This window comes from Scomber japonicus, chromosome 5, assembly GCF_027409825.1.
Source record: "Scomber japonicus isolate fScoJap1 chromosome 5, fScoJap1.pri, whole genome shotgun sequence".
Taxonomy (NCBI): domain Eukaryota; kingdom Metazoa; phylum Chordata; class Actinopteri; order Scombriformes; family Scombridae; genus Scomber; species Scomber japonicus.
Window position 1 is genome coordinate 26,556,552 of NC_070582.1, and position 144,179 is coordinate 26,700,730.

Genomic DNA, 144,179 nt, shown 5'->3' on the forward strand with positions numbered 1-144,179 from the left:
TGGTTTCATTTATAACATTGCATCATATGTTATATAATAATCATGTTTTGTATATAAGGTCTCACTGTTAAATAAGTTGAGTAATTAAAATGTAATATTTGCTGCTTAAATGTTGTAGAGTAGAGCTATAAAGTAACATGACATAGTTACATTAATAAAGACATATGAAGTAGTGGATAGGGGTGATGCTGTACTTTGTAGTCTGGTGCAGAAAACAAGGGGATGGCACATTTTCCCAATCTAATGCATCAGTGTTTCTGTTCATGTAACTTGCGAATTTGCAGGGCAAAGTTGAACAAGTGTGAACTCTGACCCATGGGTACTTTATTTTCTTTATTTACCAAGTTCACACAGGAAAAGCATGTCTGAAAGAGTTTGCTTTATGTGCTTCTATTGCCGTGAAATGGAGCCAGAGCGATTATTCACAGGCTGGAAGTGTAATGTGACTGTCTCTTCATCACAAGGAACAACAGGTGGTATTAATAACATGAATAATGGCCCAGTAATTAATGTTGTCTGTTACATCTATGATTGAAACGCACGTCCTGATTTTGCCAAGTGGTTGTTGTCCTGAGACCAACGTTTTGTATGAAACCCTGGGACAACAGCTGCCTCGCCTAAATCAACATGAAGTCATCACAGAGAGCGCTGCTGCCAATGGCTACAAAATTTTAAAATAAATGTAAAAAAAGAGAGATAATATACAGTACAAGGAGCTACAACCAATATGAACATTTTAAGATTTGAAGCTAGATATTTGCCAGTGCAGTAAGCTAAGACTTAGCTAAGATTTAGCTTTTTCTTTTATAAAGCAGTATATCAGTTTTGGCTGGTAGCATCCTGGCTAACTGTTAGCTGTCAGCTCACTCTTGCAAGCTAATGTTAGTTTATTGCCATGGTGGCAAAATGCTAATCTTAAAAGCAAATGTATATTTTTTTTCCTAAAAGCTGTAGTAGCAAACTTGTGTTAACTAATATGTTGGTCCAACCTTGTATTTTGCACCTCTTTTCACAACTGTTTTTTCCCTCCGTTTTTGTAAACTTTTGCAGGCATGGGCTGAGGCAGTTGTTGTCCCATGGCTATCATACAAATGTTAGCTTCAGGACAATAACCACTTGGTAAAATAAGGGTGTGCATGATGTGTTTTTTGAGATTCTTAATTTGATGCTATTTTTCATATTTCATTGTGTGAAAATGGCTGAAAATACATTCAGTGAAAATGATTGTCATAGGATACCAAACATCTCAGCTTCTGGTTGCATTTTTACAGTCAAATCAGCAAGCAGAAGTCCCTACACCCACATTAAAGATGTGATGACATGGAATCTCTCAACAGATGAATCAGACACAGACCAAATGAGGAAGCTTTCTTGCACCGTTGCTAACAGAAAGAGATATGGTTCTTTATAATTGTGTGTGTGTGTGTGTGTGTGTGTGTGTGTGTGTGTGTGAGTGAGTGAGTGAGTGTGTGTGTGTGTGTGTGTGTGTGTGTGTGCGTGTTGGTTGCATGTTTTAGGTTAACCGTGGTGGTTGTCTTTCACAAGGCTGATTCCATAAAAGGTGAAGTTGCATTCACAGATGTCACAGATGCTTCAATGTGACCAACACTTCTCTCACAATTCTGTCACATGAAGTCAGTACACATGAAGAAGCTTGTACCTTGCAAAAAAGTATGTTTAGTCTGATTGTCATGTACCAGGAAACCACATGACGATGAATGAAAGTTTTCATTGCAAACTTGAAAGATGAAGCTCAGTTGCAGCCTGAGGTGGTACATTGTGGTGCATGCACACACGCAGAGGAAGCAGTCAGGTTTTTTTTTGCAAAAAACCAAAAAAATGTCTCAAGTTCAGAAGAGTGTCTGCCTTATTCAAATCATTTAGTGTACACATGCAAAGCACGCAGACATAGGAGAATCATGTGCTCAGATCTCAGAGGTACAAGCAGTTCCTCATATGACATGGCCTCTTGTGCCATGTGCTTCAGAAACCTTGCAATACATGCACTGGGTTAAGATCAATGCTTTGCTACACATCATGGTGTCTCATGGTTTTCACTGTCTGCTCTTAATATTGTCAAGTGCAAAACTTTCAAACTTAAAAAATTGAATAAATATATCAGGGCATTTTGTGCCTAATCTTTGCTCTGGGACTTAAAATATACAGACAAAACACAGAAAGTACAAGTGACTACAATTACACGTGGCAAGCAAGCAGAATATAGCCTTTCTTAAAATGGATATACAAGAACACTTTGAAGTCGAGAGACAATTTTAGTTTATCAAAGAGTGTGGTGTATGATTTTTTTTCTCTCTCTCTCTCTCTCTCTTTTTTTTTTTTTTTTTTTTTAAACTCAGTATTCAAATGGTGGATTTCCTGTGCAGTCACTCAGCAGTGAGACTTTTACCATATAGGGATGCAACTGAGAGGAGGGGTGGTGGGCAAAGGGAAGAGAAAAGAAGAACTAGCAAGACTCACTTCTCTCATGTTTGAACTTGTTCACAGCTGAGGCAGTAGATTGAGCTGAAGAGCCAACGTGGTGACTGCCAGAGATAGTAATCAAGCCAAGTCTCTCTTTTTATTGGAACATGTACACATATGCAGTCATATGTCAGTGAAGCATGTGTAGTGGTTTTGTCTGTACCTGCTTGAAACACCAATGAGGCAAGAGAAATACGAGAGCAAACAGATGACACAAATAGCTAAGAGCAGGAGATAGAGGAAATTGTAGTGTTGTGTCTTTTGTATGAGTATATAAGTTCTGAAAGTTCTTCCTTTTACTAACACAAAGATAAAATCAAAAGAAATAAAACACAGTCCTGCTCAATTTAATACTCTAAATGGTTTTAAATCATGGCCTGCTATGAACAGTAGTTTATGGTGGCTAAGGTTAGCAGATATTTCTGTGTGACAGAAATTATTCATCCACTTTACTGACTTTATGACTTATTTCTAACTATACTACATTGTTTTTTGTTATTCATCATTATTCTTTTCAAGTTTATTATCAAGTTTAAAGTACATTTAAACAATGTTTGGTTCTTTTGCTATTACTCTTCTCTGCCTCTTGAAGATGCACTCTCTTAATCAAACCAATAGCAAATACAGTGTCTGTGTAATGCAATAATTATGCAAGAGATCACAGTAAGTCCTCTCCAAGTACTGTCTACATGCCTGTATGATGAGCTTGTTTGTGTGTGATGGGAAAAACCTGAGAATTAATGACAGCATAAGTGTAACAGTAAAATGTTTATAACCTGCATCATATCAAACTCTTTGGACACTGGTTAAATGGAAGCAGCATTGGCACAGAGGGTTTTTATTATCTCCCTATATCCTGTGTGGTACTGACTTTGGGTTTAAATTCTACATTGCTTCACTCTTTATCTGTCTTGGCTTGTAGAACTGGACACTACCAGTACAGTATACTATCAACTTTATCAAAGAAAGACGATAAGACATATATAACAATAATGTTGCAGACTCCATACTGATGAAAATGATACAGTTGGTTCAGGATATGTCAGATCTAAACTAGCAGTTCCTGTAGCCAAAGTTAAAAAAACATGCAATCTAGCTACTATGGCTGCTACATTCAAAGGGGACAGGGTGAACTTTATTCATTCATTTATTCATTCATTTAGAATGACCAACCTACTTATTCGTTTTACAGTAAATGCCCTTCAAAATGGATTTTCTAGGTCTGTGGTTCACATTGTGCTGTACTCACTGATTCACTGGCATCCTGTTTACACCAGCCTGTTTACTTGACGTGGGCAGATGGCTGCACGTCACCTTCACATTCAGCTGTGCAGACGTGGGTGCATCCACTGGCCTACAAGACTTCATTACAATGCAACACACCCAGCTCAGTGCACTCACATAGTAAATCTTATGCCCGTAAAAGGAGTTGTTGAACTGCCTGTTGTTTCTGCAAATGGGGCTCTTTGATTACTCCTGTGCACACTCTCCTGGTGACAGAAGGGACATCACTGTACAAGGTTTTATGAATTCCACTTCCTCCTGCAGCTACTGGGATGACTTGTCTTTTTGTGTTGGCATACATGTGGTTCTGCAACTTTGCAGACTGTCCCTAAGCCTTGCATATGAAATTGGTCTGGATATTAAAAGATGATGCTAGGTGTGGGGAACGTCAGACCTGTTAGGATTCACTATGTATTAGTGACTAAAAGATGAAGGGTCAGTACAGAAGCAACTACAAATACGTTCCCACACTACTGAGTTATGCTTTTGTCCGTCTGCATTGTCCTTTGAGAAATAAGACACCTTTTCAAGTCTTTAAATGTTAAATAAATATTTAAAAACCAAACATATCTGTACTTCAGTAAGATATTAGTACCTAAAGACAGTCTAAATGCCAGTTATGAAGACTAACAATTATTTCATGCATGCTACGCCATGTACAGATGTACTTTTTATTTTCATGATTGTTATTAACCGAACAGACAATAATACTATGAATAACAGATCCACCTAGTGCTCTTGAACGTAACCCAACTATATTATCCCCAACCCCGCCTCTCAACATAATAGACCAATCACAATGAAGCAGCTGATCACTTGACTCATTTTATTGGCTACAATATATGTCATTTTGAAGCACCAGGAAGTTTACATTTTGCTGTCAGTAGATGCAGGATGGAAAGCAAAGCATCTGTGCTGTAAAAGGTTGGCGACATACACGTTTGGTGATCATATTTAAGTTGGCTAACCTTGTGGACATCATGTGCGTCATATATTTTACAACCCAAAGGGTCTCATATATAAACATTTCGGTACAAGTGAAATAATGTAGCTACAGCGGTTTGCTAACGTTAGCTAACAGTTAATTTAGCTAATTTTGTCCAAAGTTCAAGCGACCACAGTTTCACTGAGGGGAAGCAGCTATAAGCAAAAATATTATTCAGTGCAACATTTCACATACTTACCTTTTATGTGTTTTTCTTTTGCTCGTAAAAACTTGAGAAGTGAAAGTTATTTTATTGAAATTCTGTTGCTGAACTGCTTGTACACAGTAGCTTTAAGAAGCTGTTTTACATTATATCATACCGTGTTTTAAATTATATGGAGTTTGGTATAAAGCATATATAGCTATACGATGTGTTTTACATAAAATGTCCAAAAATAGAAACAAATGTCTATCACAGTGAGCTCATGATGACATATTTGTGTCTTAATTTGTCCACAGCTCTTAAAAACCCCAATTATAAAGTTTAATGTCATAGGCACGTTATTAACTGTGATATTGTACAGCTTAGTTTTCACAGACCATCATTCAGGCACAGAAGGTGAAGCTGCTCTTTAGACATTGAATAACAATCTTATAAGGACAACAGCATGATGAGATATGATTTAGATCTGCAACGATTAGTCGATTATTCGACTAGTTGCCAACTGCTAAATTAATCACCAAGTATTTTAATAATCTATTAAATGTTTTCATTCATTCTTCAAGAAAAAATGTGCAAATTCTGTTTAGCTAGCTTTTTGAATGTGAATATTTGCTGATTTCTTCAGTCCTCTGACACTAAACGGAACATCAGTTGGTTTTGGACAAAACAAGACATTTGAAGATGTTATCAAGGCTTTGGGAAACTGTGACAACATTTTTCACCATTTTCTGATATTTTATATATCAAACAACTTGAGTTAAGTTATGGAGAGCCTGCTGACTATACTGTCTGAAATCAATAAACCACAATTTTCAGTAGACTTTTCCTTTAATTATGTTAACATAATGTCAGTGACGTGTGTGTTCTGGCATACTGTGTGTCTTGACTGCAGAGCACCATGGGAAACACTGAGAGTGTGGTGGTGCAGAAGCGGCTGGCCCGCTTCCGCCCTGAGGAACGGCCGGTAATTGAGGGGGTCTTTGACAGGCTCCAGGGCGGCGTCGGGGCCCCTTCAGGAGCCCCAGGAAAAACGGCAGCAGGGAAAACTCTAACACTTGAGATGCTGCAGGTGCGAATGTTAGGATGAATATATTATTAGTGTAATAAGGTAAAAACTAAGTTTAGTGTGCTCTTGATGGACAGAGATATCTATATTCTATATATTACTTTTACCAGATGCCCAATGAGATTAATATAAAACACAAAATACAACTCTCAAGACACATTTGGACATTTGTTTCTCACTTTAGTCTAGCTTTACAATATTTAATAGTCAATAACCACTTTTGTCCCTCCCAGTCCTCCATGAGCAGCCTGGCTCCAGACTCCATGGTAAGGAGGGTTTACCAGTGCATGTGCAGTATCGACTCTGGAGCAGCATCATCAGGTCCAGGGAAGACCAGCTTGTCCGCTGCTACTTCTGGAGTGGGTCGAGAGCAACTCGTCATCTTCTTAGCAGACACTCTGCGAGGCACTGCAGAGGAGCGGGCTCCGCTCGTCATGGCTATGTCCCAGTGTGGAGCGGGGTCCACAGTTGTCACATCTGAACAGGTAGCAGAGGTGAGTGCAAGAGTTAGATTTCTGTATCAATTTCAGTGTTTTTCTTTTTCTTTTTTTTGTCGCAACCCTGCTACCTCAATGTTTCCGTATTGATGCCCGTACTGCCTTTTCCCCACAGTTCCTACAGGACCTGATCTCTGCTGTAGTTCAGATTCTGGTCAACAGAGGGCGCCTGCAGGGCTGGAAGCCAGAGAGAATGGGTGATGACTCCCAGGGTGTCAAACTCCTGGCAGAGCACATGTGTTCTGAGCTCAAACCCTCAGGTAAACAGGTGATTTTAAGGTCTTTTGGCCAAATAACAGTAAAGAAATGTGACCGCTGATACGGCTTCTCTCTCTCCTCTTCTATTTCATGCTCAGACCAGGGAGGCTGTGATGTTTCCTGTCTGGAGGACTGGATTTTTAGGGTGTCCCAGGTATCATTGTACCTGGAGATGCTGGTGGCTGAAGGTTTAAATGTTTCCCTGAGCGGGCGGCCGGCCCCCACCTTGCTGCCCCCTTGCAGGGAGACACCTTGGAAAGAACTTAAGTGTCTGCTGGACCTTCCCACCCTCATATTTATGGCACCACAGGTTAGTGTCAAGTCAAATGAAGTCAGTTGTAATTTATATTTACCACAGTGTCTTAGTTAATACGAATAAGGAAAAACTCTCCCCAAAAATACTTGAATGGGAAAAAAATTGGAAGAAGCAACAGAAGAGGGATCCACTTTCAAGGATAGACAGACATGCAGTAGATGACTATTTGTATAAGTGACAAAGTGGAAAAACAGGATGACAAAATTATAGATAGTGATGAATCAGTGTACAAATTTGATGGATTCTGACCGAAATATGTGGGTTTGGTTTTAATCTGAACAAGTTTTGGGGAAAATTCTAGCTCCAAAATACAGCAAATTTTTTACTTCTTTTTTCATGTCATTGTGGGACTCTGAAAGCAATATATGATGATAGTAATAATAATAATAATATAATAATGCTTTTTATTTAAAGGTACCTTTCAAAGCACTCACACACCTTACAAGGCACATATGACACAACAACAGTACATCAAACAATATAAATCAAACATTTAGTGCAAAGATAAAGAATATGAATGTGACTACAAAGTGCATTAGTACAATAAATAAACAAGAATGTGATTGCATAGTCAGTGAGAGACAGAGTATGCCACTCTGAATAGGTGCGCTTTCAGGCGGGATTTAAAGGTGGAGAGAGAGTTCCAAAGGCGAGAGCAGATCGGCTGAAGGCTCTTGACCCCGTGGTGGTTAAGTTGGCAGACTGGGCAGAGAGCTGGTTGATGCATATGAATGGCATGAAATATGAGTTGCACACTACCAGTAACATACAATATAGGTCGTCGGAGATTGGTATCTACCAGTTGAACGAATGACATGCCCTTTATAGGTGCCATAAACTAGCAGTGGCTTACGAAGAATGAACAGTGAGATACCACTGAGAATTGATACATTATATATATGAAACAAAGCACTAGAATGAAAACTGGCTAAAGTTACACATTTCTTCACTGCATGATTTTAAAAAGTCAAATTTAATAGTTGTGACACATCCATCAAAACTTTATGAACAGCTTGGATAGGACACAAAAGCCACATAGTTGTCACACTAGTTAATTTGCACAAGTTAATCCATATATTTTTTATCAGGAACTAACAGCACTAAGAGCACTGTGTTAGGTAGAATGGCGTGACGAAAAAACACCATAAATCAAGCTTAAAGAAGAGGAACAGTTTTTTCCATCGCATTCGAGATGTTCGGTAATAATACAGTGTCACTTCCTACTGTTATTAGAGCTTCGTACAATTCATCAGACACCAATGTCATGCGCTTAGTGAGGTCATTAACCATAAACCTTATGCTATACAAGTCATTAATCAAGTCATAAGATAAATGCTTCCGCTGTCATTTGACAATTTGATCTGTGCCAGTCACAACATTATTATTAGATGGTAAATGAGTTTTACTGTTATTCATGGTTTTGACCTTTACAACAATGGATTATTCTTAGGAGAAATGTGAGATTAAAGAAGTACTTTAACAGCATGCAATGTAATACCTGAAGAGCAGAATGAGACAAAGAAAAATGGAGAATAACATGAATAACTGTTTCTGCCCACGTAATTCTAAAACATAGAACAGAAGGCAACAAACAATCTAGGATAAATAAAGGTTTTGGTTTTGTCGCCATATTTTGTTTTGTTTCATATACATTTCAAGTCAGTTTTGGAGATATTCTGGGATATGACATGGTGTATGTATAGTTTATTTATTTGAAACCTTTCTAAATCTAACGTCACAAAGTCCATCACAATAAAATATGTTCATGAGTCAAATATACTGTGCTGTAAAATGAGTATATTTAATCCAACAGTGTAGTGTGTTGTTGATCATTTGTCTATGTAATCACAACGTCTGATAAATGATAACAAATTATATATACTCATATATCCATAGAATGATATAATGTGTGTGTGTGTGTGTGTATGTGGGTGTGTGGACCATGGGTGACTGACATCTTCCTCATTCTATCTTCATTCAGTAGTTTAATATCACCTGCAGGAAAACATACACCTTTATCATTCCCCTGAGTTTGGTGACTTCTCTTCATTACGATTGTGTCTCTGCCTAACTTCAACCTGAGCAGACATCTAACCACTGGTCGTATTTACTCTCACTGTCAACTCTCTCTGGTAACCTTTTTCAAGCTGCCAGACAGTTACAGCGCCCCCTGGAGACTGGTGTTTTCCACACAGCTGCACGGGGAGAGTTTCACCAGGATGGTGGCTGGCCTGACAAAGCGGGGGCCCACCTTGCTGCTTATAAAAGACACAGAGGGACATATTTTTGGTGGCTTCGCCTCCCACGGCTGGGATGTCAAACCTCAGTTCCAGGGTGAGAGAAGGAACACACTTTGTTTGATCCCACACTTACAGACCTTAGACCCAATTTGCTATTTGATGAATGCTGAGTCTAGCAGCTTCCTCCAACAATTCTAGACAGTAGTATTAGCCTACACAAATTGCTAGTTCATGTTAGCAACTGAAAAATTGAAAGACACTTTAGTAAGTAATAAATATAATTATTAATCTCAATGATAATATTTTGTCACAGTAGCTTGTATATTAGCATAGCATACTAACAAATAAAAGTGAACCTTTATATTTGTAATTCATGCATTTAATTAATTGTTACTCAACGTTTTTGTGAATTTAAAGTCTGAAGATTAAACTTCAATGTATTTTAAGGGTCAAACAAATGCAGCATGGCAATAGCATTTACTCATAGGAGGTCAAAATGATACCGTATCAGTTTTGTTATCAAGACTAACAAGTGAATTAAAACTTGTCAATAATTGATTCTGTGCTGTTGAATGAAGAACAGAGATGATTTGTAGAAAACAACCTACCACAACTTAGCCTCTTAAACCCACAACATAGTGGTTTTTGCACTGTGGTAGAAACACTACCATCATCTAGCTATGGACCAGACCCCAGATCAAGACTAAGCACTGATAAGAGGACACAATGAGGAAGTAATACTCCTTGTTTGAATACTGTGGGCTGTCACTTGACTTTTCTCTCAGATCTTCACAATTTGTATATTTGTGTGAGTGTGCAGGTGACTCCAGATGCTTCCTGTTCACTGTGCTCCCCAGACTGAGAGTTTATACAGCTACAGGATACAACCAACACTTCATGTACCTCAACCAGAATCAGCAGACCATGCCCAACGGATTGGTGAGATAGCATTAGTCTAACAGAGGAGAACTTGAATTCTGTTGCTCTGCTCTGTTGTTTTTCAGATATGTCCTGATAACGCTGCATCAGTGTACAAGGTTTCTGATTTAGGGGACAGAAGCCAGAAAGGGTTTACCACAGCCTCAAACCTTATATATACCTTTATAATATTATGAATATGATGCACTGTTATTCATAACAAAGTTTCTGATAGTAAAACACAGCAGATAGAAAAAAACACTATTATCAAACCAAACTTTTTCATAGTGGTAGAATAGTAGCCCTTAATAGCCAATTAACAATAATAAGTCAGTATTTTCGGTTGTAGTGTTTAAACCTCTTTCAGCTTATTGTTTTGGTTTTATAGCTTCCAACTCTATTCTTATTAGCTACTATCCAAAAACACAGGTGTTCGTTTTTGGTGAAGAAGCTCTGATAAACTTACTGTACATTTCAACACATATGAATGAATTCATGTAAATTTGAATTAACTTTTGGTGAAAGTAGCTAACGCTAAGTCAGCTACGCCCTGCCCCTTAGTAATTTGCTCAGTTACTAATTTTGAAACTTTGAAACTTTGACATTTTTGAAACAATGGGTCAATGATTTCAGAAAAAAAAACAGGCCTTCTCTTTTCTGGTCAGCGACCGTTCACTTTCCCCCCTGTAAAGACAGCTGTCACTGGCAGATCTTATCAGCTGTAGCTAGCCAGCTGATTTAGCAACAACATTAGCTCTATGACTTTGGTGAAAAAGCCTTTTCAGACTGTGTCTCTGACTCATTTTAAAATGGGAACCCTGTTAAAAGGGTCTTAAATATGCTACATACATGATACTGTGCTAAAAGACTGAGGCTATAGTTAACACTTAGCCTCCTCACCAGCTCATGAATCAAGCAGAATACATGGACATAAAGAAACAGGATTGTTCTTGCATTAATCTTTGTAAGTATGATAAAGAAAAATTGAATTGACTGTTATTTTACTTTAACATAACTGTTTATTGTCTTAGCTCACCTTTCTTCCTGACTGCAGCCAGCCTAACAACAAGGCTTAAACTTTAACCTTAACTTACAATTCTTTTAATTACTTTGTCTGTATATTTTTGCCTGATATGTCACCATAACAACACCAAATCAAACTAATTCTGATACTTGGACAAGCAAAGAAGAGGTTAAGCTTTATCGTTCATTTTTTCAGAATGTTTCATTTTAAATATTACAAAAGAAAAACCTTGTAGAGTTAGGTGTGTTTGGGGAGCGTAAACTTCCCCAAAAACCCAGTAAAGGGCAGGACAGAGCTGCTAAAGCTAATCTCTGATAGCATCATGGACTAGCTTCTACGTACACATTGGATAAATATTACACCAGTAGGTCTGCTATTGTTCTTTTTTTATGTAACTTGAAGTCTCACCATTTAGTTAACTAACGTGCCTTTTCATTGGAAGTGAGAGTGGGTGAAGTTACCAATATAGCTATAAGCTAGTTACTGACAGCTAGACTGACATGCTAACATATGTACCTTAAGTTTAAGCAACAAATCACATAATTTACTCTTTACATTTTTGTTTTTGTGTTTTTTGTTTTGGAAAGGCAAAAAAAATGTAATAATTCAGACTTGAGTGATGCATAACAATTATCCTATTATGTGCTTGTCTTTATTCTTTTTGTCGCTCATTATCAGGGCATGGGCGGTCAGCACGGGTACTTTGGCCTATGGTTGGATAGTGACTTTGGACACGGCCATAGCCGTGCGCGGCCCAAATGTACCACCTACGGCAGCCCTCAGCTCTCCGGAAAGGAGGACTTTACCTTGGACTCTATGGAAGTGTGGGCGGTTGGAAAACCCCCACAACCAGAGGAGGTCAGAGTACTTGTTCAGTTCTTAATATATCCTGGGGAAGGCTAATCCATGCTGTTTCATCTGGCTTGATGTTGTTCTAACCATTTAGCAAATTCAGTTCAAAAATGGTCTTCAACTATTAGGTGAGGTTAGAGTCGTAACAAAACTTACCACCCAATATTTTTAGAATTCAGACAGTGGTGAGCATACCCGTCAGGCATGTAATTAACTGTGAGTGTACCACAAATAGAGAACCTCATTTACATCTCAGCTTTTTTACATTATACAGCTGTTTCCTTCAGACTGGAAAATTAAACCCACAGCATGTTTGACTGTCTTACTATTTTTGTGTTTCAGGGTGAGGAAGGCGAGGGCAAAAGGAGTATCCTGGATGTGGATCCAGAGGTCCAAGCCATCATGGAGATGACAGGGAAGACTCTGCATAGTCAGGGCCTCAGGGAACCAGAGGAGGACCAGGAGTAGTGAAGGGCAACAGGGAAATAGACCAAAGCCATCACACCTATTTGAGGTCCCCAGTCTATCTGGTACTGATGCACACTGTTTTTAAAATCTAATTTACATCAAACCATAAATGTTTCCAATATATGCAGTGACATCAGATTTATCTTCCCCTGCCTTTCATTCAGTTCGGACCCTTATACACACAAACTGCTGCTTCGTTTATATGGTAAATGACACAAAGGCCATCCTCAGGTGTTTACACTGATCAGCTGATGGTTTTGGCTTTCAAATATGTCATAATTACAACATAAAGAAGGCTAACCAAGCTTAACTACAGTAGGTCTAAAGGCAGCCTATAAGTGATCAGAAATGTTTGATCTGACACTCACACACACGACTGACAGCCACCTGTTATCATCTCTGTGAAAGGCGCCGATGTGTGCACGGGTGTGTTCACACTTCTTTCCACCATGCTACGCTTGGTAGTTGGACTGAAGAAGAAAACACATCAGAGAAGAGGCAGGGGTACTCGTTTCTGCAATGCATCCATGTAATCTCTATTGAAACCACTAACTGAAGTAATAAGTTCAGGTGTGATGAGCACAACAGTGTTTTTTATCTTCAGTTTCTGGGTTTAACATCTTAAACCAGTTTTAAGAAAAAAAGCCACTATATTTATGTGTGAACGTGTGACTATTTGTGTCAGTTATTCAGGGACCATTTTTCTTAAACACCAGGGATGCTCAATACCCCTCCTCAAACTCACAGGGTGGGTAAGCCTCATGATTACCAGACACAAAAAGAAGACTGGATGTACCCCTGGATTTAATATTTTTATTTTATTTATTTTACTTTTCAAAGTTTGTGACGCGTCCATATCATGACCTGACACTGGATGAGAGGTTTGACTGACTGCAGTGAAGACCTCTGTAGTCACGTAGTCTGCCGTTGTTGTTGTTGTTGTTGTTGTTGCTTCCTCTTCTTCTTCTTTGTATTGTTGTTGCTTCGAAGTTGATGCGAGTCTTTATGGGAAAGCAGCCATGTAACTGACGTATATGGTGACGTCATGACGTGGCCCCCTAACCACCTTGAGCCGTGGAAAAGTTAATTGGTTCTCAGCTGGTTCGCTGTTGAACCGACTGTGAACCAGCACCAGGACCAGCCCAGCATCAACACTAGAACTGCTTTGGTGTAAAAGGGGTATCAGAGCAAATCTTCACCGCAGAATAAAGACAAATAGAGGACTGCCTGTAAAATGAAATGTCATTATAATACATAGATATATTGTTAATGTGATACTGTGTGCTTTATTGTTGTCAGTAGTGCAATACTTCTAAGAGGCATGAATCACCCATTTCTTTATCAATATGAACTACATCACTATTAACAGGCCTACGACTGAGTTTGTAATGAACGAATAAAGTCACCCATAATGTTATAATATACTAATGTACTAATGTAGCAGCCAGTGTATCAGGACCTGAAAGTAACAGTCTACCACCATATTTAGAGAGGTTTTCCACTATCATTTAGCAACAAGCAGTTGTTAATAGGTTGAAAACATCAATCATCATTAAAAAAAATGTGAGATCGAATTTATCGTATGATACATTTTTTCACCTTAATATTGCCACATTTCTGCAGCTTATTTGGAAATAAAGGTAAATAACTTTGTCCCAGCCCATAATTGCTTTCTGTGTTTTTATGGAAGCGTTGCGCCCACTCTCCATTCCCACCCCCCTTCAATTATTAGGCTACTATATTATCATTATATCAGTGGTATAAAATGATCTTCAAATGACAATAATATTGTTTATCGCGATTATTTCTGGGACAATATATCATCCAACCAAAGTAGTTATCGTGACAAGCCTAGAGACAGGAATGCAGTAGTGTATTATTTTTTACAGTGGTGCAGTACGAAACATATTTATAACCTCTTACAATCATTTCAGTTGTCATGAAATGTAGTTTTTGAAGAATGGTATTCTGTGTGGATGTGTAAACCTGTAAAGCTGCCTGTATTAAAGGACACGGATGCAAGGTGCACCTACACTATGACCAGCTGTGTTTCTTCCTCGAGTGAACTGTGGCAATTTGCCTCGTTTGTCCATCTTGATTTGGTCCTGTCTGACTTCGCCAGGCAGCCAGTAAAATGTCGCCATAAACATAAACGACAAGATCTCCACTTTGACATCGCTAATTGTACTAATACAAACACCTGCTCAGAGGCTGAAAGGCAATTCTGTGTTCATCCCCCTCCTCTTCTGCTATCATGCAAATGACTGAGGCAAGTTACTCATGCAAATCTGTTATATAAGCTTACAGCAGTTCACACGGTGGTGTGATGGACAAGGTCCCATAAAGAATATTTATACTTGTCTTTATGTTTGTCTATGGAAATTATTTTATTATTTTATTCTGAGAAATGTGAAGATGTTTGGAGCCTGGAGATAATCCTGTAATATGCACTTCATGACACCCGCATACCCCCAACTAGAATAAATACTGTTTATAACGACTGTGTTTGTTATAAGCAGCATTTCTGATTTATTTTCATACTCTGCTACATCATTTTTCTTTATTATCATATTTTCAACCCTTTGTCTTTGTCTCTTCATGCTTATTTTCCACTTTGTCTATTGGTTTCATTTGTTCAAACCTTTACTGGCAATCATTTTTCTTCACTTAATTCCTATAGTATTTACTGCCCTGACAACTTTTAATTAAGTACTTATTCAGTCTTGTTCTAAATGTTTCTCAACTGTGTCACATGTCGGACACCTCGAGCAGTTGTATTATCAGATTCTGAAGCGGTTTCCTTGTGATCCTTTTAAGATGAAGAAATGTCTACTTGTAACCCCTTTAACAGAAACATTTTTCCTCTTCTCTTAAATTTGGGAATAATGCTACTAGTGCATCCCTGCCTTTATATTATATGACAGCGTATAGGCACAGAGGAAATAAGTCATGTAATGTTATAACAGTAACAGGTGCTTTCCTGCTGTATTATAAGTTATTGTGCTATTGATACTTTTAAGTAGCTGCATTTTTCTGACACTGATAACTTCTGCATGTACTAAAGAAGTGCTGTAGTACTCATTTTATTTAAGTATAGGTCTGAATACTTCTTCCACCACTTATAAATGTCTGTTCCTCCCTCCTCACTAGGATGGGTTAATTATTTCATTAAGCGTCTACTGAGCTTAAGGACCACTTTAATGGACTATTAGGAGACGTCGGTCCCGACATTATGAAGCACCTGTTTAACATGCTGAAGGGTGGTGTCTAAACTGACGCAGCGTCCTCAAACTGCACTGAGCATCAGTAGACAGTGAGAAGCATTTACATTGCATACATAGTATAAAAGAAAAGAAAGCGTGCAAAGTGAAACATATAGAAAGACAAATACAACAGTTAGTGTTCGTCCTATCAGGTCAGAGTGGCCGATGCCACTTGCATAGTGTAATTTGCATAGATACCGTCCTTGCTTCCGGACTTTTTTCATTTTTTATGACATGTAGGCTATGCCTATAATGCTAGTTAACTTTTACTTCCTTGTACACTCAGATAGAGGAACTGACCGTTTTGCGGCTGGCCTTTTTGTCAACACTCTACATCCTCTCCAGCTTCATTTCATAACTTTCAAATCATGATTAGATAGAAAACAAGTGGCAACTTCGTCGAGCTGAGAAGATTTTTTTTCACTCACAAGGTATGTCTTTTACTTTTCTTAAAGTCATTTAATTATGTGCGAGTGAATGAGCCTGTGCAGGGTCAGAGTGAAGTAAGATGACGGGAAATCCGCTTTTTTACTGGCGGCATATCTGCTGGGCTGCAGATGATGAGTCTGACCAGCGGCTTCATGTAGCTCACAGCATGGAGTGTGTCTACTCCCGTACACTGTGCCATGCCGGTAACGCGCACACAGACGCACACACACTAGGCTGTTTATTACATGCACACATACTAAAATCCATGCTCATGTCGCCCAATGATGGACATACAGGCGTCTCAGGAGTAACCCTCCTGGAGCAGGTTAAGTTAGAAAAATATCATAATAAACAGCACAAATAAGTGTCGAAGCCTCATTATAAAAATATTTCACCCGTCCTTGTACCACCATCTGCAACTTTTTATTCTTCTAGCTATTTTTCATGTTCCCTTTGATCAAAAATGATTTCTTTTAAAGAACAGGTGATCAGGTCTACATTTTTCAAAATAAAAGGTATAAAAGTGTGTAACAGTGTAATGTTACCACTAAATATGAAGTCTAATGCAAGAGTCCTGCTTTAAACGTTCAGTTTTTCCTTTAACTGTTTTAGACCAGTGTTGATTCAACTTTATGGTAATTTTTGAGAGTGTAAATTGCTTTTAAATTGTGTGTCTCTCTCATCGATAAATAGGTAGAGAAAATATTTGTGGTTATTGGTTTGGAGACTCATCTGATCCATTCAAGCACTGTGTTGTTAAGACTAAAATGCTGTACAGCCAGAAGCAGCACCAAAGCAGACTGCACCTTTTTTCTGCTGTGTGTACACTGGTATTTGGTTTTGCTTACAAAACAAGGAAGTGTGAATGTCTAAGTAATTATTAAAGAAATAATAGTTATTTCTAAATATAGTCAATACACTGACTAAGAATGATACAGCTGCAGAACAGATAGAGCTTTTTCACATTTTGACTTGTCAAAGCAGGAAAAGGACCAATCTCAATATGATGAATGATGGCTGCACTCCATTTAGTGTCCCAGTGTGTGTGAATGAGTGAGCATGTGCAATACCAGAGCCATGCATCCAACTCACCTACATAAAATGCTTGTAAATGCTTATAAAGTGCTTTTCCTGCTTTAACAACTGAAAAATGTCTGAGCTAGAATATCCTGTATGTTTACAAAACCTTGTCTTTGAGACTGAGCTGTCTCTAAAAGTGAACCATCACGGTGGGTTGGAATCCAATTATTTAGCCAAGCAGCTCTAGTACTCGTGTGTCTTTACTTGTAGACATATGAGAAGAATTCAGTTGAAATGTCTGCATTAGTCAGGCAGAGGAAATTATAAAAACAAACTGACAGACAGCTGCACGGACAGATTTTTAGCCTTGTTCATGGCTAACACTGAATAGTCGTCTACCTACTAGCAGATATGTGGCAACATTAGCATTCAAGTTGGCTTTCAGTTTCCCTCATAAATGTGAGTTTAGTATTCATTGGTTTTACCCATGTTTCTGTCTTTACTTGCTAAAGCATCACTTTTACCAGCTGGTTTGTTGCTTTTTAGCTGACAAAACTGCCTGCTGATGAATTGGGGTTAATCAGGGCATTGAGACTGAATAAAATGTGCTGTAAAACCAAAACATGGGGCTAAACCTGGCTAAAAAGCTCAGCAGAGTAGAGTTTGTTTTCTGTGGTTCTGCGCGACAATGTTGGATTCAATGTTACAAGCTTGAATCTATCAGAATGCTCTTTGAATTTTTTCACCTCTTTCATTAGTCCCCGTCTGGTTTGGTTGATACAGTTTTGTGTTCCTCTACCTGCATATTCTTTGTTAAAAAGTCAATTGATGGAGCTTAAATGAATGCCTCAAACCAGCGTGAAACACAAAGCTTACTTTTGACTTGCATTCAAAAACCACATTCAGAGACTCAAGAAACCTGTTGTGGGGTTGCAGTCAGTGAACCGTGGTAGTTTGGTTTTGCTTACAAAATACAGATGCTCTATTGTATATCATCTGTATCATCCTGTTTTTGTATGCCTTTACATGCTAATGCTCAGTTTAACCAGTGAAATGAATTCTCTGTGTGTTTCATCAGTTTAACCAGTTGGACCTGGTGATTATGTCACTTAACACCCAGTGCAACACTGAGGAAATGTGATCTTTTTTAGCTTAAACAGAGTTTATAGAGGCATGTGCAAAGTGGATCATCACGTCCTTGTGTCATATAACCACTGCTTTTCTTCAAGCGGGTGTTTGTGCAAGCATGATGTGATGAACATATATGGCAGCAATGGCATGGTATTTGTATCATGTGTGATTGCCAGGTCAGTATGAGGAAATGAGTGAGTCTCAGTAGGGTTGCAGTTATCCCTACAGGGACAGTCCCTTCACAGGGATAAATGATTCTGCAGGGAAAGCAGGGCAATAGTTGTGTAGTTATGTCTGTTAATTATTAACTTCACTTGATAAAACAGAACACTCTTTAGTTTTTGTCCTCCAGGTAGGTGAGAGTGGATAATGGATACTAATATGTAGTTTAACATTTATTTGTATTAAGCAAAACATGAAGTGATATAAATACAGTGGGTTGTACCTTTTTCATAATGATGGCCATCAAAGCAGTTTTTCCTGAATTTTTCTGTGACCTCATTCATTTTTAATCACATCTTAATACAAAGAAGGCCTGTCAGTGTCATATATTTTGCATGGTGTTCCCTGGGCTTATGTTCTTTCTGTCTGGATGAAAAAGATAGTAAGAAACTCACCATATATGTGCTTTAATGTGTACTGAATTACACATTATTCCTTTTGCCTTTTAGAATCGTCCAATGTCCACAGGACATTTTGTTGACATTTTATATGATAGTTATGTTGAAATTCAACCGAACTCTTCCTTGTTGCACTGTTTTGTTTTGATATCCCGCTGGTCATTTGCAAGTTAAATACCAGGTATTGTGGCGTACCAGGTTGAACCCCCTTCAACATCACTCCACAACTCCACAACTGTGTACCTAAGGCAGACAGTTTCTAATGAACTTCTTTATATTACATTGTTACTGTCCTACATGTCCACTGGAAAAAAAAACTTCTACCCAACTCAAATCAAACCCAACCGCCCCATCCTCATCACTACCAAAGCCTTACATCAAAATGGTGACGCAATATACTAATGCACTGTAATTTTAAAATAAATGATTTACATAGAGATGAAGTGTTGAAATGAAGGCAACAGATTGCTTGCATAAAATGAACCAAGGCAGAAAGAGCATGGTCACAATAAGATACGTATCTGAACTCTTAACATTTGCATGTGATATTAATACTGCCGTCGTACATAAGGGAAAAGCTGGTGACAGTTGTAAGAGCCCACAGCAGGAGAGGACACATAGATGCAGTATGTATTTACTTTATTCTATGGCCTTGAAGGGAACTTTCCAAAGTTTGACAAAAATTACCATGATGACATCATGAGGGTATCTCAGCTTGGAGAGGAAACAGCAGACATCATCTAATGTCTAAAGACGCTACTAGGTAGCATTATGGGAAATGCAAAATGTAGTGATTAAGTCAGGATATCTTGGCCTCTGCTTTATCAGTTTTGACCTCTCTTTTTAAAATCTATCTCTTGTGAGTCCCCTAACCTCATGGAAGTGTCACACTAAAGGGCTGCAATGCCCCTTAAAGCTTCCTATTGACCACTTCGCTTGGAGAGGTGAGAAGTAGAAGGGCCAGTTTATGCTCGATCATATTGAGGCAGGATTCAGAGGTGATCAAAGATGAACCACCAAAATGAAAGTAAAGCTAAAAATGTCCAAAACGTGTGCGTCAGTGAAGTGTTGACCATAAAGACTATTAATATCATAATTTTTTTCTGCCTGCTTAGCTATATGTTAGCTGTTTATTTGCTCAGGTTTCAAATTCATTTCTCAGTGCTACATACAATAAAATGGCTTCGACTGTAGATCCTTTTCCTTCAGCTGCCTTTGTCTCTCATTTCCCTCAGCCATTGTCACTATTTCTAATATCCCTTGGTTTTGGTTATGCCCATCCCAATGAAATGGAGTGTAGATAAGAAAAACAAAGCGGCGCCTAGTTTCCACAAATTTGCATGAGGCAAACCTGAATGAAAATGTGTCTCCCTTAGTTAGAACTGGCATTGTCTCAAGCTGCCTTTGTTAATAGAGTCTAAAAATGAGTTTAAGCTATAAAAAGCTGCAACAAAACAAAAATAGAGATGTTGTGGATTAGTTGTGTAACTTCCACCCACTCATCAGAACATTTATGCGTGGGGTCGGCTTCCTGCTGCCGTCTGAAGGGGAATCCAGACACAAGGAAACAGGTTAACAGGTCATCACACAGCTCAGTTTATCACACATGCAACTTTATGAATTTTTTAAAGCGGACATTGTTGAAGGCGGAATGGGATTTCTGGTAAGACCACCTGGTTTGGTGACAGTGAAGAAGATGTATGTTAGGCATGTTTCTTAGTCAGCTGTTTGGTTTCTCTTCTCTTCCTCTTAAACTTGTCATCCAGTAGAGATACTGAAAACAGGGTCAGGCAATAAAGGAACATACAGTAGAGGGACTTTGAGCCAGAACTCGATTAACAGCACCTACAGTCTGCTTTACTAACAGGAACAGCTGAGACAATTAGCTGTGGATCAAAACAAAATGAATAAACAACTGTTTTGACAAGTGAGTAACATTTTAGTCATTTTTTAAACATTCACTGATTATAGCTTCTCAAATGTAACAATTTGCTGCGTTTCCTCTTTATATATGATCCTAAACAGAATGTATTTGTTCAACTAAAACAAAGAATTTCAAGATCCCTCCTTGTCCTCTGGGTTATAATAATAATATTGCCAATTTTTTGACATTTCACTGACAATATAATTAGTCAGGAAAATAATCTGCCACTTAATTGATATTATAAAGACCAGCTCTGTAGATTAAGAACGCAATATGACCAAAACATTTACTGTATGGCCCTCTGGGACACAGGCATCAGCCCCAAGGTCCAAAATAGCAGGAATATTAGCAGCTTGCTATTATTACGAGGTGAAATCAGGAAAATACTGGCTTTTGTCAGGCCAGTACATTTAAAAGGACCTGTATTCTGGACCTAAAACTGTCATATTGTGGAGAATATACAGTGGCTCATTCATCATGACTGAACTGACTGAAGTCATCTTGATGAGTGGCAATGACAGGGGATGATAAGTCAAGCTGAGTATATAGGAAGTGGGTGAACACATTACTCATTACAGTAGAAAATGTTACTGTCACATTCATGGATTAAAAAGTCAACAGAGAAACTATAGGGGGGATAAGATAATGTCTACAAATACTATAGTTTTGTGGTCTAAGATGTCCTATAGTGCCTGCCATACATTCATATCTCTCTCTGAGGTGTATATGTCATCTCCTTATGTCCTCATCCATATACACAACCCTATTTCCCCAAATAATATCAATACTGCACAACCTATTGAATAATGTATTTAGAGTTTGTTATCTAGACAAGAAACTGTCTATGTCTGGTTGTTGTTGGACTTGAATGAACCATGATGTAAGAACACAGGAAATTGTACTTTGAGGTTTAGACATCTATTTAATAAACAATGAACCACTGTACAAAACAGATGTGCCACCACGTACTAGTCTAAGGTGAGAAACAAGACAAAAATGCTTTATTAATACACGTTCTTCAGTCTGTCATTAAAGAACGTAACACTATGTTAATGAAACCAAGTGAAAACAAAAATCTTCAAAGTTTCTTCCTGTATCTTCCTGCAGTAGCATAACCAGACAATTCATGATGTCCTAAATTAGTGTCTTCCAAAGACCATAAGATTTTGGGGGACACTGCTACATGAATAAGCTTGTTTGCACATGCACAAAACCTGAAGCTTTAAAACCATTGCAGGAGACATAAATGTGTTTCAAGAAGATAATTTTACTCTCTGGCTGATGGCTGTTACTATAAAGGTCTAACAGCCCTGTGAAGTAACAGCACGTAACATGATTACTGCAGGATGGCTGCTCAATACTGTGTTTTAACCATACAGAATACACACCACAGAAATGTTTTCATTTTCATTTTTGGTGGTCAAGATTGACCCTGGAACTGTAGCGTCCTGTGGATTCTGCTTATCCTCTGTAGTTCAGAGCTTATCCCTCAAAAATCTGTACTGTAGGTGTTGTGTACATTGTCATTGTAACACAACAGAAAGACCAGAAATGTGTTTATTTAGAGGGCATGAAACATTGCCTTGGCTTAATCTGTACACATTTTATGTGTGTTGGTGAATGACTGGTTGATTAAAGAGACACTATAACAATTTTGAATTGCACTTCTATAAAGTTGAGAGACTTAAAAGAAACAGTAAAACAACAATAATCCAAATTGAAGCAGCAGAGGCCACAATATTCTGACTTTTATTTACTTTTTAAAAACACTGCATTCATTTATCATAATGCAAGCCGTAGCATCTTTTTGCAGACCCAAATTGTTTAAATTCTACGCTCCCAGTTTATAACACAGGCTTTCTGTTGTTAATTTGTTAGCCCAAACTAATATAACCCTGATGATATGACATACAGGATGAGTAGTAGTGACTAAATAAGTGACCTTTATCTGTAAAATCAGTAGAAAGCCCATTGAAAGCTATTTATAGCTTCCAACACATATTTGGTTAGATGGGAGGAACGTAATGCAACATGTCATATTTTAAAAGCAGGAAGTACTTGATCTGTCAGTACATGAAATGAAAACCTCTCCCTGTCCCCCCTCAGCTGCAGAGATGGCTCACTGGGGGCAGCAGGGGGAGATGACGGAGTACAAGAAGAGCATGATCAAACGGGAGATGGAGATGGGCGTGGTCATGACGGTGTTCCGACAGAAGGCGGAGCGGCTCACCGTGCAGGTCATCATGGAGACCCGGCAGGTGGCATGGACACGCACCGCAGACAAGAATGATGGTGTCTGTGAGTATATTAATAATGCATCGTAATCATCATCATGTTTAATATGTTATAAAACACTGTGGCAACAGTTCTTAACTATGTATACTTTTATACTATACTACTATGTATAGCTTTTGTTAGCGATTGGACGCTATTTCATGCAATGCATTTTTTATTCAATGCATGATGAACATAGTGATGATTAGATCTACTGTCACTTAACAACACATATTGATTACTGACATATTATTGATGATTAAATCATCTATCTGACTGAACACATTTATACTATATTACCCTATAGTAGCATTATTGAGCATAGTCTTGCTCCCAGGTTTGTTTGCATCATGGCAACTTGATACACTTTCCTGTTGCTTTTCCCTCTGTTCCACTGATTGATGGTGATGGTAGAAGAAGAAGAATAGCAAGAATTTTTCAATAAAAAGAGTTTAAGCTAGAGAGGATGGATGTAAACAATGTACAATTTAGAAAATAAATGTAAATATAGTTTTTTATGTGGAAGAAAATTTGTTCAACACGTTTGTCCACCCTCAAGGTTACACATGATGTGGTTTGAAGAGAAACAATACATGTATAAATCTACAGGGTACCTTTACATTTCCAAAACCCCTTTACAATTTCAGTTCATTAAATTACAAAAATGCACCACAAACACAACTAAGTGCACTTCCAGTGTATAGAAAGTCCTACAAGTCTTAGAGGCAGATATACAAATCTGCAAACCACAACTTGAGTTTGGTGTTGACGAGTAAAAAAAATGAAAAAAGACAAAGTAGAAGAAAGTCTGATTATTCTTTAACATGATGTATGTACATGATGTATGTAAGGCTTATACATTCAGCAGTATATATTCACCATTTTGTGTCATCTGCCATGATATGTCAGTTATGTAATCAAACGGAAATCACCATGGCTGAATGTTGAACTTGTTGTGCAAGTGCTAAAAGATGCACGTCCACTGACCTGATACTTGATGTAAAAAACTCAGACCATACTGAAGTAAATACTTTTAAAAGAACAGTCAATAAATCTCTCCTACAGGAGCCATGTTTTTCATTGCAGAATGATACTACTTTTAAAGCACGCCTTAATGGGAGTCTGAAAAATACTGTTCCTCTAAGATGATATTAAGGATTGTTGTGTGTTGGATGTTTGAAGGCATTTTAAGCTACCACATATGCTGGTAATAGTTACAGCTTTCTCTATGCTACTTTCTTGAATAAATGTTGACTCTGTTGTTCAATCCAGATTCTTTATCTTATCTTTCCTTATCATGTTGGCCAGTACACAGCACAGTGCAGTACAGTAAAGTAAAATAACAGTATGCAGTTCCTGGACTGTAGTATTGTTGACTGGTTTGTGATGTAACTGTAAAAGCTCTACAGCAGGGCTATCAAACTCATTTTAATTAAAGGGCCACATGCAGCCCAATTCAATCTCAAGTGGGCCAGAGCAGTAACATCATTGCATAATAACCCACAAATAATATAGAATATATACATATTATAACTTTACTATAATAAACAATCTATTTATAACAGATGAACAGCTTGAGATATTTTAACAATATGATGTCTTAGTCTTTTAGACATTATTTTGTACAGAAGCTGCTGATTGACAGCATTTTGTACAATGTTCAATATATGAATGTTTTAAATAAGACCACAATATGTATTCATTGTTTTTTCAGGAGGATTGTATTCTGGTCAGGGTGGAAAAAAACCTCTGAAGCAGCAGAAAAACTATTACTTTTCTGAAATTTTCAAACTTTGAAAAGTTATCCAGTGGGCCAGATTGGACCCCTTGGTGGCCCAGTTCTGGCTGCATGTTTGACACCCCTGCTCTACTGCACTACTTGCTACTATACTATTTGTGAATGTGTTTCAGCATATTAACTGGCCCACATCACACTGTTTCAAAGTGTGAAACGAAACAAGGGCCTTAAGAACACTCAGAGTCATTTTATGCCTCAAGTAGAGGCAGCATGAAAACTGAAACGAGTGAAACTGAAAGACAACTGTTTATCACACGTGTTTCATGATGCCTACAACAGATTCAATTATTTCTTTTCTCCAGTTGCTACTACAAATAGTAAATCACCTCTTCTTTTAAAAATAGTAACCATTAGAAATATATTTTTGTGTTGTTTTTCAGTGGACCTGTTTGAGATCAGAGAGATCCGTGAAGGGAGGAACTCCAAGGACTTTGAGCGCTTTAAAGATGGCAAAGACAAACACAATGAAAATACCTGCTTCACAATCTTCTACGGCTCACAGTTTGTTCTCAGCACCTTGAGTCTGGGAGGTAATGCATTTCATTGTTTCTGTGGTCTCATATGTTCCAGCCTTGTGGATATGTGAAGAGTGAACATTGAGCTTCAAGTAAAATTCATTTAAAGGGTTTGATGAGGGTTTGAAAATGAATTTGCTTTGCATTCTCCGCCACTCTGAAATCACACAAACAAGTATATATTAAACATATATTAATGAATCACTTCTAGGGCGGCACTATACATATTTAACTAAATTAATAGCAAGTATAGACCACTGGATATAAAAGGGGGACATAAACAAAACCTTCAAATGTGTGAATTATTTCAAAAGTGGAGACGGCTTCCATTAAATATATAGTTTCAATACAATGTATTGAAGGGGTACAGCTTCAGAAGTTGGGATCTGTGCCCATCTAAAGACGGCAGGTATCTGTTCTATCTGCAGTCTCTCATTAGAATGATGTTTGACACTGTCGAGGCAGAGTTAGGCACACCAGATCTGCTGGTTATACTGGGCCCAATCTACAGTAGACTGTTGCAAAATAGCCACCAACAGGTCTGTGCTTCTGTGTACATCAAACTCATTGGTTATGATTCATTATTCTGAGCCATTTTTAATGCACATTAACAGGTATGGTCAAAGTGTTACCTGGAGCTCTGCATTTTTATTTACAGTGAGGAGGAACATGTGATAGAGATTGTTTAGGTTCGACTTTGTACAAAAGTGTGTTAATATAAAAACTCCAATCATGTCCAACATCACGTGTATAGTAGTCAAATTCAGCAGATTTAAATGAAAGTAGAGTCATTTATTATTACACAGAAAACATGGAGATTACTTGATCATCAGTATGTTCAGAGGAGTGAATTCAACTAGGCCTTTCACAATACATTACATTACATTATCCACTTATACAATAACCTAATTAACAAAATCATAATGTCGAAATATCTACTTAGCAAGTAGTGTCCTCCATTCCTCACTGTGCATGTCCTCAATTGGAGACTGCAGAAGTGAGGGGCTTCACTTATATGGAATTAAAGGTAAATAACACAGCCCATAATAACAGTCTGTGTTTTTAAAGAAGTGTCGCCCACTCTCCAATCCCGACCCCCACCCCCTTGCATTATTATGCTATTATATCATTATATCAGTGGTATAAAATGATCTTCATATGTCAATAATATTGTTTATCACGATTATTTCTGAGACATTATATCGTCCAACAAACGTAGTTATGGAGAAAGATCTGTGTTTAAAAGGGGATGAAAGTAGAGAATATGCTTGGCCATGATTGCCACAGCCTCCGACACACTCACCTAAATAATGTTTATCACTTATTCTTTCTAACTAAAAGTACACTAAGGACCTGATTTACTACGATCCCAAATAGTGGGTACTAAATTGTGTGCACAGTGCAATAGATTGCGCTTTTCATTTGTGTGAGTTTTGAGGGTGATCTACTAAGAATAACTGCGTACATGGAAACACACAATAGTATTTAAATGAGGGTTTTGTGTCTTAATGGAGAGTTTGGATGAGCAGAAAGCTGCAAGCACAAAATGAAACGTGATCAGGTTCTAGTGGAAGAGGTTAACAAATATATTGAGTTATAACAAAAACTAATATTACCAGAAAAACCGACATATGGGAGAGTATTTGTGACGAAGTCATTGCTGTTAGTAAAACCACAAATATTCCACTCCAAAAATATAACACGTGGAAAAACTCCTGTCCTGTACGTATTCTGTCATTGTGCCTCCTTCTCCTCCTCTCCACAGTGACAGAAGTCATCTGAGTGCAGTGAGCGTCTAGAAATAATACCTTCAGGTTATGTAAATCACAATGCGTGTGCTAAATAACATATTTTTTATAAAATATATTTTTCTCCTCCCTGTATTTTGCACACTGGGGTTGAAACGCCCCATATTACATATTCATTATGGCAAACGTATGGACAGCGTGTACTATCTTGCACAGTTGCAAGATGCAAACCTCAGTGCACTGCGTTAGTAGATCAGCTTGCACATCAGCACACATTTTTACACATGCAAACCTTTAGTAAATCAGGCCCTAAGTGTTCCCCCAATCTGTTTGACTGTGATCTGCACTGTGTACTTTCTTCACGAAAATAAAGCCCTCAGTTGTTATTGGAGTACTTATTTGCTTGATCTATTTGCATCTTTTAAAAAAACTTTTAACTTATTATTAACTTCTTAACAGTGTCACTTTTTCTGTTGCTCCAGGAAGTGTGGTCAACTGTTGGAACAATCATCTAATCATTATCTAGCTTGTTTTAGGAGTAGAGAAGACTGCTATCATTTATTTTATGTTAATAATGTATTAATTAGCATTTACTGTACTTTCATATATGCTTGGTCACTGTAAATGTAGGCCAGCCCTTGTTGATAGATATTTTACATATATGTTAATACTTTCTTTATTTGAAGAGGGTTCAGAGTCTTGTGAGGTAATATTATTAGTTGTTAGGATGTTATTTTGTCACTGCGATGTTTAATGAATTCTATAGATCCTATCAGATGATTGACACTATGATAAGAGCTTCTTTTTCTAGTTTCTTATCCCATCTTTGAGAAACTGGGAGATTAACTGCTATCCCCATATTGTACAATATTCTCATTCACAACCTGCAGGTATTTTCTTTAAGTTTTTTCTGATCCTCCTAATGTTTTCAAAGCAGATCCACTGCTCATCATCCCACAGTGATAAGTGATTTGATCATTTTTTACATTTTGCTCGATTTCCAGCTGATACTCCGGAGGAGGCGCAGAAATGGCTGACAGGACTTGAACTGCTGAGGCAGGAGACATTGGTGGCTCCATCTCCAGTTCTTATAGAGAGGTAGACACACACACACACACACACACACACACACATACACACACACACACACACACACACACACACACACACACACACACACACACATACACACACACACACACACACAGTCATTGGATTTATTGATAACATTGTCTTCTTTTTCTTCCAGTTGGCTGAGGAAGCAGATGTATGCAGTCAATCAGACAAAAACAAACAGGTATTGTGTTAATACACTTATTGCTCTCTGTTTCATTGGTTACTCAGTCATTCATACTAGCACTACACATAATTCAGAAAATCAATGTTATGCAGTGTGACTGCAGTGATATAACTTGCTACTATGTGCTGTAAAATCCATGAATACCTGCTCTGATCCACTGCTGACTGCATGTCGTGTCTCCATTCTCAGCATCTCCATGAAGGAGCTGAAGGCTTTGCTTCCTCTGCTCAACTACAAGGCTCCTAGCTCTCGAACCCTCAAAGACAGATTCCTGGTAGTCTTCTTTTTTCCCCTTAATGTACCCTCACCAATGTCACAAAACATGTTGCTGTCTTCTAGTTAGATCCTGTATGAATGAATCCATGTGTGTGTAGAGTTTAGGTCATGGTAGACCTTTTGTTCACATTGACTGTACATCACAGAATGTGTGTTTTAAGTTCTTTCTCTGGACTGCGGTTGCCAATTTGTTGTTTTTAGAGTTGGGACATCATGACATTTTCTTAGTTCATCTATTGACAAAATGATCTCATTCTCTTTCACAGGAAGTGGGAGCAAAGAAAGACCGCCTGGATTTTGAGCAGTTTCATAAATTGTACAATCTTATAATGTTTGAACAGAACGAGGTAAGCATGAAATAATCACATTAAAGTAATTTTTTATTTTAATGCACTTTTTTAAAATTATGTTGTGTTTTTTAAACTCAGATCCTTGAAGAGTTCAAAAAGGAATCATGTGCTTTTATTCTTGGGTGAGCTCCTGTTTCTCTCATCCTTGCTCATAATATCTCACTGTGTGGAGTCAGGACATGAGGACAGTTTGTAGTTTGTCGGCTTGGTCTAACTGTGTGTGTGTGTGTGTGTGTGTGTGTGTGTGTGTGTGTGTCCTTCTCCGCCTTACAGTAACACAGATAAGCCTGATGCCTCAGCAGTTCTGCTCCATGATTTCCAGCGATTTCTCATCTACCAGCAGAAGGTAAAATAAGCTACAGTGAATGATAAGTACACCAGACAAGAGAGGTGTTATCCTAACTTTGCATGTCTGACTCACCTTATCTGCTTCTGTGTGCTCGTCAAACAACTCTTCACTGTTTTCCATTCCGCATAATTTTTTACTGTAACAAATACAGCAACACTACAATTCTTATTTATTTACTTTTTGTATTAATACCCAAGTCACTATTGAATATTTGCAATGTTCTTACATTGATAATAACACCACTGAATCTTATTATCTTATTGATGTAGTAATTAAAATTTATGTTGGGATTACATTTTTTTAGCTACAGCTTTTATGACTCAAGATAAAAAGCAAAGACTTGGCAGCACTTGCAGTTCAGCTGTTATTTTGTTTTATTGGGATATGTCGCCTGTGTTCATTGACATCTTTTGCTTGTGGTCACCTTGTCACTGACATTTAAGCAAATGTCTGAATAGTTTTTAAAGAAGATGTACAGTGTGAAGGATTGACTTCTGCCACAGCGGTCTGACTTTATTCTACAGCAACGTTCACCATGGTCATGGTGTCTCCTTGCAATATGCTGTTAATTGGTTAATTGTGTTTTATTTTGTATTCATAACAATATGATATCATAACACAATCTGGCTCATAATGAGTTCTCAATACAGTCAGTCACTGTACAGTTAAACTTTCCACATAATGGTCCTATTATTAGTAAATAATCTAATTATTATTGATAATATATAAAATACTGTTGTCTGTGATACATACTGCATCAGAGCTAATTTTCACCTTAAAAAAACAGCTACACAAAGTAAGCTAATTGAGCTAGTTGAGCAAGATGTAAGCCAGTTAAGGGTGAAAGTAACTTATATTTGTAGTGGTTTTGGTTGTGTCAGACCACATGACTACCTCAAGTGTGTGACCATGTGTTCACAATTTTGAGAAATACATGAGAGGCCATGTGAACCGATCAGGACTATAGCATTTTACTTTTATTTACTGTACCCAGGAAGTTAAAAGACAAAATAGGAAATGAAACAAAATGAATTAAAAAAGGGCAGACCACATGAGTGTATGTATATGTGTCAAAGGGAGAATAAACTCCCAGTATTGATTTATATTTTATTGACCCTTGGGGTAACATTTTCTTGCTTTTATAGCCTGTTTTATAGCCCTCTTTTCAACACAAACACAGCAAATTATTAATAGTGTATATATTACAATTCCTCTCTCTGTCTCTGTCCCTCTGGCTGTCAGGAACCATGGGCCAGCGATTTGAACCAGGTCAGAGAACTGATGACCACCTTCATCGACGACACAATGAGAAAAACCAACGACCCTGAGTTTACCGTCAGCGAGGTATTCTGCTCTGCTCTAGAGATAGAATATGCAAAGCTATAACAGACTGTGATAGACGAGAGAGTGTTTCAAGAGGTGTAACTGTTGTGGTTTGGAATCAAGTCAGACATTATGTGGTTATCATTTTATTAATATTTTTAAGGTGCTACTAAAATGAATCACATAAATAATGAGGAACTGAGTGGATATTTCAATCTGAAGTCTCTTCTCTGTGTCATCACTAGTTCCTCAGTTTCCTGTTCTCCAAGGAGAACTCTGTGTGGGACGAGAAGTACTCAGAGATCAGCAACCTGGACATGAACAACCCTCTGTCCCATTACTGGATCAACTCCTCACACAACACGTCAGTATGACTACACACACACACACACACACACACACACACACACACACACACACACACACACACACACACATATGCAATATAACTAATATGTGCAGTATATAGACTCAATCTGCATTACACTTATCATGAAAGAGGCTGAAGTTGCTGACTGATCACAATGCAGTTTAAAATATAATGTGTAATCATTTATAACTTTAAGTTATGTGATAGATTTCATTACAATCTTTCATTACAACCTGGATCCCCACATCTAAGAACATCTAAGTGCAGTCCTTATGGATTCTTCATTTATGGTACATTTCCCTTGCAGATGATTGCCTAAATCTTACTGAAGGCTTATCAGAAAATTAAACCAATGATATTTTTTAAAGGGGCACTCCACCAGTTTAACATTTCAAGGTCGCTTTTACTAACCATACTGTGAAATGTGTTTTTAAAATGTCTACTGTGACTGTGATGATGTCATCAGAGTTATTGTGGCTTCAAAGTTACAACAGAAAGTATTTGTTACAAACTTGTGGCGTGGAGTTTGAAAGCCTCTGATGAAAACATACAATTATGTTGCATTATGGGAGATGCAAGATCTTTGGAGGATCTCCTCATCAACATTTCTAACTGCAGAATAGATCTAGATTAAGTTTATTACAGAGCATGTCACCCAAAGAGTCTCTATACACTAAAGTATTATTAGCTAATTAACCAACAAGCAAACAGGACCAAAAACATAACCCCCATAGCAGATGAAACAATACATAACCAAGTTCTTAATTTTGTGTATATGTATTAAGTATATGCAATCTAATCTAGTATGTCTGTGTTGTGTGTTGTTCCACAGCTACCTGACAGGTGATCAGCTTCGTAGTGAGTCCTCCACAGAGGCTTATGTACGGTGTCTGCGCCTGGGATGCCGCTGTGTTGAATGTTAGTATATAGCAGTTCAAATGTAGTATACTTGGATCATGGATGTATTTCATTTCACACTTGCCAGGAAAAACAGTTAATTGCAGTTAATTTAATCAAATCAAATAGATGAGTGTGTTTATATACTGTATGCACCACCTGGGTTAAATAATTGTTAACAAAGTTTAGGTGTAAGCACTTGCCTGTAGTTCACTGCCTGTAGCTCATTTCTGGTTGAATCTTAGTGAGGACCAGATCCTCGTAATGATTTTCATTTTGAAGCCGTTTGTTTATCAACATTTGTGCTTAGTATGTGTGTTTTCTGTGTGGTGCTGAATCTGTTCAGTGGACTGCTGGGAAGGACCTGGGGAGCCAATCATCTACCACGGCTGGACCAGGACGACCAAGATCAAGTTTGAGGATGTGGTTAAAGCCATCAACGATCACGCTTTTGTCACCTCAGAGTAAGACTCACAAAACACAGTGTTTCTCTGTTTGTGTTGTTACACAAAACCAATGGCTGTGGCAATGGTTACAGTTGTAAAAAGTTTATATTAAATCCACTTCAAACTCATGAACTCCTATTAATTTTCAATGGGGTAGGGAGATGCCTTTGAGCAGTGGTCCACAGATGAGAGTGTAGTTGCATTGATCAACATCCAGGTCCAAAGGTTAGAAAAAATGAAGGTTTTAGTTTCCGAATGTATTTATTATTCACTTGGTGTTCAAATAATGGTGTGGCGTTATGACAGAGTCCTTTAAATGTGGTTTTAAATGTGTAGCCACCTGAAGACCACTTACTCCCATTCTTTTTAGTTGGGTATTTAAAATAAAATGTTTTGTCTTTCTTTATAATTTAATAGTGACTATGAATTTTAAATAATTTTACATCCATAACAAAGAAAACTGAATGTCTTATGAGTGTTCTCTTTGTCAAAATGTGTAACTGTCTCACAATTCTGGCACCTTTACTTGCAACATCTCTGTCAAACCAGGAAGCACCAACATCATACACACACTACCCTTTACAAAGATGGCTGTTAAGGATAAGCATCAGCAAATCAACTTTGAATTAATAGAAAAAAGCCTTAGAACTTCTCCGTCTTCATTTGTAATCATTAAATGTATAACTTTTCTCCAGTAAAAGTAACCTGGTTGCCTCCTCTATCCATTCTTATGTGGTTATAGACTTGTGGATTGAACATTTTTGGTTAGTTTCTGAGTGTCTTAACTTTCCCTGAAAAAAAACCCCCAACAATACTGGATATGCCATGCCTAGGTGAGACATAGTTATGTCATAAAACTAGAAATGAAGGAAATTAAAAAATGACACTGATCACAGGGATATGTGACTCCCAACTTGCTTGCAAAACCATTACTTTATAATGTAGTATATAATATAATGGAGTATTGTTCTTTTTGTCCTTAAATATTTGTATTTATTTCATTAAGCTGTTTTTACATTAAACCTTTTTAAATGACTGTGATGATCTGACTTGAAAATGTTGGATGAGAGAAACCAGGAAAACTCGTCAACTATACTATGAGTGTAAAAATTCTGGAGATCTAAGAAGTAGAAGGGGACGCTACAAAAATGTAAGAACACAGCGCAACAGAAGATGGAGAAGGAGTCAAAGTAATTATGTTTGAAAGTAAGATGGGGTATTCATACCCAGTGTGAATGACTAAAGCAACTGAAAAAGAAATTTGAAAGATCAGATTTGGAGGAGAACTCAAAGAAAAATATCAACCTTTTTGAGTTTTCCATTGTTATCATGATCTCACAACAACCAACCACTGTCATTTCTCTAAAATGCTACTCATACTGTCCATATAAGCAGTTTTGTGGATAACCATGGCGCTATCCCTCAGGTATCCAGTCATCCTGTCCATTGAGGAACATTGCCCACTGGAGCAGCAGCGCCAGATGGCTCGTATCTTCAAAGAAGTGTTTGGAGACAAACTGCTGACTGAATCTGTGGAACAGATGGCTGAGCAGCTACCTTCACCCACACAGCTGAAGGGCAAGATCATACTCAAGGTAATTGAGCATTATGATGTGTGACAGTATTTACAGATTGAAATAGTGGATTTGTATTGGATTATACGTCCTGATGGCCATACCGTCACTCTGTTTGTTGTTCTTGTGCAGCACAAGAAGCTCAGGGAGGGAGGAGCAACCACCAAAGATTTAAGGAAGGGGCAGAAACAGGGACAACTGGAGATGTGGGACCCTGTGGACCAGGTACTGTCTTGGATGTCAGATGATCAGACTCCTTTTACTCCAACAACTAAGATTTAATCCGTATTTCCCAAAACGCTTTGGAAACACACATTGAACGTGTACTATATCTCCTTTACACCTGACCTGATGACTTGTGATATTCATAATACAATGCAATGTTTAATTGTAGTCTACAACATACATCGTACGTACAGCTACACGTAGTCGGCAACCCTAGAGTTCAAATATTTGTCAGGAAAATGGTCAATTAGAGTATATTCACTTTTTTTGTAATTCACTGAAAGGAACTTGTCTTTGTCCATTTCATGTCTAACTGAAATTAAATAGCATTTTTTGGTCTACTGCAGCATTATAGTATCTGCTGTGTAAATCATTTTCCTGTGTTCACTTTTGACAAAAAGTTACAAACCACAAGGGAGAAACTTATCACTTATATTTTTTTAAATAAAATATTGCTCGGTTATCAGTTTACATAGATTATGTCCTTCCGTCCATATAGCCTATCAAAGCAAATATTTGCATAAAGCAATAATGTCAGCGTTCATAGGCAGAGCAGACAGTCACACTGAGCCTGATAGCATCCTGCTACAACAGACTCAGACTCTGAACTTCAACCCACACTAGCTTTCCTGTTAAAGTCTCCTTCTTATCTAACGCACATCTTTTCCTCTACCTTAGCTTGTTGGATGAGCCGCCAAACAAACATTTACTGAGAAAAAGTGCACTGCTAACATCAGTTAGCAGGCTAGCTAGCTAATTAGTTGCTCAGATGCCACACACTAAACATCACACGTTCATGTTCATGACATGTAGCTATAAAAGTTTGCTCACTTTGTCTCTCATTGTCCTGCTGGAGTCAATGCACACGCCCCTCCTGCTAGTTGAGACAAAAAGGAGCATTTCTGATATTTACCTAGGCAAATTTTTTCTTTATAATTAGAATAAAAAAAACTGCAAACTGAAACGGTATTCATGTCTACTTGGATAATACAGTGCATGTATGAGAGGGGTTTTCTGTCATGTAAGGATTTATTTATATAATTGATTTTTTTTGTTCTATGTGGAACATTATACTGACTAAACTGTAGTCTGAGTGCTATAACGATGCTGCTCACAGGCACTCAGATAAGGAACTGTACATGGTGGAGGCTAGAGAATGAATGGGTGTTTGTGTGAGGGTTTTTCCCTGGCTTGCACCTATTTTGTATGCTGGTAGTGCTGTGTTCCTGAGGTGTTACAGTGAATGAGTCAGTGACAAGACACAGGAAGGCATTTTTGGTTTGTCCTTGCACTGTGCTGAGCAGAGAAAAACCTTTTGTGGATTCTCCCATACACATGGCCAATAAAAGTAATGATGTCAGAGTTTATTGTTTATTATGATCAGGCAACATACTCTGCTGAAACTGCCAATAACTTGCATAGCTAGTATAATAGATCTTCCTTGAAAGGACACATATATTGATAATTTTTGGTTGGTTAAAGCTATGTTGCTTTCATGATTGGTTTATTTCCTTCTACTGAATATATGGTTGAATTGGTGAAATTTCAGTGATTTATGATTTAACTAAACTTGCAGGGTGTAAGTTTAAAATAGGTTTCTATTTGTTCAGAAACTCTGCCTGTGTCAGCAGTTTGTGTGCATGTGAAGTTAAGTTCATTTTCATTCATCCTTTTCAGCGGTGGAACAAGCACTACTGTGTGATCTCTGATGACAAGCTGTACTATTCAGAGGAGAATGAGGAGGAGGAAGAAGATCTCAGAAAGGTAAAACCATAAACCATCTCCCCCGCATGGACTAGTACTGTCCAAAAGTCTTAGGCCACCACTAGCTTTGGGGTTTTAGCAAAATACAGGAAATATTTACACACAATTAAAAAAACACAATTTTCAGAACAAATGGCTTCTACAGGCAAAAGTCAGTATTTGGTGTGACCTCCCCTGGCACTAAGCACATCTTGAACTCTGACTGCCCTGAACTAAACTTTCAGCACTTCTCAGAGTTCTTCTTTAGATTTAGGCAGCTTTTATTTCTTCCTCTGTCCAGGTGACTACATACTGCCTCTATAATAGCCAGGCCAGTTGTCTGTTTTTCTCTCCAAATATGATTTCCCTGAATGAGCAGTGTGTTTGGCATCGTTATCATGCTGCCTGTAAAAACAGTGCTCTTCTTGTTTTTCTCAGTTCCAGGACCTGCACTCTACCGAGCCATGGTTTCACGGTCGCATGAAGGAGGGCAGGCTGATGGCCGAACGACTGATCTATGATTACTGTGCAGAGACCGGGGGAAGAGATGGGACCTTCTTGGTCAGGGAGAGTGACACTTACGTGACAGACTTCACTCTCTCCTTCTGGTAGAGTATCCAATTGCTTGATTTTACTGCCAGATAGTCCAACCAAAAAAATGTGTAGTTTTTTGTGTGATACACTCTCCAATTCTAGATGAATCTTGGTAGCCAGTACACCATCTTATTGTTATGTGTTAAATCACCTTAACATCCTTATCATTGGAATTCAAAATGAAACAAAGAAGATTGAATATTTTGCAATATTTTGAATCCCTAACTATACCTAACCAGTGAAAAGAAGAAAAAAAGTTCCACAAGAGACACTATTTATTGCTTTTAGGTTATAAAATAGTGTAACATATTTTAATCTATTGTCTTCTTTAATGTATTTCAGGCGCAGTGGAAGAGTCCAGCACTGTCGTATTCGCTCTGGTTCAGAGGGAACACACCAATATTTCTTCCTGACGCCAAACCTGCACTTTCCCAATGTGTATGCTTTGATCCAGCACTACAGAGAAAACCCGCTGCGGTGCCAAGACTTTGAGCTGCGCCTCACTGACCCTGTACCTCAGCCCAACCCACATCTAAAAGAAGGGTTAGTCATACATGAACATACAGTACATGAGACTAATACATCACAGGGTGGTACCTTGATATAATGTTTGTAAATAAAAACATATATTTATTATTCCCCCAAAGTTTATTTAAAATGTATTTTAAACCCATAGTTAAACATGTAACATTTAAAATTAACATATTATTGTGTCTAGTTCCGAGATATTACAAATTGGAGATGTGTTTAGCTTAGCATAGCTTGCCAAAAGTGAAAGCATATCTTCCAACCTCATTTTTACATGTTGTATAGTACATTGGTAAGTTACTCACCAATGTGGAAGTGCTGACAGGCGGTGTTTTGGAATTTCAAACAGTGATGTTACATATCTTACATCAACATAGTTCATAGGGTATCTGTTTAAGTTAAATATCAGATGAATGACAAGTCTTTTTTATTCAAAGTCACACATTAGGATTTATGTTATGATATATACATTATCTGTGAAACTGAATTATCAATGGAGTCTGAAAAGTAGTAAGGCTGACAGTCAGAGACAGTTTCTGTATTTTCGGAGCAACAGGCCTTAGGAGTAGTGGCCTTTGTTTTCAGGGAACTTGGCCGTTGGACAATGTCAAGTTTTTCAACTTCTTGATGTTTTGGAACAATGGGCCTTTGGGACAACGGGCAGTCCACCTATTGAGAGGGTTCATGTTCCAATAGTGGATTTTTTTTTTTGCATTAATGGAAAAGTCAAATCATTTTTAATGAGATTTTCTTACTTCTGAAACAGAACTTGGACGTTTTCCCTCAGCTCTCCATAAGGCTGCTGGATGACACTTTTTTTTTTTTACAGAATTAGCAAGACTAACAGTTCCTCTCTGCTTCCCATTTGCCTGCTAAGCCAGGCTAGGTTAAACATATCCTGGATTTATCTCCTAGCATATTTCTCAGACAGGGTCAGGGTGTAAATGTAACTGTTGCTGTGCTGATACCAAGTATTGAGCTGATACCATTTGTGAACCATTATACCAAAAACTTTGTCTTTGATCTGTTGTTTTGGAGGTTTACTTCTCACCCTCTGCAATCTCACACTTGCATAGAGCCAACCACACAAGCATGGCTTCTACTTTTCACTTTTTCCTTTCGCTCTCATACACCCACATACACATAGAAACCCCTCTTCTTTTCTTCAGTTCAGCTTAAATCCATTTAAATATCTTATACTGACCTGGTCTTAAAAGACATCTGACATATGACTGAATACAATATATTCTGCGTAATGATCCTAACACAGAAACACACATACAGTATATAATTGTAACTTTCCTTGTGTGTGTGTGTGTGTGTGTGTGTGTGTGTGTTACAGGTGGTTCTACAGTAGCCTGAGCAGAGGTCAGGCCGAGGATTACCTGCTGAGGATTCCCAGAGATGGAGCTTTCCTCATCAGACAGAGGGAAGGAGAAGCAGACTCCTATGCCATCACTTTCAGGTTCAGTGACACTTTAAATAAAATGTTTTATTTTTTTTTTAATTTTGAATATGTAAATGAAAAAAGAGAAAAACATTATCAGACAAAATGAAAATGCATGCACCAGTCAAAGACAAATAAAGGAATGAAAGAAAACAAATGAAGGAATGAAAGCACTGTGAACGATGATTTGTCCGTCTTTCAGAGGTGACGGGAAGGTGAAACACTGCCGGATCCAGAAGGAGGGCGCCATGTATCTGCTGGGCACCACTACAGAGTTTGAGAGCCTGGTGGATCTGGTCAACTACTTTAAGAAGAAGCCACTGTATCGCAAGATCAAGCTTCGTTACCCAGTCACCCCTGAGCTAGTGGACCGTTTCAGCACAGTGAGTTACTGCAGGAGACACACAAAAACCACAGGGAAATACAAGAATGTCCCTGCAACAGCAAATAGTAAATGAAAAGAAACATTAAAATATAATAAAGATTGATTTAATATTAAATAATTCAGTAGGTCTCATTTTACATCAGAACTCACTGGGATCCACTGGTCTTTTGGTAAGATCAAGACATTTCTAAGAGATGAGAGAAACTATTAGGTTATACCATTTCCTTCAGATGATGAATTGCCAAGGAAGTTTTTAACACAAGGTAATGTTACCTTGTGTTTAAATTGTGTGACCAAGTGATACTCAATACACAAAAGCCTGAATAAACTGGAGCCAGAGACTGCTGCACCAAAAATATCGATCTTATTGACAATGCATAAAATAAGACTCAATTTGATTAGGAGGCAGCAAAGCAGTTTCAATAGAAGGCCAGAATGCAGGCCATAACAAAAGAGGAGTGTAATAGATTGCACAGTTAATACATCAGTTAAATCAACAATAAATGAACAATGTGGGGCTAGACTGCACTATCAGTGAGGTTAGTGCAGAGTTATGTGTAAATGGAGGGAATTGTAATATGTAGGCAAATTATGAGTAACTCACCATTACATACAAGCCATTCTACACCAAATTACCAAAACTGTTCTACAACACACAAATTTACAATTTACAATTCCCAGAGCCCCAGTGCAAGCTAAAAACTGATATTAAAAAAATATTTTAAAAACATGCCTTCAGATGTCCACAGAGCTGTTGCACTGTTTTTATCATTGTTTGTAGGCCCACTGACAGCATGGCTAAAACAAATTATAAAATATGTCACAGGTGGATTTTTATGTCTGATATCAATTGTGTATTCTCTTTCACAGGAGAAAGACTGTGCCTCTCTGTATGAAATGAAGACATATGTGGAACCCAACGAGATTGAGCCGTCACTGGTGTGTATACGCCACTATTTTCTGTCAGCTTTGGCTGTTTGTTATAATTTGCAGTTTCCTTTAATATACATAGACATTCATCATTGTGTGTGTTTATCTGCTTTAGCCTCAGAGCACTGTTAAGGCTATATATGCCTACCAGGCTGTAAGGCCAGATGAGCTCAGCTTCAATAAAGGCGCTTTGATACACAACGTATCAAAGGAGAATGATGGATGGTGAGTATGTATACACTCACACACACACACACACACACACACACACACACACACACACACACACACACGCGCGCACGTTGATAGCAACTAATATTCATCTTTCTTTGTCATATCTTAGGGATTACTCATATTATGTCCCAGCATCATTCATTATAGCTGCATACTCTTGTTTAGCATGTATACGAACACACATACACACAGAATAACAGGACTGTTCACTTTCTTCTCCTCACTTCTCTTCACTAAAGGTGGAAAGGTGACCATGGTGGAAAGCTGCAGCTGTTCTTCCCAGCCAACTATGTAGAGGAAGTGTCCAACAACACCAAGCCTGAGACCAAAGGACAGGTGAAGATTTAAGCTTAAGTCACAGATGAATTGAAGGTGAAAGAGCACAGTGATTGACTGGATATCATCTCTGTATGTTTTGTGCATGAAAACAGGATATGGAAGATAATCCACTGGGGGAACTATGTAAGGGTGTCGTGGACATCTCCAGGTGCAACATCCAGAACTGTGAGTACATGCTGTTTGACTGTCTGATGTAGAGTTTTTCTATCCTAACTAAACCTATGATACTCTGAGTTGTAGAACAACAAATTAACAAGGCTCACAAACTAACAAAAAACCAATATCTTTACATTTATAATATATCAATTCTTCTGCCCTGCCTTTTGCTGGCACATTTCTTTGTCTCCCAACTGTACTACCACAATCATTAGAAGAGTGTGAAACCGTTGTTAGGAGTGTATATTGCGCCACCCCTGTGCTTGTGCATATACACGTGTGTTTCCCTTTTTGTTTGTATTTTGTGCACATTGCAACTGCAGATAGAATAGAATAAAGAATAAAAATGAAGTGAAAATTATGACTAAATATTAAATAAAAGGTATAAAGAGGAGAGAACAAACTGTTTTGAGATAAACGGAAATAAACTTTGCACTATTAAAGTGTAGCAAGAATCCTCAATATCATAAAAAAGCTCTGTTTAAACATGACACTTGAAAGGTGACACATGACAGCCTGGAACAATAATGATTCTACTGGCCTATACAAGCATATATTGCTCTTTATTATTTGTCACTTTATTGTAAAGTCGGATGTTTTCGGTGTTGGTCAGTAGGTTGACTATAAGCAGGTTTTGATCTGATCCTCTGAAGTTAATCTTCCCCCCGAGCAGATTAGCTGTTCACCACAGGTTACTATGGTGGCCTACCTGGGTTAAAAGTAAACCAGTGATCCACCACAAATGCCACTCTGCAATAATGTGCTTTGTCAAAGTTGGGGTACTTAAGTGGGGCAGATTGGAAGAATGGTTAAAAAAAAAATTATAGCAAAAGAAGCCAGAATATAATTTTAGTTTTTAATGTGCTGCAAAAACTGGATAAATAATAAATGGATTTCCCATTTGGCGAATCATCAACTCATCTTTTAAACTCCATGCTTCAATTTGTAACCTAGAGAATTAATCCCAAAAATGTAATTAATTGACACCAATACATTTGAGAGATGAGGGTTGAGAATTATCTTTTTGCAGGCCATTCAGGCTATTCACATTACTTCCTATGTTGTAATATGTAAGAGGTTGAACCCCAAAATTAGAATGGAATTATAATTTTCCATCGCTTTTACAAATTTGGGAGAAACGTGCATCCCTCTTCACCCTCCCTCACCATCGTGCCTCCTCTCCTCTTCTCCTTGTTTCCAGTGAAGAATGGTAAAAACAAGAAGCCCCATGTGTTGACCCTGCAGGACAAAGAGCAGGACAGTCTGCAGTTTGACCTGGCAGCAGACTCTCTGGAGGAGCTGTTTGCATGGTACCAGGTGGGCTGGGACATCACTCAGAGGGAGATGAACAAGCAGTACAACAGAGAACAAGAGGTTGGTATCAGATGGTATATGATAATATATGGAGTGGAGGACAATGACACCTCAGTTTGTGAAAATCTAAAAGCGATCTTTTATAATTTTGCAAAACATTTGAATCTTTCTAAATCATACTATGCATGGAAATAATGTTCACAGTTTCGTTTTACATGCTGTCAGTCTTTGTTACGCTGGCTCAGACTGCATCAAAGTACTGTATATGACTGAAAGAAACTACATACTGTATAACCACAGTTATGTGTTTCATTGTTGGTCTGTCAGCATTATGTGTAAACAGGAAGATACTTTTTTTCTGTCCAATCTCAGATCAGGCAGCAGGAGGAAGTGGAGAAGAAGGCAGAGGTTGCCATGGAGATGTCGGACTTGGTGGTCTACTGTCAGCCGCGCAGCAAGGACAAAGACCGCTTTGGTAAACACATACAAATGCATGTATTAAACGCAAAGACCTGTGCTCACAAGCTTCATGATGCTGGGATAGGTAGCCTCATGGTGGTGTGAAACATGCTCCGAGACAAACTCTAAAGTGTGTACAACAAGTTTCAGAGCAGGCAGTTGTAGTGCCTTAAGCGTCATACTCATTCATTACAACTAAATGTTTCTTTTCATTCATTTCTATTGTCAATTTTTAGAACTTAATTCTTTAGAGCAAAACCTGAATATAAACTGTGGTTATATCTAATTGTATAATTAACTGGCTGTAAATAATGTCTCAATATCTAACAACCAAGCAAGTCACTATACTTGAATGAGTGTAAATCCAAATACTCAAATTTGAAAGTGAAGTGAATATTCTGACACTGTAGATTTCCCCTAGATGTCCATTAGTCAGAGACAATAAACTGTCAAATGACATACAGTAGAGTCATTAAATTATATGTTTAAGGAAATGAAAGAGGTGTAAGAACAAAAAGACACATTTTGTTTGATTGTGGCGAGGCAGCAAGCATTTACAGCAACTAGAAGCAATATATATTCAAGTTAGACCTGTCAGCACCAAGATAGAAAATGTCTATCAGGTCATTTTGTGTTTTCCTCCATAGCAACAATAGCAAGGGTCATAATGCTAAGCAAAGCTAACAGTTTCCTGGTAGTAGCTTAATGAGGGGAATCATTTGTCTCTTCTAATTCATGAAGTGTACTGTACTCCTTACAATTTTTGAACTTCTCCTTAAAGAAATTGCATGTACATATCTTCTAATTCTCAAGTGATGTGACCATATCCATAGTATAACCAATTTAATTGTACACTGCTTACATATGGTGATATAAGCTACTGGTAGTGAGCCTACAGGTAACCAATGAGAAAGTAACACATTCATTTTTTTGTGGTGTTTTTCCGCCTAAACAGTCTATTCAACTGTGTGAAAAAATGCCTTTTTAGCTGTGAAAATTGGGAGTGCTGTAGCTCAATTTGGTTAATATTTCATCTGTAATGTGCAGTTTGACAGTTTGATCCAGTTGTTCTGGGTCTGTACAAATTCACTTGTATGAAATGTCAGTGCACAGTGTATCATAAAGCTCCTCCTACTCAGAGGAAAAACCGAGTGCTTTGAGTTGGGGAACTGCACCTTATTCAGTGATGACATGCCTTCACTGTTCTTACACCACTCAAAGTTCTGAAATAAACAGGATGTGACCAAAGGCAAGCAGTTTCCTTTGTAACACTGAACTATATTTGGAAATACACCAAGTCATACATTACCTCCATCCATACCCCAACCATCTTTTTCAGATGACTCACATTTTCGAGAATAGTAGTTGCATATTTAGGGTTTATTTTCACAGTTAGTTATTACTACCATATTATATTGTATCATATGGTTCAATAGAAAGTGTTTGTGTCCTGTAGTCTAATTGTTGATGCACACAATTTTATTTATTCTAAGAAAATCTTCCATTGCAAAGATATTTTATATAACCACAACATATCCACAGTGTCTGTCCAGTTTATTGTTAGTATCACCTGAGAGTGACTGAAACCACTCAGCTGATCTTGTACCGGTTTTCTCTGCCTCTACAGACGGTTACACCTACACAGAGATCCGTTCCTTCGTGGAGAATAAGACGCCGGGGAAGAGCCGCACCAAAGACTTCCTGCAGTACAACCGCAAGGCTCTGAGTCGGATCTACCCAAAAGGCCAGCGTGTGGAGTCTTCCAACTACGACCCCTACTCTCTGTGGGCTGTGGGCTGTCACATGGTGGCTCTCAACTTCCAGACTGCAGGTAGTTTATCTGGGCTGTTTGGACATCTGGTTTTTGACAGTGAGGATTTTTGATGCTAAGGGAAACTGTGTTTTTCAGGTGTGTATAATGTGTGAGTGTGTGTGTTTCCTCTGTCCCCAGATAAATACACCCAGCTGAACAGTGCTCTCTTCAGTCTGAATGGATGCACAGGTTACATTCTGCAGCCGGAGCTCATGCGCTATGATAACTACGACCCTCTACAGAAGAAGAAAATCAAGTACAACATCGTGGTTAGGGTATGTCTGTACACACAGCATTACACACAGCTGAAGCAGCACAATGCAAACCTTAAAAGGCATTAAGCACAACTTAAACAGCACTACTGTACATTCAATCTGCATAATTATGCTCAACTGTTTAACAGTATCATGAGAAATCATGTCATGAGTTATGTGAAAGTCACTTTTCTCTCTTTCTTGTCACTGAACTCAGCATTACAATTTGAGTAATTCCTCATAGGTGCTGTGTCTCTTTGAACAAATAAAACAGTCCTGAAACACTGATGTATAGGAATAGTCCTCAATTTGTTTGTTTGCTCTCCCAATGCCACACTCTCCAGGATATATGTACATATGTTTATGTCTCTGAGCGTCTTCAGCTCTTGGAACAGGCAGTTGGTTTTAAGAGAACTTGTGTTGTATCTTCTGCAGGTGATTGCTGCCAGACATCTTCCTAAGCCTGGCCGCAGCATCGCCAGTCCATTCGTAGAGATCGAGCTGTGCGGACACACTGAAGAAAAGTTTAAGACCATCGTCTACCGTAAGGAAAGGGGGTGGGGATGGTGAATGAAAGTTGTTATGTGTGAATCAGTTCACAGTTAGTAAGAGCAGGTGCCAGCTTTTGTACGATGCCAGCTAGTTCTGTGGTTCATGTGATGAACAGTGCTGTCTTTCTGTCGGCTGCAGGAGACAACGGTCTGAACCCAGTGTGGAAAGCCCCAGCCGAGCCTGTGGTCTTCACTGTGTATGAGCCTGAGCTCACCTTCCTGCGCTTTGTCGTCAACGAGGAGGACATGTTCTCAGACCCCAACTTCCTGGCTCAGGCCACATTTCCCGTCAAAGGCATTCGCTCTGGTGGGAACACACATAACTCAATGTCAAGCAAGACCATGACTTAACATTATTTATTCATTTGGTAGCTACAATTACTTTCTTAGCTCTAACTTCTGCCTTCTCAGATTTAATATATAAATGATCACTGCAGAGAAACAATTGGCTTCTCCTAATGAATTAAATTTGCAAAGTTAATTCAATTCAGCTGTTTTCCAAACAATGCAGTGTTATTTTGAATTTGATTTGTCTTCTTGCTTCTATTCAATAAGTAAAGAAGATTAAGAAAGTCCGCACACCAACATATTTACAATATACTCAGCGAGCATTTTATTAGGAACACCTGTTCAATCTAATGCAATCCACTACAACAGCTCTGCCATAAATTCTTTAATACCTTTATGAAGCTTATACATTATCATTGTGACACTGTCACCATACAGATAAGGGTGGGTGCCCATGGCAGCTGTATGCACTTCTGAACTTCTCTATCCGCTGCACTCATATAATATCCTCCAATGAAAGAAAAAAATATAAAACAAAGAAAGTATCAAGAATTTTGATCATTAACTTAAGATGCCAAAAAACACTCATTCACACATCATTCCACACATTCTTCCTCTTAACCTGCTTTCTCCACAAGTTTTCACATTTCATTTCCTGTTCTCTCTCCTTCATATATTTCCTCACTTTCTCTTCCACTCTCCCGTTTCTTTTCTCTTCCTCACCCACCTAACATTAACATTAAACAACAGAAGCAGACATATAGACAATATCTCTCTCTAGGTGTGAGGAACCCGTTTGGTAATATGTACCACTAAACCACAATACATATATATATATACATATAAAATTAAGTGACGAGGCTTCCTGCATCTGTCTTGAGACCCTTAATACCTTTACTCTTTACAAACTGATGCACAGCAAACATCTGTGCAGGCTATAGTCCCAGTATAGAAGTACTGGTTGGATTGCAGGCAAATATAATAAGCTGCCATAAGCAGTTTGTAAGGAATAGATATTTAGGGGATTGCTTGCAAGTTAGATAGGTATGTTTTGTAGTTTCACAGGATGGTTTTGGAGAGGAAACTATTAAAGACTGTTACATTTCATCGACAAGATTATGAATAATTGATAAATCAACAGGATTGATTGATTCATTAAGATGAATGAGTTCATTTAAAAAGATCATTGACAGAGTAAACAGTGAATACAGTCAGGAACAGCTGAGCTTATTGAATTGAAGCTGACTGGGTGTTTTGTGTTGTGACAGGTTACCGCTCTGTACCACTAAAGAACGGCTACAGTGAAAACTTAGAGCTAGCCTCTCTGTTGGTCTACATCAACGTCCAGCAGGCAGGGGTGAGGACACACACACACACATAGACACTAACACACATCCACACATATACTACATCCTGTATATGTGCAGTTTGACAGAATGTGACTGTGATCTTCCACCTGCCGTCCCTTAGAAAGCGGAGGAGGAGCTGTACTCGTCCTCCAGTCAGCTGAAGAAAAAGCAGGCGGAGGTCTGCAGCGAACCCTTCCTGTACGACACACACACCAACATCCAGCCACGCTCCGCTGTCCCCCGCCAACACAACAACCTCATGAGAGAGTACAGCACCAGCGAGAGACACAAGTAAGCCTCCAACTCACAGAGTGCTGGTGTATGAAATGACATAACATTCCTGGATATATTCAAAATTGATTTCCACTGTATTTTCTGTGTCCCAGGACAAAAGAAAAGAAAATAAACAACAGCAAGTTCTACTCCTGAGGACTCAAATGAACATCTGTCCTTCCTGCCTGAGTGATGGAGAAATGCCAACTACAAATTGTGTTGTAATTTTTTTCATTTTTATATGAGAATGGTCCCAAAAAAGTCAAGAGTCCAATGTTACTCAATGGTTTAATATTTATTTAAAGTTAGGAAATCAGCGCTGAACAGTCCTACATTCAATCTGTTTTCAAACTGCATTGTTGCATTAGAGCTGGACAACACAACATATTTAGGTGATATTTATTTTTAATGAAAGAGGAGAAGTGAAACAGTAGATTGTCCGTCTGCCAGGGAGCTTGTGTTGAATTCATCGTTTTTTAATTTAAAAAAAAAAAATTTAGCATCTGCTTTCAAATATTGATGAGTGTAACAGACAGAGGCAAACTGATGGTGTAGAAAAGTTGTTTTTTTTTTGCTCTGCGTGACATAATTTTCTCTGTACGATGATGTTTGTATTCTTTGAAAGTCAAGTCAGATGAATGAAAACGTAATGAGAACATTTCATGTATTTAATTTGTACCGCACTTTTCATTCATTCATAGTGAATCTCAAAAAGTTGTTGAATTATGTTGTAATGTTTATGTCTCTGCTATATTTCCCCTGTGATTTCCTTATGAATTGAGCCAATAAAGTATGCTTGGATACTGTTGTAAAATTAATTGGTTGAAATTAGTCGTTACCCTGTTACAGTATGATTCATCACTTGACATGGGGCAGGCTGCTCGATTGACACACTCGGCAACGAACCTAGCAACCCGACTGCTGGAATTATTTTTGGTGGTTGCGACTACGATCTTGAGACACTAGATGGCGGTGTTCTGCTCATTCTCCATATTCAACCTTTAGACCTGTGTTTCAGCTTTATTTCCAAAGCTGTTGGCAGTAAATGTAAGGGGTGATATGCAAATATTTTCTGGCGTTTATGTTGGTATTTCACAATATTTGTCAGCTGTTATTTAGTGTCTTTTTAAAAGCAGCCTACTTCTCCACCCACTACCTTCACTAAAAGTAGCAGATGGGTTTCCAATTTCCCCATCACCAGATTCAGTTTTAGCCTGATAAACTAAACCATGGGACAAACTAGAGGAAGTTATGATGGTTGATGGCTGTACACTGGGGCAACCAAAATGTAAGGTTTTTTTTGTTCAGCCACGTGTCACATGGTAGAAGAAAAAATCCAAGGGCACAGATTTCTGTATTTTATATTAATATAAATAATAACCTTTTTTATACACATATACAAACAAGGAGGCAGTTGTGGTGGTTGAATGGTTTCAAACAGGAAGAAGTTCGAAAAGATTTTTAGGGTTTGACTTATTCTTTTATTTATTTTTTTCTTCAGTTTCTAGTTGCAGTTTCATTAGGTTTAGGCAACAAAACTACTTGGTGAATTTGGAATACATGTAGCTTTACAATTCATCCTCACATCCTCTATGAAATATATGCCTTATGTACACTGTGAAAACATTTTATCTGTCACTCAAAAGTACAGAACACACACTAATATCTTAATTTGTAGTGCAATATAAATTGAGCTTTATAGTGAAAGAGCAGCTTTGGTCATGAGTGCAGGCGCTATATTACAGGAAATGGCTCTTTTAGGTGCCATACCTCCTCTTGCATGTTTAAAATTGCAACCTCACTTCCCATGCAGTCCAATGTGAACACATAAACACTGTGTTTATATCAAAAGTCAATATCTGCTTTGTTTTAACATCAGACAGGTATCAAACTCCTATATTATCCTTAGTGTTGTGTTATGTGAGTGCACAAACCGTCCTCATGTGTTATTATTCATAATTTTCTCTGTCAGTTGATGTATTTTTTGAGTAAATCCAGAACAGAAATCAGGCAGTTTCATGCTGTGTGTTGTCTGTTTTATTTCAGTTTAGCTTCGTTGGTCTTTTTTGTGAGGCATTCTGAAAGTGTCATTGAAATGCAGATGTTGTGGCTTGTTCTGATTGTATGGCCCTGGTTTATGATGTGCACAGTGAGACTTTGACAAATATATGATCATGTGCAGTTAGTGTTACAGAGTCTGATCAGAACACGCTCAGTAATATTTTATCAGCTTTGTAAATTATTCCAGTGCTCCTCAATTCAATTCAATTCAATTCAATTCAATGGTTCATGAAGATTATGAGAGCAATGTTGCCAAAAAACTGCTCAGTCTCCATCATTGCTGTTATAATTTTGGGTCATGGTGACGTCACATCAGTATCAGTTAAAAGCCCGGTGAGTGTGGGTGATACTCGCCGGGTGCGGTGGCGCGCGCCTGTAATCCAAGCTACCGGGAGGCTGAGGCTGGCGGATCGTTTGAGCTCAGGAGTTCTGAGCTGCAGCGGACTATGCCGATCGGGTGTCCGCACTAAGTTCGGTATCGATATGGTGCTCCTGGGGGAGCCCGGGACTACCAGGTCGTCTAAGGAGGGGTGCACCGGCCCAGGTCGGAAACGGAGCAGGTCAAAGCCCCCGTGCCGCTCAGTAGTGGGATCGCGCCTGTGAATAGACGCTGTAGTGCAGCCTGAGTAATACAGCGGGACCCAGTCTTTTTACACTCTGTATTAAACTACTGTCACCACCCACACACACACAAACAAACAATATCTCTACATCACACTGGTACTGTAACTTCTTATTCCGGTCAAACACCGTTCATTCAGCAGCTGCTTTGCTCGTTCTGCACCGCCCCCACCTGGAGGACAGAGACACTACATCAGTGGGGAAGGCAGAATTTCTTAAAAGCATGGACTTTTATGAAATAGGTGGGCTGCCACTATTAGTTTATTTTATAGTTGGCTATGGCAATGGCAAGGGGAAGATTTAAAAAAAAACGACTGGTCGCTAATGGACAAATTGAGACTAAAAGACTTTTGAGACTAACCTTTAACAGATTCAACAGATCTGACTGAAACTGGCAGGTGACTGACTGGCTATAGTACTGAAGTCAGATGATGATTGATAATATGACTTTATTGTTTATGCCCATACCCAGTCTACCATCAAAATGTATACGTTGAACCACAGCGCAAAACGTAGTCATGTCACAATTTGGGCTAAAAAATGTGAGATTGCTACGTTTTTTCTGCCCTATTCTTTTCTATCTTTGTTTTTCTAGTCACGGGTCATTCAGAGTTACGTATGAAGATTTCATTGGTAATGGAAGTTGCTTTCAAAAAACCTTTTCAACCGTCCAAGTAAATAGTATTTAAAGTGACCGGCAGAGGGAGCCAGAGATCCACGTTTGATAGCTGAGTCGGGGTTAATGCTGATACACAGCTCTGGTAATGTCATACATCACACAAAAACAAACACGTTACTACGGTGGACAAACAGCTAGTCTACTGCTAAAAATCAATTCCCGTTTTTAACTAACGTGTTTTCCCATAGGATTCAACGTCAGGATGGCCGAGCGGTCTAAGGCGCTGCGTTCAGGTCGCAGTCTCCCCTGGAGGCGTGGGTTCGAATCCCACTTCTGACAACAAGCTTTTGCACTGAAAACAATGACAGTCACCCCTTGAAAATCATAACGTTGTTGATACCATAGACTGTATAAAGGTTGATACATGTACAGTGTTTCCCTATGTACATTCAGCAGCGGCGCTAAAAATGACTGTGCTTGAAGTAACGTGACGTTAACTATATTGATCACTTGCTCGATTTAATTAGAAGTTGCTAGCAGCTAGTTAACCACTTAGTGTTGCTAGGCTACCGACACACAGCACTGCTGCTACAAAAATTTCTAGTGGAAACACTGCTGTTTTTGTATAGAAATGACCAAATAATATTTCATTTCCGCGGCTCCACTTTATCGTCATCTCCTGAAACTACAGCTGACGACTGACGAGAGGGCGTGAGTCTGAACTGTGAACCCCCTCCTCCTCCCTTCCACCGCTGTGAGCGGTCCCCTGCTCCTCTCCAGCTACAACCACCTGCGCGGCCTGCGCCTCCTCAGCTCCCTCCGGTGTGTGATAGCGAGCTTCCCCCGATGCAGGGTCCATCTTCAGCAGCAGCTGGTTTAATAATCCAGTGAGCTTTGGGATGCTCTTTAGTAATTCTTTTTCGCGCAACTTTTCTTATTGTTTTTTTTCTTTTCTGGGCACCGACGTCAAACGTCCTCCCCGACATTTTCCACTTAATGTCACTCAATCATAGAGGGACACACCCCAAAACTAACTATAGGCCTAGAAATTCTGATAGGTAAGCCCAAGCCAATGGCTATGGGGCCACGTGGGTCACCCCTAATTTGGATCAATCAGCAGCCAAGTAATGTGCGATTAGAGTGATTGACCTTTCCCTGTCATTCTGACTCAAGTTGATTTTATGGAATTCATCATATTTCAAATTAATGTGTAAAGGGGAAATCATTTGTACATTTTTAAAAATGATAATCATTTAAGGGGTTTTTCATATATAGACACATTTAGAGAGCATTCCAGGTGTTTAGTACAGGGGGAAATAAATCATGGTATTTCAAAAGGTGTAAAAATCATTGTAAAAGTGCATAAAATAAAGTAGCGAGATTTATGTTCACCGTGATGATTTACACATTTGATTTTGTCGTATTTTCTATAGTTAAAGTAAATAATAATAATAATAATACTAACTTTATTTTATAAAGTATACATTTATGATTCAGTATTGTTAGAGAATAGTTAATGATTTGCTGAACCAACATGCAGCATTATGTAACACTGAAATATATGATTGATATATATGTGTTATCAGTGAAAGAGAGGATTGTGGCTTTGTCTAATCATGATGTTTGTCTTTTGACAGCACAGAAAAGAACACATGCCACACACAGCTGAAACATATTCACAGACAATTTAATTTTGATTGAAATTATTTCACATCATAGTTGTTATTTTTCCTGTTGAAGATCTTTTGTATTTTTATTACAACAGCCACAGAGCAGCAGCAGCAGCAATAATAATAATAACCCAGCAGGAGAAGCAGATCAATGTGGAGAACGACTGAAAAAGAGAGAAAAAATGATGGGCGCCCTTTTTCCAGCTGCCAAAAAAGATTTTACTACAAAGGAATCATGAGTCATTGTTTTTTTGTTTTTTTCAGTCTGTCAGATTTGCCATATCTGACCCTGCTCCTTCCATAACAACTGTTAAGACCAGAGCACAGCTGTACACAACTTGGACATGGTAGAAACTCTTTACAGTTTGTGAGGAGTAAAAAACATCAGAGAAATAACAGACAAAGAGGAAGGGATCAGGATGGGAACCAAAAGCAAAGCACAGTGAGCTCCACAGGATACAGAGACATGACACAACAGAAGAGGCGTTTTCTATTCAACCATCACATCTTCTACAGTAATATAAAAAAAAAACAAAAAAAAAACCTTCCGTTGTAATCTCAACATGCTGGCTCACAGTCATGGCCAAAAACTGTCAGATGAGTTCAGTGATGTGATTTCCCCAATCCTGCCCACTTATTCTTTTATAAAATAACAGCTTAACATGTTGGAAAATGTGCTCATTTGCTTTCTTGCAGAGTCGGATGAGAAAATTGATACATCACTCATGTCTGTTAAATAAGAAGCTGGTTAGCATAAAGACTCTCAGCCTACCAGCAACTCTAAAGCTCACTAATGAACTAATGTGATATCTTGTTTTTCTTGTGTAAAAACAATGTGGTTTTATTTGGATTATGTACCAGATATTTCATGGCTAGATATTTTTATTTCCTAGTGTCTATACTAGGCAACCAGTGGAGACATTGTATGCTTTGGTTCACAATTTAAACAAATGAAATATGAAGTGTTAATTAGTGAGCTATATGATTTGGACAGAGCTAAGCTAGCCTCTTCCCTGTTTCTAGTATTGCTAAACTATGCTAAGCTAAGCTAACCAATGGCTGGCTGTAGGTTTACATTTAGTTTATAGATGTGAGTCGTATCAATCGTCACATCTAACTCTCAAGCAAGAAAGCAAAAAAGACAAATGTCAAACTATTCCTCTACAACAACCTGACCTAAAGAACTTTTGGGGTAAAACTAAACTACAGTAAGTTTAAACTGATGTGTGGAACCAGCACCTTTATTTCAAAATAAAAGTCAGTCAGTGTGATCCACCACTGATATGATCATGTGGCAGGATTACAATACAGTTCTTGGGGAAACAAGAAATATGTTCTGTTGAATGATTGATATGAAAGTGGTCAAACTTGCATTATAAAATCTCAGCCGAGGGCAGCTTCAGTCTAAAAGTGACAGTATTGGCTTTTTTTTCTTCAGTCTAACCCTGACTGCCTCGACCAACAGCATCTGTCTGGGCTCATGGGGTAGATCCTGGCAACAACCAATAAGAAAATAGTTTGACCGGATCTCTCCATTTCAGTCCTTAACCTCAGTGAGATAGTGATCACACCCTTTATATTTCAAACCTTTTATAAAACAAACTTACAAAATAAAAATACCAGATGATGCAGCGACATGTATACATGCAAAAAAACAACAACAAACAAAACAACTAAACAAAAACACAAGAAACAAATGATTGATTAAAGTGATCAAATCAATAAAGTTGGAAACTTAAAAGATATTACTCATCGAAAACATCATTTTTTTTAGATTACAGTGCACTTTGTGTGAAAAAACAAACAACCACACACACATCGTTAAGATGAAGGCAACATCAGCCTGCCGATTGGAAGGAGGCTGAGAGAAATACAGAAAAAGGGATGAAGAAGAAGAAGAAGAAGAAGAAGAAAAAAGGAGGAAGGGTTGGGTTAGGGGAGGAGACGACTATATACACTGGTATATACATCATACAGGATATGAAAGAGAGCAACAAGGTCTTTAAAGCCAGACCTGAAGATGGCCGTACATAAACTGAGTCTACAGGCCAAACAGAAAAAACTGTCATGGCACCCAATAAATAGGAAACAAAGCGTGTGGGAGCGGACGGCATTCTGTCCTCTGCTGCAGCTTGTGCCTCGATTCAAACAAACATCCGGAGCATCTGGAGGTGGACACGTATAAATAGAAATGGATGGATGCAGTCAGAATGAGGCTGACTGGAAAAAAGAGGGTGGAACTCTGACGTGTGTATGTGTGCGTGCGTGTGTGTGTGTTTGGTAGGGTACTGACACAAGACAGAGAGGGGAAACTGACAGACTTGCAGTGTGTCAGGGCAGTTACCACATCGTATGAAATGTCGCCGCAATAAACAGGCGACACCTTGAGGGAATGTAGATGGGCAAATATGGCCGAAAGGTGCCTTTTTTCTTCCAAACTTTTGTCCCTTATAGCCCATTGTAATAGAATATGTACAGTAAATTTTTGTCCCATACTTTAGATGAGAATTAGCCTGAAAATGCCACCCATGTATTATGTATGGCGCAATATATAAATACAGCAGAACAGTTGAAAACAGGTGTTGTGACAGGTAGAAAGATAGAGGCAACTCATCCACAGCTCCACTAGAGGCGCTGTGACCCTCCACTCCACTCCGACCGTGGAAGGGAGGCCCGGAGACGTTAGGCAGGGGCAAAACAGTGTCAGTGTCTCTCCACAGGCGGGTCGCCACAAGTTCACGACTTCATCAGCTTTGATTAGAAACCAAGCTCGTGTTGGCCTGATGAAGCAAGTGCACAAAAACAACAACAAAAAAAAACTACATTTTGATGAAGATGTTTGGCAAATGTCCTTTCTTCTTCTTTTCAAACCATCAGAGCCAAGAAACAACAACAAAAAATAGCAGAGGATATGAAAATATACAAACTCTCAGCTGGTGATAGGTCTCGTTTTACAGGTTCACTTAAGAATGTCCCACTTTACATCACAGGTCTACGCTACCACCGTGGCACGGCGCAGAGAGATCCGTGTACGGGCGCCCTCTTGGGTTGGCTTCTTGTGTTAAGGGGGTCGCAGAACAGAAAATAAAAATGAAAGTAGATAACAGGGACTGGGTACTTCATTATCGTCAGAACAAAATCCAGGAGAGACAGAGTAAAAGGAGGCTTTAGAGACACAACTTATAAATATCAGGCAGTCCCAGACCACCCAGCTACTGCTACACAACTGTCCTATTAAATAGTAAATGGGAGATCATCAGTATGTACACTGAAAACAAATGAAAAAGGAACAAATGTTGCCATCGCTGTTAAAACTCTCCTGCAGATCTCCCGAAAATGTTTCTGAAATGTTTCATCACTGGCGGGTCGTCTTCATATACGCATGTTTTTATATAGAAACACGCAATATATGAAAGCACAGATGTCTGGAAAAATATGTTCATTCAAGTTGATAAAAACTGTTTTTTTTCCTCGTCTTTTCCTTTTAAGAGTGTGAACTTGTCGTATATGAGGAATAGGCACAGTCTTGCAAACTTCTTCTTTTCTTGTGGAGGTAGCACCTCATTTTTTTTCCCCAATGAAAAGACTTGAAAAAGGCCGGAATCAGAAACCTGAAAACTGGAGCTGAAGAGGTTGAGGGTGACAACTGAGAGGGAGGAACAGTTCAACGGAGCTACATCGTGGATCTGATATCCAGCCTTCATTGCACCAGGGCATGAGAGGGGGAAAAACAGATGGAGGAAGGCTATGAGTGGAGCGAAGGGGTATGATTCAGATCTTCCTCATGATACGACACACAGGTGGAGGTGGTGGGGAGGGGAGGGGGCACAGTTGGCTGTATATGACTATAAGAAAAATGCGAAACCACATATGAAAGAGAGGACAAAGGATAAAGGCAGAGAGAGAAAAGGGTCCCTTTTGTCACAACATGGCAGGTCCTTGCATGTCCTCTGATCAGTAAAAACAAGTCCTTCTACAAGTAAGGGGAGCGACAAGGTCCAGAAAGATTTCTCATTTAGAAAAAAAGTGACAGTTCTTTCCTGGTGACTGGGGGGGGGGGGGTTGTTTGATGACATCTGAACCTCCTTTAAACCATGTTTTGGTTACATGAGGTAATCCTCCCGCTGCCATGATGTCAGACTTCCAGGTCTAATGATGACGACGATGGAGATGACATCACCACACAATTTTTCATATATGTGTCTGAGTCGGTGTGCAGGGTGTGCATATGTTTATGTGTGTGTCTGGTTATGTAATGAGGGTGTGTGTGAGCGTGGTCGATCACCAGGCCTCTGTGTACCGGACATCCACGTCTTTCAGGTTGGGCAGTTTGGCCTGCAGAGACACACAGACACACGAATCAATGGAAACTGCATCAAAACCTTAAAACATACATTTAAATCAGTTTGTAGGCTAGCTGTAGGGCCACTCACATTATTGTTACTTTTTCTTTCATTAAATGTGTGAGAGAATCAATGTTGTGTCTTTGCATCCAGCAGAAATAAGCAGAGATCCATAGAGACATGTTGATTTATGTAGCTTAGCTTAGCACCACCAACAAGCTACCAAGCTAATCACTGATTCATCCAAGAGACATCTGGATTTTTTTTTCATATATTGACATTTTACAGACTTTTTGAATAATTTCCATCAAGTTTCCAAGAATGAAAATCTCCATTTATAGCTGCATTCAGCATTTTGGAGGCAGCAGAACAATTTTTATTTTATTATTTATTCATATATAATGTTCCTTATTTATGCATCCAGCAGACATGGAGCAACATTAGCACTAACTTAGAGGCGTCCAGCTGCCTGCTGCTGCTGGAAATAAGGTTAAGACCAAAAAAAAACCAAACAATGAGCTGTAACAAGCTAAAACGTTTCGTAAAGCTATGGCTGTAATTGGGTGATAATTCTCATTCTCACTCTCAAGTTCATCACTAAGAGGGATCCCTTTCAAATACTACAAAACCATGTGAATCACTGTAAATATAAAATACTGACTGGTGTGGTTTGAAGTATTAAACCATTTATTATTTATTTATTTGCTTGGCTGTGGATAAAACTCAAAATTTCTGCATGTTTAGCTGTCTTGTTGTGCACTGACATTCTGGGTCACATTAGCATTTCATAAAAATTTATCCCCAGGACCCTTCTTGAAAATCATTACAAAAGTGATTTATCTGTAAAATACAACTTGTTGGATGCCTGTTTGATGACTATTCTTTGAAATAGTCTTAAAAAAAGAACATTGTCATTGGCCAACTATGTCTTCACTCTTCACATTCATAATTTAATGCTCATGAATTCACCTGAAAACATACCAGCTAAAAACAGATCAATGACAGCAGCTGTACACTGCCATTTAAAATAAACAATCACAGAAAATGATATCTTCGACAAGTCCATTGTTCTACTGCCAACTTAACAAACACATTTTATTTTCAGGGGAATCAGTTAAGAATTTTACTTGTGTTAAATATTAGCTTTCTACAGGCAGTGGGTATGAGCTCTGTTGTATTTTTACCTTGAGGTCCTCGTATGTGTCAGCTGTAAGCTTGGTGCTGTTCATGTTCAGACTGCACAGACTCTTCATGGCTGAAACAGGTAGACAGTTATAATTAGCTACAATGTACATTATACTTTCACATCCATAACACATTTGACATGTTAACTCTGATCTTGTCCTTATATTCTGGTGTTTTTGTTTTATTTTATTGCAATACAATGTGTGTGTGTGTGTGTGTGTCTGTGTGTGTGTGTGTGTGTGTGTGTGTGCACGCGTGTGTTTTCTTACAGCTGAGAGCCAGCAGACCAGCATCAGTGACGGGAGTCTCACACAGGTTTAACACCTGAAGACAGGCCAGATGCTCGGATAACAACCTCAACCCTGCATCCCCAAACTAAAGAACATGAGATGAGAACACACATTAGAACATCACTGACAGTTTAAATCTACTGGATCATTATGTGCAGGTGTGTGTGTGTGTGTGTGTGTGAGTGTGTGTGTGTGTATACCTGTGTGGACCAGAGGTTGAGCTGTTTGAGTGAAGGCAACTTGATGAGCTGCTCAGCACAGGCACTGGTGACGTTGGTGAAGGCCAAGCTCAGGTTCTCCAAGTTTCCAAAAGAGCCTGAACTCAACAGGCGAGCCAGATCTGCATCCTAAAACATATAAAGGGGAAGATGTTTTGTTTTAATGCACTTTAATGTCTTATAATGGCTGCTGAGGACAGAAAGGCTTAAAACTCTGGTCATCTACAGCGGGGAAGGCGTCAGTGCAATCTCACCGTGGACTTGGAGGGCAGAGTCAGACGGGTGGGGCCTCCTTTCCTTTGCTGAGGAGAAGACAGAAAAAAAAGATGGCGTCTGAGCTCAAGGCCTTGCAGGAACATTTTCAGACAGTAGATGGTGTGTGAGAGCAGCTACAAGCACGCTGCATTCATGTCACAATGAGGAAATGGGAGATGTGAACACTTCAAGTAAATGATGAGATTTTGTGTTATATTTTACAAGTGTTTTCCTGTCAATTTGTGTCTTGTTTTCTAACATGACATTAATGATGTAACATGTTTGCCGGAGGATATTTGAACTGCAACAGACATGAATTCATCATTTATTTAACCACTCATTACAAACTCATTAAAGAAGCCAGCCCATATATTATCATTTGTGAGACAGATTTATTACTGCTATTAACATTATTACTGTAACTGCTTAAAAATACATCCAATAATATTATTACTACCACATTTAGTTTGAATTGGACTTTCTTTGTCACACACAGAGAGACAGAAAAGAGTTTTTATAATGTAACGAATTGTGTTTAAAGGCACATTCCCTGATGTTATAACAGCACCAATTATTGCCCCATAAATACTAAAATATACTGTTTGTACACAATTGCTTTACATTTATATTTCTTTATGTGCTATGTGTGAAGTATATGAGGTGTCCTCCTGTTTATGCATGACTGTGCATGGAGTATACGTTCAGTGGCTGCTTCCTTCAACAGCCTCCACATATAAATGAACAGCTCCCTGCTGCAGACAGAGTCAAGTGGCTGTGAGTCAGTGTGTGAAGCATGTAGACTGAGCTGAGAGCAAAAGTTACAGTGTCTGATCTTGGCTGTACCAGCACTTCACGAGCAGACGGGCTCTGGCATATTTCATGATCTGGCGCTCTGAGTTTACTTAGGATTTAGAAGAAGGATCCAGTCTGCTGTGGCTCTTCTGGATGTGTCAAGAGTGGAATATGATGGGTTCAAACCACCAGACAGGCTGTGAGTGTGCCAATCTTACTCATTTGTAGAGTGGGATGGATTTACAACAGTGCATGAAACCAAGGTAGGCTAGGTAAGGCAAGAATGTGAGTTGAGAGAAAAGCCTTCTTATCTTGACCTTGTATGATGACAACTATGCTTTCTGTTTGTGTTTCCTGCTGTTTCAACAAGCTCTGTACAATAGCTGTTCACACATTCTCCCAAATGAACCTTGTGTCGTGACAGCTGCTGTCAGCAGTGTGTTGTGGATTGACAACTAGGTATTATATCACATGCGTCACCGAGGACACAAGAATTGTACGTAATGAGAAACTGGTGATTTTACTTTCATGTGGCAGCATGAACCCGGCAGACGTTTGGACTAAGGTGGGACAGGATGTTCTCAACACAGAAATCTACAAGAACTGTATGGCGTCAATGAGTTCAGCACTGTGTTAATTTCAGGCCTCTCTGTACTTTACAAAGTACTGAATGTGTATGTCTGTGTGTGCGTGTGACCAGCAACTCACCAGTTCTTTGAGCTCTCTCTGTCGGTCGCAGAGCTGTTCGTACATGCGGAGGCCGACCTGGGTGCTCTCCAGGGTGGAGATGATCTGCAGCTGGGTGTCCTTGTTCTCGATGATGTTGTACTCCAGCATCAGACACAGGATCTGAACACACACACACACACGCACACGCACACACACACACACACACATATATTTTAAACATTGTGTTAAACTTGACTGATTTGTAGAGTTCAGTTTATTTGTCACAAGGAGTACTGCTCAGCCTGTGAACGCAGCTGTGTAATATATATTTTGTGGATCTGGAGTTTTGTCAAGCCTGAGAAAGTAACCCTGATGATGTCATCAGGGAAGGGTACATATTTCCATCAAAACATTTATGTTAAAAACTGGGGTTGAAGTTTGAAAGAGTGAATATGTAACAGGCTGGAATTAAGTAATGACAGTGGTTGGTTGCATTATGGGAAATGTAGGATCAAACATTTTTGGAGCTTGACCCATACATGTGACTAAAAGCCAGCATACTGTGACCTCAATTTTGACCAGTATTTTTTAAATCTATCTAACTTAATTAAAGTGCAATACTGAACAACTGGACTGACCCTTTCATTTAGTCAATTTGAGCTTAAATTTAATTTCACTTTAAGTCCCCTTTGACTAAAAAATGTGTTTTGTTTATTGTTCCTTCAGTTGGAGGTTTGAGCTTCACAGTGCAGAATGTTGGATGTGCAGAGTCTAACACTTGAAGCACACTCATCTGCTGAAGGGGGAACGTTTCTAATTGACGAACTTGATTTGTGACATCACATAGAGTTTGGAGGTTAATCATGGTCAGGTATTTAACTTACATGAATGTGATGTAGAAACCTGAAGCCTCAAGTGTACAAACACTAAAGATGGACTTTAGTAAAGGAGGAGACATCTTTTTTTCCAGCTGTTAAACTTTTGAAATGAACTGGAGCTACTTGCTTCCGGATTTTTCAGTGAGGGGGGAGGAATAAAATGAAGGCTTTCAATGAGGCAACTTTATGTTTTAAAAAAAATTATGTTTTCAACTTTAAACACTACTACTACTACTGCTAAAATGAATATTTTTAAGTACAAACTCATAATACACTTTTACACAGTGAGAAAATGTGCGAACAAATGGCTTCACATAAAATGGTAAATAAACCAAACTACCACACAATAAGAGAATAATCAAAAATAAACACACAAACATGGACATACCTCCACCATGGTTTGGTTTCCACGCAGGGCCAGCAGCATGCAGGGACCCAGCTTGTTTTCAGCCAACGAGAGGAGGAACTTCTTGGTCTTATAGCAGGAGCCCATCAAGATATGAACCTAAAGGAGAAGAAGAAGAGGAGGGGAGGGTCAGGTCAGAGTTCATATGAAAAAAGTTGTATAAAGCCTTTTGTGTGTGTGTGTGTGTGTGTGTGTGTGTGTGTGTGTGTGTGTGTGTGTGTGTGTGTGTGTGTACACTCACCATACTGGCAAACAGCTCTCCATCGTCATCACAGGCCACTCCTCCTGGACTGTAGAGCTGGAACCAGCCGTCTTTACCTGAACGCACGCTGAGTAAGCAGGAATGGACCTTGAAAAAACACACATGGATGATTTTTCTGTCAGTCAATTTCATAAAAATCTCTCAAAAACAGTTAATGTATTTCTTAAAGCTGTGGAGCTGCTCCTACAGTGGTAAACATGCACAAACACACACTCACCTCCTGCCTCGGGTCCTCCGCAAACCTCTGAATAACATATTTCAGTTCCCTATTTAGACAGAGAAACATTGAGACACAAATGTCAGGTTGTTTTCAAACTGGAATTTAACTCAACATGTGAAGAACAGCTCATGATGTCCAAAATACTTACTTTGTGAATTTGGCATGTGCAAGGGCCCTGGAGAGAGAGGGGAGAAAAAATAGATGTGATATATTACAGCTGAAAACACTCAAAAATACATTAAAAAACAAACATGAGAACTTTTATGGATTGTTTGTTATGTTAGATGACATTTTAATGATCCCTGTGGGGAGCCATTATAATTGGGTTTTAGCAGCAGCAGTTAGCTATGAGACAGAAATGGAGAGTTACAATCTAAAGTGTTCAAGAAATCTTTATATAAACAGATTTCATTTTGACTTCCATTTTTCTCTTATGTGATGTCTAAGTCATGATAATGACAACATGTTCCAACACTTATTTAAAACCATATGAAGCTAATCTGGGGTGAAATATGTTGTTTTTTATGGCTGTAGAAGTTAGACATTTGTTGTTGATCATTTTACACATGTTCACCTTTGGCTAAAGTTGCCATATTTGGATCTCCACAACAATATAAAAGGAATTTCAAAGTTTGAATAAATGTCAGTTTCATTAATGAGTTTGTAATGATGATGAAAAGCTAAAAAAAAAAAAAAGGAGTTTGACAGTTTGGGAAATACACTTATTCACTTTGAGACTTTTCCATACCAAACTGTTGTTAGCTTAGCTTGGCGTGTATAGTGGAAACACGGGGAAATAGCTAGCCTGACACTCAGACAGGATCAGGCTAGCTGTTTCCCTGTTTTCAGTCTTTACTGTGTGTGTGTGTGAGCTAAGCTAAGCTAAACTAAGCTACCATTCTCCTGGCAGTAGCTTCATTTTGAAAAGACAGTTAACAAAAGCTGACTAATTAAAATGCTTCATGTTGTTTGTTTAATCTGTACGAAAATAAAAGTGTAAAAACCACTATTCACTGTTTTACGGGGCTTATAAAAGATGGTCATGCCTGGAAGCAACAACTTCCTGGATTCCCTGCTATTTGCGTGCTTCCAGTCAAAACACTTCAGTTTCTTATCAGGATGAAACAAACAAGATATAACATGCTAATTAGTGAGCTTTAGAGGTACTGGTGGTGGACTTTGTCACTGTTGGACAGAGCAAGAGTAGCCATTTAGCCTTGTTTGTGGTCTTTATTGCTAAGCTAAGCTTCTGGTTCCAGCTACATATCAATCTACTACTCTCAGTGAGAGAGCGAAAAAACATGACACCTTTAACACTGTTGTTGTAAAAGGGTCCAGGCATGAAGACATGAGGAGAGAACTGTTCACTTCCCTGTTGCATTCAGGGCACTTTACAGATAGATACAGTACAGATGTACAGAATATGTGCATAGTATACAATGATGCAGTTGTTTTCTGTGCAAGTGTGCAAGTAACACATCTGTGTGTGTCAGTGTGTGCGTGTGTGTCGATAATTGTATGTACTTTAATGTGACTCATAATATCCGCCGCTAAAGTGTACTGGGGAGTATTGTTGCCTTTCCTAATGATGCCTGAACCCATTGACAAGGCAACAGTGGCGCAGGTGAGAAACAGGTGAGTCCCAGTGTTGGAGAAACAACAAGTCGTTCACCAGTCATCACTAATGAAGCTCTGGATCAGCCGGCAAATTACAAAAATGACTTGGGGCTGCTTAGAGCCAATTACAGCAGGCTCTCTGGGGAAGGATGATGCGATACCCAGGAGACGTAGTGAGGTACCTCACCCACGTCAGCAGCCGGGCCCCTGCAGGCCCCTGCTAAAAACATGTACATGTCCCCAGAGACAGTGAGACTAAGAGAAAATGAGGAAGGGAAAGAGTTGCAAAGGATGGCGGGCAGAACTGGGCTGATACTGATGGTTACAGTATATCATTATGGTTATGGCTGAACTGGTGTTTTTGGACTGGAACCAAAAGTGCTGTATTCAGCATTTCTCTCTGAATTTTGTCCTGGAAAAGCCTCTGAAACTGCATTTAGATTGTTATGAGACACTAAAACATTCCTCTGAAACACAGTGTACTACTAAAACTACTACTGCTACTACTAATACTACTTCAATCACTGTTATCACAACTTGTGTTGAGAGCAAAGTAAGAAGAGATACTTCTTCTACATTCTTCCTACCAAATGAAATCCTTAGATTCTCCTTCTTATTCTTGTACCTGAACTTGACATTAATTTAATGCTTTAATCTATGAAACTATTGAAGGTTCATAGGACATATAAAGATCAGCTGAGACCTCTACACTGGAAATCCGGAACAAGCTTGTAGGTTTGGCTTCAGAAGTGAAGGAGAAGGCACAGATAAGTCAGCGTCTGCTACTTCTTTTGAAAGTAGGAAACCGCTATACTGTACTTCCAAAGAATTTAGAGGTACTTTAAATCTTGGGAAGCACTGTACTTCTATTTTCACTAAATTCATCTGACATCTTAAGCTAATAGACAGCTCCAATGCAATTTAAGTAAGCAGGACTTTCAATTGTAATAGATATAAATGGGGATATATATATAAATGGGGGTATATATTACATGGTGGCATCACCCGGCAAAACTACACCCTTGATTCAGACTTGTAATGTTGGTGGAAATAAAACTTCTTTCTGTGCTGCATTCACAGTAAGTTACTTATGTGTAAAGCTCAACTGTGTGAGGTTTGTATGTGTAAATACTCACTCTTTAGGAAAGGGGATGGGCTGCAGCAGGCTGGCCAGAGCAGGTCTCCAGTCATCATAGTCTGACCTGAAAGATACAGACAGTCATTAGAAGAAAAGGTAAAGAAAACAGATAGAAAAAAGAAGAGTCATTGTGGTGATGTAAAGAGAAGGGTATAACCCCCGAGAAGTGAGGCTGAAGAACAAAAGACAGAGGAGCAGTTGAAACATGAGCTGCGCTGAGATGACGCAGGCCTACAGTGTTGATTTAACAGGAGCCGGAGGAGCATCGCATTACTGTGAGTTAAGTAACACCGGCTTTGTCACAAAAACGCTACAAACGCACACTGTCGCTTTTTAGGCCATCCTGTTCAGTTACCACACCTACAGGCCAGACTGAAGGACACATACATGTAACTGCTGCTCCACTTTCACACTAAGTAATCAGCACTGAGGCTCATACATTCATTCAGGGCTCTTTAACCCATTTACGCTCATCATTTCTTATACACACACACACTCACATAATGTCACCTTCAAAAACTAGGACACTTCCTGGGTTGTTGACATGTTATTTCTTCAATGAGAAATTGGCCCAGAGTTTATGTTTAAGGCAGATATATCAAGTTTATCTATCATACAAAGTACTAGACCTCAAACACATCTGATCACACATTGCAGTTAAAGGGACACTGTGTGTGTCTGATGTGTAAATGACTAAAGCATATTTCTTCTTAATTTATCCCTCTGTTCACCTTAATACAGAGGACTGACACTTAGATTGGGTCTGTTTTCTGTATCAAGTGATGCGCACCTTTAAAGACTGTGAGGAGAGCTGAAATCAATCATAAGAAGGAAATAGATTTGATAAAGCTAAAGTTGATATGCAAAGACTCATCTTCTAGTTCTCTATTGTGAGCAAAAGAGCCCAGAGGATAGAATATATCATATAGAACATATTGTATAGATATGTCAAAACATTTACATTTACTTTAACAAGTTCAATTTTTTACAGCTTCATGACTTCTAAAAATTAAAAAATACTCCTAGGAGAAGGAGACAGGACATATATATTCAATATGTATCAACATGCCACAACCCGAGGGATAATAATCCAGAATAATCCAGACACACTCACATACATGCACGCACGCACGCACACACACGCACACGCACGCACACGCACACGCACACACACACACACACACACACGTATTTCGTTGCTTTGGCAACATTGTTGTGGTAAACTTTCATGTTAATAAAGCCCATTGAACTGTGACCTGAAATGTAATGGACTACTGTTAGGACTGAGATCTTATGTGGCGATCAGCACAAGTGTTTTTCTGCCATAAACTGCAGTAGTCACACAAGTAATGCGTGGAAAACACTCAATATTCCAATATTCCAATATTCCAAGAAGGAACCTCAGTTACAGCTTAGAGTGCATAAATAACTATTTGTGTGTATTGATCTGGTGGAAGCTCTGGACATTAATAAGGTGGTGGATACAGCATATCTGTTTTAAGTGAACTCACACTGTTTATTACTTACAGCTGCCATTCACACAAACCCCGGCAGCTGATTATTAATGCTGAAATTCTGTTTTTATATAGTTAGCATAGCACTCATCTAATGAATAGCAATGTATGTAAGTTGCTAAATTTCTAAATACTGAGTGGGTTGTAGAGTTGTGCCAAAGAAACACTGTCGCAGCAAAATCGTTAGAACTTAAGCTGTCATTAAAGGTACAGTACAACATTTTTATTGTCTTATTCAAAGTGAGATTAGAGCATCAATATCAATTTTAGGCCTGTTAATGCAGTATGTGTCAAAGTCTAGGATGTGTTTAGCCGAGCTTAGCTTAAAGACTGGAAGGAGTAGGAAAATGTTAGTCATAAAAAAGATAGAAATTATAAGAAATTATAATAGTCTTGTAATCCAACTGTGGGAAAGTGGATCCACAGTGTTGTAGCAGTGATGACTTCATGTGTAAACTCACAGCATCTTAAGGATGAGAGCGAAGCAGCCCAGCACACGGTCGGCCTGAGCCGGCAGCTGGATGGACAGAGTGTTGACGGCCGGGCTGACCAGCAGACAGTCGATGAGGTTGGGTTCACTGTCGCCCCCGGACGGCCCAACCTTCCGCTTGGCGTTGGCCGAGTTGTTGTTGCGCTCTAGCTCCACCAGGATCTCGCTGGAGTTGACGACGGAAGGGGGAGGGGAGAGGGGCAGGGAGGGTGTCGGGGAGGAGATGGGGATGGACGGAGAGGGGTTCGAGGGGGCGGGGGGAGGCGGCTGAGGGGGGCTAGGGTTGGTGGAGAGGGGGAGTATGGTGGTGGGAGGCGGCGTAGGAGGCTCGGGCCGCAGCAGACGAAGCGGCATTGGCGGTTTGCGGTCATTCTGCTGCTGGCAGCCGTTTCTGATCTCCTTCAGGCTGGGAGAGTTATCCCGACTGGAGGGAAACAAAGAGAAAGATGATTGGACCACTTATGAAACCCTGAAGCAATGCAGAAACATTAAGTATTACACATAAAAGATGATGAAATGTTGATCTAAGTATAAGCACATACAGACTTAAAGTTAACACAGTTCAATGAGAGAACGGGCAAAAAAAGAGAGGAATGATGCAGTCAGGAGCCAGGAGAGAAGGCTACCAGAGTGATGGTTCCTCTGTGAGTCCTTGAGTTTTGGAAAAAATTGCTAAGAAGTGTTCCTCTCTGGGGTGAAGGAAGCTAAGGGGATGACGCTAATGAGTTAAGATAAGCATAGGCCATACGTCTACAAGTCGGCACCAGGCCCCTATGGAACTCACTAGACAGACCACTTAAATATAAATCACAGGAATGAAGTCAATTAGGGAGCACACACGCTGGGATTTTATTTTGGTTTCTGGAAAAGAGGGTTTGTTTCTAAAAACATAAAAATTCCACTGTTTGACTTGCAGCTGCTTTTCATTCCAGTGTATTCAAAGTATTTATTTTCTACACATGAAGACATGATTGATGGAGACAATTAACGTTGAACTACAGTTAGTCATCATAGCAAGACTACATATAAAGGTTTCATGTGTCAAAATTTGGAAATCAGACACTTTCTGAACCTTAAGTTATATTTAAGCACCTGTAATGTTGCATATCGTCTCAATTTTGGTCTTTTTTGCCAAGACAAAGTGGCATCATCAGGCCTCATATGTGATTTCAGGCTGTCCTGCTTAATAAACGTAATCATGTCTTCTATTTAATGAATTTTGCATGAGTTTTACATAATTGCTCATGTATTTTTATTGCACTGTAGAGGTATTGTTTTCTTTTTAATAAAAGCTCATGTTGGGACATTGCAAATTAGTTTAGGCTATAAATGGCATAATGTGGTCTGATGACAGCGCAGTATCTCATCTGCTTTCCCGGTAATATCTGCAAATGACTGTTTGAACTGTTTCCTTCATATTAGTCATACAAGATGTGGAAAATCACCAATCATGTGTTTGTCTAATCGATGCAACATGGACAGCAGTAAACATAAGGATGAGCCCTTCTGCCACAACAGCTGAATAAACAGGTGAGGTGATGCTTTAACCTTTAAAAACAATGGCTGCTGTGGCAAATACCAGCAACTACATCTACATTTTTAATGTTTGTTCTGGGAACCAGTTTAGTAATTGAAGATACAATTAAATGTGCCCCTCTGGCTATTCATTATCAGCAATGTAAAAGTCATTATTTACAATCAGCTGCCAGCTTATTATTGTGTACACCCAGGATAAATGAACAGAGAACACAACAGGCTGTACACCTTCATAAACACTTTCATTTTTCAAGTCTGTCTGGAAAAAACAGTCAGGAGCTCAAATAAATTTGGAAACATGTTTTTCTTGCTGTAATTATTCTTCACTGAATGTAAGTGATGGAGGACAAAATCCACAGTCCTGTGTAAAAATGTATTTAAAAGTTGATCTGAAGCTAATATGAAGCTTCAGTCATCTAAATGAGTCAAATCAAGTCTTCTTTGTTTCAACGTTACAGTCTTTTTAGTGCCAAAGTCTTTTGTTACTATACTTCCACCACAGCTCAACAGGGAAACACTAAGAGGGAATCTGATGCTAAAAAGAGGTTAAATGTTTCAGATATACACTTGATGCAACTAACTGCTGAAGCTGAATATAAGCTTCACATCTACTTTTAAATGACACACTGTGGATTTTGTCCTCCATCACTTCCATTGAAAGCACATTTGAAGGAGATCTTTTAATAGTCAGTATGAACAGGAGGAATGATTACAGAGAGGAAAAACTAATAAGGTAGCACTTATTACAGGGCTGTTGCATTAGTTGTATTTGTTTTAGGTAGCGTAACTAATGAGCTGGCTGTTTTTTTTACTAACAGAGTTATTACAAAGAAAACGGTATATAATATATTACATGACTGAATTATTGAAAGAACATTTACAGTTAGGGGCTAGGTGAGCTTATCAATACAGTCAATAAAGTAAAATGGAGTGAGTTTTGTTGAGTGTAAATACAAAAACAGCTTTTCCTCATGTTTCACTGAGTATTTTGTCAGGAATGTGAAGTGCTACACAGTGCACTCAGGTAGCCATTTTGTACACAAGCAGTATGAAGCCCCAGGGGAGCTGTAGCTTGTCTAGCTTTCCATGATGCTGACCTTCAGGCTCGACAGATCTGAGCTGCTCAGACTGCCATGGTCAGATAAACAAGATGCCTGGACATGAGTGGAAAGGTAAGTGGATAAGCTGTGGCAGAGGCAAAACACTGACGAGATCAGATGTGAAGGTGGGGAGGCAAGCTGAGAGACTACAAACTCCACTGTGTTCAGGAGGAAAGATGAAATGTAGCCTGGTGTGTGTGTGTGTGTGTGTGTGTGTGTGTGTGTGTGTGTGTGTGTGTGACTGACCTGTTGATGAACTCCTCATAACAGGAGTAAATGGCAGCGAGACAAACTGCCACCAGGTTTGGCAGGACACGAGGGTGAGGGCACTGCCCTGTAGGCCCATGCATGCTGCAACACACACACACAGGTTGATACCTTATTACATATGAGTCAAACTAACAGACCTCACTCTAATCAAACAGGGCTTTAACCATTTCATCACACCCACTGACACGTTCTGCCATATGTGACAGTCTCTCACCTGTGGACAAACTTCTTGACGACCTCCATCCCGGCGTTGAGCTCGTTGAGAGCCAGGATGTACTCCTGAGTGAAGAGACGCAGTCTAGGGCACTTCCCAAAATCCTGCCCAACACACACACACAACAACAAAAACAAGCAGAGTTAAAAACATAGAGCAAAGTGCAACAGAGACAAGGCAGAACTCAGGGATTACATCTGAAACCATAAAGATTTTCATACTGCTATTTGGTGTAGTTAGTGGTTAGATACTCTCTATATAAGACTGATAGAGCCTTTCTTTGGAAAGTACCTTTCTAATACAGACTGTGGGAGTGCTACATTGTACATCATGCTTTTATCCAGCTGTTATGCCCACTGTATAAAGTTTACTTATTCTGTTTATGGCCCTCTATTGAATGTTTCATAGTAATACAGTGTAGAAAACAGCATGTGAATATGTTGATTTTTTTACTTTTACAATGAAGCCATGTAAGTAGAGCATGTAAATAAGGTCAATGGCCAGATGTGAAGTAGGGGCACTGCACTCTGTGGTTGGAGCCCTAACCCTAACCCCCCCCCCCCACAAACCATTATTGCTTTTGCTCATTGATCTCTTACCAATCACTGTACAAGTATGGCTATGCGGTGGAACTTATGGAACTTATGGAACTCATGGAGGAAGGGATGGTGGTTGTGGGACCAACATCTACTTTATATGTAGGATTTTATTTGTTTAGAATTTGAAGATTATAGATCAGATTCTACCAGACTGGATGCATTTCTTCTTCTACTAAATTGAGGGACATGCAATACATGCAATAAACCAGCATCAACAGAGGAACTGGGTAGTAAGGAAGCACTTCTAAACAGGAATGTAATTCCTCAATGTAGTAAGACAGTTGTACCTGAAGTGAACATTTCTCACCATGTTATGTTTGAGGATTCTTTGGACCACAGGAGTGAACACTTCAATCACGACCATCGACCGCGGCCGCTCCCGACAGTGCTGCAACACACAGGAATGACATCATCATTTTTTTTTGCTATTGTACTACTGTACTGATTAATATTCTATTCCTCTTCCTCTGGTCTGCTTATTTTATGATGTTTGATGCATTGTTTGTTTTTTATATGTGCGTGTGTGTTTGTGTATTATCATTATCAACTACATAGATACATATATATCTGCCCATCTTTCAGAAATGGTTACAACTGTGGACTTGATCTTACCTTACAGAAGAACTCACACAGGTCAGGTGGTGGATGGTTGTTTTCCAGAAGAGGAGCAATGGCCTGAACAAGCGCACACACACACACACAGACACACATACACACACACACACACACACACACACACAGATAAATACAACTACTTTCCATATCCTATCTCTTATTTACTGTGGCTGAGAGCCAGCAGCATAGATCTGGGCTGTCAGGTGCGGGAGCCTTGTAAAAACAGCCCGCAGGTGAACTACACAAACATTACAAGCTCCCTCAGCACCGAGCTCTTCTGTCATTGCTCAGATACTGCCATACGGGAATCAGCTGTGACAATCGAAAACAGGCACAAATACACACCTGTAACATGAACTCATGCACAGAGATAAGCTATATTTTTCTTTAACGGAACAACCAAAATAACACGAGGTCTGACTAACTTGTGGTTGTTACTCATTAACTCCAGCCTGATATCAAATATCACTTTATAGTGAACTTCATACTCACCACAATGATGTTCTCATGATCCTGAGTGCTGAGATTAGAGTTCTGTGAGAAGAAGAAGAGAGAAAAACATAAGAGTTTAGAGAAGAATTAAATGGATTATAGCTTGATTAAAAAAAATAAATAAAAAAAGGATTATTCTAAATTCTAAAGTTTATTTTTTAAGGTTTTAGGTAATCAGGTGCAGTTCAGAGGGAGGTTCCTGACTACACAGTCACAGTGCCACGCCAAGACTATCCAAACAGAATCCCTGGAAGTGTCTGCCCCCGGGGTAATGATACAAGCATCCAAGCAAACATGAGGACAAATCCTAACACGACACTGAGAGTCACAAAGATTAGTCAGAACAATGCTGTACAATTACATAAAAGCACTACAATATAGCTCACCGACTAGTTTTTGGCCAGGTACAGCAACTTCCTTTAGTCTCTACTCAATGCCAATGACACCTTTTTTTTTGTTTGTACTAAAAAATGAATTGAGTTAATTCAACAACTGTGATAATTCACAAATAAAGAGTTAATCAGTGAGCCTTAAAGGTGCTGACAGACAGAGATTTGCTAGCTGCTTCCTCCTTGTTACTGCATCAAATATGAACATAGTATGGATTATTTAACTTTCAGCAAGAAAGCAAGTACCTCCTAAAATGTCAAATTATTCCATAACTTTATGTATTATGGGATGTAATAACCATCATAGCATTTAGGACCTTATTGTTATACTATCTGTGCTGTGCTTTAAAATAAAAAAACTTGTCAGGTATTATTTCCAGTGGTGGATTAATACACATTTGGTGCTTTAGTTTTACAGCATGGAGGAACATGTCATAAGATATCAGTTTACTTATAGGATCAATTTATTGTTGGTTTTTGTCTTTTCATTGCATTTCTTGACAATAAGAAAAGACAAACTTATCCTTTAAGTAATACCAAAGTAAATACGCAAATGAATTGAGTAAAATACAGTACCAGTCAAAAGTTGAAAAGTTTATAAATGAACCCATGATTTGTGAAATAAATTGAGAAATTATAAATATCCAGCCCATTATTATAATATCTTATATTTCATTAGATATAAATCACCAGTCACCAACCCCTAAGAAAATAAAAAAGTCAGAATGAATTAAAGCTGCGAGCGTCAGAGGGTTCTGAATTTGCACTACACAGTGTTGGAGATGACTGTACTGGAACCTGTGCATACATTTGACAAAGTTTGTGTAATTAAGGTATCATTCCCTGTTGCCTGCAGACAATACTACATAAGTGACATATTCATGCACCAATAAATTTACCGGAGGGAAATTGTCAAGGTGCTAGAGAACATCCACTAATTACGTCATGTTGCTGTATATCATGTGAAGAACACACCATGTAAATTTCATGTAAATCGAATGACGTGTCCCACAGGGTAGACTTCCTGTTGTGGATAGCTGCTATGACTATGAGTCAGTATTGACATGTAGAAGTTTTGACTGGCACACCACACCAAAGACGTTCCATGAAAACTCATCACCGACCAAATTTGAAGTTACTTGGGTTCATTCTCTTGGAATTTGTGAAAACGCCTGTAAATAGTTTCGCTTTGTGAAAAAACTAACTGCACAGTAGATTTAAAATGGCTGACTTCCTGCTCCAAGAGGCTTTTTTTTAAAAAGTCTGGACATGTTACATCTGCCTACCTCATTTTGTACTCATTTCAGATATCAAATTTCCCCACTTCTGATGCAGTTTTCCAGCATTCCTAACATCTCATGAATAGACTCACAGGTCAGTCTCTAAATGCTTTGTTCATAGAGACTGATGATTGGGTTGGAAACTATTAAAAAACCTGCATTGCAGAACCAGCCTAAAGTCTTTGGGGCGGCCCTTCATACTGTCACTACTGAATAAGGGAAGAGCATCATTTCCAGTAAGGCGCGTCCTTGACAAAATGTAAGCAGTGTAGGTGTGTTAGCGAGTGTTTTCACTACAGTACTGGGCATTTTTCACCAGTTCTGACATGTGCCCATTTCTGAGTTTTCAAGCATCTCAAAAATGCAATGATGGTGGAGAAAAATTATAATGTTTACAAAAACAGGCCCTAATTCAGATAACTGAAAGACTGGGAACATTTTTGCTAAAAATCTATATAATGATGGAAGAATGATGATATCACATTATGTAATAATGAGGTTTAGTTATAGTCAAATTATTATTTCACAATTTATTTGGTCATTTATATCATTTACGCAATTCATTCATTTGACTATTTACTTCATAATGAATTTCCGCCTTTGGATCTCCATACATTACTTGTGTTAAATTCTCTAAATTCTTATGTAAAATACTAGCCTGGCTATCACCAGACCCTACCACAAATGAGGTAGGGTCTGGCGAGGAGCCGTTCATTTCCTCGTATTTGAGGCGGGATCAATGAATGCCGATCAAATGCTTCTGTATGCTACTGGACAAACTTACAGCCAATCATATCAACGATACACAATGACGTATTCAGAGCCTGTAGGGAGCAGCGTGAACACTTCCTGTTTATGAAGGGAAAATCATGTAGCGCAAGTTTTGTTGTATTTTCAAAGTGAACTTGCCTTCCGATTCATTTAGCACACAATCTACTGCTGCTTTGAACGGTTGCTGCACCTCTGTGGCCGCCATGCTGGATGTAAACAGAGTTGCTCTACGGTCATCATTGTCTTGAGCCCGCCTCCCTGTTCTGTGATTGGTTCCCTATCTCAGGCAAAAATTTTGTCTTGGTGGCCATGCTAACTTTCTGAGCAAAGTGGAATGTTGCTGGAAAGAGAGCATGGGTTTACCCAGGCTAGTAAAGTACTACTAAAGAACTATTTAAGTTAAGTACTTGAGTGAATGTACTGGTAAGTAGTTCATTAACACGCTCTTGTTACATTTTTAAAATGTGGAGAAAGAAAAAAGACAATCAGGATAATGTTCAGATTAAGTTAAAGCTTAGTATTAAGCATCAAAACCAAATATAAGGTGAACGTCCTCAACAAGTGTGTATGGGTGTGTGATGGATGTATGTTGCTACCTCAGCCAGCAGGGTGGAGATGATGTGCAGTGGAGCCTGGTGGATGGACTCATCCTGCAGTGGAGAGGTCAGAGCCATGTCCACCAGCGCTCTGATCTCCTTCAGCACCACGTCCCAGCGGCTGGGGTTGTTCAGGACCTTACGGTACTTGTAGATCTTTTTCTATAGGAAACACAATGCAATGCAACAAGATGAAAGCATACTGTACACACAGTTAATGTTTGTGAAGAATCAGAGCTCTGTAAAGTCTATTTATTATGACACCTTCATGTGTATACATATGGTATGGGCACTGCTTTCAACATGACATGATTGCTTGAGAAACAATGTTGAGTGTGGAGGAAAAATGGAAGAAACCACAATTGTGAACTCTATCACTACTTCAAGCATACTTCCTTGTATAGCTGTATTTAGCTCAGTGAGCACAAAATGGCTCTGGCACTGACAGGTTTAAAGGTCTGGTCCTCATAAAGGCCTAAAGAGTTATAAATGTGTCAGACAGTCAGACTGAGACGATTTGTAATAAAACAAAATAATAGTTTTGGTATTTCAACATGATCATCCTGCAATAAACATCAGTGTGTGGAAAACTATAAAGTTTAAAAGAAGGAACAATAATGCTGAAATACAATACATAAACAAGAGTGGTGGGGGCGGGTAGGGGTTAATGGCCTCAGCATGAGCTGATTAAACAAATCAATTAATAGTTAAAGACAAACAGTAACCTTACCTTCCACTGCAGGGAGTGAAACCACTGGTCCCTTAAGTAGCTGTTTGCAGCCTGCAGCCAAAGAGAGAGAGACATACATACATTGTTCAGTCATTTACTTGTGGTTACTTAGTCATGTACATCATAAAAGTCTTTAATCTGTGTAAAAAAGGATAAACATTACATTTTTGTGACAATACAAGTCAAGATTAAAATGACTAATATGGTTGTAGTCACTTTCCACCGTCATAGTTATCAAGTCATTTTGATGACTTTGATTTTATTTCTTGAGGTCTTGGCATTAAGAGTTGCAGACAATAAGACATCAGCAGAGCTTGCCTCATAAAGCAGCCCCCCCATCTCTGACTACATCCGGTTACTCACAAACACAAAGGGAAGTTTACTGGTAAACAGCCCCATGACAATCAGATGTGAAGGTTTGATATTAGTCATAAGTTAAAAAGTGCTGTTACCAGATGCAAAGAAACAAAATGTGTTATTACCCAACTTGATAAAGAAACACAACAACAGAATGTGTGGCTGGACATTAAAGAGTCATTGTAAACATTAAAGCCTCACTAAAGAATATATATATATACATATATACATATACACACACACACACATATATATATATATATATATATATACATATATATATATATATATATATATATACACGGGAGCGTATATACGGGAGTGCCTTGGTAGCTGAGTGATTAAGCATGCCACATAAAGTCAGCGTCCACGGTTGGATTCTGGGAAAGGACCTTTGCTGCAGGTCAATCCCCTCTCTTTCTCTACATGTTTCGTGTCAGCCTGTATTCCACCCACTGTTAAAAAAGGCAAAAAGCCCCAAAATTAAATGTTAAAAAAAAGAGAATGTTAACGGGTCATTTAATTATGTGTAATGTGTATGTGGGCACCCGTAGTGATGAATATGTCAGAATTGTTACTGAGTCTGGAGTTTCCGCATCTTTCTGCTCAGTGTTTTGGTTTTACAGTTTTGTTCACCCTCACAGCTCTCATCAAGCAGCTGCAGATAGCTTTGTGTTTATTTGAAAAAACTATGACAAACCAGCTGTGCACTACCTATCCAGCACCAAATAGCACACTGACAAAGTTAGAAACTAGCTGGTGAACATTGTGGAGCTTTGAGCAGCTAAAGAGAAAGATGTGTTGGTGGAGGCTAAAATGAGAGTGAATCTTAACCTTAAGTTCCATAAGTGGACATGTTGCTTCCTTTCTGACACATGAGTAAACTAGCAATTCTTTGCTGATATGTCTATGTCTATAATAGCTTTATAAAACAATGTTAGTGTTGTGTTTACAGCTTGTTCTGCTGCGTCCAAGTAGCCACAAAAAATGACTAATGTAGCAGGGCAACAAAGATGTACCTTTAAGTTTACTCCAAGCTGCCTCTTGTTGTACTAATCTTATACAGTGACAGTAAGAAACACCCAGTGCCTCCTCAATTCATTTCCAGCCAAGCCAGACATATCCACATTAGACATGAGATATGTGGATGTAGCCACGTGCACATTTTACTGATGGTAAAATTGGCGCATAAAGCCATTAGCTGTACAGAGCAATCAGCAGTAAATGCACATCTGACAGTCTTGTAATTGTTCTCTTTGACCACAGCAACTGAAATGATCACTTCAAACACTAACATAAATTATATTATCAGTTTAACATCGATTGACAGGTTCCTCACTTTTGCATCAACTCTGACAGACTGTCTTTTTTATAGTTTAGTATAGTGTGAATTTCATTGGAGGCTAATCTTTTTCATTAGCCAAGCCAGGTTTCCAGTCATTAATATTCATATAATATTTGAGAGGTTTTAGACAGAAGAGTAGAGGCGAGATGGAAAAAAATGTTTGAAAATATTAACCCTAACGCTAACCCAGTTGTAGTAAATTGTAAAATGAATTGACAACGGCAGATGGACATAAAGAAAATGAACAGTCTTCAGAACAGAAACAGAAAGAGAAAATAATGCTGCCATTCTTTCCTTTCTGCTTCCTGTGTGTTTGTACTTTTTACCACCCGTCCTGTACTGTTTGTGAACAGTAAAAGAATTGATCACCAGCAAAACAAAGTGTAATGACTTTAAGGTCAGACCAGTTAAGGTGCTGTGTGTATTTAGAGGAAGAAATGGACCATGTTATAGACTGAGAAGGAACAGTGTGTTCAGAACAGTATGTACTGTTTTAAATGAGATAGCAGATACAAGATTTATTCCTATGTGATACTATGAAGGAATTTTAACTGTTTTGGGATGAATTTCTTATAGGTGTGTCACTTATAGTCTGCTCTACATGTTCCTATAACTTCTGCTGGCAAGTCAGAAAATTAATTATTAAATCTGAATTCTGCCATTTGAGAGAGAGACCTGTACTTATTAACCAACTGAAAGTCTATGCAGTTATAAATAGCTGAGAAGAAGTGACGTCAATAACCCACCATTTAAAAATTTGTAATAAAGCTACTCCTGACTCTGGAGTTGATTCATAAACATCTGTCTTACGAGAAAATATTGCATACGTCATTCCTTGCTTACATGCAAAATGACAAGTTTCAACAAATAATGATGCAGCAATTCAGACGGGAATACATGATGATGACCCAGCCCACATTCATCAAAGTCATACCCACAGGAAACATACAGAGCCGAATGGAACAATATTTCCTCAGTGATTTAATCATATTTAATCAGCGACTGTTTGTTTTTTTGTTTGTTTTTAATCCCACCTCTTTGTACACTAATGCAATATGAGCAGCACAGTATGTTGTCAGATTGGGGTTTCAGTCTCCACTTTTTGGGGTGTTCAGGTTGACCTGTTATCTTGATCTTTTAACCCTTATCAATCTTCAGTTTTTCATGACATTTAAATCATTTTATAATTTTCCCTGTGCTTTCTGATCGCTGGAAAAGTAGACCAGGTTTTCCAATTTTCCACAAATATTGCAGGAACCTTGACTGATCTTGGCTTGTGGATAGAAACCAGTGGAGCATTTCCTCAAAGCACAAACTGAAGCTGTTTGGCAGTGGTCCAAACAGCTGGCAGCAGGCATAAGCAAACACATCTGAGGAGGTGGGTATACACTGTTGACCCCCAACGCCCATAATGGGTTGAATTGTGTATATCAGAGGTAAATGGGCTAATGGGTAACAGTACCAAATGTGGTGGCTGAATGGCTCTGGTTAATGTGGAGAAGATTTTTTTCCCAGGAATTCAGAGCAGTCTCTCAAGAGTTCAGCAGGTACATGAAGGTAACTGTTCTGAGTCTTTAACATTAAAGCCATCAAATTATACATATTAATCAACATATTCTTGATCATGTAATATAATGCTGGAAGATGAATATCCACAAAATTCACAAGAAATCTATTTGTGGAAAAATACATCCCAACAGGGAGCAATCCAGACCAAAATTCCCACAACAATGATACATTTAAAATCTAATCATGTATCACAGGCATTGGCCAAATAGTTACAGTACCAGTTATCAGTCAGGACTCCACTTTGTCCCAAGACATTTAATCTGTTTATACAACTGGGTTTAGAAGTTTTCATGGTCCATGATACACTGTCTGCCAAAGCTTAGAGTTTAGTGAACTGATGCCCCCTGCATTAAGACCAGATTACACTGGCTGATTCAGGCAGGATCATGTGCTCATGTCCTTTGTACTGCTGCTGTTGCTCTGCTGATCCAAACAGTGCGATGAGAAACATATGCCATAAAATTTTAACTTATAACATTTTTGTCATCAACCGTGAAGGATTCTGTAATGTGAAAGGATTGCTCATCTTTATTATTAACACCCAAGTCATATACAGTAGCATACAGCCGTGTCTAAAGGTTAACAGCTATTAAAGCTAAAAACTTTAAACCACTATTCATTTAATATTTTGGTTTCAAATTAATGTTTGTACCTCACAGCTCATACTTCCCCCCACATAAAATCAGGCTTTTCGTCAAGTAAAATGAATGTAAGCTAACGTTATCTACCAGTGAGTTATTAAACAGCAGCGAGCGGTAAACAGCTAGGTGGAGAATTAAAGTTAGCAACTATTTTTCCAAAGATAGTGAAGACCACAACGAAGCTAACAGGAATTTGAATATTAGAGTTTTATTACTTGAGGGGAAATAAAAACAAGTCAGCTGGGATTGTATGTTGCTTCTCACTTGCTGGACGAATAAGTCGGCCATATTTTTTGCTAACATGTTAACCAGAACAGCTTTATAAACCAGTGTATTCAGAACACCATGGACAATGGGAAAGTGCGCATGAGGCTGAAGTCACAGGTGTACTTAATTAACTCAGCTTGCTAATTAGTCACTTGACCCATGTCTGGTGTGTTTTCCCCCCAATTTTTGTGTAACCACGAGACAGCATTTAAGTAAATAAAGGTTTCTACATTTTTTCTAAATATCTGGGTCATGTATTTTTTTTTGGAATGTCTAAATTGGGAATTGTAAATACTTAATCAGAAGAATCACTTGAAAAATTCCCATACCTGTGCCAATAAAAACTGCATTAGGTTTGGATACCAACACTGGTGCATTCCTATGCTGGGAATATGGTAAACCTTTTGTAATTTAAAATACTTTCTTGGCCATTGAGGAGCTTAAAATTATATATTTAAATCAGTAATATGTCAGCGAGCCCTGTTAATAATTCACACTGCATTACATTCATCCCATTCACACCACATTGATTGATGGGTTGGAGAACTTTGTTTGTAGCTATAACCTGTGAAAACACCCGTTTACAGTTTTGTTTTCAAGCATGTTACTCCATCCTGTATGAACAACTGTCTGGATGTGTCCTACTTTGAACAGTAAAATGATTTGATAAAATGTATTAGGTATGTAGCCACTGGCTCATTGTGAAGCATTACCTGCAGCAGGACGGTGCCACCAGGGAAACTGAGCTGGACACAGTACTTTGGAGCATTGTCCCATGAAAGGAGCTGCAGGTCCTCTATGGAGCTGTAGGACAATGATGTCTCCATGTAACCAGTGGGCTGCAGAGGAGAGAGAAAAGCAAGAGGATATTAGTCTGTCACTGTCTAACATTTACAGTACATACTGTCTATTTAAACAGAGCCGGAGGAGAAAACTGCATTTATTTTTACTGGCAGTCAGCTGGAAAGACAAAAAGAAACATATCCTGAGCTAACCTGCCCTGGGTAAACACACAGTCAAACAAAACCTCCAAATACAGCAGAACGGCAAACGCTGTTATACAGTAGACAGAGTTGTCTTTATCAGATGTGGTGACATTTGATGTAGTTCCAAGTCAATAGTCATTGAATACTGAAACAAAGTGGAAAATCAATTTAGCAAAAGCCATTAATCACACAAATACACAAACATCACCTAGAAAGACATTGTTCGTGTGGCTTCAAGCAAACACACACACACACACACACACACACACACACATACAGAAAGATCAGTTTGGCATGTGTGCAGAACTGGGATCCCAGTCTCACCATTGTGAGAGCTGGAAGCAGATGCAACTGAGTAACAGGCCACAACCTGTTTGCTAGTCTCAAAATGATTACAGAAATGCTGACAAATTACCACAAGTTTCCGGACTCAGGAACAGAAGAGTCTTTAGAGAGAAAAGGGGGGGCGGGGGGGGGGGGGGGGGGGGGTGGTGAGTGGGGGGAATCTAAACAGATAAAAATAACGAGGCCGAATGAAAGCCACAAGGAAACTGAGCCCAAGCTTGTATATCTTCTAACCCCAGGGAGAGGTTTGAAAAGAAATTTTTAATGTGTCTATAATAAGACATGTATCTGTCAGAAATGTAGAAATTGCAGTAAATGAATCACCAGCTGATTTCCCAGACATCAGCGTCACTGCATGACTTACTACCAATTATTGTTGATGGGCAACTAACTGTATATCCACACAAATAGGGCCTGCAGACGTCATCTGGAGTGGCTTTAGCTGCACTCTAATTAGGCAGCAACTATTCAATTTTGCTGAGGCTAATGTTTTCTCTCTGTTGAACTTTTTATAGAAAAGAAACTCTGAACAGCTGAGTTGATGTAGAAGTTTCAACTGTTTGTGGCCGTCAAGGTCTGACCGCCGACAGTAACATAAAGTATTACCAGGGGCTGAATTCTTTGGTAAAAAAAAAAAAAAAAAAAGTAGGCCTATTTCAGAAAATCTTTGAATCTGTCTTCCAATTCTCAGTATAATTCAACACCAAGTAACAGATAAAATCAATATCCTGTCAGTGAACCTCAAAGGCAGCTCATTTGAAACAGTGCAAGTGAAATATTTAAAATGCAAAATAAAGTGCTGCTGGCCGGATGTGTGATGAAAGGGCTCATTCAGAGTGAAACTGGGAAAGAATATAAAAGAGGAACCTATATGCTAAGTCTGAGTTAGTGTTCTGATTATCAGTTTTTAAATGTAGCTAATTTACATGCTCAATATTTAAGAGAGCGTACTGTTTTTACTCTTACATCAGTTATTACATGTACTTCATGTTTAAAGACACCGTTTGACGTTAGGAAATTCGTTATTTAAATAAACATTAGCTTAGACGGCTAGCTTAGCTTACATGGTTAGCTTAGAATAAAGACTGGAAGCAGGTGGAAACGGCTAGCCAGGCTCTGTCCAAAGTTTAAAAATCTGCCTACCAGTACCTCTAAAGCTCATTGCTTTTAAAAGCACACAAACAAATATGTAAAAATCACAAGTTGTGGTTTTGATGTGTTCATTTTGTAACAATCTCTTAGTTACAACCAGCCAGGCTCAGTTTATAGATATATGTGATGACATACTCCTCTGTACATTGTAGGCTACGCAAAAAGTAAAGTTTAAATATAATACATACAATTATTTGGTTTATTGGGGTGTTGTTCATCAGAGAACTAGCTTATGTTTGTGTATGTATGTTTATGGAACAAGGAGGAATATGGTAGTCTTTCATTGTTAACATATTTAATCGATTTTTGAACCCCTTTTCAGGATAACTAATCTGGGGGGCTGTGTTGAAAATGTTTTGTAACTTTCTGAAACATTTTGGTCCAACACCATGGGTGACTTCAAGGAAATATGTGTGCTATTATCCCTATTTGTGCAATTCATTGTCTTGAGTATAGAAAGAATGCAAGAAAGTGTCATGGAGAGAGATCTGGTAGGCAGTGTTATCACTATGAGGTGGCTATGATGACAGGATTTTTGCTGCGCCTTTGAGTGTAGTCATTCACAACAGGTTGGATGACATATTATATGAACACAAAGCCATTATCTGTAGCTGTTTGTTTAACTAAATATGTGAAATGGGAGGAGATCCAGATGAAGATAAAATTGGTTAAAAATGGCTATATGACAAAATATATCAAAGGTGTTGAAACAATGTAAATCTATAGTATCCATCACATCAGAGGTAGACATCCAAAACATGACTTTCATTATAATGTGAATGAACTGACATTGTCAAGCTGTAGTCAGTGTCTGAGAGAAACAGGCCTCTAAAGACTGCTCTGGTATCACTCCACTGCCTCCCTGCTTCTCTCTTCTTCTGCTGCTGCTGCTTTCAGACAGATAAACAGCCTGTCTCTGGCCTCCTCCAGCACACAGATACATACACACAGAGCCCCGGCTCCACTCAACACAAACACATCTCAGTAGTTACATGGAAGCAGCGGCACACGGCCTGCTTTCGTCCTGGCTTCCCTCTGCAGCGGAGTCAAGCAGACAGGTGGTTCTCTTTGCATCCATCTCGTTCTCCATAGAGCAAACAGGCAGCTCTCTCTCTGCTCCTCCTCCCGCCCTGCTAAAGAACAAACATGCTATTCCTTTATTTACACCTCCCTCTTCAGCTGATAGAGCGAGTTGGCTCTTCTGGCTCACCCCCTCCTACACACACACACACACACACACACACACACACACACACACACACACACACACACACACACACACACACACACACACACACACACACACACACACACACACACACACACACACACACACACACAATCCCTGTAGTGAAACTACACACATACAGGATTTTCATTACAGACGACATCCACGGCAAATATTGGTTCTGGGCGAGATGTCTCATTTCCTTGGAAGAGTAAACGTCAGTCCGTGTCCCTGTCTGTCTGTCTTTCTGTCTGCAAAATAGGGTTTTTTGCTTGAACTGAACCCACCACATCACACACACACACACACACATATATACACACATACACACACACACATATACACATATACACACACACACATACACACAACACATGTCAACACTAATAACAAGACAAAATGCAAAACTGAGGAGGGGAATATTGAAATTGTGCGGTGAGGGAGGAGATAAATGGCGTTGTGTTTTTCAAATAGGCAGAGCCAGAGAAGAATGGAGACAAACAGAAGGGGCTTCAATTTTCTGATAACCAGCCGAGGTTACCATAGATACTCCATCCTGCACAAGAGCATGCAGTGATTGCCTGACTCCCTCTACCTTCCCCTCTATCTCTCTCTCGTATCCTCTGTCTTTCTTTCTTTCTTTTTTTCTTGCTATCTTTCTTTCTCATTTTCCTTGCACTCCCAGCCCTCTCTTTTTCTCATTCTGTGTCTTTCTGTTCTCCTTTTCATGGTTGGAGGAGGGTTGGAGGAGGCTACAGCTCCTCTTGTCTCCTCTCCTCACTGCTGTGTTGCCATAGAAACAAGGGGATGGAGATGTATGTTATGTTTTTTTTTTCTTTTGGTTTCCAGGGAGAAGCAGATAGGGAACAATGTTGTGAAGGAAGAAAGAACAAAAGAAAGCAAGAAAAAACAATGTAAGAATGCAACATTTATGAATATTATTAGAGTAAGGATAGTCTAGGTAAAAATATTGACTATAGATCTAAGACTAGTTTCATGGTTTCATCTAAGTGTTGGAAGATTTTTCTAGGTCCATGGAATACATATACAGTAATAATAATGTAATAATTATATTGTATACAATAATATACAATAATACATATAATTCTTCATTTGAAGTGAAAACATAAAAATCTGAAGGACCTAAAAGTGACCATTTACTGTAGATTATGTTGGTAACACTATACTTTCCCCCTATTTAGCATTATATAAAATGTAATACATGGTCTATAATACATTATAATGTAGTTATAAGAAGTCTCCTCCTATAACTACAGGAGGAGTTATAGTTAATACATTAATAAACACTTACACCTGCTAACAACTACATTATAGTGCATTATAAGCATTAACTAACTTATTATTGCAACTGTGTTTACTATACTGTCATTCATTGTCTATTTAAACAGTAGGAGGAGTTATCTTTAATACATTAATAAACACTTACACCTGCTAACATCAAGGCCTGTCACATATTGTCTCAGAAATAATCGCGATACATGATATTATTGTCATTTGAAGATTACTTCATACCACTGATATTATGATAATATAAGAGCATAATAATGAAAGAGGGCCGGGGTTGGGATTGGAGAGTGGGTGCTATGCTTCTGTATAAACAGACTGCCATTATGGTTGGGGACAGAGTAATTTACCTTTAATTCTTCTGCAGTCTCCACTCAGGACGTACACAGTGAGGAATGGAGGACACTACTTGTTTAGCCAATGTGACATGAATAGCCTCTTAGCTGCTAATGTGAAGTGTGACAATATTGAGGTAAAAAAATGATCAAGGTCATGTCCATATATAGACATGATGATGTTGATGATAATTAGGCTATTGTACCATAAGTAGGGGTGTGACGAGATCTCGTGGCACAACGATATTTCTCATCAAAGTGAATGTTGTCTCGCGAAGCTATAGGTTAATTAAGGGGCGCACCAAAAAAAAAAAAAAAAAAAAAGACCATCGGTTTTCTATCACTCATTTGCACGTCATGTCTTCTGAGCCTGAAGTAGGAGGAGGAATCTAGCTGAACTATGGAAGCCTAATGATGCCAAAAGTAAAATGAGTCACACTACCAAATTATAACACAATTTATATGTTGTTCTACTTGTGTATTTATGTCATACAGGATTTGTGCAATTTACTTTTATTTCTGTGTTTTTTTATTAGCAATATCTTATAATTTGTGATAATTGGATTCTTTATTTAATTTATATTTATATATTAGAATTGTTTCTACTGTTTATAATTTACTTACTATTAGTATTTGTGATTGTATCTAACCTTTGTATTTATGGTTGTTATTTCCATAAATACCCAAATCTATAAAATATCTATATGGGGAAACCTTTTACAGTGCTGCATACTGCATATGATAATTATATATTTAGAAAGTAGAACTGAAGTTATTCATTACAAGATGATTAGTTTGTTAGTTAAAACATTTCAATTTAATTTTTTCATATATTTCCTCATTGAAGTTTTCTTAAAAATATAGTTAAAATCTCGTCTCGATCTCGTGAACCCAATATCGTGTCTCGTCTCGTGAGCTGAGTGTATGTCACACCCCTAACCATAAGTCAATAATTATTGCGACAGACTTACTAACAACTACATTATAGTGTATTATAAGCATGTATTAACTGTTTATATACTGTTTATAAATGCTAAATAGTGAAGTGTTACCATTATAATAACTATTATGTCTACAAACATTGTTTTCCATTAATTCCACTACAGTATTTACTTTCACATCTTGTCCACTTTAATTTTGTCAAAGTTATTTGCTGAAACAATTTAATCATTCAACTTAAATATAAATCAATCCACTCCATAATTTTTTTGGTAATACATTTTCATTTATGAAGCAAAATACCACTGGTTCCTCCACATTGAGATTTGTTGACAATGAGAAAAACATAGAGTAACGTAGGCTAAGTGTTTTTATCTCCAGGTGTGGCGTGACATTGCAAAGCTAGAGGTCGTGTAAACGCAGAGTCACTGATCTGAAACCCTATCAGCTCCTTTAAACGTTCGAGTGCTGTAGGGCAGGAAGTAAAAAACTTTCTAATTGTGCCTTTGATGAGTCAAAGCAGGAAACACATTGACAGTCTGAGAGAGTGGAAACACGAAGAAATCAGAGAAAGAAAGTTCAGCAGAAGTGACAGAGGACTGAAACCACTGACTGAAACAGTCTGAGCTGTGGTGGAAACACCTATCAGGTGTTTAGTTCCTGCTGCCTGAAAAAGTCACACAGCCATTTTACAGGTCAGTGCACTCCACACACACCTGGAACACAGACAGTAATATTAGTAATAATAATAGACACAGTAATATTAGTAATAATAATAGACACAGTAATATTAGTAATAATAATAGACAGTAATATTAGTAATAAACAGTCCAGTGGAATCATCATATGTACAACACCAAACCTGACATGTAAATGAGAATTCAGAAGGCCCCTCCTTCCATCCATCGTTCTTATTTCCCTCCTCTTTCTTGTCCTTTACTTTCTTTTCTTCCTTCCTTCTTCTTTTAACTATCTGTATTCTCCTCCTTTCTTTCACATTTCCATTTAACACCTTGTTGCCAGTCTTGCCTCCTTTTCCTTCTCTTCTCATGCCTTACTTTAAGCCTTCTTTTTCTCTCTCCTTCCCTCGTTTCACACCTATTTGTATTCTTTCCTTTATTACTTATCTAATACTCCACTTCCTCTTCCCTCTCCTCTTATTTTACTCCTTCTCTCACATCCTTGTTTCTGCAGTTTCTTTTTCTCCTCTTTTCTTTTTTTACATTTTGTCTCACCTTTCATGTCTTCTTTTTTTAACTCGTCTAGTTATTATTGGACTTATCTCATCCCTACGTTTTTTCATTCTTCTTTCCTTCCTGTAATGATCTTATTCTTCCTCCACCACTTCTTCGACTCCTCTCACCTTCTTTCTCTCCTCTGCTCCCTCTTTTCTTCTCCTCTTCCTTCCTTGTTCCCCATATCCTCTTTTACTTCTATTTTCTTTCTCTTTCCTTCATTCCTGCTCTCCTGTCTTGCTTTCTTTTTTTAACTCACGTGCTTGCTCTTTTCCTTCTCCTCCCCTCTCCCTCTTTCCTGTTAATTATAATAACAAAATTACGGTAAACTCACTGAACACAACACGTGCACGAGAAACTGTGTGTAGCAAACAGAGTGTGTAGAAAAAACGAGGTCTTACACATTTAACCACATACAAAGACAGAGAGACTGTGGACACTGAATGAAGCTTTGTTCACATGAAAGCTCTGTGGTCTCCTGCAGCCACCGTGTTCACTAGCATCACACAGACAGAAAAAAATCCCACAATGCTCCTGTTGAAGACCGACAGCAAGTGGATAAGAGGGCATTTGAGTGCGCATTTCTTCCCGTTCCTGTCATCAAGCAAACATTATCATTTCACATCCTGTGTTCCCCCCGGTTTCATATTTACCAATAATCACACAACAGTGGCTCCAAAACAAAAGGACATTCAGCGGTGACCCAGATTGGAAAGGGTAACCGAGGTGATGCGATAGCTCAGTTTGTTAAAAGGACCCTCGCTGTGACAAACAGACTGATCACTTTAAACATGTGATGTGCTCTGTTTAAGCACTTATTCACACAGCACAACTTGTGCAAAAAGCTGCTGGACTCTCGTGTGACATCAGCGGACATTTAAGAGTCACTTCCCTGAATGATAAGCTGCTCTACTTCTCCATTTGTGAAGGAAGAACCACACTGAGTCTCGTAAACTTGGAGGACGCAAACGCACTGCTGACCTGCTGACAGCGTGAGCACTCTGTGGTTTGACAGTGTTGCTTTCTGTATAATTGAGTTCTAAGAAACTTTTCAAGCCACGAGTTCAAGTTAATTCTAAATAACATGAGAACGTCATTTGAAAACACGTGACATGACCGCTGAAACAAAACAAAACAGAAACAAACTAGCTCAGGAATTGATTGGTTGACAATTTCACCAATTGTTTAGCATTTTTTAAAGTAAAAGTTTGCTTCTGACTTCCATGGCCAGATGGAAGAGGGTCCCCAGGCAAAACTTGAACCCATTGGTTTTATTTAAATACAATTTATTTGGCAAAATGCACCATGTAAATGTTGACATAAGCCTTCTCTACAAAACAAGCAGACAAGTCCGGGAAAAAAAATACAACTTTAAAAAGGTGCACTATGGAATTTTAGACCCCTAGTGGCCAAGAATGTAGCAACGCACCTACAACTAGCAGAAATTAATTTTAAAAAATGAAGATTTTGGAGTGTCCTGAGCCAGAAACTCCAAAAATTCATAGGATGTGATGTGTCAACAAACAACCGGTAAATCGACACAACAAAAACTGAGATATCCGAACAGAAACACTCTGTAGGTATTAGCTACAGGTAATGTGATGGCTAGCTGCCGCCGTAGACCACAGCACATTTCACAATTAAACATTGCTGCAGACATAACTTAACCCTTTTGTATTTGCTGTCAATTGTCCAAAGGTGGTAATAAGCACAAATTTCACAACAAAACCACGGCGTATTGTTCCCCAGCCACAGCACGATGCTTCATGGCCACAGCATCTTGTTTCCCGGCCACAGCTCACTGGGCGTACCGGCACTGAGTGAACCACAGCCACAACGCAACAGCAGCCTCTGTATGTGTGTTTGCATGTGACCATACAGCAGCAGGGAGGAAGATGGCATCACCTGTAATACTGTTGCACTACGAGCATGCGTATGAGAATACAAGCAAATTTGATGTGCTACCTGACTTACTGCTAATTTTAACATTAATACTGACCCTTTATGCAGTCCCTCAGTTCAGCCTCTGTCTCTAAGAGGGAGACGTAGCTCCTTTGTCTTTAAGGCCTCCATCCAAATGAGCCCACTTTCTTCCTGCTTTACTGCTTCAAATTTAAAGTCACATAAGAAGAATTTATAGGATTTGCCACATCTTCCACTGAATTAGCGGAGCTTTGTTCAGTGTTAGTTTTTAAACTAATCTACATAACAAGATTTGGATATATTTGGAGCTAAAGGTCCCCTTTATTAAAGAGAGGCCACACTTTGAAGTGTCCATCTTTTACTCACTACTGTTGTGACGTTAGATAGCATACTGAAGATATGGAACTGATACGCAGAACTGAAATTAAAATATTTGAATGATTCCTTTGTGGTTTGATTTTCTAGAAATGGTTGTAATTATATATACTTGTTTACAAAAACACTCCAAAGGGTACAGTTAAAACCATATAATTTTAGTTGATAGTGAGCTTTAATGGTACACATGACCAAACAATCAATCAACAACAACAATTTATCAAATAATAAACACTACATCAGTCCTAAATATGAAGTCTCTTGGGCCCTATATGTGGCTTTGACTACTGTTCATTGAAAATAAACTATATGAAGACATCATTTTAGGCTCTGTTAACTTCTGATGGGCATTTGTCATATTTTTGAAGACCCTATGCTTATTTGTTTACCCAAATCCATTTTATTTAAAGGACCAGTGTGTAGGATTTAGTGGCATCGAGCAGTGAGGTTGACTGAACTGAATCCCCCCCCCCCTTCCCTGCAGCAAGCTGGTTTGTTTGAGGATTGTGAATTCAATAGTTTTCTCATCGTCTTTGTAATCTTTACCTACACAAGGTGGAATGTGATTGATGCAGTGTCTGTAGGCTTGGTAAGCGAATTACTACAAGCTTATTCATTAAAAAGCAAGAAGCAAAGGAGTGAATACTTGGCAACAGTACAGAGTGACATGAGCGCATACTAAAGATACAACAACCGCTGCGACAACTCACCCCAACAACCAAACAGTAACTGCTACCATGATAAAAAACAACCCAAAGATGGCAACAGTGAAAAACAAGAGACAACCGCCACAACTAAATCAACAGCAACAATGTGGTGACCGCTACAACAACAATCACACCAATAAACAAAAACCACATCAACAACTAAACAGCATGAAGAAATATAGGTCCAGTGACAACAAAACCACCAACACAATAACAACGGGTGCAGCAGCAGCAGCAGCAGTAACATCAGCTCCTGGCAGCTCAGTCCACCACTTAAGACAGCAAAGGGGAGTGTAACAGCTGGAAAATTGGAAGTAGCTCCACAGTAAGATCCAAATATAACGTTAACCCAAACAAAACTATAAATCAGTTTCTGAAGAAACCTCGCGTGTCCAGATCCGATTATCAGGCAAGGTTACAATGGAAAATAAGCCTATAAATTGTGCTGCTGTGGGTCAGGCTATTCCTTATAGTAACAGGTCAACATTCAGTATTGTGATTCATGGCAGATGTGCAAAAACAAACCTAGCCTATATATAATATTGTATCATTTTATATTAAAAAACTAAAACCTATACTTGACATTCTAAAACCCCAAAGACTGAAAGAACACTTGTGCTGAGAAAAACATATATCCAAGAAGAGCTCATACTAATAATCAAACAAAGATGTTAAAGCGCTGAGATACTGAGGATAGCCTCAAAGACTGTTTTGCATCAGCCAGCTTGCACGCACATTTCATTGATACAGATTTATAAATAGCTGTTTTGCATTTTAACCATTCAGCATCAGCCTATGGATTCTATCACACTGGGCATTCATGTCTCTGCATTTTAAAAGAAAAACAAAAAAAGATTGTATGAGACACGACTTAAATTAAGTTTTTAAAGTAAAGTTTAGAGTCTGACTTGGCCGGTCTGACATTTAGAGGGAGGCTGCTCAAAGTTACCCCACAGTTCCACTTCTCATTGTGGTCTGGCAAGGCACACAGATGAATGAGCTCAAGACGTCATTTCAAGTGGGCTGGACAAAAACATTATTGACACTTCTCTTTTTCAATCAGACATCTGCTTTACAACATCTGGTTTAAAAAATATCACCTACTGAGCTGTCATTCATCATTGGCTCTAATTTCAATGCTTAAAAAACATGTCAGCTGTACTGAAGTCATTTTTTTTTGCCACGTAGACAGTGTAGCTTCTTAAATAGTAATGAGGCGTATAATTACTGGGCCTTTATGTCAGAGATAGGTATTAGTTCCTCATTTATCTGTTTTTTTTAAAGCATATTTTATCACATTTTAAAAAGACAGTTCCATATTTCCTGAACTGCTCCTGTTCTAATTTGCTGTTTGCTTTTGATGACAACTTCCTGTTTACCTCGAAAAATGTCACTTTTACCACTGTTGCTTTATTTTATTTTTCTACCAATTAATGGCAGTTGGTTCCACTATGTCATTTTTTGGTCTGTGTTAAGTTACTGAGAATAAAACTCAACTGCTTCCTGCACAGATAGGCCCTTCAAACAGCTCAAAAGGGCATAACCCCACCCTTTCTTGATAGGCTTTTAATATGACTGTCAATCTGTAGGAAGTATTGAGTATTCATCAACAGTATCTTAACAACGAACTAAAAATGGCAAAGTAGAAATGTATTTTAAATTGTTGTTAAAAAAGTTGCTTGCTGTGCATAAAGTTATATCTCTGAGCTATGAACGGGATCAGCTGAGGTCACTGTTGATGACTAATATTGTAGCCTCCGCCAAAGGTAATGACAGATTGCTTTAAATGGAAGCCAATTCGACTAGACCAGTGTTGACTTTATGTGCTTGTTTTAATGTGACACATATGATGAACTTTCTCACAATCTAGCTCTACATCCTGCTCAATACCACATGCTGAAGACAATTTAACCTAACCATCCTTCATCTTGCCGCCCTCTCATTTACTAACTCGTGCCTACCTCCACCCTTGTTCTCTTCTTCTGCACGTATTTTTTTGTTGTTGTTATCTTTGAACAGTTTCTTATTGTTCTGATGCCTGTGCACAAAAACAGCAGTAAAAGGCTTATAATATTTTTTTTCCTTCTAGACTTCATAGGCTATGACTTATTGCTTTCCAAGTTATCTAACGTTAGCTCCTGTGCTACACTACAGCTACTGCTAATGGAAAAAACTATCTTTCAGTACAATTGTAATGTGTTGTGTTACTAGCATGTGTAGTTTATTCTGTGGTCTGTTTTACTCTCATTTGGGTTTAATCCTTATTCTAACTTTCCACTTTCTTCTTTTTTATTTACTTTGACTCCCATGAAATACATAAGCTATATTATAAGAAAAGAATGGTTCAATGGCATAGCTAATACATGATAGTTTGCAAATATGAATTTGTCAATTTTTTAAGTAAAGGAGAAACTGTTAGCTTAACCTAGCATAAACACTTGCTAACTTGGTTGTGTCCAAAGGTATCGTTCTATTAGCCACTCTAAATGACATGATGTATCTTGTTTGTTTAATCTTCACAAAAAAAACCAAAGTGTAAAAATGACTGCCAAGCAATAGTTACCTCCCTGTAAAACCACAACATATTGTTTTTACAAGACTGTTGATATAACTTGTTTGAGCTTTACAGGTGCTGGTAGGCAAATATTGTAACCTTTGAACAGAGCTATGCTGCCTTTAGTCTCTATGCTAAGCTAAGCTAAATCGCTCGGTATCGTCTGAACATCACAGTAAACAGGAGCAAACACAAACCAGTTGATAGCATTGGGTGACCAATATAACATTTAATTAATAAAAAGTCAATGTGTTTCCTTGCCACCATACATACAGCTATACCTAAAGCACTGAATCATGCAAACTAGTAGACACCGTGTGACAATGAAACTCTAAATGCTAAAAAAAACAATTTTATACTAAAAGGTGTGAAAAGTTAGAATTTTCCATTCATAAAATGTGATGTTAAACAGCGCCCAGCTCTAGAAGAGGTATGTGTGTGTGACTTCCCGCTGCCCTGGCTGAACATGGCCTTTTACAGCACAGTTTAAAAACAACCCATGGTTTCCCTGAAAGACTAAAAACAGTCACACATACAGAATGACCGCTACAGAGCTACAGTCTCTGTCCATCCTCGCATACTCTTGTTTGGTTTCTCTGCTTTCTTTCAGATTATTCATCACTTGTGGACATACATAACAAAGCAGAATGAGAGGAACAAGTCCAATTCCAATCTTTTCTAAATATCATAAATCAATATGGCAGAGAGCGCTATCATTCCCGACTATAACTCAAATCTTTGCCTAATGGCTGCATTGTTCAAACAAAACTGGGAGGATCCAGTATTTGAATGTGAACATGTACTGCAGCCTGTCCTGGAGGCCTGCCCAGAGCCTTTCTGAGCCATGTGTGTGTTTATATATGTGTATGTGTGTGTGTGTGTGTGTCTGTGTGTGTGCATATGTGTGAGCTCACAGGTTGTAGCCACTGCTTGTCATTTCCCTTCCCCTTTTTTTTGCTGTAAACCAATACCACAAAAAAAAATCTAGCAGCATTACTCGTCCTGCTTCTGTTTTAAAGAGCAGCTGACGTACTGCATGATCAGCTGATCTGAATGCATAGCTACTTTCTTCACAACCTCCTTTGGTTCTGCTTCAAGAAAGACACACACTCTCTTTATTGTTCTGGAGGAGATTTTTTCCTATTCCTGAGAATTAAATTGTATTTTTTGAGGATAATCCAATCTATATTTTTTGCATTTAGTCTAATGTTTATAGACACAATAATGTTTTCTGTCTGAAGATAAAAATGCAAATACAGATTATGAGGGAACTTTTTTGCCTTGAGAAGAGTTTCTTCATACAGCCCATAACCAATCAAATTGTTCTGTTCAGGCCTAGTTTAGAGATGGTTCAGATTAGAATTATGGTCTTGCTTGAGGTTGAGGCCTACTCAAAGAGAACAGGCTTGTATGATGCATTATCCAACCACATCAAGAAAACACTGCATATACTCTATATACTTTTTAAAAATAGAAGTGGGGGAGTTATGACAGCTGAGCTGTAAGGCCACACATGCAGATAAAAAAGTGGTAGGTTGTCTTTTACAATGAGCACTTTAAGTGAGATGATGTCAAGATTAAACTTAATCAATTTAATACACTCTGAAGTGTTGCTGTTATAGCCAGGTGTGGTCCAGTGGCTAATATTAGCAAAAGCTCCTTTTTATGCAGTGGAGGGGAGAAAACTACTTTTTACCTGTGGGAATCAGCACAGTCGAAACTTTCTCACCTCTCCTACATCCTGCAGCTGGTCACCTTTTGAGTTTTGTTGAGCAGCATCAGCATATGTATTAATGCTCAGTGTACAATGACTTAAGGGGGGGGGGGGTAGGGTTAGGGTTAGTGATCAGGGTCATGTCCATGTAGATAGATAGACATGATTATGTTAATGTATGATAAGTTGATAATTATTGTGACAGGCCTAATAATTTTTATTTTAAACTGTAGATAAACAACAAAATAATAACCATTCCATGTTGGAAAAGAGTGTTGGATGAAGTAAGGAATTTGTCTAGTCCTATCACTTTTTAAAAACTAACAATACTTTTTTTTTAAAAAGCCAAAAAACGGTCAAATAACAAAATAGAATAAAGACAACTAGAATAAAGAAACATAAAAAATACTTATATAGTTTGGTGCTGAAAAGAGCAATGTAGAAAAGCAGTGGAAACAGTTGATTTATGCCATGTCTTTACACAAGTGTTAAAAGGCTGAAAAATGCATTTAAGAAAAATTGTTGTCTGTTATCTTATCTCTCTTTCTTCTACACACTTAAGCCAAAAATTCACATGAATTTAATTAATAAAAAACACATTGTCAGTGTTGTCATTTGACCAAATATGGATAATTCCTCCAAAAAAGTAGGCCTTTAAAATGTTTTTTAAAAACTGACGTCTGATTTTAATGTGATCCATTTAAACAATCTTAACTCTGTAAATGACACCTTGGGCTTCAAATACAGCGGAAAACCACTTGGTGTTGATGGTGTAAAGATGTCGCCTTAAATAGCCTGTGCATGCCTAATAAAAGAAATGCAAGAAGTGCACGTTGTTTTGCCATAAACTTTGAAAACGATTCAATCTGATAGTCCAGATGGATATCTGTAAACACTGTAAAAAAAAAAAAAGGTAAAGTCCACTCCTTATCACCCACTGGGAGCTCAAACACACGTGCACTTCCTACGTCATGTTCAATCTTGAGCCAAAACTAAGAATTTACTTACAGCACTTTGTAAGTTATGTAAGCTTATAAGAAGTCTACTACTTTTTTTAACTAAAAAAGGTAGATGTGGCAAACCTTTATAACACCTCTGGCTATTATTAAGTGTGACACAGAGGATAACACCAAGACTCTGACAAGAAAAAGCCCCATTATTAAAATAGACTGACGAGTGTGCTTACGTAACAGTCAGACACTTCAGACTGCATACATGACCAGAAGACACTCAAGACTCCCTGATTGATTTCTAAAAGGATCCGCGTCTCTCGCCTTGCTGCCTGTAATGAGCCCCCCCTCAAGCTCGCAGCGCAACCAGATTCCTTTCATCTTGGGCCTTTTGTGAGCAAGTCGCAACACAGGAAGTGCTTTTGCTTGCACTAGCGCCCTTCTTACGCAAATGTGATGTAGGTTAGGTTTCTGACTACAGTCGTGGCAGGTCTGTCAAAGGAAAGAGAATTGAGTCACTGCCGACTCCTCCTGTTGCCCAGTGAGATTGCTCTCTTTCTTAGTGTCTCATAGACACACACACACACACACACACACACACACACACACACACACACACACACACACTCTCTATGTACATTTAGAAAAACAAACTCATTTTTAGAGAATAAAGCTGTGACCTTTAACATGTGAAGTTCTCTGTAAATAAGGTATAAAGAAAGAAACATAAAACTAATTTCAATATAGATACAAAGTCACTTTTTATACTATTTTAAAAATACAACTAAATTCTTTTACAGGAATTAACTTTTTTTTTTTTAAAGGGCTTATTTGCTATTTGGCAACAACATGCTCCTTTAACCTAAACATGGGATTCATGTGATTTCTGTTACTGAAACTAATGAAACCCTCTTGGCAGCAATGCTCAGCTTCACAAAGCTCTTTTCTCTCAATCATCTCAATTATTTGCTGTGCGTGGGGATGTTGTTGGAGACACACAGTCAACGCTCTTTGCCTCTTTTATTGGAAGGAGTCTCTCTTTGGAAGAGAGTGGAGCAAATGGATCAGCATTGTTCTTCTGCCCACATAACGGCCCCTGTTCCACACCGAGCACAACAACTCCACTCAGGAAATGCACATTCATGCTTCACCCTGAATTAAAAAAAAACCCTCTTCCTCATATTTCAGCCTTTACAAAGCGAAGAATATACGACATCGTTGACAAGTCAACTTGCAGACACATGATCGCTGGGTACGGGGTGTCAGGGCGCACGCACAAATGCACGAGTCGAGAGAATTTGTGGATAAATCAGCCACATGACTAGATTCAAAACAAAAGAATTAGCCTCATTCTTTGCACCGCTGGCTTGTATACTGATTCAGTTTCATGACACAAATACAAAGGACAGAAAGCTAAATTACAAGACTATGAGCAACTTTCATTTTTCATTCTGTGTGTGTATAAAATGTACAATAGCTGACAAACAGACATTCAGCTGATGGCTTAAAAGCATTGAGGTGCACTGTTACCTTACAGGTCAACCACACTTCCATTAGCCCCTGAAGGATTTTACAGGGTAATTTATGAGATGTCAGCCAGTCTCCAGCAGTCAGTGACTGTTAGTATTTGGCTCTTTGAAACAAGTACAATAAAGCAGCTAACATAAGCATGTGAGATCCTTGAAAAAGGACAATATAGCAGAAGGCACCAAAAGTTCAATTTACAGAATGCCTTTGATAGTAGACTTCTTGTAGTCTGGTTTTCCAGGGCTTTCAACTCTACTGTTCACTTAAAGACCTAGTAGTGGTCCTTTAGGTAATTATTGTATTTATTTCCAATGAACATTCATGCTAAATTCTTCAAGATACTGAGTTAGAAATCAAGTACATGCTGCATTTTTGGGCTGCATAATTTTCATATCTATAAATGTTCATTTCTGCCTTTTCAGTTTTATTTAGAGTAAATCGATGGTGTAGTTAACAGAAAAAATAAGCTTTAACAAAAGAAAATTCCAGGAAAAATACACCCTACATTGTGTGACTGACAAAGAGATCTGTGGAAGTGGCAACACAAGAACCGCAGTGATGAGTGTTTGAGGGCCAAAAAATGCACATGACACTTTCCATGAATTCTGGCTTTAGATATGTAGCAATAAGTTTTGCCTAATCCCTGCTTCCAAAGACATGGTTCCTGGCTGTCTCTGAGGGCCGCTGTTGACTGGCCAAAGTTCGAAGGCTGCCCCTGTTTCAACCACAATCAATACAGGATCACGGATACTTAGTGGAGCTCACAGCACACCATTTAACATATAGGAAATGAGACCAGAGCATTACTTTTATATTGTGACCCAAAAAGCAAGTAGTTACCTCACTGGAAATGAATTGGAACTGGAGATCTCACTAATACCTCTGTAAATTGCCAGTCACAATAATGTATGTTGAAATATTAGCACAAATCCTGTTATCAAAGAAAGGCACCAACACCCATCATCTTACTTGGACTACATCATACTTGTAAAACAACTGAGATTGTGTCATTTTTGACAAAAGAAAACATGTTTCTCAACCACATTTACAGGAAACGTCAGGGTAGAACAGCCTTGTCAACGTGATGTTTTTGGTTCGGAAAATTGTCATTTTAAAAGGAGGTGGCCCTTGAAATGGGACACAGCTTGTGAAAGCCAAATAACATTAAGCCACAACCATTACTGGCAAACGCTTAATCACTTCCAATAATTTCTTTTAACCAGTTACAATCAGCTCGTTTTGGCAGCAAAAAGGCAAGTGATATTTCCCTTGCCAAAAAATCTCTCTGAAAAAACTTAATCTCTATTGCAACAGTTTCCAGACGTGTTCCAAGTGAGAGATGCTATTGCTAAAGTAACTGACAACCAAACTGCAGTAGATTTGCTTCAAGTAAGGGATGCTATTGCTAACATTACCGACAACCAAACTACAGAAGACTTACTCCAAGTGACAGACGCTACTGCTAACGTAACCCAACTATACAAATAAATAAGCTCTATGTAAATGTAAGCTAGGCTACTTATTCAGTCCCAAAGACTTGACAGTATATATCAAGACACATTTGTCACACCTTCTTGCTTCAAACAAGCCTTTATATTGGATGTTTAGAGGAGGTGTGTGTGCTCATTCAACACCATACTAAACTGTTACTTAGCTGGAAGTAGTGACCCACTGGTCATAAAGCTACAAAGTTAATAAACAGGTTGTTTTGTATGGGTGTGTGCTTTGATAAACTGATGAGATGACATACAATCGATTAGAAGGAATTACGTTGCTAAAAAATAAAGCAATAAAACTAAGCCTGCTTGTTAACAAACAGGAACTACAGGCACAGAATCAGCCATCAGGCAGTTTTACAATAGGACAGTGTATGCTAACGAGCTAACATGGAGCCCCTGGGTTTAATGAACGACTGAGGATGATTGTATGAATTATTAGCCTGTCTTATCCTGGAAGAATCTATCAAAAACGTCATACATTCCTTTAAATAACATATTGTGGATTCGTTAGGCAGTGTGTTATTTAAATCGCAAGAAGAAAGCTGCCATGATATAATGCTTTATGATCAATTATTATCTAGACAAGCATGCTTCATAGATTAATTGATTCATAATAAATATTGTTTTGGTGCGTCACCAACTTGTATGATCGAGTTACACCCACAACAACAGGCTAGTGTATACAGTCAATCAACAGTATATGTAGCCAGTGTGCTGGTGGAAAATGAAAAGAAGGGTCACCAGTCAGCGATTAGCATGTAGAGAGCAACATAAACAGAACAGCACAAATTAATCCCATAAAAGGTTGTGATGTGTGGTGTGTATCAGCTTTATTTTGACCCCCATAAACCAGCTCTGGTGGTGGGATTCACCCTCAGCTACATCCATAAGTCTGTTCTGCAATCATAACAGTCTTCAAGACATTGCACACTGCAGTGGGCGATTCAGCACCCTCCTCTATAGCGTGGGTGTGATAGGCAGACATCCAAAAAGCCTCTAACAAGGTGTGTTGATAAAACAGCGGGCCTGGCTTTGTAGAAAATGTCAGAAGAGTTGATAAAAAACAGAAGGGGAAATAAAGGCTTTTATTATTTCGGCATTATTCTGCTGAATTACAAACAATTACGACTGATTACCACAGACATGTTTATTGTTACAAGGTGTCTATGTCTTCTCCAGACTGGAGAAATATGAGCGTATGATTTCCTAGAAATATATAAATATTTTTGTTATTGTGCTTGTTTGGATCCTTGCACGGTGATATTTATGATGACAGATAGGCCTGATCTGCTGAGTAGGAGCAGCAGAGGGAAATATCCTCCATTTAGTCATACCACCAATGCTACACTGACCTGTAAGGTGATCAGAATAACATTACAATCATACATATATTACAGAAGATGGCACATTATCAGAGTGTATTTACTCTTCCACTCCACCCTGCACTTCTGAAAACAACACATAAACACCAGTTTGTTGAAGGGGTGCAGACTGCTGAGGTATAGGGGCACTCAGCTGGTTTCATATTACACCCATAACAGGCCCCTCAGACCCCCCACTGGTGGGTTTTCTTCCCTGAGACTAAGAAGAGAAGTTCTTTGTTTTAAATAATTTAGAATTTAGAAGTTTAGACTTGCTTAACACCCCCCCACCCCACCCCCCAAGAAACACACACTTGATGAACCTTCAAGGAGGGGGCTTTGCGTTGCGTTACCCTTTGCACAACACTGTGAGAACAAGGAGGCTGCTAGTCACAGGTAGAGTGAGGTGTGTGCTGTAGGGGAAGTGATGGAGGGATGTGTGGGTGGAAGAGAGCGGCCTAGAGACAGAGTTGACGATATTATCAGCAGAAGGGGCCGTGAAGCAGTGACACGCTGCTTTCTTGTAAACTGCGTCAACAGACTGTGCGTAATCTCAGTGAGTGTCTGCTGCGTCCAGACAAGAAAAGACAAACACCAAAGCTGCCTGTGGAATGTGAAACGCAGCATATTATGTAGTCTCTCTCTCTTTCTCTCTCTCATACACACACACACACACACACACACACACACACACACACACACACACACACACACACAAACAAACTGGAGGCGAGAAAGCTACTCACGGTGGCCGAGGTCAGGCTGCTGTCTGTGAGCGTGAGATGGTGCGGCTCCCATCTCCGCAGGAACTTGGAGGTGAGGATCTTGCTGAGGAAGGTGCGGGGGTGTTTGACCACGCACACCTGGATGTCCCCTTCGTGGAGCAGCTTGTAGCGCATCCCGCTGCTGCTGCAGTGGTGCAGGGACCTCTTGCACGGCCCTGCGCCCAGCTTGGTGTTATTATTCCCTTCCGACATCTCCCCCAGCAGAGGCTTGTTCTCCTCGCACTGATAAAACTGGTTGTTGTGCAGCTCGCTGCCCCCTCCGCCACCGCTGCTGTTGAAATCCATAGTTCAGTAATCCCAACAGTTTATTGTTTCCAAATGTTACTTTTCGGGGAGGGGAGGGTGAACGCGTAGCAAGGATACACGAATCCTACATGTATATAAAAAAAATTGAAATGTCTGAGGTCGCTCTGATCGAGCAGGAGAGGGGGTACCTACCTACCTACCGCTATAACACGACCTCAATGACTGTAGACACGGCCCAAACAGCCGCAGATATGCCACCAAACAGTGTCTTATAGCAGGATATCCACACAATGGAAGGTTTTTAAGATACAGTGCAAATAATCCACCATTTTCCTCCCCGCACAATGCCCCATGAATTGTCTCCACGGTGCGCGTCTCGCCTCCCCCCCACCACCACCAACGAGCTATTCAATATGTTAGGGCCATGGCCTTATCCATTCCGTCCGCCCCGGTGCCAAACACAATAATCCACAGCGAGGAACGCATGAGAAGAACGAGAGAAAAGGGAGAAATATCCAATGGCGGTGTCTTTAGGCTCCTCCGTGGGGTTTTGTGGTCATTACAGGCTCACTGGCACGGTTTCCTTTTATTCAGTCTTTTCCCCCTATCTTGGTCTAAAGGAGCCAGCACTCTCCGACAGAGCTGTGCCGATTGGTCCCCGCTCGTTCATGTGATACCGGACTGACGTCAATGGGGAGGCGAGCGGATGAGCCGTGTGTCTTTTGCGCCTGACTGTCTGCCGAGGGCGCACGCTCACCCACCTCTTCTGCTCACCCCTTCCACCTCACCTCCTCCTCCTCCCCCAGCGCAGAAAAATGAAGGGGGGGGGGGGTGGGTATGGGAGGGCGAATCCCAACTTCCCACCCCCCGCCCCACCACCCCGCCTCTTTCACTGGAAATGATGTGGGCTGTCAGCATCCACATCATTTTCCATGGAAGAAGCGTAGAAGAGATGATTTAATGGCGCTGTTGCATCAATATGAGCTGTTTAAGAGGGAAGCAGTGGAGACTTGGTGTCAATTCACGACTAGGAAGTTTACCAGTCTAACATAAATATGGGGAACCTTGTATGAGAAGCTGTTCTTTTTCAATAATTTTCTTTGAATTGTTCAGTTAGGGGCGTAGCATTGAGGTCGAGGGTCGCCCAACCTACCCCTCACCAAAGTTTGACCAAAAGCCATTTGGATTTTTTTTCAGTTAAGTGTTCCATTTTTTGCAAACTTTCATATACTAACATGAAAATGGTGAGTAAATGCTGATTCAAAGCCTTGTCCACACAAATTATATAAAGGCTGCATTTATTTATTTATCTAGGCTATGTATATATTTATTTATTATTTTGTTGGCCAAACATTTACACATATTAACTGTAGCCTAAATATCCTGAACTCCAGTTTATAAAATAAACACCATGTGTAAAATCTCTATTTTTTTACATTTCCATACGTGAAGAGAGGTGTATTGATTTTACTGTCCGTCTGCTGAACTAGTTTCCAGAGCAAGATGTTGCAAAAACTACTGGCCAGAATTCCATGAAATGTACTGTACATGGTTCCCAGAGCCTAATGTTTTATTATTATTATTATTATTATTATTATTATTATTATTATTATTATTATTAGTTCTTAGAACAAAATTGACTTGACAGATTGCTTTGAAATTGAATAAGCATATTCATGCTCCTCTGAAGATGAACTGTGTCCATTTTTAGACATTCCATTAGCTTCCCTCTAGCGCCACCATCAGACCAAAGTTTAATTTGTACAGAGAATTGGTTAGAAAGATTGTCATTTGTCAAAGATTGCAGAGCCCAGTCATGGTCCCTAGAGGATGAATCTTTTTCAATTCTGTTTAATGGTTGGGATGTTATGAAATTGTAGTGGCTATTCACAGCCTCCAGAGGATGAACTGTTATCATTTAAATTTGTATCTAACGTCCATATCAGGTCAACATTTCACTCAAATTCATCCGCAAGATATTGCCTAATAAAACAGACTTATTGCATGACTTTTGTTCAAGGCTGGATTAGTCCTCCCAGGGGCCCCTGGGCAATGCTGAAGCCTCCACCCCCGCCCCCATTGATTAATTTATGTTCCAACCTTCTCTTTTTCACTTTTAGCCTTTTTCAGAAAGTACTTATTTGTGGTACATTTTTTATTGTGGGCCCTTCTTTCTCTTCCCTTTCCTTTTGTTTTTTCTTTCTTTTGGCAGCCCTGCCAGGCTTTTGGTTACCGCTGGCACTGTCTATTTTCCGCTAGTTGATCATTTTTCCCACACACCCATTGATACAAGCTAACCACAGTGCATTGTGGCTTGCTAACCAATCATTTCTTGCCCAGCTGTCAGATTGACAAATAAAACAGTCAATCATGACACTACATTTTTTTGAAAACAAACTTTTATTTTATTCTGATTGGACAACATTGCTGTCAGGTGGAAACCTTGTAACTCCATATTTTGTTTTGTGTTGTATTTCTGTGGAGCCCAACAACAACAAAGTGCACATTTTTTCTCCCATTATTGAGGGCCCCTTTCTGCACAAGGGCCCCTGGGCCTCGCCCATATTACCCAGTGTGGTGGATACGGACATAATTTGGTCATGCCTACTAGAGGAAGTAGATTATGGAATTACATGATTACACGACCTGTTCTGCAACTTTACACCTCTCAGCAGCAAGACTTACATCATCAATACATTGTGTTGTTTATTCTCTCCACACATTCCTATTTTGGCATGTCATGAATGTGAATCAGCTGGCTTCAGATTGTTTGTCTTACCGGTCTCAATGGTAAATTCCACCAAATCAAGTTTGGACTCAGGTAGGATGAGTTCCTGTAAGGGAAATAGCACACCTTGCCGCACCTTGTCAGAGATTCATTGTTTTTGTCATGGATACTTCAGCAGGGTGGATGTTAAACAATACAAGGCCCTGAAGTCATGTCTTCTACTTAGAGAGCCATAGCTGCTTTGCTGCCCAATTCCGACTAGCACTCACTCACTTATGAATAAGCTGTGACTCATATTTCCTACTACACTCAAATATAAACACTACCGGTCAAGTGTTGTTTGTATACTGTTGGTCACCATCACATAGGTTGCAGCTTTTTAAACTGCGTCATTGAGCGATTAGTGCGATTCATAAGTATTTTGAGATAAATATTTTCAGGGTAACCAGTATTATTTTCCTGTCTACCTTCAGTAAACATCATCACTGTGAGGAAATGTCTACTGTGGTTATACTGGGTTCCAAACCTGATATTTGCATGCCAGGGCATCAACGAGAAATACTGTGAATTTGTTGTTGTTTTGCCCTCTTTACGTCCTCCTTATCTTCTTCTCACTCACCATAAATGTTTCTATAAAATCACTATTAAAAAGCTAGTTATTAGACAAATGTATAAAAAATATCATTTTGTTTGAGACTACTTACACATTCAATATAATGAGTATAATGATAATGAGTCACACACTGCTGCTCTAAGACATATAAGATCATCAGGACAAAGGGTCCTGATGATCTTAATAGATGAAACATGCAAGAGTATTATTTGGTGATCTAAAAGAAATATGTGATGTGTCAGTATAGGAGGTCAAATTCTGTTAAGTGTTATGATTACATACCTAGAGAAAAGATCAGGCTGGTCAGTTTTGAAAGGTCATGTTCATTTAAAAATAAACACTGGTCAAATTTGTACATTTGCATATATAAAATTGTGTATCAGCTGGACAAAAACAAAGAAAGATGCATTTTATTTCCATTTTTGTATACTGTGGATGGCATTAGGAAAAGTCCAGCTAAAAGAAATGTATATATGGTGTTTTTACAGCTCTCAAATGTAAAAATGGGTTAAATTTGACACTGAACAGTATGTAAGGGTTGATTAAAAAAAGTAGTATAAAGTAATTTGTGTCTCCAGAGAGAGTGAGAGCTGTGTGAAATCACTTGAGTCAGCATGGGTCAAGTCCCCAGGAATGGCGCCAAGCTTTAAAGCCAATTTGACATATTGGCCAAACCACGTAAAACCACTTCTGGGTCTGTCACGTGATGCTTTTGGGCCCAAAAAAACATTTTTCACATAGACTATGAAAGAGACGTCTGTAAATCAGCGGATACATTTTTTTGAGCATCACATTCCCAGCGAAATGAATTGTTTCACTATCAGAAATAGATCCACTCTGTCCAATAACATTTTGAAAGTTTAAAAGCACGATTGAATCACTTTACCCTCATTCAAGTTAGCCAGAGGGCTAAAGTGGAAGTTAGCTTTCTTGGCCGGTGGAATTCTCTAGTGAGCATGTTCCAATGCGTGCATTGGGCCTATATTGAATATTTTTTCCAGTATATTTGAGAACTGTGGAAGCCAGGAAACAGGTCTGTGGTTTGAGATTACATGTTTGTCTCCAGCCCTATTAATTAGTATGACATGAGTCATAGGTTTTGCTATACATTCAATAATATTAACTGTGGACACGTCAAATCCATTTTCTTTGGTTCTAGTTCCCATAAAAATATCTAAGGTCTTTCAAGTTATATGGATGTAAACAAGATTTTCTAAAGCTAATTTTAATGGTAATTGTCAGTCTTTTAAGCATCACAAACCAAACTTAATTAACTATTATGTTGGAGGATGCCGAAATCTCTGAGACAATATATCAAACCTGGACATGTGTGAAATACTGCATTTGCATCCTTCAAACACAAACTGAAGAGAGCACTTCAAAGCAAACATGGTTTACATCTCCCACTCATAGTGGACGATATCATCTGTCAAATGCAGGTGGAAAAAGCTAAATCCAGTGTGATGTCATCACTGTTATGCAAGTCCTGTTGAGAGGGAGGGATGAGAGGGAGGCTGTAGAAACACAGGTGAGTGTCAGGGAGGTGCAGCCAGGTGACAGTCTGTACTGAGTGTAACTGATGGGGAACAGAGGCCTCAGCAGCTTCTTATCTCAAGGGCCCCAACACACAACAACAACAACAACCAACGTGTCACCGCTGAGGCTTCCACGTGTTCCCAACGGGAAGTTCTCTTGAAAAACTTTTTTTTCCATTCCGCCCACAGTCCCCCATTAGCAGAGTCCTTCCTGCCGACACTCCAGCCACTATTGTTCTAAAGACAAGTTACAACACGCCGACCAGACTATCTGCTGTTGTGTCAACAGTCAATGAAAGCCAAAGGGGAAAGAAATACGTGCAGCAAGACTGTAATGTGTCATAGACAGACTAATATATTGATTTGGCAATAATGGAAATAATGAAATAGGCTAAATTGAGACAATAGAGACCTTTATTAAACTGTATGTGTGTGGAAGACATATTTTAAAAGTTAAAATTCCTGACTTTATACAGAGTTACTGTACACCAAAGCATTCATTATTTGTCATGGAACTGATTAATACAACAGTGATTGCCTGATACTAGACATTTTGATTGGAGCCAAACCAATATATCAGTTGGCCAGTACTGTTCACCAATATTAGCTTATGAGGAACATGGAGGTATTGGTACATATTGTTGGCTGATAAGTAATAAGAAACTGCAGTTGCGAAATACCAATAACATTACATGTTTGATGTCATTTAGAAACAGTGTGTCACAGTTGCTTCACTCAAGAGCACTGACAAGTTTCTTTTTCAGCTTTTATATTTCCCACTCATTACATTTATTTATCAGAGAGGTAAAAGTTTCAAACAAGCCCAAAAGACACTTTATTATTATTGTAGCCTATTTATGTATTTTAGATCATGTCCCTGACGTTTGTCCTCCAGTTGTAATACTGTGTAACATTATGGTGAAACCAAACATCATTTTCCCACATGTAGACAATAATGTTCATAATTAACGAGACAGACTTTCCACCTCACTGTCGTGTTAGTTAACTCCACCAACTTGGCTGATGTTGTTGTTAGGCCTGTCACAGTAATTACATCATCAACTTATCGTACAATAACGTAATTATTGACAAATATGGACTTACTGTACGACACATGGACATGACCTTGATCATTTTTTAACCTCAATATTGCCACACTTCACATTAGCAGCTAAGAGTCTATTCATGTCACATTGGTTGAGCAAGTAGTGTCCTCCATTCCTCACTGTGTACGTCCTGAGTGGAGACTGCAGAAGAATTAAAGGTAAATAATTCTGTCCCCAACCATACATTTTACAGAAACGTAGCGCATACTCTCCAATCCCACCCCTAGCCCATCCTGCATTATTATGCTATTATATTGTCATTATATCAGTGGTATAAAATGATCTTAAAATGACAATAATATTGTTTATCACGATTATTTCTGAGACAATATATCGTCCAACAAAAGTAGTTATCATGACAGGCCTATATGTTATTTGCAGGTCAGTTGCCTCACTAGATAATTAGTGCATCAGGCAAATGTACGTGTAGTTAGTGGTTGAAATAATGTAAGAGAACACACACACATGCAACCACCTGTGCTGATCAAATAATCAAATTTAGCTCTTGGTGTAGTACGATTGATTACTTTTTTCCCCTTTTTTTGTTTGGCAATTTGTTTTGCAAATACACAAAATGGGTCCTACAATCATTAATTCATAATAAAAATATAAAGGATCCTTGTCAAAAAATGTTAATGTAATGTTATGTGTTCATGTAAAAAATTGCTGGCTGTGGTTTAAAGGTAAAACAGGCTTTAAAGGTACAGTGTGTAGAATTTAGTAACATCTTTCAGAAAGGATATTCATAAGTACGTTTTAAGAGTATAATCACCTGAAAATACAAATGATTGTGTTTTTGTTAGCTTACAATGAGCCCTTTATATCTACCTATGATATTATTTGCATCAGCATCTGCAGATCCTCTACACAAACAGGACAGAGAGCAAGGTCACATGCAACAGCCAGCCCATTGTCACAGGACTCAGGAAACGACACCAGCTTTTGACTGGTGTGTCATTTTAAAGAATGAGTCTACAGTACATTTCTTCTGAGAAAAACTCTTGATAACAACTAAATAATTTCATTTCAATAAAAATGCTTTTGATTATTCATGATTTATAGCAAGTGTATGTAACTTTTTTTTAACAGTGGCTTCTCAGGCCACAAGAGGCAATTATGGGATATTCTGAATTGCTACAATGTAGTGTATCAGTAGCACAAGCAGAGATGAGTCACAGAGTTAGCAAAACCACTGAAAAATCTGAAGTTTGCTAGCGTTAGCCGCCATGAGCTTCTGGTCATACTAGACCACTTAAGGCTGTAACACCAAAACCCAAAAGTATTTTTGAATTGAGCAAGATTGGGTTTCTTTTGTTATGAATTCAATGTTTCATTTAGACAGTATATACTATTTCGCCTTTTAAAAGCTACACAATCCTGTTTTCATTGTGGAAGTGGAAAACCCCCTGAAGCAGATTTTAGCACACTACAGGAAACTACGTAGTCTTCAGCTGAAACTATGATACAAAGAAGGTGGAAAGAAGGTGGAAAAAGATATTTTTCTTTGTAGTGTGCAATGAGGAAACATGATCATATGATTTGTGATTAAAAGAAAAAACATCTTATTAGTTTCACTTTAGGCTGATTAGATGTTGTTCTAATATACAAGCAGTATATTCACTTTTTTGGCCTTTATTAGCAACGTTCAGTATCTTAGTGTAAACCTGCACTGTAGTTTTGTACCACATTCCAAAGTACCAGGTCTGCAACCCTTCCCCCACCCCACATCAGTCACAGGACCCAGGTTAGCTGGATCGTCATGAGAGCTGCTCACTTTAACTGAATTACCTCCATCCTGCTCATGTTAGGTAATCCTGTTGTGTTAATCCCTCGTCTAGACTTATCCAGACCAACACACAATGCCTACAGCTCATATACACTCAATCTACACTAAATACAAATTGACCATGCTCACATGTAAGACCTACACATGAAGCCTTGTCTGTTCATTTTCAACATAGATTCAAAGTATTCACAAGCAATTTTGCACTTAACACAACTTGATTTGGGAAGTGGTATTTTAAACTTGTACTAATGGAAAGAGCACTAATGAATGTCTGAACTCCTGAACTGAACATGTAGGAATTTTTGCCCTGCAGTGACAGTGACAGAGTAGTTATTTCTACAAGTAATGGCTACATTGCAATGACACTTATAATGTGTATTCATGGTCACCAGGGAGTGATGGCAGTGATGGTGACCTAACTTTTTGTCCAGAGTGGAGAATGCAGAAGTGAGTGGTATATGGAATTAAAGGTAAATTAGTCTATCCCGGCCCATAATGACAGTCTGTGTTTTTAAAGTGTAGCACCCACTCACCAATCCCACCCTGCCCCCCTTGCATTATTACACTATTATATTATCATTATATCAGTGGTATAAAATGATCTTCAAATGACAATAATATCGTTTATCACGATCATTTCTGAGACAATATATTGTCCAATAAAAGTAGTTATATGACAGGTCTAGAAACATTATCATGTACAATTATAATATCTCTCCATGTAAATGCCACAATATTGTATTGTCTATCTCACTCATTCTCATTCAGTGTCGGGGTACAATAACATAGTGAAACATACATGAACCATGTTGATGACAATGTCTGCCCAGGTGACAGAAGGGATATAATTTTAATCAGGTTTTGGGGTGAACATAATATTTTAACAACCCTAATTAACCTTTCCTCCAACACCACTATAATGCATACTATAATGTCTACTTGTATAGGAAACAGTATCAAATGGAATGGGCCAGCTTTCATGAAATTAGTCTATTACTAATGGAGCATGAGTATGAACCTCAAAAGGTTTCTCAACTTTCTGTACTTCCTCTATGTCATTCAGTTTATAAGAAGCAGTAAGAGGATGACTCAGATTATATATCAGCATGTCAGCTAATGTACGGTTTCATACAAACAAAGTAAAAATAATCAAGTTAAAATAAATGGGACAAACCATGTCAATGACCACTTTGGTGCTTTAATTCTTTTGACCTAAATGAATGACACTCATGACAACATCTTACAAAACTTCCTCATGCATCAATTACAAAATTACAAAGTGAAACTACAGTTTCACTCCTCAGCTTTGACAACACAACTTTGGTTAAAACTAGACAATTTTTCAGTTTAGACTGCTATTATCATTTTCCCTTACAGTGTGGTCCAGTGTATCACAACACAGACAGTAATAAGGCGTGAGAACAAGTGCTGTTTAGGATACAGAGCAGCTCAGAAACTTACTTTATTTACTGTAAATGATGAAACTTTAAGGAATGTTAAGTGTCTATGCAAAGAATAGTAGGAATAGTCACAGTCAGGTCTCACTGAACTGGTCCTGCTGCTTTCTAGCGTTTTGAGTGTGTCAATAAGTTCCAGGAAATCCTTTATTTTAGCTTGTGTGCATGTACTGTTAAGTTTTGTAATGTTCAGATTACAAAACAGAATGGCCAATAATGACCTTTTATTTCACCTCATGTAAATATGATGGAACCTGACCTGATACCAATGGAAACAAACTTGAATGTACAGTCGCATGTATCCAAAAACCTCCATGCTGTTGCACCAGCTGTGTTTAAGTTCAAACATTTCTACGCTTGTTTGCGAGTTACTGTCACCAACTGTTGATAAGCACAATAGTGTACAATGATGGGCAAACAAAAAAGGGACCCACTTATGAAAATATTGCTAAATAGTGCCACTAGTTGTCAAAAACTCCATAGGTTACCCTTTAACTTTTGAAAGGGAACTCCAACATGACCAGGTGTTGGGGTGTACTATTGCACATGTGAAAAAAGTTTGAAATCTGAAGTTATTCCTCATTGCTTCATGTGATGTTCCTTTAGAGACAATTAGAAAGAAGTGAGGTTAGCAGACCTCTGTAACCCGCCCCACATCTCTGCTGGAGGCTAGCAGCTCCAAGCTACATTAGCTGCTACTGTGCATAACACACAAATTGAGTTATGCATTATTTTCTCTATTTCAATTAAAGCTATTTATTTTAGGTCCTTGACTAGTTAGCAGAGGATTTCTCTCCCACCTAAAAAAGGGGATTTTGTTGAAAGGTCCGTTTCTGTGACAATGATGTGATTACTTCAGTTGTAGTGATGGTACAACTGAATAAAATGCCAAGTTTAGTGTGAAATCAACTAGCTACCACCAGTGTTGGGCAGTAATGCATTCATTTTGTAGTGTATCACAGTAATGTGATTACTTTTTCAGTAATGAGTAGTCTAAAGGATTAAAATTCAAAATTGAGTCATAAGGTTACTAATCCCACTAATGCTGTTACTTCAACAGACTTGTTTGTGGTATTACTGGTAATTTGATGGAGGGTGGATCTCAGTTTGGTCTGGAACGTTAGCTTGATGTGGGAGCTGGAAGTGTGGGGACAACAAAGAGATACATGTTGTGTCTTTTTAGCTGGCTTGCTAACGTTCGCCACTGGTAAAGCTACATTTAGGAATCAGCTGGTTCAGTTCAGAGTTGGAGGCTATGAGAACAAAGCAACTTCACTGAGATAACAAGACTTCATGCAGTCACTACAACTAATGTTAAGCTAGCTGTTGATGGTCAGTAAATAACTCCAAACAAGCTTGGCTGCTCTTTAAACTACAAGGTCTCTTTATCTTCTCCTACAGGTGTTAATGCTTCTTTAATATGTAATCTCAATTATAACATTATTAAATAACTCGTCCAACACAAGTTACAAAATGCCAGCTAGTGTTAACTTTGCACTCTTTTGGTCAAATTAACATTCAGCTGGTGCAACAGGCTGTGCTGCCAGTTGGGTTGAGAGTTATAAAAGGCTACTCTCCTGTGGTTTGAATTTTTAGTGGGGTGACCCTTCTGTTTAAGATTTGGATCCCAAATTGCGTGTTCGCATAAATATTTAAAAAGAAAATGTCTTTGCTTACATGTTTATTGAAGAAATGATGTACTACTCTGACTCAGACTAATTCTCATGGGAACACATCAATATACAGTACTTGTTTAAAATGAAAGTGATTATCTTATGTTTGTGCCTCACACGATGATGACTTTGTGTTGGCTTTAAAAATCTTTAAACCACAGTTTAACCCTGTACGTGTCTTTAATGTGTGTGTGGATATCAAGAGATGTGTGTTTGTACTTATGCTGCCTGAACTCTCGCTGAGCATGTGTCTTACTTTGTATACGCTGCCCCTGAGCTGAGGACAGACAGCAGCAGCTGTAACTCACACAGAACAAACAGGGTCAAGGGATTCCAAAACTGTACTGACTGGAAAGCCAGGTCAGAGGTCATGGAGGCAGCAAAACACGTCCAGCGTTAAAGAGTCACTTGCAGCGACGTCTATTTCTGAACCAACTGGGCCCAGAGAGCTCGGTCAACCGTTCAAAACTGATAATTAAGTAAAAGCGCTTGTGCTCCAACATGCGTACATTCAGTTAGTGTGTTCAGTTAGACACTTTAGTGAAAATGTGGCAGTCATCTGTCCAGGACTGTTAGCGGTGAAGGAGAAGCAGCAGATAATGTAATAAAGTTAACATTTTCTTTTCTGTGATTCATGATTTTTAAGTCATCTTCCATTCATATACCAGTCTGTGCAATGTATTCAGTGATTCATTTAATAAATAGATTTCATACATGATTTTTTTATGAGTTCATTTTCCCTTAGCCTTATTCAACTACTACTTCAGTTAGTGATATTCTACTCTGTCCAGAGCGTGTTGAGTAGCTGTTTTTATCTATAGGCTGAAGGTACTGCAATAACACCACTGCAGTTTTACTGGTGACAGTCATGACACTCAAGGCCCCAATACACTGTTCTTTTGAGCTGCTGTAGATGAAACATTAATGAGAGGAAGATGGTGAAGTTTTTGTTGCCCAAAGACAGTCAACGAGTCGCCCACATTAAATGTAGTTGCCTTCTGATAATTAATGATAACTAAAAGCATTATCTGATCTGACCTATCAATAGTCATCTTGGTTAAGGTTAGGAAATGATCATGGTCATGGTTAAAAGAAGCGTCTACTCAGTGACAAACTGCAAATAAGTCTAATATTTTATTGACCCATAAATCCCAAACTCCTTGCTGTGTGGGCTTTGAGGCTCTGTAACAATTCCTACACTAGAGGGTTTGTCGATTGAAGATAAATAAATGTAATTTTGGAGGCATTTAAACGACAGTCTCAATACGGTGGACATTAAGGACCATGTTATCACCATGGAATTGCTACTGACAACCCATAGCTACAAAGACTCTTAAATCTTATTATATGAAATGACACACTGAGACTACACTGGGCGATGTGATGTTGTAAGCACCATATCTGAAAAGGTCAAATAAATTGCTGCAAAATTACAGGTCAGTGCAAACACATATTGTGATTGGACGACGTATCAATGATTGCATCAATATTTTCTATTGACAGGGGACTGTGATGGTTCACTCTGAATTCATTGCACAGACTGTTACTAAGATAAAAAATAAATTGCACTCTACTTCTACATCATACTCAGTCCAATACCAGTAGAGAAAAGTGGCGCAGTCTTTAACAGTGGACTTCTTCCACTCCAATATGATTGCCATGAATCGTCCCCTTAATCTCTGATTATGAGAGACTGACATCAAAATCTGACTCAAGTTTTAGGTCACAGAAAAATGAACGACACACCACCAAATAACATTAAAAAAATTGCAAATTGCACCTTGACAGTACTTAAAAAGTATTTCCTCTAAAATGTGCATAATATAATAAGTCCTTATATTATAATGTGGTCAAGTGTTGCTTAATTCCCTCACCAAGCAGCAGATCACCAGTAAACATTAAAAATAAGGAATGTCCGCTGCGAGTTAAAAAGAAAACTAGTTAATAGAAAATTTGCCATAAAAGCTATAATATTAAAAAAGGGTTTAAGATGAATTTCCTGTCCCATCAAGTCATACAGCATAGATTCAGCAGTGTTAAACCCTAAAATGGAGAGTCACAATCCTTAAACATCTAGCGACTACAATACTTAAGTGTTTGAGAAATTCCCAGATCCCAGACCTACAGTGCATAGAAAGTACGAGTGTGGAAAAAGTGAAAGGAGTATGGAGCCGACATAGGGAGCAGCAGCAGCGGGTCAGACTCGGATTCGGAACATGCCCTGGTTAAGCTGAAGGCGGAAGAGTCGACAGTTGGCGATGCGCAGGGCGGCGCAGGTGGTTTTGGAGAGGTCGGTGGGTAACATGGGCTTGGTGCGATGCCAGGCTCCAGTGCTGCGCCGAAACTCGCGGATGTAGTCGAAGCTGGTGCCTGTGTGGGAAGAGCAGGGGATATTAGTGTTACGCTGAAATACTGACGCTGCTGTGACGCTGTTAGAACTCTTGTTGTTTTTCATAGTGTTATATTTTCTCACTCACCCGTGTCCAAGTCTCCTACCACATAGATGCTAGCTCCAATCGCCACTGCCCCATAAACAAATGAGGAGCTGGTCTGGATACACAAGTTCTGGTCGTCCAGGAACATCCACCTGCATCCAACACATAACACATAACGACAAGCTCAAAAACAGGAAGCTGGTGCCCTATACTGGAGAGAATTTGAGTGGAATAACCAGCACACAAGCCTCTCCTGTGAAAGGATACCTCATGTTATGCTGTGGAACACAAAAGGCAAATAATTACCATGTGGTCTGGGATTACTCATTGGACTATTGGAAAATCATGGACATGATTAAGATTACGAGAAAATGGATGATAATGGAAGTTCCCATGGTCAAGAATCGGAGGAATTAACATTAAATTCAGATTCACAGTAAACCAATAGGATTGCATTTATTCCCGTTAGCTGATTTCTACAGTTACGATCTATTCTCTTCCCCCCCTCCATAAATGACAATAAAAAGAAGCATTGGAAGCACAATGCATAATGTATAATATATGTATTTTTTTTGACACAAATGTACATATGTGGGTTGATGTATGTGAGCATTAGTGTGTATGTATGTATATATGTATGTTTTGATGATTCTGTTTTCTTTTGGTCTTTTGGCTCTGAATATGAACTGGAATGTGATGGGAAGTCTTTTTATGCTGTATATCATGTACTTCTGTTCCAAATAAAAATTTAAATAGACTCTGACCACGTAATTGCATAGTTTGGTTCAAGTCTGGTGGCGTCTGTGTAAATACTTTTTTTTTTTTTTTTAATCTTGAGGAGACATTCCTGCTCATAAAAAACATAAGTTAAAAAAATTTTAATTGCAGAGAAAAAAAAAAAATCCTTTTGGAAGCAGTGTTCCCATACAGACCTCCTCATCTCATCGTGGTAGAACTCGGACTTGCAGGTCATCATGTGTCGCTGCTCTGGGTTGTCGTTCTCTTGGCTTCTCACCCCGCCGAACACGTAGAGCTCCTGGCCGACGCCGCACGCCACCGACCCGAATCTGACCACGACAATTTCATTTTAGACACATCAAATTAGAGAAGCAGAGCTCACTTATTTCACATCTGAAGGGAGTCTGATCAGCTCAGAGCCAGCTACATATAAAAATGTAACAAAGGATTGTGACAGGCTGTAAGTGACAAAAATGGGACATCACTGCTGTCATGATAAGCACACTTACAGACAACTGAGTACATAAAACACATTTACATGAATACATAATAATACAGAAATAACTCTAATACCTTGTCTTCATTCTATTGATCTCCCTTTCATTTTACTTTAAATAGCTGACTATGAATCTGTTTATGATTTTATGTTTTTAAAAAAGGTGTTAAATGTATCTTTTGTTTTCATATATGAGCCTGTTTTTAAATGTGAACACCCTCATCTGTCGCTCCCATGTATGCTGAGTGTGTATTACGGAAGTGTCAATTAAACTGATTCTCAATTCTGAACTTGTATTTCCAAACACAAAAACAAAACAACAAAAACTAACTGATCTCCACTCAAAAATGTGTTTTGCTTATTATAACTTAACTGTCTGTGTAAACTGTCTGCTGAAGGAGGAATTTCTCTGTGCCCACTTTAAATCAATAAGTAAATCAGTTCAAGGTGTGTCGGCATGAGCACGATGTGTGACATGACAACTGCTCAGTAGCCAATCGTGGTCCAGAGCACAAACACAAAACCCTGAGAATGGATTTTTTTAGCCCAACTTATCACATGTTTTACACATATTCTTGGAAATGATGGTCAATAGGTCTCATTCAAATGAAATTATACCTCATTTTTGAATGAGTTCCGGTTGTCATCATGGGTCAAAATTGACCCGAGGACGGAGCGCCCTGTAGCAGAGTGGTTACAGCGCATACCACATACCCACAATGTCCCTGGTTCAAGTCTGGCAAATGACCTTTGTTGCATATCATACCCTTCTCTATCTCTATCTCTCTCTTCCCCCTTGTTTCTTGTTGGCTTCTCTGCAACTGACTGTCTACTAATGAAGGAAAAAAGTACCCCAAAAGTATTAATGTTTTTTAAAAAACAACCCGAGGACAACCTTCCTGTTCAACTTGCAACTTTTATCTTCCTGGGAGAAAATGGACCACGTCTGTTTGGACTGTTCATAAAGCATAAGGTATAAATTATAAACCAAGTCTGTGTTGGACCTTTTTAGCCAAATTCATTCCAACTCATGTCCACAAGTTTTACACATATGTTAAGAAATTATAGACCTCATTTAAATGAAATTATACCACATTTTTTAGTTAGTCGAGTGACCCGAGGACAACAGGAGGGTCAAGGAGGGTTAAGTCAAGTAGGGGACCAGTGAGGAGTAGTAATGTGCTTTTGTGGAATAAAATAACCACATTAAACATAAATTATGATTCAATGCAGAGTATTAAAACATGTCTGGAAGGTACTTTTAACCAAAAGAAGTAAAGCTGGAGTAGCTTCTTGAGATGATGCCTTTAGCTGATTAACAAAACTCATCATATTGACACTTCGGCGTTGTTATTATTATTATTAACGTGACATTCACCAGTATTTGTAAAACACATCTGGGATTACCAATCATGAGATATGCAAATGACAGACTATGTTTCTTCACATCTCCACAGGTTCTGATATGACTAACCAGAGTACAGCGTGACTCACTGGCCTCAGTTAGAGCTACTTCATCTTGCTGATGTGTCACAGTATGGATGTGGTGATATTTGTCAAACTGAAACAAAAACTGACACCTCTGGCAGTGTGGTGATGAACATGAAGCTGTGTTTCATTTCCTGTTGTGTAATACACACAAAGTTCAGAACGAGAGGCTGAAGTTAAATGTGTGCATTACATGAAGCGGAAATATCTTTAGCGGACAGAAAGGAGATATACGAGCCCCGTAAAAATGAGGAGAAGGACAAAACTGTTTTTTATGATAGCTGACCAAATCAAACAACGCCCCTGCGCTAACTGACCAGATCAGATGCTGTGTTTACCTTCTCTCTTTCAGAGGACAGAGGCCCGTCCACTGCTGGGTTTTGGTGTCGAAGCATTCAACAGAGTCAAAGAGCTTCCCGTAAGAGCCCCCGCCCATGGCGTAGATCTTCTTATTCATGGAGGCGTAGCAGCCGACCTGGAGGATGAGAAACAGATGAGTGTGCGCAGTGCGAGGAGAGCCTCTCAAAAATTAATCAGTTAGTCTGCAGTCTACTGGCTCTGCTTCTAACTTCTGGACAAGTATAGACATGGTTAATGTTGGCCCCCGGGCCCTTTGTACATGGTCATATCAGTTCTGTGGTTAAAGTGTATGTGTTATACTGTCTGGTGATGTCAGAATAGCCAGTGCTGGGAATAAAGAAGAGACAGAATGAGTGAATAGGTAAGGAATAAGGAAGACAGAGTCCATTTTTATATTTGTAATAATAACAATGATTATAATTATAACAATAATAATACAATATTTACAGATAAGGGATATAAGGGATGTAGCTCAAAGTGCTTTACAGAGAAAAACAAACATACAATACAATAAAACAACATCAAATAAAAATTAAATTAGACAGTTTGTGAAAAATTAAGACATTTAGTAAAAATACCTGAAAATGACAGCAATTAAAAGCCAGATTAAATAAATATGTTTTCAGCTGCCATTCAAAAATGTTCACAGAGCTCAAATCTCTTATAGTTTTAAGTATGGTATTCCATTATTTTAGAGCATAATTAAAGAAAGCTGCACTTCTTATTTTCTTGTGTGCATAATTGTGTGTATCTAAAAACCCAGCAGTAGATGATCTAATATGGATTTGCCATTTCCATCTCCTCCAATATGAGGATTTACTGCTTTTTTATGTTTTACGTCACAGAAAAATGAATCTTTCAGGGCTGAACTGTTGGATGGATTAAACAAGTTATTTCAGGGCGTGATCTTGAGCTTTGACAAAATGGGAGATGGGAGTTTTTCACATTGTATGAATTTTATAAAATGACTTACTGTATTACAAAAAATAATAAACCGTGTATGAAAATAATATTTAGGTGCAGCCCTAGGTGTGCATATTATACACCAGTTGAATATAAATAGTTTTTAAGAATATTGAAAAAACAATCTCTTCTACTGCCCTCTAAAGGCTAAAACTGTCATTACACCCCACAATAGAAAGCTTTAATTTGTTTTTCATAAGAGCATTAACATGAAAAGGATTGCTCTTCAGATAAAGGGACATATGTTTACTACTCTGTAAGATGATTTGAAGTGTTCAACTGTGTCACATGTTGTACTGTTTCCTCGCTGTGTGATATGTGTGCTACCTTGCGGATCATGGTCATGCTGGTCTGTAACTTCCAGGTACTGAGGTGAGGGTCGAACACCTCAACGGTGATCAGCTCCGTTTCTTCATTCTCTCCCCCGAGAACGTAGATGAGACCGTCAAGCTCCACCACACCAAAGTTCTGACGAGCCTATGCACATTAATGACATGAAAACCGTGTCCAGCTGATAACAATGATTTTATCTGTGGCCCTGACTTCGATTGTTATGAAAAGTTTTAAGAAATACATGCTGTCTGTGCTTAAGGCAGAGGTCAAGAAGGCAGGGGAGAAGTACTGATGACGCCATCAACAGCATCTCCCACTTCACGGTCAAGCACTCGGAATGCTCAAAAGCATATGCACAGATTTTATTTATTGATTTTAGCTCAGCTTTTAACACACTTCAACCCCATCTGCTCATCTCAAAACTGAGGCAGAGGAGTGTCAACCCTTTTTTAATCAAGTGGTATTTTTCCTTTTTAACCAATCGAAGTCAGCAGGTAAGAGTCAGCCCCCCCGGTCCCTTTTACACTTTACACAAATGAATGTACAAACAGCATACATTTTCTGATGATACTGCCATCCTCAGCCTACTGCACAAAGATTCAAGCCCTTCAGCCTATTTCTCTGAAATAGAAAACTTTGTGCAATAGTGTAATGCTCACCATCTCATTTTGAATGTTAAAAAAAACTAAAGAGATGGTCTTAGACAAGAGATCAGTAGGGGACTATAGTCCTGTTGTCATACATGACTCACCCATTGAGCAGGTCAGCTCGTACAAGTATGTAAGAGTTCACTTAGATGACACTTTTAGTTGGAATGTCCATGTTGAAAGTCTGTGTTCCCGTTTACAGCAACGACTGTATTTTTTGCGCAGACTAAGAGTGTATGGTGTGGACAAAAGCATCATGCTTTTATTTTACCAGGCAGTACTAGAGACCTTAGTCCAATATGGACTCAGCCTGGTATGGCAACCTTACTGTAAAACTGAAAAGTAAACTCACTCGTCTGGTGCACACGGCCATGAAGGTGATAGGAAAAAGTGACGATCAGACCTTGCAGTCTATTTATGAACAAAGTGTTCTTAGGCAAGCCCAGAGGATAGTGACTGGGCCATCCCGTATTCTTCATTTAGAATATGAGCTCTTACCCTGGGGCAGATGATATACAGTCCCTAACGGCAAACTCAACTGTTTTAAGAATTCATTTGTTCCAACCTCCATCAAATTCTTATACAATGATGCTTGAGGTCGAAGATTGTGCAATAATTTTTATGGTGCTTTTATTATGGTGATCTTTTAGCATGTGTTTTTCCCATTGGTGTACGTATGTGTCATGTGTCATGTTATGGGATATGTGAAATACTGTTATCCCCTGTATGATGTCATCAGGGTCATATCTTCTCACACTTGGAGACTGAAACTTTGGAAAAAGCCTGCATTATAAACTGGAGGCACATTGAAAAAACAAAAGCATTTATCAGCTAGGGAGGGTCTAAAACAATGCATTATGGGAAACAAATGATCCAGCTTGACCCTTTAAAGGTACGGAAATACACAATATTGCATGCTGTGCTGCATTGATAAGCATATATTTGAGTAATCTGCCTCTCAAGTCCTTCTGCTGTATGGAGTTTGACACCAAGCTTTATCTCTGACTCTTAAACTACCAACAGTCTGCTGTCGTAAGACATGATATGTGGACTATCAGCAGAAAGTAATCACAGCTCAGAATCATTAGAGCAATCTACACAAAGTACTCTGTTCTGTGTCATCCTTGACATCATAAAACTACTTTCTCCTCCAGTTTTTAACATCTCTTTATTTCTGATTTACATTTCAGAAAGTGGTTTACATTACATTATTTGAATCAGATATTCTAATCTATTAAATATTATAAATGAAGTAAAGACTAGGTTTGATATGCAAGCATCAATTAAACATATATAGTCAACATATGTGAATGACATCACTTTTCTCTATAAAATATGATCAAGTAACTTTTAAGTTGGTAACCTGGTGACAAATCTGTTACTGAATCTGAAACTGACTCAGTATTGCAGCACTGCTGACACCTACTGGCCATCAAGTAAAATAATGGAAAAGACAGAGAGTGTAACATGGCTGCACAAATGCACTACCTAAATCTTAAAAATCACTAACTGTGGCAAAATCCAATTACAAAACTTGTATCACCCCATATTGAACTGAATGGTTAAAAGAGGGGGGATAAAGGGGCAATAAAAATTAGGGTCTGTCCGATGCCGATACCGATGTTGGATATATTGGCTGATAATGTTATATGTACAGAATATATACATAAACACACTTTTTTAATCAATAATCCCTAAAATGTAGTTATCAAACACATAAAATGCTGCTTATATAACTTTAAAAGCACATATCGGACAACATATTTGCCCATACCGATATATCTATGATAGGGTCAATATTGGCCGGTATTATTAGTTGACTGATAAATCGGTCGGGCTGTAATAAAAATAAATACACTTGTAATAGAGGTATGATTGTAGCTGCTGTAACCACAGGAGGGGTACAGGTAGAGAAGTGGGTCAGTGTACCTGTAGCAGTGGGGGTATGGGGCTCCAGCTGTTGGAGTCCGGGTCATATTTTTCTCCACTGTCCAGGACTGTGTTGTGTTCATCCGTTCCGCCCATCACAAACAGAAAACCCTCTAACAGAGAAGAAACAGAGTTATTACTGGTTTGTCTATTTGCTGAATCTGCAGTATTGTTCTACCACATGGGAATTCTCTCAAGCCGCCCTGCAGGTGAGAGCTCAATCATATAGTACAGAGATGTGTTTTATGGATCACGTCAGGTATGGTGGATGTATTGTCATATTCTGTGCTCAGCACTGACCTGCAGCCACCACCCCGTGTCCCACGCGGGCAACACTCATTGGCTGGAGCTCGATCCAGGCCTGTCTGTTGGCATCGTAGAGCGGACACATGCAGCGTGTCACAGCAGTTGGCTTCCTGCTTCTGTACAGGACAAAAAACATCAAAATATGAGGTGACTGAGTGAACTCAGCACAAATGAAACCTCTTCCTCTGGTTGTGACCATATTGCACTCTTAAACAGCATCATCACTCCAGAACAGGAGGGAGGGGGCTGCTGTGAACTCCTACATATTCTTAATGACAATCTGTGCCTCACTCACTTTTTTAGCCATGTTGTAATGTTAAGTCTTTTAAAGTTTCTAGTTTATATGTTCTCTCTATGTTTTATGTGGTATTAAACCCTGTAGCTTTTCAGTTATAATCTACTCATGAATTAATCATATCACCATTTCTCTTCCATTGAAGGAAAAATGGAACATATTAACACATACATGAAAAAAAGGCCAGTTAAAAAACATCTGACACTTATCTATCTTTAAATAATATATTTTTCACAACAAAGAAGTGATGTACATTTACAGCTACTCATGCATTATTCTCATGTATTATATATGCGGCTGTGACTCAGGAGTTAGAGCAGGTTTCCAGTCGGAAGATCAGTGGTTCGATTCCTGGCTCCCCCAGTCCACATGTTGACATGTCCTTGGCCAAATTTCTCCCGATGGCTGTACCAACCATGTATGAATGTGTGTGAATGTTCCTGGTGAGAAGGTTGGCACCCTGTGTGGTAGCTCCTGTCTTCAGTGTATGAATGTGTGAATGTGACATGTAATGTAAAAGTGATATATTTATACAGTCCATTTCTGTATTATTATTATTATTATTATAATAACACAAAAGATACTGAAGAGCTGTTTATGACAATATGGAATCCAAATACAAATAGAGAACTCACTTGCGATCCTCTCCTCCGGTAATAACAATACACTCAGAGTAACCTCGAGGTTTAAAAGCAGCGAGCATGGCCTCGCCCTGCGGCTGACTGTCCCCCAGCACCGGTTGACAGTGCTCCCTAATCACCTCCCTCATCAGCGGCTCCCCCATAGCCTGATGAGATATGAAGCAACACGCACACTGAGATTAGCTACTGACCAGAAACAACAAAATGTGACTCTACCTGTATGACCAAACCTTCTCATCATCACATGCTTCGTGTGAATTTCACTGCAGAGCATAGACTTTAAATTTTAGACTCTCTGTTTACCTGCTCTCTCAGGTAGCTCACGTCCAGACCCTGCAGCCACACCGCAGACATCACCTCCTTCATGTGCACCTGCAAATACACACGGAATGAGACTCATTTTGAGGCTTTAAGGGAACAATGAGAGAGCTTATCAGTTAAAGGGGCATTCCATCAATCAATTTTACACATGAATATAGGGTCATGAAGCATGAAGTCATGAAGCATAAAGTCATGAAGCACTGTGCAGCCTGGAGGTCTGAAAAAAAGAACCCTAATGATGTCATCAGGGTTATCTTTGCTTGGAGTCAGACTACTAAATCTATATCAAAAAATCAGTGTTATCAGTTAGAATGGAGTTTGAAAGACGTGGGCATTGACGGAGCAGAGCTTCAACAAAAGGATGCTACAGAGTTGCATTATGGGAACTGTCGGATCCAGTGTTTCTAGACCTTGACTCATACTCATACTGCTGCTTCAATTGTTATCTTTCCTTTTTAGTCTCTGTCTCTTGTGAATCTGCTAACTTTATTAAAGTGCAACACAAATAACTGCTGGACTGCCCCTTTAAGAATGTCATATGTAACTAATACATTAAAATGGTGCCATACTGTTCTGTTTTTGTAAAGGGTGTTGGATTTCACAGTCAGCAGAAAGGACTACAAGGACATACAGCCTTTAAAAACACGTTCATTATGGGTTATTGTAAGTAAAAGGTTGATGGTCATTGTTCCAGGTTGGTTTCTATTCATTTTCATAAGAATATCAAAATACAACAACAATAATTTGACTCTTTAAACTCGCTAAAATTGTTTATCAGTCACAGTGAAAGTTTAAATTAGTTATTGTAAATGTCTCATTGCCTGCAGATTGATTGGAAACATTATGGAACTTTGACAGAAACTACTGCAGACTTGATGATTTTGGACTGGAAACTAATGTATGTCTGTCATTTACAGTGAATGTTACAACATGTAAAAAACACTGGTTTGCTAGTGCGCATGTGTGACCACCACTCACACTAGCCAAATAATCCAGACTTTAGGGGGCAAACGTGCTTGGACACGGTATAATTGCCTAGTGTGAGTGCGCCTTAAGACATTATCCTGAAATACCTGTTCTACACCTACAGCAGCCCTAAAGGTCAACACATATAGGTGACTTTTACTGCACTGATCAGGAGCTAAATCTTCTAGAAATCACATATATTTTGTAGCTTACTCACCATAAAAAGATCATAAAACCAAATCACATAAACCACTTAGTACACACAATTCTGAACAAATTAGTTCAGAGTGATTAAATGATTGGTTGCAGACTCTTAAATTATTTTCTAACTATTTAGATAACCGATTAATTATCTTGAGTAATGGTTTAATCTAATAATGTCCAAATTCTCTGATTTCAGCTTCTCAAATGTGAATATTTTCTGGAATAATCTTTGGGTTGTGGACTGCTGGACAAAACCAGACATTCAGACAACACTCCCTGGAATGTGGGAAATTGACCGTTTTCACCACTTTCTGCAATTTTATAGACCAAACAACTATTCTATTGATTGAGAAAATAATTAATAATGAAAATAAGAGTTAGCTGTAGCCCTAATTAAAAGAGAACAAACCAATATCCTGATCAACCCACGATTAAAAATAAACATTAGTCCAACAATGTGACGTATGGTTAGTATTGACAAGATGTCACATAATATAGTAATTATGAAAATCAGTCAAATGTATTTGTTTTTCTAATTGTTAAGGTGAGAAAAAAATGTTACCCGTCTCCATTTCCCCCACTTCTCTTATTTTATTACCACCCTGAACCTGAAGTGAGCGTCACCCACCCTGCGGTCTTCTGGGTCATGTGCAAACCACCGCACCACAGCCTCCAGCACGTGCTTTTCATTGCCCACGTTCAGCTTCTCCATGGCCAGCACCTCGCACAGCCGGTCCGGAGGCATCTCCCTGAACTCCTCTGTGAGCGCCACATCGCGGAAATGTGTCTGCAGGAACTCAGTTGCAGTATAGTGGACATGGTAAAGGCAGTAGTGAAGAGAGAAGAGACGGATGCCGATGCAGTTCTCTGCTGTGATGCAGCTTTCCAGGAACTGGCAGCACAGGGACTTGAGGTCAATCATGAGGAGCAGGTCAGACGCCTGCACCATGTCCTGGATGGTGTCTTCATTCAAAGTGATCTGTGTGAGGAAGATAAACACACACACAGATAGTGAGACAAAGAAGAGGGTGGGGCAACACAGGCCAAATATCCACAACAGCATATCAGCATGAGCAGGAAACAGTGATTTATGTTTACCACACCTAAAACCACACTTTGCTTTTGAGAGCATCCACACTCACTTCACCACTGAAGATGTAGTCCAGGATCTGTTTCATGATGGGCATGTTGACCCCCTGCAGCTCAATCCTGTACATAGACCCATCTTCCTTTGGAGGATTGTAGTTTAGCTTGGTCCTAATATTAAATCATCAACACAGCATAGTTATATATATGTTGCACTTATTATTATTTTTTTCTATGCAGTCATATTATCTTCTGTAATATTGTGTAATTTTAACATTTTTTAAGTGGAGGCTTTAACTAAGCCCATGTTGGTTTTCTGAGTTTTGGTTGTCTTTTTTGTGTGTAATTTAAAATTAGTGCAAACTAAACTAAACTAAACAGTTGAACATGACAACATGACAATAAAAACTAGACACCAGCAGCACTTTTAGACTATTTGGCAGCAGCATTGCTATTGTGAAAGTGGACACACCCATGTTGCCGTAACTCCAGCCAAAGATACACATTCATGATCATTTCTCGTCTGATGTGACTGAATCTGTGCTGAAATAACGGAGAATAAGGTTTCACCTGATGTAAGGGCTGGCTGCAGCCAGGATGTTTTTCTGCACAGGAAGCTCCTCTCCATCCACCACCAGCAGTGCATCATGGAAGCTTTGCTCTTGCCAGAAGGTGCGCAGGACCCTGAGTAGTTTCTGTGAATGTTGTGGGTCCGAAACCTTAGAACCAGTTTCACCAGATCCAGAATCGGGCATGTCTAGGTTTGTAAAAGACGTCAAGCAGTACTTAATTCAAAATATCTCCCAATTATGTTAAACAGCTGCTTATCAAACTTTATATAACAATAAAATATAATTTAGGACTTTATTCATAAAAACAGTGGAGATTCTTCAATTCGGCTAACACAAAAATCAACACACACCACTTACTTATTTTATAACTGGTTACTCATCTAATTCTCCTCTATCACAACACACCACAGTGAGCAGTAGTGAGCTCGTTAATAAACATCCAAACATTCAAATTTACCTGGAACAATATGCTGCAAAGTGCGTCACTTGTATGCCGAATATTGTGGAAAGTGATAACAGCTGGTAAAACCAATCATTGGTCTATCAGCAGGAATACAACTGAACGGAATATGAAGAGCTTCTTTAAACTGACAGGTTTCTTAATAGAGTTTGGCGAAGCTGCAGATACAACATGGCTAGGCTAGTAGCAAAACAACTGCTCCTACACAGAGACGATGTACTGTCGTTAGCAAAGTTATTTACAATTCAGAGTTGGGAGATGAAGCTAATGTTAGTCTTGTTATATTATACACATATACTGGCCAATACGGAAGGACATAAACACATTCATGTAAGTTAAGCGTCAGCCCTGCATGTATGTTTACAATGATTCAAACTTGTCATGTCATGTTTTTCTTCTAAACAATTCAAATAGACTTTTTAAAGTGTCTTACCTTAAGAGTGGGGAATGCGCCTTTATTTCGTATGGGCACGGATTATTTGTTACCTAACTGTAATAAGACATGAATCACTGAAGTCGAAAATGTTATAAGTAGACGTGAAGACATGTATTGTGCTGCGTTCAGAGCCGTAGGAAATATGGGAAATACCAAAGTCCCCATGAATATATCATTATGTGGACTACGTATCCAAAGATAACCAAATGACACAATTCAGTGGGTGTTCATTATAACTACGGCAGTAGATTTTCTCAAAGGCTTTAAACAAATCAGGTCTTTTAACATCGCGGCAAATTTGATTCTATAAATAATCTGGCTCATGAACGCAACACCAGCAAGGCGGAAACACGTGTTGATCAACACCGTTCATATACTAACTGAGCAGCCTGTACAACAGTAGCACTGTTAGTAAATCACTTGTACAACTATTATTAGTTACATTGTTTTGACTTTGTGTATTTGTCTTCACGAGCTGATTTATGAAAAAATGACTTTGCGTATTTATTGTCTAGATTTCGAAGTGTTTTTTTTTCCGAAGGTTGAATCAAACAGAAATGGAACGGGGCCATACTGTCAAACGCCCATGTTTAACGACTTGAGAGTACCTCCCCAAGGTATTCCCGTCAATAAAACCTCCTGAGCCGACCAGTATGGGCGGTGAGCGGTTAGCGACAACTTGAACGAACAGGACATGATATGAGAGGAATTGAAGTAGGTGGTGGGAGAATGGAAAGCTATAATTATTCGATACATGTGTTAAAAAGAGTCCTTAGTTACAATACATTAATGATTATTCCCATCCGCATTCCACTAACACGCCCTACTTTTCTTCTGATTGGCTACTACTCGTTTCCTTCTTTGGTTAGATTGGTTAGGTTTATGTATGAGCCAATCAGAGGCCGAGTTAGGCGGGTCTTCGCAGAATGCTGGTAGAAAATAAAAATAACGCGGCGGGAGGGGATGATTTAGAAATGAGGAGGATACATGATTATTTAATAACAAGTAATAACTTCTTGGGATAAAAGTGAAGAGGGAAACAAAGAGCTTTTAATGGACAGTGAAACAGAATGCAGCACAACTTAGAGCAGTTCAATTAAACTTCAGTCCAACATTATAACTGCCAGTAATACAACCTTACATACTTCCAGAATGAAGAACAATAGGGAGTTTATTTAAAGTGAACATACCATACAGGCATACAGTTACGTGCAGACCTACACAAATGCATTTATCAAGTAAAGTAGCATTTACTGTTCCAGAGTTTTATCTCAAAGTAGGGAAGGATCAGTGAGGAATGATGAGTTTACACAGGAGAAATGCGTACAATATTGTTAGCAGTGCAGTGGATAGAGGATACAAGATCACTGAAATCATTTGTTCAGATTTAAGCTCATCACTAGTCAATTTACACTGCAGTCATTCACACAGCAGACTAGACATTTTGATAAGTACACCAAAACATTATACAGAATTAAAATGATGTCTAACAATAATAAGCACATAAATAACCAGCATGCATTGGTATTAAAGGAAATGAAATGGCAGATAAGGTTGCAAAGGAGGACAGGAAAAATTGGCAGTTAGCTTCAGCAAGACAGAAGTCAAAAGAATTATTAAGCAGAGATTGAAGGAAAGGTGACAAAAGAAATGTGAGAAAGAGAGGAGAGAACGATAGTTTTACAGAGTTTCAAAGGAGAGTGGGAGAAGTGAGGTGTGCAGGAAGGAGCATTAGAGATGAGACAATAATATCAAGACTAAGATTTGGCCACACTAGACTAAACAGCATAATATTAAAATCAGGTAAACATAACAAAGGCAGATAAGAATAATGTGGGCAAGAAGAAACAGTAGATTATGTTATGCTACACTGTCAGATATGACCAGAAAGAAGGCCATTCAAAACCTCAGAAACATAACATTACACTTTAATCTTATAGATATTCTATTAAAAAAAACCTCAAGAAATGAATGCTATCAAATCCTAGTCCAGTATCTTAGATTTACTAATAATATAATGTAACACATACTGGACATTAAGGTCCACACTCAGTAGGGTGGATTAGGGTAATATGGGCTAAGCTCCAGTGCATTTATCTCTTTTTCTGTTCAATTATTTTAATGCTAACTAGTATATGTGTACTGTGTAAGTTATATATTGTTTAAAATTACACGTGAACATATAGGCTACTAGTTTTTTAACCTAAAAACTATGGGTACGCACATTTAAGAAAGTTTTAGCAGATAGGTTGCTTTATAAATTAAATATTTCTAAACCTAAAAACTAGTGTCCGAGATTACTAAATCTCTTGGCACGATGAATATTAATATAAATGTAAATGTAAACAAACAGAATTGCAAAAAGTGTCCCACATTACCCTAATCGACCCTGCCACATGATGGCGGTAATGCACCAATCCGTTGTTTACCAACCACCAATAAATCTCGTAGAAGAAGAAGACGACACAGACCGAAGAGGAGGAAGGATGAAATTTGAAATTCTGACCACATAACTGTTGGTCATATAAGAATAAACGAAACCAGCTTAATAAAACCACGAAAACAGCAGAGTGAAACCTTCAGTTCAGAGGAAACTGATAGCCAGGAAAGTATAACGTCAACAACAGGAAACAGAAGAAATTTAAAGGCGTCATTAAACTTTCTCAAGACTTGTCATCGCTAGGTGAGTGGAGCTAATTAAACCAGTAAAATGAGGTGAAACAACAGGAGACTATAGAGCTGAATAAGCGAGATAGATGCCTTACCGTCACTGCATATTAAAACACAACCAAACCTGGTTCAATGTAAATGTAAAATAAATACATTCGTCATAGTCTGTTTAAAAGTACCTTAACCCTCCTGTTGTCTTCGGGTCTATTTGACCCAAAGTCAAGTTAATTATCAATTTGACCCGGCCACATTTAGTGGTGTAATTGGTCACGCTATTGCACTTTCCAGCACAATGAACACACACACACACGCACACACGCACACACAATTTCAAAGCGACAGGTGTGTAAACCTGATTTCATTACAATTCTGATCTACCTACATGGGGCTACACACACTCAAACACTGTTACATTGGGCCAAAACACAAGCTATACATTTGATATGCCTTTATCCAATTGGGGACAAGATAACAATAACAAAAGACTGAGTGAAAAGTGTATAGCATCCTTGGGGCATTTCACATTTCACTCTGAGACAGCATGATGAAGATGACCGACACTATATCACAGCCTCTTGACCTTATTTTGACCCCTTTGGAGTGTCAGTGGTTATCCAAAAATAAGTAATAATTTCTGCTTATTTTAGTCAAAAGCATGGTATAATTTCATGTAAATTAGGTTTACTGCTCATAAATGAAGCATAATAAAAAGAATAAGAGGTGTAAAATAAGTTTAAAATATGTGGTAATGAGTTGGAATGAAGTTGGCTAAAAATATGCAACAGAATGGTGTAATCATTTGTCACTTTATACTTTATAAACAGTCGAATTAGAGAGGTCAATTTGACATTTCATGTAAATGAGGTCTATCACACCATACATTACAAAACAATAATGTAAAATCTGTGGTTCTGTGTTGAAAACAAGTTGACTAAAAGGTATAACACAAAATTGTGTGATCATTTTATATTTCATGCTTTATAAACTGTCCAACAAGACCGGGTCAAATGAGGACAACAGGTGTGACTATTTGCTGCCATTAAAAAAATTTAAATGGTTTCAAAACAATATCCTGACTAAACTTTGACATACCAATCTGTGATATTCCATCAACTTGTGTGCCTCTGATCAAAACCATAGTGAAAATAATTCAGAATTTCTGCTTTTTTTAACTCAAAAATGAGGTATAATTTTATGTAAATGGAGCCTATCATACCATATATTACAAAAATAAGTGTAAAATATATGTTAATGTGTTGGAAACAAGTTCACTGAAAAGGTGAAACAAAAAAAATTGATGATCATTTTATACTTCATGCTTTATAAACAGTTGAACAAGACTGGGTCAATTTGACCCGGGAGGACAAAAGGTGCATAGTAAAAACAAAGACAATACGAGGGTTAAACATTGTTAGTTATTGCAAGTACATTAGAAGCAGTGTGAGGCAGATAGTAAGAGAGGGCAGTGTGTGAATCAGGAGGGTCAAGCTCATTTTGGTTTAATATTGAATTCATTTGCAAGTAAACGTTAGTTACAAAGACTATTTTACAATAGTGCTGGCAGAAAATGTAGACCAGTGTTTTAAAAAAGACTCCAAACAGCAGGAGAGGTTCAGATAACTTAAAAACACATGTGACAAAGACATGTAATGAAGGCATGATATTTTAGCATTAATCAATTTTACTGTATAAAATGACATCAGTGCACTGAAACAGTAAACTTATCTGGGAATATAATAATTATAAATAACTGACTTACTAAACTAACTATAATTATGACACAATAACTAAAAAAACACATAATAAAAATATTTATATATAAACGTTTATAGTAAACTTAAATTGAAAAAAAGGATCAAATATACATACATTGTTTTTTCTATTTAACCTTAAAAAAAGATATCGGCACACATTGGCAAACATACACACCAATATTGGCAGATAATACCAGCCTACTGATATATCAGTCGGGCTTTATATAAAATAAAATGAATGTGTGTGATTTAGTTAAAGAGGTAGTTCAGAGATACAGTAGACAGGCTTTTTTGGTGTAGTGTGAAGCAGAGCTGAACGATTTTGAAAAAATATCTAATTGCAATTATTTTGACTGCTATTACAACTGTGATATGAGGAAATTACAATGTTTACATCATTATTCTCATTTTCATTGAATCATTAAAATGATTATGGTGTTATTTTTGTGGGGATCTCTGCAGCTTCACAATATTTAATGTAAAATGGTATTTTGACAAACATTTTACTTCTTCTAACAAATATTGCGATTTGAAAATTGCAGTGTGCCATATTGCATGTGCATGTTTTTCACAGGAATACACAAAGGTAATGGTAAATACTAGTAGGGTGTGACCTAAGCTAAATCTTAGTTAAGAATTAAGTACACCATTTCTGTAAAAATGAAAACGTCCAGTAAAGTGTCAGTCCTTGAAGTTTTTCAAGTGAGCATTGCTGCCAACTACATTACAGAATGTGTCATGTTCAACCAAGAAATTAGAATTAGATCATGGCTAATAGCTGCTGTCTCTTTTTTATAGCTCCCATGGTGATGTTTTGATGGATGAACCACAGAGCATCGTAAACATAACTGGACACAGAGTTTGAAACTACAAACATGACTCAATCTGCTCAGAACAGCCTGTCTCCATGGATACAAGACCTGATCCAGAGCTATGGCAGTAAGGAGGGCAGCAGCAGCAATGGGCGGCTGAAGGCTCATGTACTCGGGGTTGGTCACATGTCTCAATCCCAGGCTCAGGTCTGTGAGGGCCCCACAGGTCCGATCTTCCTGTCCGACGGGGCGGTCCAGATCCCTGCCTTTCTCACCGCCTCAGCCTGGGAGCACCTTCAGGAACAGGAGGACCGAGAGTGTTTAACCAGCCTGCTCAACACCACCGTTAGCATCCACGACTACCAGCTGCAGTTCCACATGGCCCAGGAGCAGATCAAGTGCAGGTTCTTCTTATTAGTAGAAGGGCTGGTCACCGCTGCGGCAGGGCCCATTCAGGAATACACCCCTTGCTGCACCGCGCTGCCCTCTGTCAAGCAAAAGACAAGTGAAACGTGGAAGGCATTGCAAGGTCAGGAGGAGTGGGAATCTCAGAAGAACCAATTTGGGTTCAATCTGTCAGAGCTGCTAGCGGAGTGGCAACACGGGTCTCTGCAGGACATTATGGAAGAGGTGCGAGAAAGACTGATGGCGGCAAGGAGTCAACTGGTGAGCCAGCAGCCCTCCACCTCGATCTGCGACCCTGCACCGGTCCACCCAGACACACTCACTGCTACGAGCTGGGATGTGGACAGAGTCAAAGATAAGGGTATAGAATATTTCAGTGTCCCTGTGAAGTGTCTTCTCATCCCAGAAGAAGTCTCAAGCGGGCGCCTCGCTTTACCAATCATTACCAAACATTCAGAGGACACCCAGCATTCTGTTGAGGATGCCGACTGGCAAATGTCCAAGCCAGCAGTCAAAGAGAGTGAGCACAACACCAATGAGAACCCCCCTCTCCCTGAGGAGGACAGCATGCTGCATGAGGACACAGTCATAGGGATAATTGACAGCGACATCAGACCTTTAGCCAATCCTTGGGATATTTTTCCTCCACCGTGTGTCACCTCCTCGTCTTCTGATGCATCCCCGGAAGCAACAATGATCCACAGCCCACACAGTCCCACCACCGCCACTGAGCATCCTGTGATCATAACCAGCACGCAACTTTCCATCCACAGCTCAAAGGAATCCAAAGGAGAGCAAAGCTTCTTCCCACCGTACCAGGAACCACCACCCTCCACCAGCCTCACCGCCTCCACAGCCTCAGATTCTGTGAGTCCACCAGAACCATACACCAGATCACCAGACCTGGCACCTGCTGCAGATGAATGCCGCACCCACACCGCGCAGCCAGATTCTTCCACTTTGGACCAAGAAAGCCAGATTTTGGACATGCAGGAGGAGACTGTTGAGAGAAAATACAGGAAGGCAAAGAGAAAGAGAAGCGAGCCCAGAGCAGAAGCAGTCAGCACATTAGGGGAGGACAAAAAGGAGGAAGCGCCGATAAGTGGGAGTCCTCCATCATGGCTTTTTGACACTCAGACGGGCCCCACGGCTAAAAAAGGCACCAGTCACCTTCAGGGTCAAGCCATAGTGATGTCCTCTAGAAAGACCCCAACGTGTCACAGTGATAGCACACGGTTCTCTTACTCATACAAAGTGTCAGGTCAGAATCTGACAGATTTGAGCCGGTTTGCAGTTTCAGAGCCGTTGGTACAATGGGCGGTGAAGTATCTCATTCCAAACCAGAACGATAATCCACAAAACACATCAGAAATGTCCGGTCACAAGTCATCCACACTTTAGCTTCAAAATGTTATTTGCAAATCTTTAGTTTTTCAAAGCTAGATCGGGACACATATGTATGTGTGTTTAATGCTTCACTATGTTTGCTAACTTTGTCTGTGCCAGTATTGTAGAGTTTATCATTTGAGTGTTCTGATGCTAGCTACCTAGATTCAGTGTAGCAACGTTTATACTGAAAACACTGTTCACTGAGTTCATGATAATGTTATTTAAATAAAACTTTTCATTTTGGTGTTATGTCTGTAGCATTTGTAACAAATGTAATTGAAAGGTTTTAAGCTTTCAGAGAGGGGTAGTGTTTGGGAACCACTGTGCCAGAGTAGTACTTGAGTAACAGTAGTAATTTTCTATTTGTCCAGAAGATGTCACCAAATACCAGACATGGACATGAAACTTACAGTAAGTGGATCAAGCAGATATGTGACAGAAGCCAGCAATGTGTAACCAGATCAATGGGAATGATTATTTGTAGCTTTAGCTGCTAGCTAGGCTTTAGCTGGTGCTGTTTTTACAGAGTGACTGTTATAAATGATGCAACACAGGTTAAGTCAGGATTTCTGAATCCCATATGTGCAGGTTAACTCAGGTTACTTCTCATGACACAGACAGAGACAATAGTAATGGCTGGAGAAGTTAACGTAGTGGTTTAGCAATCAGAGTACACTGAAGTGTGTTATATATGTGTTGGGTCAAAGGAGGCCTCAACTGTTGACTGTTTGATGAGGTTTAACGATTCTTAAAGTAAGACAGTTACTTTTAGGAATAGAAATAACACTTTCTTCCTCCTACAAATTAAAAGTTTAAAAGCAAAGAGCAGTCTTGTTCATTTCAACACCCTCCTAAATGTTCTGACAGACTGATATGGCCTTCTATAACCAGTAACTTATGGTTGGTAATGTTTGCTAAACTTATATGGGTATTGCTGTGGAGCCAACAAAGCTACATTAGCTGACTGACTACGACTCCTACTGGTGCTACGTTTTAGCATTTACCTTAATTTTTATAATTGTCATTTAAATAATAAAGCACAACCTTTTTCTTGGTTTAATACATTTTATTAGATGTTTCTGACAACAAAAGCACAGCACATGAACAATGTTGCCAGGCACACCTGGGTCATCAAACGTTACATTGGCTCACTTAAAAGTAATTACGTACTGTGTAGATATGTTCATCAGTCTGTTCAAACGTTCCAATTTGTTTGACATCACCCTTTTCCTCAATTCAAGAGGTTAGGGTAAGCTCTCTGACTCTGACACGATATGTGCTTCAAGTTAATCACTGCTGCCAAAACGTTAGGTCATTTTTCAGTGATACTTACATACAGCACTAAATAATAATGTCGAATATCCTCCTCATCATTTTATACAGTCCACTGTTTGTCCCTTATTCACAGTGAGTATATGATGTAAAAGAGAACATACAAAAATGAAAGAACAGTAAACACAAATGTCCACATTATATACTCTTTAGAAAGCAAAAACAAAATGCGAATCCCTTCCAACTCCTAATCTGCTATCCAAACACATCATTTCATCAGCCGCAGTATATGTCCTACAGTACACTAAATATATTATGCCATGGTGTATCTCCATATATCTGTAGCTGAGACGACACAGGCCGCATGTTGTCTCACTGTCCTTCTGTGTCCACTGTGTCTGCTCTACAGTCATATTTGAGGATGGACATCTTACCACTTGAACTTGAGCATCCACTGATATTCAATACTTCCTGTGTGTTGACATCTAAACCGTTCTTACACTGACATTGTATGTTAATGATGGTTGGAAGTTCTATTAGTTGTATATTGTCATCACTGAACTGCAGGGATGTCTCATGAATTAATTCCCATATTCCCTCAACACTGTGATAAGTGTTTAATATCTCTCCTTCTCTCATCACAGGCTGATCATACCAGCTGATGGATAAATGCTCATGAATGTAAATTCTATGTCAGTATGGAGAGACAGAATTTTCCAGCAGTCATCCTCTGAAAATGTCTAATCCTGCATACTGTGGGCTGTACACGTCTCCTACTTGCATGTTAGTTTAGTTTTATTTGCTAATGAATCACCGTCTGCTGAGAGAGAAACAGAGAAAAGACCAACTTCTGAGTTTATCCACTGAAAGCTCCAAACCTCTAATGTAAGCAGGAGACAGCTGTGCGCACTTGTAAAGTTGTTATAATCCTCCTTTGACCTATAAACAGGAAAATACATAATATAAAGCATCATGCTCACATCTACAAATAATACACTGTCCGTGTTGTCCTTGTAAGGCAATACAGTGCCTGAAAGCTGCCTGCAGCTTCTCAGAGGACAATTAAAACAGCATGTTTCATTTTTATACAGTTTTGTTATTAAAAGAGTTGATGTACAGAACAAGCAGATACATCCCATGAGCAGAGAGGTCATCTTTTAGATTGGATGAAGCTCTGTTTAGGTGACCATCCAGACTCTAGATTCCCTCTCATCTGATGGAACCACACATGGAGATAAATGGCCAACAACTAACATCATTTTTTTGGTCCGTTTTTTCAAGTTAAATATTCGTACCTAAAAGTATCCAATATACAAGACTAGATTACCAGCTGGGCTAAGTAGGCACTTTCCCCTAGTTCCCCACAGGCACCAGGGGCCCCAGGATCCCTGTGTGTTTACTGACTCTTTGTAGAGATACACTCATACTGGTATCGGAAATCAGTCTGATACTGGCTCTAACAGCTGGATCAGTGGACCAAAACCAGATTGACAATGGGACAATCTGGTATTGGGAACCAAATTTATAATTCAATAACAATTCAGTAAATGTATATCTATGCATTTATTTTACATATTGTTTTGCAGTTAGAAAAGCAATGTTTAAGTCAAGACTGATGGTACAAGATCAGTAACCCTAACCCTCATGTATCAATACTGAGATTAAAAAAGTTCGACTGATGCATCCCTAACTCTCTATAATTTGATAAATTGATTATTTGTTTTTGCACTGCTAATCTCATGAATCTGTCTTCAATGGTCATAATTGTATTCTTTTATATTGTGTTCACATGGTTAAGTCTGTTTGAAATACAGAGAAGCTGAGGTCAGGCAGTACTCCAGCACAGCACTGCTGGTTAGTTTGTAGTTTCTAGGAAAAAACAACATAGAGTGTCTAAGTAAGGTTTCACCAGAACAGCTTGAGTATGCCTTGTCATGGATTCTACAGTCTGTGAACTCTACTGGAGAGATGAACGTCATCCTTCCAAAAGATTTTCCCTCATTTGGTGTTTTGATAATGATGGTGGAGAGCACTGTCTAACACTTGGATCCAAAATCTCCAATAGGTTGAACACTTATTGTCACTTATTGTCTGGGTTGATATCATTTTCATACTCAAACCATTCAGTGAGCCCTTGTATTCTATGGATTGGAGCACTGTCATCCTGGAAGAGACTACTCCCATCAGAATAGAAATGTTCCATCATAGGATAAAGATGATCCCTCAGAACTCCTTTGACTCGATCTGCAGTGATCCTTCTCTGTAAGGGGACAAGTGGACCCAAACCATGCCAGGAAAATGCCCCACAGAGCATGACAGAACCCCCAGATCCCCTCACTGTAGGGTTAAAGCATTCAGAGGGGTGGTGTGTGTGACAGGGGATCAATAAGGGCCCAAGAATATGATTTTAAATGATTGAATATGCAAATGATAGATTTTAGAAGAAGGAACCAGAGAATGTTTGGCATTTTTGCTTATTGAAGAACCACTCTCAAGCTACCAGGAACCTCCTTAAGAAGCCAGCCACAAATATGAAATCTCTCTCTCTTTTTTTTTTAGATATAAATACAAGAAAACTAAACTTTATTGACTCCAAGCACAAAAAGTGACAAAGATGCATAGAATGTCATGTTCAAACTAGAGTACTACACATTACAAGCTTCTGAAAAAACAACATAAAAGAGTGCTGTTGTGAAAAAGTGGGCTAGACCACACCATTTGTCTCTGTCACACTTTGCTATACTTCTGAACATTCTTGTCGTGTGTTTGTTGTATCACATCTATAATTGTACCATTGCTGTCACATTGTGTTTCTGCTCAGCATTGTTTTGGCATATTTTTGGCATTTCTGTTTTAACCAGGACTGTCAAGTTTTGTTTAAGTTCAGTTATTGTTTATTGATTTATGTCCTGATTTGAGTTATAGATTAGTTTTACTCACAATGCTTCCCAGGAGATTAAAGCAGGAGCCACCAAATGACATCCTGTTTTTAATCTCTTGCTGACATCAGCAGTGATGTCATGGGTTGGACCAAGTATCAGGGGATTTATTTATGTTTTGTTTAACATGTATTTGATTGGTACTTATTTTGGCTTATGGTGAAGAGTTTTCTGTGGAGAAAGTGTGTAAACAGTGTTAATTGTTACAAGTAACAGTGTCAGAGGACGAGGAAGAACACTCATGCAGCAAATATGGCTCGGCCTCCATAGATTAGAGGCCCCGGATGAGGGGAGAGCTGTTTGTTTAGAGGAAGAGCAGGAAGATCATGTCTAAGTTTAGGTTTTCCTGAGTTAAGCCACTGAAGATGAGTTTAAAGTTCTTGTCGTGTCATTGGAATATGTCACCTTTTTTCTTTCAGTCACTGAACAAATGTGAATCTGACTCTTATCACCTCCCCCACAGCTAAATACACCAAATGATACAAATGATTAAATGTAGCAAAACTCAAATAAGAAGTTAAATCAGAATTCCAATAAATCCTTAGGTCTAATGACATTTTTTTAAGACTGAAATTGTAGCTATGAGTTCTTCTAAAGTGGCCCACAATACACACACACAAAAAACTCAAGATATTTGGAATTGTTTTTATATTTGTATAATTGGACAGTTCAGGGTTAGATATGACTTTATTTATTTAAAGGTATTCTAAAGTCACCAGCTATGGTTCAAAGTGAGGTGAAGGGTGGTGAATATATAGATGTCTTACTGGAGGAGCCTCTCTTCACAGCAGACACATCAGCACTTGTAAGAGCAGTCTGAATATATCTGCATAAAGAGACACTACTGCAATGACATCAAAACAACCACAACTTACTGCAAAGTGTGGATAATACATGTAATGGCCATGTGTTTGATTTCCTGCTATTGTGATGTTGCAATGTGGAATAAGGCTGTATTGATTAGAATAGAACATGAGTGCATGTGTGTGTTTTTTAATAATATGGCAATATCATCAGTGTTGATTGATGGTGTTTATGATTTTAATGAAACCTACCATTCAAAAATGATGCTTTCTTCTCATTCAGTCAAATTCATTGAATGTTATGTTGTCTTGTTTTAGGTAAATTGAGAGATTATATAGTGCAGAGGTGTCAAACTCATTTTAGTTTAAGGGACACATACAGCCCATTTTGATCTCAGGTAAACCAGTAGACCACTAAAACCATTGCATAATAACCTACAAATAATAAAGAATATATATATTTTCATAAAGCATCTATTTAAAGACAGATGAACACGAGAGTGCAATTTCAACAATATCAGTTTTTTTCAGATTATTTTGTACAGAAGCTGCTGATTGACATTGTTTTGTACAATGTTCACTATATGAATGGTTTAAATATGACCACAATATGTATTCATTGTTTTTTCAGAGAATTGTATTCTGGTCTGAGTGAAAAAAAAACCCTGAAGTAGCAGAAAAGCTGGCATTTTCATACTTAAAAAAATGAAAAAGCTTGTAAAAGGTTTGAAATATGGTGCAGGGTAAAACATGTTTTAGTCTAGTATCAATCAAATGAATTACTTTATTTTGTGGTAAATCTTTTGTATTTACAAAGGCAATTAATTCACATTATTATAACTACCACCAGGACTCTTTCCTCTTTGGGAGAAGAAAATCCTATTAAAGATGGAGATAAAGCACATGAAAATGGAAGTGAGGGATGGAAAGAAAGAAAGAAAGAAAGAAAATGATCATCAAAAATGAGTTAGGCACGCAGATTTATAGGTCCAATAATGCTCTGATAGTGATTACCATGTTATATAAACCAGTTGTAGGGCTGCTAGTATTTATAGAAGTTACTTTGATGATTACATCTTATCAGTCATCCAGTGTGTCCTCAGATATTCTTTGCTGTATATGTTTTGTGGTATTAACTCCAGAGTGATTGAAAAGCTGTCCTTCTGCTTCATTTTTGTTGGACTGGTGGCGAGCAGACAGTCAGACACGAGTTAAAAGAAATTGTTTAAGTTATTTTCCCCTTTATACACTTTGTTTTCATTTGAGCGAACCCACAGCAACTCCCAGAAAGGACTCTGCAATGTTTGCTTGTTCTCTCTGTGTGAGCAACTCTCAGCGTCAGGGGTGGACGTGATATTTCAAACAGCACATCAGTGCGTTTATGTATTGGGTGCCCGGAAATTTTTCCAAATAAACACAGCTTGATTCAACCTGGGTGGGCAGACTTATCAAGCGACTAATTCTATAAACAGATGAGGGAATAACCCGGCACCTCATTGGTTGTTGGGCAGAGGGGGGAACATGAGGGAGTTTCAGCGCAATGAAATTTTAATTAATGTGGGTGGGCTGAGAACACCACCGACTGTTTATGATGGACAATTTATTTCCCAGTGCAAAGTCAACATAACACAGCAAACGTACAACAATTATTAACATTTCTTCTGGGGGGCTCATGAGGTTGGGGAGTCAGTCAGTGGAGGAGAGGAGCTCCGGGAGCAGGCTCAACTTTCCCCGGGACACACTTCAGCTTCTCCGGCGTCATGACTCTCTACCACGGCCGTCTGCCGTCTTTCGGAGTGCCCTCCTCGGCTCTGAGCCTATCTGCCCCCCCGCTGATTTACTTGTACGGAGGAGACAGCGGAGGGGTCGTGCCCGCAGCCTTGAGCTTCGTGCCGGCCCGCCAGGAGCCTCCACAGAAGCCACCATACAGCTACATCGCACTCATCGCCATGGCCATCAAGAGCGCACCGGAGCAGCGCGCAACCCTCAGCGGTATCTACCAGTTCATCATGGACCGGTTCCCTTTTTATCACGACAACAAGCAGGGTTGGCAGAACTCAATCCGCCACAACCTCTCACTCAACGACTGCTTCATCAAGGTGCCCAGAGAGAAAGGCCGGCCCGGCAAAGGCAGCTACTGGACGCTGGACACCAAGTGCTTGGATATGTTTGAGAACGGTAACTACCGCCGGAGGAAGAGGAAGGCGAAGGGTCAGCAGGAGTCTCTGGAATCCAAAACTGCTGGACACAAGCGCACCAAGGGCCCGGGGCCATCCAGGGACCCTCAAACATCTCTGAAACAGACTGGCTCTGGGGTGGCAGAGGTACCAGTAAAGCAGGATGCTGAGAGGATGGACACACAACCAACTTCAAAATCTGTTCTTGTCGAATTCAATCACACCGAACAGCCGCAAAATTCACCCACACAGAGACATAAAGTGTCCCCCAACCAAGACGCCCCCGCGCCCACCGAGAAGAGGCGTGACGCGCCACAGCTAGAGTCATGTCCCTCTCCGAGACATGCTCCGCTGTGGATGGAGGCTACGCATCTCCCAGGAGCGTCCCTCCGCCTTGAGCCGGAGGAGAGAAGGTCAGCGTTCAGCGGGAGAGAGAGAGACAGAGGTCCGCTCTGCGCCGTCAGCTGCGCAGGAAACACGAACTTGGCTGCACTTGCGCAGGACAGACAGAAAGGAAACGTTCCGAGCAGGGATAAATCGAAATGTTTCAGCATTGACAGCATCTTATCTAAAAGTGAAGATGAAATGCGCAGCAGCATCCTCGGTTTGGCGGCGGAGGCATGCGCAGAGCGTCAAAGTCCCGCTTTCAGTCCGTCTGTGTTCCTGGGTTCTCGGCAGCATCAGTTGTACCAGATGGGATTCCCCCTGTGTTCTTACCTGTCACTCACTTACCCCGACAAAGTACTGCATTTTAAATGAGTACAATGATTAAATCAGACTTTATTGTATTTTACGCACAGATGCGCAAATATATAAAGTCTATAATTAGCTTAACACGATGAATTACTGCGGGGCAGCTTGCTGCTCTGCTCTTTTCAGGATCTCTGTCATCTCCGTTTTATACACAGTTATGTTAAGACAATGACAGAGACCACATGGAGGCTTTTAGATCCAATTTTACGCATGCGTAATTGTCAGGTTTGTGGTTATTTTTACCATTTCCCCCTCAAAGATATTGCTCTTTCAAACTCAACGGCTGCGCTTTTAAACGTACGCTTTACTGCATATGTTGTTACTATTCAGGTAAATGTTTATGGAAACCTGAGATATATTTCTCTCCTCACTCATGATAGAAAAACCTTCCAGTAAACACGTGGGCATAATTCATTGAGGAATCTTGAATGTCTTGACTGGGCTCCTGTAGCCTAAACAATGTCTTAGAACTCTGGAAATACATTATAAAATGAGAATAAAGTTTAGTAGTCAATAATGTAATCAAAAGCTATTTTACATTCCACTCTGCTCTGAATTCCATGTGCAAAATAAAGTTTAGTTTGGTAATAAAGGACGTTATGGTTTATTTAAAACTGTGAGTCAAAGCAATGCTTATAAATCCTGCTGGGGCAGTTGCTATTTGAACAAAATGTCACATATGTGTTCTGTTTTTGTGTTCACAAGGTTGTTTTTTTTTTGGCAAAAACAGACAAACACAATACAGACAAAAAGAAGCCAAACAATAAAAATGTAGATCAAAAGTGCATTACTGTCCTTGACACACAGGACTGAGTGTTGTTCAGTTTTGCTGTTGGACATCCTAGATTTATTTTAAAAAAGTGACTGCGTACTGATATCAGAAGTAATCTAGGATGTTAAGATTGTTGTTAAAAAAGTTACATTTTCAGTTGTATCATCCCTGATATGAGAATCACCCTCAAGGATTACAGAAAATGTCAGCTAACATTTTATTTACATGACTCTAAAGCTGTTCTGACTCTGTGAGGGAGAAACACACTGCAATCTCGCCTGAAATCTCACTGACTAAATAGAGTGAATCTGAGCCCATTCTTTGATGTTCAGTTCAGCTGTGTCTACCATGTCTGAGGAGGTCACATGATGATTTAAATCACTGTGAAAGATGAGATAGACAAAACATATTTCTGCTTACAAGAGCTCATTTTTTAACGCATGTTCATGTTCAATCATTTTTAAGTTTTTGCTGTTTTCAGCATCTCAGCTTCCTCCGGTAATTACTCAGATGACTTCATCTGAAAATCATTCCCGAGCTGCACTTTTTTCATTGGAACACAGGGCACTGAAGTCCAACCAATGCTGATACACTGCATATAATGTTTGTTTGTTTGTGGGTTTTTTTTTTCCTTTCCTTTTTTTCTGAGGTTTTTGATTTTATCACAGCTTTCCCCCAAAATGTGTCCTTTGTTTGGTTGGAAAAGCCTCACTGTATTTCAGCTCTACTAGTACTGCTACTAATACTACTTCACACCCTTATGTTTGATTATATATATTCATTGTCAGGTTCAGGTCTTCCCATACACAATCAGTTTAACCTTCCTGTTGTCTTCCCATCCATCATGCAGCTTTTGTCTTTCAGTGAGGACAAACGCTGGTCTGGTTTGACTCTTTATAAAGCATACGGTATAAATCATCACCCGATTTCATGTTAGACCGTTTTAGCCAACTTCTTTTCAACTTATTACCACAGGTTTTACACATATTTTTGGAAATGATGGTCAATAAGCCTCATTAAAATGAAAACATGCATCATTTTTGAGTTAAAAAAAAAGCAGAAATGATGAATTATCTGAACTAAACAGACGATGATGATCACAGACTGGCATATGTCAAAGTTTAGGGTACAGTTTTGAAACCATTTAAAAAGATTTAACAGCATCATATAATCACACCTGTTGTCCTGGACAATAATGACCTCATGCAGTCTGTTGGATTGTCAGTAAATTTGACCAAAAAAAAATCTGTACTTCATAATTCCTCTCAGAGCTTTTGACCACATCTGGTGGTCTTCCTCTGCAGATACACTACAGTTTACTCAGTTGTCAGCTCAGTCACCGCACAGCTAATTTTAATGTTGAGCTTTTTCATTTTTGAGCCAACATCATCTGCTGAAGAAGACGACAGAATGCAGGTCAACGCTCTGAGAAGAAAAAGCTAGTATGAGGACCATTACTTTTTTTGGTCAAATTGCAGCTTCGAGGATCAAGAGTGAACTTTCATGCTCTAAGTCAGAGAAGTCTAAAGAAGCTACAGCCCCCTGCCCACTAAACTCTCTGCTTCATGTGTCAAACTTCAGTTTTTAATGACTCTCTAACTGTGTGGTCTTCTTATTTAATCTCAGCGTACATCTAAAGATCTGATATCCTAAATGAGCCTTACTTTCGCTATGACTTTGTCGTAGAATGACACCTGCATGAAATCAGAGCGCTATGCTGACAGCATCATTACAAACAGAGTGCAGCCATGTCTAAATATAGGCCTATAGCTTGGACACACACTTGCCTGAAAGAGCTCGGCTCGGCTCGGCCGCCGCTTTGCAAATCAGGAATGTTTGTTGAAATAAATAAACTTCCCCACATTTGAGGAGAGGAACTCAATCACAAGCATTTCCTGTGTATAGGATTCTTTTGGTCAGACGTGTAAATAAAACATGATGAAAACTACAGAAGAGAGGAAAAAAGAATGGAGGAGATGGTGAGAGAGGAGTGGAAAGAAAAGAAGTGAGAATTGGTGCTTTGCCTGTTTTGGGGAGTTTTGGATGTATTTGTAACTAACGCATGAACCTCTGTAATTGGCTCTGCTAGCTCTTCATCCTTCAGTGATCTCTGAAGTCTTCCAAAAGCAAAGCGGATTAATAAATGTTGGTTATCTGATGGTCTGTGTGAGTGTTTGAACAGTAAAAGATCCTCATGAGAATGCAGCTCAGACAAAAGGGAAATCCTCTCAGTCGCATTTGTTATCTGAGAAAACAAACTATGCTGGTGGGTTGTGGTTGGACGGTTTTAACATGCAGCGAGTATTAGCAGTCTGAACCCCTTTACCAGGGAGGACATAGGTGGTTTTGGTGCCTTTCCTCCACGCACACACACACACCCACACACACTGCTGGATGACACAACCCTTAAAAACCCTGGTTTAAGCTGAGTTTATGAATCAGACCAACTCAGAAACTCATTTGAATGTATATTTCCATTGTTTTAAGGCCTCCTTAAATCCAAGAGACATTCACATCAGCTGCTGTTAGTCCTAAATGTGCTTGATTTAATTACCCTCCTTATTTAAAGCAGTCTTTAGTTCTGTTTAGATCATCACACCTATGTATAAACACTTCTTCGTTTATAATCCCTC

At 38.9% G+C, this 144,179-nt stretch overlaps 6 protein-coding genes and 1 non-coding gene across 7 annotated transcripts; 5 read left to right on the forward strand and 2 right to left on the reverse strand.

Annotated features, from left to right (window-relative positions):
• Window positions 1-4,657: 4,657 nt before the first annotated feature.
• On the forward strand, window positions 4,658-13,992 carry meak7 (MTOR associated protein, eak-7 homolog). The gene is made up of 9 exons (XM_053318631.1): window positions 4,658-4,689; window positions 5,806-5,982; window positions 6,213-6,473; window positions 6,592-6,736; window positions 6,833-7,044; window positions 9,198-9,384; window positions 10,111-10,229; window positions 11,911-12,090; window positions 12,427-13,992. The coding sequence occupies exons 2-9, from the start codon at window positions 5,812-5,814 to the stop codon at window positions 12,550-12,552; spliced, it is 1,401 nt and encodes a 466-aa protein (XP_053174606.1). The 5' UTR covers window positions 4,658-4,689; window positions 5,806-5,811; the 3' UTR covers window positions 12,553-13,992.
• Window positions 13,993-16,112: 2,120 nt separating this feature from the next.
• Window positions 16,113-47,836, forward strand: plcg2 (phospholipase C, gamma 2). Its single transcript, XM_053318620.1, has 33 exons — window positions 16,113-16,246; window positions 23,046-23,237; window positions 25,392-25,541; window positions 28,279-28,372; window positions 28,524-28,571; window positions 28,764-28,848; window positions 29,117-29,197; window positions 29,279-29,322; window positions 29,474-29,546; window positions 30,792-30,893; window positions 31,118-31,236; window positions 32,075-32,160; window positions 32,486-32,603; window positions 34,012-34,180; window positions 34,292-34,384; window positions 36,062-36,148; window positions 36,566-36,735; window positions 37,064-37,264; window positions 38,592-38,714; window positions 38,899-39,079; window positions 39,952-40,020; window positions 40,127-40,236; window positions 40,485-40,581; window positions 40,677-40,749; window positions 41,942-42,114; window positions 42,427-42,529; window positions 44,141-44,344; window positions 44,465-44,601; window positions 45,016-45,124; window positions 45,271-45,438; window positions 46,688-46,776; window positions 46,890-47,059; window positions 47,155-47,836. The coding sequence occupies exons 2-33, from the start codon at window positions 23,054-23,056 to the stop codon at window positions 47,195-47,197; spliced, it is 3,753 nt and encodes a 1,250-aa protein (XP_053174595.1). The 5' UTR covers window positions 16,113-16,246; window positions 23,046-23,053; the 3' UTR covers window positions 47,198-47,836.
• A 2,762-nt stretch (window positions 47,837-50,598) lies between these two features.
• trnal-cag (transfer RNA leucine (anticodon CAG)) lies at window positions 50,599-50,681 on the forward strand. The gene has a single exon. It is a non-coding gene; the product is annotated as a tRNA-Leu (tRNA).
• A 1,327-nt stretch (window positions 50,682-52,008) lies between these two features.
• Window positions 52,009-100,861, reverse strand: cmip (c-Maf inducing protein). Its single transcript, XM_053318621.1, has 21 exons — window positions 99,942-100,861; window positions 79,774-79,899; window positions 74,882-74,932; window positions 74,152-74,313; window positions 71,116-71,157; window positions 70,621-70,683; window positions 70,316-70,396; window positions 69,410-69,513; window positions 69,172-69,276; window positions 66,261-66,713; window positions 64,284-64,349; window positions 61,679-61,705; window positions 61,528-61,576; window positions 61,290-61,397; window positions 61,031-61,147; window positions 59,804-59,944; window positions 58,303-58,350; window positions 58,031-58,177; window positions 57,810-57,915; window positions 57,540-57,610; window positions 52,009-56,347 (listed from the first exon to the last, which is right to left on the reverse strand). Exons 1-21 carry the CDS (start codon window positions 100,263-100,265, stop codon window positions 56,294-56,296), a joined length of 2,445 nt encoding a protein of 814 aa, XP_053174596.1. The 5' UTR covers window positions 100,266-100,861; the 3' UTR covers window positions 52,009-56,293.
• Window positions 100,862-113,061: 12,200 nt separating this feature from the next.
• On the reverse strand, window positions 113,062-125,087 carry gan (gigaxonin). Its single transcript, XM_053319253.1, has 12 exons — window positions 124,903-125,087; window positions 124,389-124,503; window positions 123,875-124,225; window positions 122,059-122,127; window positions 121,750-121,901; window positions 120,814-120,935; window positions 120,514-120,626; window positions 117,932-118,081; window positions 116,620-116,756; window positions 114,492-114,626; window positions 113,602-113,711; window positions 113,062-113,494 (listed from the first exon to the last, which is right to left on the reverse strand). The coding sequence occupies exons 1-12, from the start codon at window positions 125,085-125,087 to the stop codon at window positions 113,322-113,324; spliced, it is 1,812 nt and encodes a 603-aa protein (XP_053175228.1). The 3' UTR covers window positions 113,062-113,321.
• A 3,199-nt stretch (window positions 125,088-128,286) lies between these two features.
• On the forward strand, window positions 128,287-132,940 carry acd (ACD shelterin complex subunit and telomerase recruitment factor). Its single transcript, XM_053319964.1, has 2 exons — window positions 128,287-128,483; window positions 131,023-132,940. The coding sequence occupies exon 2, from the start codon at window positions 131,100-131,102 to the stop codon at window positions 132,840-132,842; it is 1,743 nt and encodes a 580-aa protein (XP_053175939.1). The 5' UTR covers window positions 128,287-128,483; window positions 131,023-131,099; the 3' UTR covers window positions 132,843-132,940.
• Window positions 132,941-139,604: 6,664 nt separating this feature from the next.
• foxl1 (forkhead box L1) lies at window positions 139,605-140,780 on the forward strand. Its single transcript, XM_053319473.1, has one exon. The coding sequence runs from the start codon at window positions 139,605-139,607 to the stop codon at window positions 140,778-140,780; it is 1,176 nt and encodes a 391-aa protein (XP_053175448.1).
• Window positions 140,781-144,179: the final 3,399 nt, after the last annotated feature.

Excerpts from the sequence above, each read along its gene's own strand:
- cmip (XM_053318621.1), bottom strand. The coding sequence starts at position 100,265 with ATGGATTTCAACAGCAGCGGTGGCGGAGGGGGCAGCGAGCTGCACAAC. Across the intron at positions 69,277-69,409 it reads GTCAAGAAGTTTGTCCACAG|CATGCATGGGCCTACAGGGC; the intron begins GTGAGAGACTGT and ends TGTGTGTTGCAG. Across the intron at positions 58,178-58,302 it reads CTCTGCCCTCCAAGTCCACG|GATGCAGATCTGGCTCGCCT; the intron begins GTGAGATTGCAC and ends TATATGTTTTAG.
- gan (XM_053319253.1), bottom strand. The coding sequence starts at position 125,087 with ATGCCCGATTCTGGATCTGGTGAAACTGGTTCTAAGGTTTCGGACCCA. Across the intron at positions 122,128-123,874 it reads ATGACCCAGAAGACCGCAGG|GTGCACATGAAGGAGGTGAT; the intron begins GTGGGTGACGCT and ends GTGTATTTGCAG. Across the intron at positions 114,627-116,619 it reads TGTCCTCTGAAAGAGAGAAG|ATTCGGGTCGGTGGCGTGCG; the intron begins GTAAACACAGCA and ends TGTCGTGGTCAG.
- acd (XM_053319964.1), top strand. The coding sequence starts at position 131,100 with ATGACTCAATCTGCTCAGAACAGCCTGTCTCCATGGATACAAGACCTG.
- plcg2 (XM_053318620.1), top strand. The coding sequence starts at position 23,054 with ATGGCTCACTGGGGGCAGCAGGGGGAGATGACGGAGTACAAGAAGAGC. Across the intron at positions 25,542-28,278 it reads CAGCACCTTGAGTCTGGGAG|CTGATACTCCGGAGGAGGCG; the intron begins GTAATGCATTTC and ends CTCGATTTCCAG. Across the intron at positions 46,777-46,889 it reads TCAACGTCCAGCAGGCAGGG|AAAGCGGAGGAGGAGCTGTA; the intron begins GTGAGGACACAC and ends GCCGTCCCTTAG.
- meak7 (XM_053318631.1), top strand. The coding sequence starts at position 5,812 with ATGGGAAACACTGAGAGTGTGGTGGTGCAGAAGCGGCTGGCCCGCTTC. Across the intron at positions 6,737-6,832 it reads TTCTGAGCTCAAACCCTCAG|ACCAGGGAGGCTGTGATGTT; the intron begins GTAAACAGGTGA and ends TTTCATGCTCAG. Across the intron at positions 12,091-12,426 it reads AACCCCCACAACCAGAGGAG|GGTGAGGAAGGCGAGGGCAA; the intron begins GTCAGAGTACTT and ends TTTGTGTTTCAG.
- foxl1 (XM_053319473.1), top strand. The coding sequence starts at position 139,605 with ATGACTCTCTACCACGGCCGTCTGCCGTCTTTCGGAGTGCCCTCCTCG.